The sequence below is a fragment of the Oryctolagus cuniculus genome, chromosome 2 (assembly GCF_051225735.1).
Source record: "Oryctolagus cuniculus isolate XC-2025 breed Fujian yellow rabbit chromosome 2, ASM5122573v1, whole genome shotgun sequence".
NCBI classification, from domain to species: Eukaryota; Metazoa; Chordata; class Mammalia; order Lagomorpha; family Leporidae; genus Oryctolagus; species Oryctolagus cuniculus.
Window position 1 is genome coordinate 20075935 of NC_142868.1, and position 143043 is coordinate 20218977.

The 143043-nt window shown below is 50.6% G+C and overlaps 2 protein-coding genes across 7 annotated transcripts; one reads left to right on the forward strand and one right to left on the reverse strand.

Moving 5' to 3' along the window:
* Positions 1-7201: 7201 nt before the first annotated feature.
* Positions 7202-14934, forward strand: SOD3 (superoxide dismutase 3). Of its 3 annotated transcripts, none has more exons than XM_051828779.3 (2): positions 7202-8078; positions 13711-14934. In XM_051828779.3, exon 2 carries the CDS (start codon positions 13727-13729, stop codon positions 14459-14461), a length of 735 nt encoding a protein of 244 aa, XP_051684739.3. In that variant the 5' UTR covers positions 7202-8078; positions 13711-13726; the 3' UTR covers positions 14462-14934.
* A 7412-nt stretch (positions 14935-22346) lies between these two features.
* CCDC149 (coiled-coil domain containing 149) lies at positions 22347-116532 on the reverse strand. 4 transcript variants are annotated; one of them, XM_008274661.5, is made up of 13 exons: positions 116323-116531; positions 85162-85323; positions 83066-83104; positions 65721-65828; positions 52978-53094; positions 52108-52280; positions 50588-50660; positions 49200-49284; positions 45662-45806; positions 38959-39035; positions 37586-37618; positions 31513-31626; positions 22347-22899 (listed from the first exon to the last, which is right to left on the reverse strand). In XM_008274661.5, exons 1-13 carry the CDS (start codon positions 116368-116370, stop codon positions 22490-22492), a joined length of 1584 nt encoding a protein of 527 aa, XP_008272883.3. In that variant the 5' UTR covers positions 116371-116531; the 3' UTR covers positions 22347-22489. The 4 variants fall into 4 exon arrangements, with proteins under 4 accessions (XP_008272883.3, XP_089183122.1, XP_089183121.1 ...); XM_089326996.1 differs by lacking the exon at positions 116323-116531 and adding an exon at positions 115950-115971; XM_089326995.1 differs by lacking the exon at positions 37586-37618 and having other exon boundaries at positions 116323-116532.
* Positions 116533-143043: the final 26511 nt, after the last annotated feature.

A 143043-nucleotide genomic window follows, 5' to 3' on the forward strand; every position in this document is an offset into this window, starting at 1 on the left:
GCCTTTTAAATAAAAAAAGGTGTGGATTTGCTTATTTCTGTGTTGTTTCATTAGGTTGGATTCTGTGTATTCTGAGCCTTTGTTAGTGGGTATATGAAAGCTAGAATTATTAGGTTTTCCAGATAAATATGCCTTTTGTCATTGTGAATTGTCCAATTGCTGTGACCATGTACAGCCATCAGTTTTGTCCTGACAATGACTTTGGCTAACATTGGTATCATTATCCCTTCTTAATGCTTACTGCCTACATGGTAAATCTTTATTTCATGAATATATTGCCATTCTGCACTTTTACATTTGACACTTATCTCTTGTAGGCAGCAAATAGTTGAATCTTGCTTTTTAAAAAATCTACTCTAGGAATGGTTGCATGGCCATTTTTCAGTGGCCCACGGTTCTTCTCGTAGAAGAGAAATATTCTTCAGGTCAATGTCTCCACTAAAATAGTAAGACAAAATATAGATAAGGGGGCCGTGAGTTTAAAGACAAATAGGAGGGGACACAGAGCCAGCCTGCTTTATCCATTACAGGACGCCTGTCCCCAGAGACATTTGTGGTTTTTTATTTCCTGTGGCAGTAAATATTTAACCTCTGTGTGAGATTATCTAGCTTCGAGGGGTAGAGTTTTACCCGGATGGGACGGTTTCAGCCTACGCAGAGGTGTTTTACAAATGGCTGCTCTCTCCCTGTAAATACACTTTTTAAAAGACACTGAAGATCTGTACTGATGTTTAAACAACGAAAAAATGCTCAGGAATGAGACGATAACTTTGATCCTGTCAACAGTACCCAATCAGAAGGATGATCTTATCTATTAAAATTGTCTCCATAAGTGAAATAGAGCCAATGGTTAGAGGCCATCTTTTTTGCTTTAGGTGGAAATAGATGAATGAGAGAGAAGTCCTGGCTTTGATGTAACGTTTCTGGGGAGAAAGACCCACGTGAACAGGTCCTTCTTCTAAGTTGGACAGAATAGAAGGAGTCCTCCGAAACTTCCACACTTGGTCCCCGGATGGGGCTGCCAGAAGCTCTTGCACCATCTTCGCTGTGAGAAGGGCGTCTTAAGACTCAACCGTGGCCCGTCGTCCTCTGCGGGAAGGGCAACACGGAGTCCTGCGCACAGCACGGCTCAGACGCCTGTGAGGAGGTTCGTTGCTTCATGAGATGGCTCCAAACACGTTGAAGCGAAATTCAAACTAGAGCACTGGAGTGCCAACACCAGCTCTTCAGACCTTCCAGGTGCTGCTGGCTCTATGGCTTCTGCTCCCTGGGCGGCCATGGTGGGAGCTGGGGGTTCCGAGGCTGTGATAGGAGTGGTGACCCTCTCCATTTGGGACCATCAGTGAGAACTCCACTTGCATGATGACACAAGACTGCTTCCCTGGGGGCCAGCGCTGTGGCGCAGTGGGTTAACACCCTGGTCTGAAGCGCTGGCATCCCATACGGGTGCCGGTTTGAGTCCCAGCTCTCTGCTATGGCTTGGGAAAGCAGTAGAGGATGGCCTAAGTCCTTGGGCCCCGGCACCTACATGGGAGACCCAGAGGAAGCTCCTGTCTCCTGGCTTTGGATCAGCACAGCTCCAGCTGTTGTGGCCAACTGGGGAGTAAACCATCAGATGGAAGACCTCTCTCTCTATCTCTACCTCTCCTCTCTGTGTGTAACTCTGACTTTCAAAATAAATAAATAAATCTTTAAAAAAAAATAAAGGCTGCTTCCCTGGGCTTGGCCTCTGAGGCTCTTCGAATCCTGCCAGCAGCGACTTCCTAATTACTTTTCTAAAATAGAGGCTGAGTCAGAGGACCTCTCTTTCCTCTTCATTTCCTCCCAGCAACAATTTTCCGTGAGCCCGAGAACAGAGCAGGCTTTTCTCCCCTGTCCTTAGATCCCAGCCTCCACACGTGGCCGAGCGTGTGCTCTGTGCACAGCTCCCTGGGTTTCTGTCAGTGTGTTCACTCTGGGGGTGTGGAGGAAAGGGACTGGGCCATGCCAGCTTGTAGACTGGGGAGAGTAGTGATTTATTCTGGTGAGATTACAGAGGATGGTGAAGGGGTCAGTGTGTGTGTGTGTGTGTGTGTGTGTGCATGTGGGGGAGATGAAGAGATGGCCACAGGAGTGTTAGAATTGGTGAAGTTGAAGGGCACTGACCTGAACGCCGAAGGGGGTCAAGTCTTTCCTCTGCCTCTACTAGGAACAACTATGCACAAATGAATTGACTACAGTGGGCCGTGGTTTCTGCTTGTACGGTAGGAGACTGACACTGGGAAGTTTCTGTGGTTCTTCAGCTATAAGCCTCTCCAAACCTTGAAATAAGACTGTGATTTTTGGATTGTCATAGTCTTAGTGCCCAATGTAGGGTCTGACACATAACTGTGTCCTCCAGGCATGGCAAGTAACAGAAACCCACCAATAGCGGAATACATCAAGGTCCATCATGACAGGAGCCTGGAGCAGTGCTGGTATTGGTTACGCAGCTCAGTGAGGTCTTTGGGGAAGTGAGGTCTTCCATCTTTCCCTTATGCCATCCAGCATATGTTTCTCTTTTGTTCATGGTCTCGTCAAGTTGTGGTCCAAAGTAGCTGCCACATTGCCAGGCATCACGCTGATAATCCAGGCAAGAGAAAGGGGAAAGGCATCAGCTATTTCTGTTCCTTTTATGAAGAAAGCAACAACTTTCCCCAAAGTCACATTAGGTCACGTCTCATTTGCTGTCCCTGGGTTATGTAACCACTGGAGTAGCTGCTCCCTGAGCAGGGTGAACCATGCCAGTATTTTGAGGCGATAGCATTAGATTGGATCTGCTTCTAAGTTGGCCATATTGTCTTGCTTTTATATGGCAAAGCAGGGGTGGCCTGAGTTTTCGCTCTCTGATGTGGGGCAGGAAGTGGAATTGAAGGGGGGTCAGAGTCAATAAGGAACTTAGTGTGGAGGGTTTCATGCCAGTATTTTCCAGAGGGAATACTCTGCACACACTCACCTGCAGATGAGAAAAGCTATTTTTCTTTTGTGTCCTACGGTGGAGCACCCCTCTACCCATGTGGCCAACCAAGTATAACTAGTTGGGAAGTTCCTGGTTCTGCCTGATTTTCCTTGCTTTTTTCTTCATGCACATTATCCTGGCATGTGAAGGGAATGAGACATGTTTGCAGAGAACAGGTAACCCGGCTCAGCATGGCCTGGAACGGAATCTCTCTCCCTCACTAAGGGGCAGTGCTATGCAAAAGGATGGAGAAGTGCCAGGCACACAAGGAGCGCAGACGAAATGGTCGGTGCTATTGTTCTCTCTCTAGACCCAAGGATGCTGCCGCCTTTCTTCCTCCTAGCTTGCCGATGAGTAGGCACTGTGTCCTCTCATACCCAGATGTGTTTGGACAAAGTGCCTGGATCCAAGGCGGTTCCCCGGTTCCATTTCTGCACTCCCGAAAACCTAGGGCAGGTAAGAGGCGTTTGAAGTTTTCATAGGTGCTTTGAAGTACCTCGGCCAGGTAAACACTGTCATCACAAACAACCTAGCTTTTAAGGAAGGTGCCTAGAATCCTAATTACTGCCTCCAAAAACTTTCTCCTCATGGCAGCCACACTGTTGCTTGGTGAAATTTCATTCGATCAGCGTTCTGAACACAACCCAAAGCAAGCTGTTTACAAATGGCCTTTCCGCGCAAAGGGGAGAAAGCTCTGAGCAGTTCTTCTTGGAAGAAGCTGAGATGCAGCTCCTGCCTCCGCTGTTTCACACCACTCACTTGACTTCCTGCTGTACTGCACAGTCCCAGACACGGACAGAGTAAGAGGTCAATGACTGCTCAGTGTCTTGTCCACAAAGCAATCGGGATAGCAGCAGAAAACCGCTAAGCGTGCGCTCATCTGTCACTTGTTTTCAACTTCTCTTTCCTCTCTCCTGAGGCTGGAATGTCTAAGAAGCCAGCCTTAGGAATCATAGTCCTGAGCTCCAACCTTGACTTTGCTGTTTGCTAGCTCTGCCCCATCACTTATGTTTTCTGAACCCCATTTCCTTATTGACAAAGTGGACAGATTAATATCCACCCCACGAAATGATCGCAAGTACTAAGTCACCTACTACATGAGAAAGTGCTCTGGAGAGTGTCCACTTACAAGTTCAGGAGACCCAGCCCAAACACCTTGGGCAAGGTGGGAATGTGTCCACTCACATACTGAGAACAGGACTTCAGGTATGGCTGTATCCAGGGGCTTCACTACTGCCACCAGGTCTACCTTTATTCTGCTTCCTTCTGTATTGGCCTGATCTTTGGTTAGGCTCTCCCTCCGTGGGTGCTATGGTTTAGATATGGCTTCCCCCAAGGAAGCTTGGCCACTGGTGTGCCAGTGCTAAGGTGGCGGACCTTCCAGAGTTAGTAGGAGGTCCTTAGGGCAATTAACGGCATGCCCTCAGAAAGGCTGGTGGGACTCCAGTTCCTCTCTGGCCTCCTGTCCTGTGGTGTGATCCCTTGCTCTTTCCCAAGTCACCCATCAGAAGGTCCTCACCAGGCGCACCCTGCTCTTAGATCTCCAATACCGTGACCCGAAAAAAGCGTGTTTGCTGTGGAATGTGGCCTGCCTCAGGCATTTCTTTGCACTAACAAAAAGAGACGACTATAGCGTGGCTGCAGTTAACTCCAGGGTCAAGTTCAGTGGGAAAGAGAGGATGCATCCCTTTCAGGAGTCCCAGCCAAGGTGTCACGGCGGCTTATCCACTCTGGATTCATCACTCCCAGACCAATTCAAGGCTGCGCTTGGTCCTGCCTAAGCCGCCAGCCTACCTGTTGCAGTCAACACCACCTATTGGGCTGAAAGAGAAGTGATTTCTCAAAAGGAAACTGGGGTACCACTACCACAAAAGGGGGAATGGACATTGTAAGGGTTAGGGTAAGGAACAAACACAAATTGTCCTTAGAATGCCATGAGAATGAAAGCAGACATGGACTTGAACTCCGGTCCCGGGTATCAGAATGGAGGGGTGCTTTCCTTAAAGAGGTAAACTTAGGCTGACGGAGGAAAGCGCCACTTGAGACAGCAGCTGTGAACTTACATACACTCCCTTCAAGAGTCGAATGAAAATGCATTTTTTTTTCAGCTGGATGAAAGATTCACAATGAGAAAGCAGCATGTTATGGGGGGGGGGGTGGCACCTGCAACTCAGGGCCCAGCAGAACGTGGTGCTGCAAGGGTGGGACGCAGGGAGAAAGGGGCGGAGGGTGGGGCAGCAGGGGCGGGGCCTCGGGGGCCCAGGAAGTCTCCTCCCCTGGAGTGGCTGCCCCTGGCCCAGCTCCTCAGCTTGCGTTCACCCTGCCAGCCCCAGGCTCCTAAACCTGGTTGTCCATCTCTAGGTTTTCAATAAAATAATTCTAGATGGGATTCAAAGGTCTGGAGATTTGTTTGTTTATTTATTTGTTTGAAAAGTGATTGCATTCTGGGCCAGCACTGTAGCATAGCAGGTAAAGCCACCACCTGCAGTGCCGGCATCCAGTATGGGCACCGGTTCAAATCCCGGCTGCTCCACTTCTGATCCAGCTCTCTGCTATGGCCTGGGAAAGCAGTGGAAGATGGCCCAAGTCCTTGGGCCCCTGCACCCACGTGGGAGACCCAGAAGAAGCTCCTGGCTCCTGGCTTTGGATCAGTGTTGTTCCGGCCTTAGCAGCCAACTGGGGAGTGAACCAGTGCATGGAAGATCTCTCTCTCTCTCTCTCTCTCTCTCTCTCTCTCTCTCTCTCTCCTCTCTGTGTAACTCTGACTTTCAAATAAATAAATAAATCTTAAAAAAAAAAGATTGCTGTCATTTTTTGAGAGGAAGGGCGAGAGACAGACAGAGCTCCCTAGCCCCGGGTTCCCTCCCCACATGCCCGCAGTGCCCCAGGGCTTGGGGATCGAATCTAGGAACAAGGAACTCCATCCAGGTCTCCCATACGATGGCATGGACCCCACTGCCAGAGCCATCCACTGCTGCCTCCCAAGGTCTGCATTAGCAGGAAGCTGGAGCCAGGAGCAGGACCCTGGAATTGAACCAAGACACTCAGATGCGGGATGCAGGTATGTTCACTGGTGTCTTAACTACTAGACTGAACACCTTCCCGCTTTGTTTTCTTTTTAATTAATACATAATCATTGCACAGATCTGGAGGTGCAGCATGGGAATTCAACCTGTGTATCTAATGTGTAATGATCAAATCAGGGTAATTAGCATCTCTGTTGCCTCAAACACTTCTTGATTCTTTGTGTTAGGCACCATCAAACTCCTCCTCTCTTAGTTCTTTGGAAAATATACAAGGATACTTCAAAAAGTTTGCAAAGATGAATTAAAAGCTCAGTTTATTTTGGTGCAAAAAATGCTGAAATCCATGCAAACTTGTTTCTTAGTAGGCATTTTCCATGAACTTTTGGGGACTTTCATGAACTTTTTTGGATTTCAACAGTTTTTCACCACAATAAATGTCTTTTTGAAAAAGATTTATTTTTTTTTATTTAAAGATAGAGTAACATAGAAAGAGAGAGAGGGAGAGAGAGCTCGCTCACTCTCTCTTGCATCCACTGGCTCACTTCTCAAATGAATTTAACAGCCAGGGTTGAGTCAGGTTGAAACCAGGAGCCAGGAACTGTATCTGGATCTTCCACATGGCTGGCAGGTTCACAAGTACTTGGACCATCACCTACTGCTTTCCCAGGCACATTAGCAGGAAGCTGGATCGGAAACAGAGCAGCCGGGACTTTAACCAGCACCCTGGCACAGGATGCTGGCATCCCAGGCGAAGGCTTAACCCGCTGGGCCACAACATCTGCCCCTGAATCTATCCTTTCATTCCATTTGCCACGAACTTTCTGAAGTCTCCTGGCATTTCAACAAGCTTTTCTGCGACCTGAGCTGGTATCTGGGGTCTCCCGGGGCCCTGGGGCTCTCTCCCTAACTCAACAGCCCACCCTGTGACTGGCTGTATCTGCTGCCACTGCCGTCTCCCTCTTCCAAATGTGAACCCCTAAAGGGCTGGGGCTCATGTGGCTTTGAGTTCGCGGTGCACAACAGCGGGCTGGGCATGGAATGCGCAGCCCTCAGTGAGTATTTGTTGAAGGAATGCAGCAGGAGCGCCAGGCTAGCAGGCAAGCTGCCTTTTCCCAAGTGGGCATTTCCAGAGAAGAAAGACTGCTATTTCTGGAAACGACTGCTGCGACTGGGAAAAGTTCATGGTTGCAAAAGAAGAAAGGACTCGGGGAGAGACTGCTCCCCCAGAACGCACTGCCTTTGCAAAGGCTCCTCCATCTCTTAAGTAGTAGCAATGACAACAAGATCGGCAGTGGTGGTGCTGTCCCTGTCACCATTCGCGGCAGAATAATGTCATCATTTCTAAGTGCCAGGCTCTAGGCTCCCACACTGCATGCGGTGATCTCCTATGATCTTGACAAGCAATCTCGTGGGACGGTGAGCGTCATGTGCCCATTTCCCAGACACCGCAAGGGCGGCACGAGGACTGAGGTCGCTGGTGCAGCGTGCAGTTAAGCGGTGGCGAGGCTGGGGCTCTGCAGCCCGAGCGTACAGTCATCAGCGCACCTGCGCGCACCTCCCAAAAGTGCGGAAAAAACATCACTCCCAGCTGCCAGGGGCTCATATCCACCTTCAACATGGGTCAGCAAAAATGAACCCAGGGCTGAAGAAATCAGGGAAAAACGCAACACAGAGCCCCATTGTACACCTCTGCAGATTCTGCTCTGGCTCGAGTTTGTTCCCCCGCTGCGTGCCAAAGGTCACCGGTTACGTCTGGCTGGAGCCCATGAAGTCACGAAAAGGAAGACTTGGCAGAGAAGTAAGTGATGGGGAAGGTGGGGCTGGTGGGGGCAGAGGAAGAGGGGGAGGCGGCGGCGGCAGAGGCGGCCAGGCAATTCAGCAAGGGACAGTCCGGCTGGCTCTGCCTGCCTAACCCAGCCCAGTGACCTCCCCTCGAGCTGACCACTCCCCTCAGCGGGCTGCCCTGGGCTCCCACAAACAGCCCCGGCTCCCAGGAGTCAGCCTCGTTCCCGTGTCCAGTTGGGTGCTGCTCCCCACTTTTCAGGCGGACAATCTCTCTTGGACGAGCCAGAAAGGTGGGTGCCAGGTTGAAGTCCGTTGTCTGTCCAGAGAGTGCGTGTTAAGAGTCGGGAGCTGAGTGAAGCAGCAGGACTCCGCTCGGCCGAGGGGCTGCTCCTTTTCCGGAGAGAGAGAGGTGCACTTAGGGCAGGGGCCGGCCGCTCTGGAGGGGGTGAGTGGGGGGCCTCGCGGGGCGGGGAGGAAGGCAGGGAGGTGGGGGGCGGTGGGAGGAGGCAGAGACGGCTTCACCTTTGGACCTGCACAGGCCAGCCCAGGAGGACTTCAGTGTGAGGAAGGCTGCCTCCCTGGGTGCTGCGGGGTCCGGGTGTGGGAGTGACCAGGGAGGAGCAGCTATGTCACAAAGGCGCTGCATAGGGACAGCACGGAGCCCGAGCCTGGCCAGCTCCCCCTCACCGCCAGGCCCCGTGTAGGAGCTCAGGAGGGTGGCGATGAGCTGGGAAGGAGGCGGAGGCTTGGTGGCCTCCTTCGATTCAGGACGAGGGCTCCCGTCCCCCTTCTCAGATGACCCTCTCCCCTCCTTTAGACTCGTGCACAAAGCTGGCCTTCCAGAAGCCACCTGGAGGCTCACAGCTCGAACTGGGTGGGAGACCGTGGGCGAAGGAGGAGCTGCTGGCAGGTGGCTTCCAGGGAGGGAAGAGTTTAGAGTTTACCTGCGTTTGAAAACTAACTTGGTTTTAAAGTTTTGTTTTCTGAAAGGCAGAATGTCTCTCTCTCTCCCTCTCTCTCTCTCTCTCTCTCTCTCACACACACACACACACACACACTCACACACACATACACACAGATTTTCCAGCTGCTGGTTTACTCCCCAACTGCCAGCAACAGTTGAGACAGGGGCCAGGCTGAAGCCAGGAGGCAGGAACTCCATCCAGGTCTCCCACTTGGCTGGCAGGGACCCAAGTATCTCAGCCGTCACCTGCCACCTCCCAGGGTGCAAGAGCAGAAAGCCGGAGTGGACGCAGAGGCAGGACGCAAACCCAGGCTCTCTGATGCGAGAAGCGAGTGTCCAACGCGGCGGCTTAACTGCTGCGCCCCAGCGCCGGCTCTTGTGTTTGCTTCAAGAGAAAAACATCTCTGTGCAATGTCTCAAGCATTCTTGGAAAAGCAAGCGCAGTGACACAGCCCAGACCGTCTGCGTGCCAGGCTTTTAAGGAAGAACTTTGCAAGCAGCATAGCCCTCCCGTGTGGCAGGACAGCCACAGTGGGTGGGGGCTGGGTCTTTGCTGATGGACAGCTCGAGGCCGCGGCCAGCAGGGTTGTCCCTCTCCTCCCCGGCCACTCCCCAGACATGCGGTAGTGGGCCCACGGCAGGCCATGTCAGGGGCGGCTCACTCCAGGTCCCTCTCTCCACCTCTCCTTCTTCCTTTCCAGCTGCTCCTTCCTCCTGCTGCCCTGGCTTCCCTCGCATTGCCCTGCTGAGGGTCCTGGAATCTCTCTCTCTCAGCAGCATCTCTGATGGCAAACAGCTGCTACTTGCCAAGAACTTTCCAGGAGGGGCTCTGTGTAAGTGCCCCAGTGGACAGCCACGTGCCGTGGGACTGAAACCTTGGGCTTAGAGCAGAATTCACCCTTTCAAATCCTGCCCTCAGGTGCTAAGTGAACGTGGAACTTGGGCCAGGACACCTGCTGCTCTGTGCCTCAGTTTCTTGCACCTTAGAATGGGGCTAAGAATGGCACCTACCGTGCAGGGTTCTTGCGAGGACTGACACGTGCAAAGTGCTCCCAACAGGGCCTGGCACGTATGTGTTCTCCAGCTGCCAGCAGTTCCAAGTGTCTCCTTTAAGCCCCACGCCAGGCTTGAAGGGAAGTCACGGTAGCCCTATGTGCAGATGAGAACACTGAGGCTTGGCGAGGAAGCAGGCCACTCTATAAAAATAACAATCACAGTGAACCCTAGAGAGACAGGGCAGAGACAGGCTTTAGACGCAGGAGGAGAGTTCCAGCATCCATTCCTTACATCACCACACTAAGCTGCCTTTCTTTCTTTAAAAAAAAATATTTAATTTATTTGAAAGAGTTACTGAGAGAGAGGTCTTCCACCCACTGATATACTCCCCAGATGGTACAACAGCCAGGCAGGGCTGGGCCAGGCAGAAGCCAGGAGCCAAGAGTTTCATCCGGGTCTCCCATGAGGGTAGCAGGGGTTCAACACTTGCACCACCCTCTGCTGCTTTTCCCAGGCCACAAGCAAAGAGCTGGGCTGGAAATGGAGCAGCTGGGACATGAACTGCAGTCCATATGGGATGCTGGCGTTGCAGGCGGAGGCTTTACCCACTACGCCACAATGCTAGCCTCACTAAGTTTCCTTTCTGTAATGGCTATGTGAAAAATAAATACAGTAGCCCCTGGTATTCAAAGAGGACAGGTTCCAGGGCCTGCCCCCCCAACACACACACTTGAGTACCAAAATCTTCAATTCCCTTATGTAAAATGGCACAGTATGTTCATATAGTGGATGTACACACCATCCCACCCCACACCCTATATATTTTAGGTCATTCCTAGATTACTTTTAATGCCTAATACAATGCAAATGCTATGCTATGTTGAGGTTTTTTTTTTTAATATTTATTTATTTATTCGAAAGGCAGAGTTTCAGAGACAGAGGTGAGAAAGAAAGAGAGAGAGAAAGAGAGAGAGAGAGAGAGGTCCTCCATTCGCTGGTTCACTTCCCAATTGGCCACAACGTCCAGAGCTAGGCTAATATGAAATCAGGAGCTAGGAGTTTCTTCCAAGTCTCCCATGTGGGTGCAGGGGCCCAAGGACTTGGGCCATCTTCTACTGCTTTCCCAGGCCATAGCAGAGAGCTGGATCGGAAGTAGAGCAGCCGGGATTTGAACCAGTGCCCATATGGGATGCTGGCACTGCAGGTGGCGGCTTTACCCACTATGCCACAGCGCCAGCCCCGTGATGTTGAGTTGTTACACTGGGATGATGATAAGATGTTACACTGGGATGATGATAAGAAAAAAAAATCTGTATGTGTTCAGTAAAGATACAATTTTTTTAAAAAGATTTATTTATTAATTTAAAGGCAGAGTTATATATAGAGAAGGAGATACACAGAAAGAACTTCCATCTGTTGTTTCACTCCCCAAATAGTCACAATGGCCAAGGCTGGGCCAGACTTGAAGCCAGAAGTCAAGAACTCCATCTGGGTCTCCCACGTGGATGGCAGGGGCCTAAACACATGGGCCATCTTCCACTGCTTTCCTTGGCACATTAGCAGGGAGCTGGATAGGAACCAGAGCAGACAGGACATGAACCTGCGCTCAGATGGGATGCTGGTGTCAGATGGGTGTGCCAGAGGTCAGCTCCCCAGTCTTTTTAAAATGTTTTTGAGGCCAGTGCTGTGGTGTAGCAGGCAAAGCCATCGGTGATGCCAGAATCCCATATGGGCACCGGTTCAAGTTCCGGCTGCTCTACTTCCAAACCTACTCTCTGCTATGTCCTGGGAAAGCAGTGGAAGATGGCCGAAGTCCTTGGGCCCCTGCACCCACATGGGAGACCCGGAATAAGCTCCTGGCTTCTGATCGGCTCAGCTCCGGCTGTTGTGGCCATTTGGGGAGTGAACCAGTGGATGGAATACTTCTCTCTCTCTCTGCCTCTGCCTCTCTCTAACTCTGCCTTTCAAATAAATAAGTCTTTAAAAACATACGTATTTTCCTTCCATAGTTGGGTAAGTCACCCAACTATGCTAGAGTGGCACCCCCAGGCACAGAGAGCCCTTAAGTAGGAGTCCTTGGAAAACAACTCCCGGAGTCTGTTTTTCTAAACGGCTCCAACTCTGTGGTTGGAGAAGGCCCTTGAAAATGAAGCTGACCTTCCAACCAGCATTAATCCTAGTGAGCAGCCCTAAACATGGGGAAACACGAAGCGTCTTCGCAAAGCTCGTGGAAAAGGGGTATTACACAGAAACTACGTGTGGAGTTCAAAAACTGTTTGCCTTAAATAAACTCATCTCTTAATTCGATTTTCCCATGAACTTTCCGAAGTACCCACACGGCCTGGCTTCTAAGATCTGTGTTAGCCCCTCCCATGATCCTCAGTGCTGTGACCAGCCTCACTCCCCAGGAAAGGAGCCCGAATCTGAGCAGGTGCATCACCCCACCAAGTTGCAGGCAGTGTGTGCCCGAGGTGGGATTCAAGTGTGTATTCCATCCCATGATCCCTGGCTCAGCTGCAAAATACTGATGGAGCTTAAACAAAAATCAAGCCCGCTGAATGAGACAGTCTTAGGCTCAGGCCTGGGCATCTGATTGAACAGCCAGATTCCGCTGTGCAGCCGCCACAAACACCTGTTAGCGCCATCTACTCCTCCAGTGCCAGATCCGAGTTTCCAGCCGTCTGCCACCACCCCACTGTCTCCTTTCCTGGGCACCCACTGGGTGCAGCCAAGGCTGGAGGGCCTGGCACCACTGCCCACCCATGCAGTCTCCCCTGCTGGGACCCCGAGTCACCCCCAGCTCCCTCTGGCTCGCCCCTCCCAGTGCATCCCAAACACACGCCCCCTGTCTTCGCGTTGGGCAGAAGCTGTCATGGTTTTCGGCTCTGATTCCAGCTGCAGCCGCCTAACCTGGGGCCTTCTGTCTGTGTCTGTGTCCATTTCTCTCGTTCTCCCTCCCTGGACTACTTCCATTCCCCCTCTCCTGGCCTCCCCAATCCCCATGTCCACTCTGCAGCCTTCTCCCGCCAGAATCAATGAGCTTTGGGGAAAAACAATCTCATCACTCATTTCTCTGCTCAGAAACTCCACCAGCACCACCCCAGTTAACAGGCACCCTCCCCAGCATAGCAAACCCTGGCCCTTGGCCCCTGGCTCAGAACTCCCTTCTCAGTCTCAACTCCTGCCTGGTTAGAGAGGTCATGTCGCAGCCACACTGTCTCCCCCAGCCCTCAAACAAACTGTGCCCGTTCACAGTCTGTGAGCGTGTCAGTGCCTGTGACAGCCTTCTGACTGGCCTGGCTATAAAACGACTTACCTATGGAACCCAGTTCAAAAGCCACCTCCTCTGGGAAGCCTTCCTGGAGTGCCCAAGGAAAAGGAGCACTACCTCTTCTCTTGTCCCAGCACAAGGTTCCTCCTTCAACCAAAGGGTTGTGCTGGGACCGTTTGGTGATATCTGTCCATCAGCGAACTCTTCCTGGGCCAGTTACACGTTCTAGGTCTCCTATGGCCAGGGGACAGACCAGACCAGGGGCTGGGGACACCAGGGAATGAAATGTAATTTCTGTCTTCAAGGAGCTTCCAGTCCACTGACTGTAGCAGAGAGCTGGAGGAGCACTTTAGAGGGAAGGCACAATGTGTGCAGAGACCAGGCAGGCAGGGACCCCGGTCTGAGTGCAGGCAGGAGGTAGAAAGAGAGGGGTGGAGAGAGGTGGGAAGGCCAGGATTTGCTGCCTGGAAGGGCGCGGGGACTCCCCACGCAGCCTGGGACTCCCGCCACGTCAGGCCAGAGACCCCAAGTCGCTCAGGTCCTGTTGAATTTCCTGAGATTGGGTCACAGCACCCAGCACCTGCTGGCTAAGCAAGCTCCCTGGGGGCTGGCGGGGGTTGGCTCTGACCAGGCTGGGTTCCCCGGAGGAGACTGGATGTTGCAAGTGACCAGGCTGGGGGACGCCCCGCAGGTGCTCGACCCCGGCCATGCTGGCGTTGGTGTGCTCCTGCCTGCTCCTGGCGGCCCTCCCCGCGGACACCTGGAGCGGCCCGGCCGCAGTGCAGCTCGGCTCAGACACGGTGGAGCAGATCCGTGACACGCACGCCAAAGTCACGGAGATCTGGCAGGCGCTCACGCAGCAGTGGGCAGCGCAAGGCGAGCCGGCCGGGGCGCTCCACGCCGTCTGCCGGGTGCAGCCGTCGGCCACGCTTGACGCCGCGCAGCCGCGAGTCAGCGGCTTGGTAGTCTTCCGGCAGCTTGGGCCCGGTGCCCAGCTCGAAGCCTTCTTCGACTTGGAGGGCTTCCCGGTCGAGGCCAACCTCTCCAGCCGCGCCATCCACGTGCACCAGTTCGGGGACCTGAGCCAGGGCTGCGACTCCACCGGCGCCCACTACAACCCGCTGGCCGTGCAGCACCCGCAGCACCCGGGAGACTTCGGGAACTTCGCCGTGCGCGACGGCCGCCTCTGGAAGTACCGCTCGGGCCTGGCCGCCTCGCTCGCAGGGCCGCACTCGATCGTGGGCCGCGCCGTGGTGGTGCACGCCGGCGAGGACGACCTGGGCCGCGGCGGCAACGCGGCCAGCGTGGAGAACGGCAACGCGGGCCCCAGGCTGGCCTGTTGCGTGGTGGGCGCCAGCGGGCCCGCGCCCTGGGCGCGCCAGGCGCAGGAGCACGCAGAGCGCAAGAAGCGACGGCGCGAAAGCGAGTGCAAGGCCGCCTAGCAGGCCCTGACGCTCGGCGGGTGCCCGAAAAGTCCGCGCGCCCCGGACGCCCCTCTGCGTTGAAGTTTCTCCCTGGCCGCGGCCTCCCCAGGCCCCCTCCCCCGTGCATGCATAGAAACCCCCTTTCCATCCTGAGTCCTCCCCCCCCCCCCGCCCGACCCCGCCGCGGGTGCTCTGAGCCCATTCACAATGGAGGCCTCCCTGCGCCCTGAAGTCCGTTCCCTATGCCCCACCCATGCCAGCCCCCACCCCAAGAGCCCTGAGACCCCTCCCTCGGACGCCCTCCTGAGGTTGCCTAGGGCTCCCCCCCCCCGCTCCGCCTGCCAGCCTGCAACCTGCCCAGCCCCGAGTGTGGGCCCAACCCAGCGTCTTCAGCTGTCTCCCACTCCACGGGGAGCTGCCCCTATGGGGGCCTTGGGAGTGTTTAGCCATCTTTGCCTAACACATTAAAAACGCAGCAATTCAATCCTGCATCCTGGGATCTCCGTCGTTTTGTTTGAGGCTTCAACTTTTTGGCGGGGGGAGGAGGGGCTGCAAACGAAGGTAGTCCCCCAATCTCCACGGGCGACTTTCTCCTCTCCTCCCCAAGCCGGCTAGCCACAGAACCTGGGCTGCATCCCGGGGGGGGGGGGGGAGCCAGTCTCTGGGTTTACCGCAGGCGGTCCAGTGACCATAAGGCTGGAGCCACTGGCCTGGGAGGCAACGGGTCCTGGCTTCTCGCTGTGGGGAGTGCAGCGTCAGGTGCATCCCCAGAGTCAGGGCCCGAGCCTTGTGACTGTGCAGGTTTCAGCGGTGGTGCCCTCGGCAGCCAAAGCTGGGTGCCCGCACCACGCCCTCACCAGGCCCCTCACCAGGACAAGCAATCAAGCAATCTTTTTTTTTTTTTTTGACAGGCAGAGTCAGACAGTGAGAGAGAGAGAGACAGAGAGAAAGGTCTTCCTTCCATTGGTTCACCCCACAAATGGCCGCCACGGCTGTGCCATGCGCTGCGCCGATCTGAGGCACTGTGCCTCCTCCCGGTCTCCCATGCGGGTGCAGGGCCCAAGCACTTGGGCCATCCTCCACTGCACTCCCAGGCCACAGCAGAGAGCTGGCCTGGAAGAAGGGCAACCGGGACAGAATCCAGTGCCTCGACCGGGACTAGAACCCGGGGTGCCGGCGCCGCAGGCGGAGAATTAGCCTAGTGAGCCGCGGCGCCGGCCCAGGACAAGAAATCTTGACAATGGCACGTGGAAGGGGTGAGGCCCAAGGGCAGGCTCGCTGGGGGCCTGCCCTCCGTCTTCGCACGTGACAATCTGTTGCATAGATGAGGACGCTCTGGCATGGCTGCTTTCCTTTGCTGAAGGAGAGAGAGCACTTTGCAACCTCAGGGGTGGGGGAGTCCCACCTCCTCGCTGTAGCTTTCCCAGCCTGGCTGTGCTAGCAGAAATGGCTGGAGTAGAAAGCCTTGTCTCACCACCAGAGTGCCAGGAGTGAGCCAGAGAGTGGCGGGCAGCAAGCCAGCAAAAGCACAATGAGGCGGCCATGGGTCTGGAGACACTGGGAGTGTCCAGTCTACGTGCAGACTGGGGCGGCCATGGGTGCAGGGGCCACGTCTTCCCACCGTGTTCCCTTCCCCCTCTCTCTTGGGGGGGTATTGCTGGACAAAGGGTTTTCTGGGTGGGAAATGCATGAAACTCCTTCCAAGGCTTTATTAGCCAAGGTGATCAGAGTGGGGAGGCCCCAAATAGCCCCCTTGGACAGGGCCAGGAAGAGTAGTCCTGGGATGTCGGGGGCGGGGCAGCAGCGGGGTGGGGAGGCGGGGTGACCTGCGGATGCCGGCTGCTTTGTTCCGGCTTGTCTGTTTCTCTGTGGCCTCACCGCACGCACGCAGATGCTAACGCCTGCCTTCCTGCCTACCCGCTACTCAGAGGCAGCCCCTAGCTCTCCCAGGCTCTCATAAGGCAGAGTCGGAGTGAACCTCAGCCAGAAACCCATCCCCAGTGGTTATTTTTACCTCTAATGAGAACTAACTTGTTATTTGCAAAGTCTTTCCTTGAACCCAAAGGACAACGGGAGAGAAAGGCTATTGCCTGGTGACTTGGCTCCACCAACTGGTTCCAACTAGTTTGAAATAGTAACTTGAACCTCACAGGTCAGTGCTGGAAGGGAATCAGCCAAGGGGAGTCTCAAAATAGCCTGATCTCAAGTGGACAGGTCTGCCTGTCCCTACAATTAAAAGTTGTGGAAATGAGGCAGCAGTGACAGGAACCCATAGGGAGAGGAGTCAAATGCCAGACGCCCATCCTCTACTCTGCGACCTAAATACAGCTCATCCAGGACCATTCAGAGAGCCACGGACTGGAGCTCCCCCTGCTTCCCTCCTGGCTTAGCTCCTGTCTTCCCTACCCATGGCCCTGAGACTAAACAGAGGGGACCCCGTAGCAGCCCCGTTCCACTGCTGTCCCTGAACGAGAAACGAGATTGGTGTGAAGACAGGCAGGAACAGGAGAGCGCCTCTCAGCTCACTGTCAGGAGTGCATTTAGCTCGGCTCAGGCCAAAAGGCCCACTTGCACCCCAGCTCTGCCATACTTGCAAGCTGTGTGACCTGAACGTGGCACTTAGCATCTCTGAGCTGGGGTTTTCTCCTGTGTACAGCGAGCTCATCACACTGGCCTGTTTTGAAGGCTACATCAGGAGAGGTGAACTCCACGCAGCACACCCACCTACTGAGGATGGAAGAGGTCTCTGTCTACCTTGCACGGTAGTGAGTGTCATATAGCTAGAAGGAATCAAGAGACGGGGAGGCTGACAGCCCTGAGGTTCCTAAGAAGGATGTCTGCTTCCAAGAGTGGCTGGATATGATGAACTCTGTGACGTCAGCCCTTGGGGAGAGGGAACCAAACGAGAAGGGAGGACTGTGGGCCACAAGGCCAACATCTGGTTCTCGGCCCCGACCGCGACAGGTGCCACCGAGGCTGCTCACGGGACCCCACTTGGCCCCTGGAGTCTATTTTTGCTCCTCGCCTCTTCCAGATCTATTTTGCTAATCTCCTTATATTCGCTGTTTTGACTCCCAGCCAGCTTGCTAATCAGTTTGCCTGTTTGACTCACAGGGTTTGCATTTGTCACTGGGACTTAAACACACACTTGTTTTGATTTCTTTTTGTAAAATTAGAAGCGTTTGATGCGATGATTCTACCTAGACACAGCTGGTAAAGTGAGAAGAATGCTCACGTTTGCATAGTTTAAACACAATGTAGATAATAATTAGAAACGCTATCTTTAGATGTTTAGGATAAGCTTTTTCTCAGAATGGCAGGCAAGTTTTTCCAAGCGGTGCTTTTTAGTGCATATGTACAGAAATACCAAAAATGTAAGAAAATAGAGCAAATCAGGAGTGCGCTGGTCAACTCGAAAGATTGCAGGAAATAAACCAACTGATTTTAGATCCTTCTTTTTTTTTTTTTGACGGAATGCATAAAGTCTTTACATTCTCTATATTTTTCATGCCCTCCATATGATCAAATAATTTTGGGTGACAGATTGCAACTGCTCCGTTGCTGCAGGACGCAGGGAGTAACGGTCAGCCTCCGTCGGGCCTGCAGTGGGGCTGTGGAAGGGGAACGGTGCAGGTAATAAAGATAATGAATCATCTCCATCAGGAAAATGATCACATTTTTATTTCAGGTAACAAAAGCCATACAGTGATGATGCATGGTCATCATAGAGCCCAAAACAGCAAGGTCTGCGAACGACTACAAGTGACTTCTTCCTTTTCAATAAAGCTATCAAAGACCAGTGAAGCTGTTTTTTTTTTTTTTTTTTAAGTCAATTGTTTTCAATGTAATACGTTATCACTAGCCATAGCCAAGTGGCCAAACATATTTTTAAGCTCACATAGATCTTACAAAGTCAGACTTCTTAGTCGTATGCACGCTTGCCTACACAGCTGTAGCCATCAGTTTAAATTGCTTCCAGGCCGGATCAACTTGTTTTATTTTGTGTTTTTGTGAGCAGCCGTAATATCAAGAGATGAGCCCTCTTCAGTTTCCTGCTTCTCTTTCTATCTTTCTAATTAGATTCACTTCTGAGCCCTGGATTGCAGCTCTTGGATCTTCACTTTTTTTTTTTTTTTTTTTTTTTTTTTTTTTTTGCCTGTTTGGAAAAATATCTTGGGGAAACAGGAATTTATTACAGCAGTGAGCTGGGGGTGGGGCTCTGACTTTTTGACATCCCGCCTGGAGCCTGGCTGAAGGTGCCCTCTGTCTTTAGGAAGTAGGAGGAGTCTTCCACATGGAAGCTTCAGGAATGGAGGCCGGGGGAGCAGGTGTTCCAAAGGGACCCCTTTCAGAGAGAAGTTGGGTGCCAAGTCACCCATAAGGCTGCAGAAGCACGAAGAAGCCAGGAGGGCTTCCTGTTCACCAGAGGGGCAGAAAAGCAAGAGGTCAAAGATCATGCTGTCGTTGAATTAATTTTTATTTGAGTGGCAGAGAGAGAGAGGGAGAGGAGAGCGCTCCTACCCATTGGTTCGTGCCCTGAATACTTGCAACTGTGAGGCTAGGCTGGGCTCAAAGCCGTGAGCCAGGATTGGAATCCAGGCATTCTGATATGGGATGCAGGCACCTTACCTGCCTTCCTCACCACCGGGCCCAAATGACTGCCTTTTAAGGGATGGGGATGACAGGCAGGAAGCTGGCCTCTGACGTTCCTTACAGGACAGACTACTCGTTTCAGCCCGTGTGATGGACTGCGGTGCAAATACGCCCAGGAGGAGTAACACACTGGATGTGCCTTCTACACGGGAGTAGCTGATTCAAGAGCCCCTTCTGGAAGCGTGCATGGTGGTGGTGGTGGTGTGTGTTCCGGAATGAGGGTACAAACAGGAGCACTGACTGGCAAACCACCCCAACGTAGGTAGAGGTTGCCAGCCAGGGCTGAGCGGAGCCTCCCAGCCCCAGAGCCCTCTGGTAATCGCTGTGGGAGCCACGCAAGGCAGGAGACGATAAGAGGGAAGTGGGCAGGGGAGGTGTGGAAAGAGGAGGCGGGGACGAGAAATGCCGGCTTTACAAACACCGGTCCGTTTCCACAAGGCCTTCATTACAAGCAAGACAAATGCCCCTATGTCAAAATCCACACCTAAGAGCTCGCAGGTCCAGAGCGACCACAAGAAATGCAGAGTGTGCAAACACGCTTTCATTACGAGACCTGTCAGCTCGGGTTCGCTTTCCCAGGCTGCTCTGCATTCGGTCGGCAAGTGAGCTGGAAAAGGAGTGGAAGGACAAACACGCGAGGAGAGGCAATGAGGGCTGGGAACGTCCCACCTCCCACCGACAACAGAAGGCAGTCCCGAGGGAGCCGGGAGGCAGGGAGGGGACACGGCAGCTTAACAGCGGCTCCTTCCTACAACTCCCGACTCATCAGTCACCTGGCATTCTTGCCTTTTAAGGAAGGAAGACCCGGGGGAGGGGGGTGGGACACAGACAACAATTATGTGGGTACTCAAACCCGCATAATCCCAACTCTCCCACCATTCCCAAGACGTGATTTTTGAGAGACTGCATGTGCAGAGGCGACCCCCTCCCCAAGTCCAGAGTCAACCTGGATGAACTTAAACCCTGCCTGGGGGTCCCCACCCCCAAGCCAGGCATCAGGTTAGACGGGCGCGTGACCTGGTCACACCGGCAGGTGATGATTCTGACCCATGAGATGTGACAAGAACAGGGGACCCTGGGGGTGTTGCAGCCATCTTGCTATTGGAAGGAGTGGCTGGCAGAGCAGGGAGGTGACCAGATGGCTGATGACTTTCTTGGGAGAACCAGTCCTAGAGGTCCTACCTCCAGAGTTCTCGCGATGTAGTGGAAGTCATCTCCTTATTGTGCAGGTTCCTGTAAGTGTGACTTGGACTCTAGAGTATCATGATGGATGCAGGGTGTTCTGGGACAGCGCGGGGCAGAATTCTGCACAATTTCACCGTCACTCTTTAACTGTAAGTAATCACCAACCTTCTCTCGACTGTCTGCAGAACTGAAGAAGCGACCATGTCAAAGGTGGCAGTGTGTCACGTATGTTCATGGAGTGCTGTCCCGGTGCCACCTGTGACATGATCAACTCATTGGCTCCCGTTCCGCCTAATAGCACAAGACCCTCCCCCCAAGGCCGACTGCACTCACTGAGTTGAAGTTATGGCTCCCTATGAGCCACACCTGTCTGGGACTTGCTGCGGGCTTACCCTGATGTAATGTGTTGGAGTTTATTATAAGCCCTGCTTTCCAGGAGGTGATGGATGCTCCCTGGAGAGGTGCACCTGGCCGACCGTGTGTCAACACCAGAGCTTCTGCAGGAGCCGAGCTGCCTTTGTGTCGTCAATGTATGACATTTGCATGCCTTTTCCTGTGACAGCTCTGCTGTCCCATAAGGTGGGGCTGCACATTTGCACCAGTTAGGGCCCAGTTCAACAGGAAATGCCCTTCTGTGCCTGCTGGCCTGTATAAGCTCTGCAGTTACAAAAGTGATGACCCTAGGGGGACACTGTGGGCATGGACAGGGGACAGGCCGCCACAGAGGAGGAGCCTTGGGGCCCTGTTCAGGAGCTGTTGGCACCAACAGTGCCCTAACTCCAGCATGTCCCCATTTCACTGGCGGGGGGCGGGGGTCACCTCGGGCAGGTGGGAAGAAGGCAGCTGGGGGCCACCCAGCCGGCAACTGACAAAGGCCTGGGGCCCTTCTGGTCTGCATGTGCCTTCCCTAGGTGCGGGGCAGCACCAGGTCTGACCGGGCTCCCTTTCTGCCCGCAGAGTGGAGCCCAGGAAATGCAGACTGGCAGGGAGGAAGTGTCGGCCTGGCTGGCCACCCCTACACAGGTGCCGCTCCGTGGATCACAAGCCTGGCACAGACATGGGGCTTTTAGGAGCACTGTCAACCTTCCTACCCAGGGGCTCTCTCCTGGTTGCAGGCGGGCTGCTCAACGCAGATGTTCTGATGGCGGAGGCCTCCTAGGGGACAGGAACTGAGTTCCGCTCCCGGAATGATGTATGGTTTCTAAGCTTCTGCAGCCCCAAATGCCACCTACGAAAGCTCATTTTAAACCCCAAGGGAAAGCCGGGGAGGCCAACCCTCTCCACTTGCAGCACCAGGCTGTAGTGTTACTATATTGCTTCCCCCCCCCCGCCCCCAGTCCCAAGTTCAACATCATTATCTTTCAAATCCCAGTCCCTGGGGACACAAAGGGGAGGCAGCCTTAACACTGGGCCAGAGGGCCAAAAGCTCTGAGGCTGCAAATGGTCCCGGAAGCAAGACCATCTCTAAAGTAGCTGGCTTGCTCCTCCAATGGAAGCGGCCCTAAAAATCCTCCATGCAGCGCAGGCCAATGGAGAGAACCAGCATTTCCAGTTTCTAGCTCTCACCACTGCTCAGACACAATGGATGGGGGCACCACTGAGAGTCCCCTGCCCCCAACCCCCGGCACTTCAGATCAATGGATCCTGCCCGGCCCAGGCTGGGTAGCCCGGCTCCAGCAGGCAGCAACCAGACCTCAACAGGGGCTGGGGGTTGCACCCGGCAGCCCAAGCTTCCGGCAGCTCAAGTCCCTCTCCACCTGCTAGGAGCGCCCTGACAGCACTGCAGGCAGGATGCCAGGGACACCCACACCGAGGTCCCGGGGGTGGGGGGGCTGGGGGGCTATGGACACATTTTCTGCTCAATGACACCTTTCTCTGCCGCTGCCCACCCCCACCGATTCCAGCTCTTCCTCTCATTTGGATTGACAACATCAAATGCTAATAGGAACGTGTCTCATCTCTAGATAAAACAAAGGCCGACAGAAAGCCACCATATGGCACACATGACAGCCACGCCCGGCATCGGGCACAGCGGCGCAGCTTCGGCAGAGAGAGAGGACACCGAGAAGCCTGAGGTCCCGCGTTTAATGACTCAGGGCCTTCTGCCATCATTAGCAGGTTCACAGGTCACGGGGGGTCCGGGGCTTCTCTGGCCTGCAGGCCTTCCCTGGCGCCTCCAACATGTCATTGCCTCCACCACTTGGCCTCTCACGTGCCTCTGGCCCCTGGGACCCCTGCGCCATCTCCCAGCGCAGGAGCTTGGGTGGACTCCGGGGCGTCCAGGCGAGACTTCAGGGGCTCCCCGTGGCTGGTGGCGCCGGGGGTGGCCGGGCCCACCTCGCTGCCCTGCCCCTCCACATGGGGGCGCTCTCTTCCGCTCCCGTCCGCTCCCGGGGCCAGCTGTCCGGGTGTCAGTCTCAGGCTCTCCCTCCCCAGCCTGTCGTCTTCGTTCTGCTCAGAAGGCGCCATGGGCGAGGCAGACTGAAGGTGCTCGTGCTGGTTCCCGGGGCTCGGGTGTGCGGGGGAGTGGACAGCAGGACCCCCGGCATCCTCAGGGGCTGGCACCACCTGGGCAGCAGCTGCACGGCTTCCATCTCCTTCCAGCTTCGGAGCCTCCCCTGCAAACAGAACAAAGACAGCCGGTCGGGGTCAGTCAACGCTCACCACCCTCCTCTGGCCTCCCATCCGGCACTGCTACCTCTCCTCCTCCTCTGAGAGAGAGGATGGCACTCTGTGGGCCCGGTGGGTGCAGGGCACGGCAGCCGAGGGGACCGAGCACCCACAGGACGGGCCCCAGTCACCGAGCAGGCCGCCTTGCTGTCTGTGCTCCACTCCCCAACGTTGCTCCTTGTGCCCACCGCAGACTGAAACCCAGCCCACCTGGGGCTCTTCAGTAGTAGACGGTTCTGGCTACCTTCAGCGAGGGACACAAAAGGACAATGCCCCCCCCCCCAACTCTCCGTCAGCCCCTCACTCTTGGTTGCAGAAATCTGATGTCTCTTCAAGTTCAAGTAAAATACACCCCCCCCCCCCAGCCCCTTCATGGAGGGCAGCGGCAGAACACGGGCCGAGTACTGGGCTCCGCTCCCCGTCTCCCTACTCCCTGGCTTTGTAATCAGGGTGACCCGTCCGGCTTCTGTTTCTCAGATTCAAAGTGCAGCTCAGGACCCGCTGGGGTCCCTCCCAGACCTGCCAGCAGCGGTGCCTGGCGTGCAGCTTGGAGGACTGAACTCTCAGTGCCTGGGCATGGGTGTCCAGCGCCACACACTGGGTCTCCCCAGGAGCCAATCTGTTCTGGGGTCTCGGGCCAAACACGGAAGAGCCACAGGTGGTGGTCTGGGGTGAGGGGCCCTGGAAACACTTCCTGGTACCCCCAAAGGCACCCCAGCAGAAGCCCAGGGTCATCAGCTTGTCTGAGGCTGGGGACCCGTCTGACAGCTGGAAAGGACCTTGAGCCGGTATGGACTAGGCCGACAGCTCCTGCTCTCCTCCCAGGCGGGCGGCCCAGCCCCGCAGGTCTCCGCACACGGTGGGTGTTCAGTCCCCCTCCTCCCTCCAAAAGGAAGCCCACCAGCTAACGCACACTGGGGGCTTTCCTGGGCCAGGCGCGGTGCTAGCCTGCGAAATGGTTCATCTTATCCTAGAACGGGAATCTGTGAGAACAGAAGCCTCAGCTGCTTCAACCGCAGTGTCTGACACATACTAAGAAACGCACAGTATTAAAGACAGTGGCCCCTTGCTGTTCTTTTAGTGGAGGTACAGGTGGGAGACCCAGATGTATTTCCTGGCCCCTGTTCAGCCTGGCCCAGCTCTGCTTGTTGTGGGCATTTAGAGAGTGAACCAGTGGATGGGAGATTTTCTTTCTGTGTCATTCTTTCAAATAAATAAATCAAGTTTAAATAAATAAATAATATTGCTTTAAAAAATACACAATATGGGGCTGTCGTCTGTAGTGCCAGCATCCCATATGGGCGCTGGTTCGAGTCCCGGGTGTTCCACTTCCCTTCCAGCTCCCTGCTAATGTGTCCAGGAAAGCATCAGAAGATGGCCCAACTCCTTGGGCTCCTGCACTCATGTGGGAGACCCAGAAGAAGCTCCTGGCTCCTGGCTTCACATCAGCCCAGCTTCCGCCCTTGTAGCCATTTGGGGAGTGAGCCAGACCTCTCTCTCTCTGATTCTGCCTCTGCCTCTCTGCAACTCTCCCTTTGAAGTAAATAAATGTTTAAAAGATAGAGAATAAAAATTCCTAAAACTCTTTAATAGGCCAATGGGGCAATGTAGATTGCACCCTTGAAAGAATTTACGTTCGATGCAGTAATTCCATTCTTAGGCATCTATCTACATCTGTCAGCCCAAATGTTTCCAGACGCACATTCCAGCCGCTCACCACAGCCCGGGTTGGTCACAGACACTTGGAGAGATTCCTGTGACCGCCAACAGGGGAGGATGCCTGGGGTGTGCTCGCCAAGTCTAACATTCTTTCTAGCGGTACAAGTTCAGAATGGCGTTTCCAAAATGCTTTGGACCAGAAGGGTTTCAGGCGCCAGCTTTTGAAAAGGGGTATCTTGGGATCCAAGCTGAAAGATGAAATGCATTTATGTTTCTCAAACACCTTATATACATTGCCTGAAGGAAATTTTATGCATGGCCACTTGTGTGCCTTCATTTCGACTGCCACCTGTCCCACAAGGTCAGCTTATGTGACCTTATGGCGTCACATCCGTTGCTCAGAAAATCCTAGAATTCACAGCATCTCCGAGTTCTGGTTTTTGGATAAGGGATGCCCACTGCGCCCCTGGCTGCCTCTGGGGGGCAGGCTGATGACCAGGGCAGGAAGCGAGGGTGCAGGAGAGTTTTATACTTTATACCTTTCTGTGCTGTTTATATTTTTCAAAACATGTGCTTGTATTCCTGGTTCGATCAAATAAAATTTGCAATTTCCCGTGACCACTTCTTTCCTTCTCTGCACTAATGCACAGTCCAAGGAGCCTGTCCCCCAGCGCTTGTGCCTCCCAGGCTGATCCTTACTTTACATCCTCAGTCTGCCTCGGCTCCTGCTGGCCAGTGCCCCTCCCGGCCCAGGCCTCTCCCTGCTCCCTCCCCTGGCTCCCCCGTGGCAGGGTTCCCTCTCCAGTTGTCGCTCCCTGTGATTCCTGGAAGAACCCCGTCCTCTGCTCTAACTCTGGGCCAGGCCATCTTACCACCTGCCACAACAAAGGACCACAAACTCAGCCGTGTGCTCTCTTACAACTCTGGGGTCAGAAGCCCCAAAAGGGTCCCGCCAGGCCCCCACCTGGCCACGCTCTCAGGGGGGGCTATGGGAGAAAATTCATTCTGGCCTCTCTCAGCTTCTGATGGCAGCTAGCATGCCCGGGTTTGCGGCGCCTCCCAGTCTCTGTCTCCATAACCACACTGCCTTCTCCTCATCCTGTGTGTGTGCCAGATCTCCCTCCAGTAAGGATGTTTGTGGCTGCATCTGGGGCACACCTGGATAAGCCAGGTCACCTCTGCGTCTCAGGACGTATATGAATCCATCACACCTGCAGAGCACCCTTGTCACGTCAGCTAATATTTATAGCTCCAGGGAACGGGACCTGGAGTGTTCGGGGACTATTTTGCAGCTTCCTAGTCCCTTTTCTGATTCTCTCATCTGCATCCGATCCCTCGGAGTGGGCCTGCCCTCACGATTTGCTGTTTCTCTCCTTCTCACTCACTCTCACTCGTGGGCCATCTCATGACCTGAACCCCTGCCTCCATGAACATCTTCCACACCTCTCTCTGCGGGAGGGACACATCCAGGATTCCAGCTGCCAACCGGATCTTCTACCCGGAAAATGTGCTGCTGCTTTCTGGAAGGTAGAATTCCCCCAGCAGACACCCTCCTGCGTGTCGCTTCAGCACGACCTCCTGGTCACGTGGCCTTCACCCCTGAAGCCACATCCATGTATTTCCTTTGCCTACTCACCCACTGCCAATACTGCAGGTCCCTATGTTGGACCTCGGGCGGGCGAGTGGGTTCCTACGAAGGGACCCTTTCAAGAATGACAGAGCAGAGGCTGTCTCTGTCATGTGAGACCATAAATGAGCAGGTGGCCAGTGCGAGCCTGAGAGAGGGCTCTTGTCCAATGCTGATTCTGCCAACACCTTGACCTTGGGCTTGCCCACTTCTAGAACTGTGAGAAGGAAAGGTTTGTTGTTCAAGGCTCCCGGTCTGGGGTGTTGCGTCCCAGCAGCCTGAGCTGTTTCTTTGTCTGCCCGCTCTTCTCCTTTTCCTGATGCCAGTCACAGCTTGGGTGTTGCCGATGCCTTGATATAAACCACCGAGGCACAGGTCCCCGGTCTTCAGCTGGCCGTGACCTTCATGACATCACAGCAGCATCCAGAAAGCAAGTGCAAGTCGTGCCTGATCTCGCCAGCACCCAGACCCGGCAGGTGACAAGTATGTGGTGACTGTTTCTAGGAAGTAAGTATGAATTTGTGAGGACTGCTTATGTAATTTAGAAAGAGTACGCACACTGACGGACACAAAACCCCGAGTACATGGCTAGAGACTCCATTACATGACACACTCGTGTAATGTGAGAAGTAGGTATGGCCTAAAAGTCTTACCCGAAACGTAGCTTAGAATTTTTGCAATCTGTACCCAGTTAATACGTTCATGATCCTTTCTAGTTTTAATGCAGTGCATACAAGTATTTATGATTACGAACAGTATGGGGTTTTAAGAATTTATTTATGCAATCAAATAATTTGATATGCTTTTCTCCAATAGTTTTTTGCCTCATCAAGTGTTCAAAGTCTTAAGAAACTTAAAAATGGCTGCATGGTAGATAATGTTTATTTGTACGTTTCCAAATAGCCAGGAGAGAGAATCAGGAATGTTCCTAACACAAATAAATAATGTCTTGGAGGTGATGCATCCGCCACTTGTCCAGACCCGATCCTTACACACTACATATATGTACTGAAATATCACCCTGTAGCCCACACATATGTACCCTTCTTATGTGTCAATTAAAACGTTAACAACTTTACATGGCTGAAGCCTGATTTAAAACAAAGGAAACTGAGAAACCCTCAGAGAGATGACACACTGACAGGAGATGAGCTCTAAGACTGACATCAACCTCCCCAAAGGAGGAGGTGAGTGGGCCTCCCCCAGCGCCCGGCCACCTGATTTGGTCTTCACCTCCGAGAGAGGACATCTTCCTCTCCTTGGCCTCTCGGATCTCCAGGGACAAACTGTGGGCCAGACTTGCAAGCAGATCCACTTTACACCTTCGCAAGCCTGGGTGTGGGGATGGGCAATGCCGGGTGGCTTTCCTGTGAACTCACTGGTTCTGAGAGCACAGCCCATCACCTGAGCTTACAGTGCAAGGCAGAGACGCATGAATGAGCGAATGAACCAGCCCGGAGTTTTTTCAAAGTTCATGGACCATGGTCCATGGTCCGTGGACCAAGCAGCGGCAGGGGCTTGTTAGACAAGAAGGATCTGAGGCCCTCCCTACCCCAGAGCCACTGGCTCAGCATCTGCATCCCGGTGGGGTCCCAGGCCGTGTGGCTGCACCTTCCGGTCTAAGAAGCACGGAGCTTCAAGCAACAGTTCTCACAAGGCCTTCCCCAGCTCCACGGCTGTCAGAGGCTGTCAGTGGCTGGAGGACAAACCCCAGCTTCCAAGCTGGCACGTGTGACTGTTTAGGACTCTCCCTTTCCACCAGCGTCCCAAGTCCTCTCCCTGTAGCTCCACATCCCAGCCGCGCCCAGCCCTCGTGGTGCCCCATGCCTGCACCAGTGCCTCTGCTGACTCCTCTATGGCCATCATTCCCAATGAAGAACCTCAAGAATCGCCTTGCATCTCCTGCCTGTCGGATTGATATAAGTGGTATTCCCAGCTGTGAATTCCCACGAGGCTCTGTCTGGCCTCTAGGAAACTCAGAGCCTTTTATCTGGCCCTCCTCCTCATCAAACGGTTACTAGGGACTATCTGAAGTATAAAATCCGGCTGAATTTTTAAACGGTGTCAGTGTTGATAGTGAGTGCTCATAACCAGCTAATTAAAGCGTTTGACTCTATGGCCTGATACACGAATGCACAAATAAAGGACTACATTAGCACAATCTTTAAATCCAGGCATTACTGGATGAAAGTAAGCCTGGAATACATAGTAGTCATGGGAGGTTGCTACCCTAAAAGTGTGTACAAAGGAGTGGTGATTTCTAACTCCACAAACATTTAGCCACCTCTAACGCAGCTCAGGGAACAGCCACGCACGGGTCAGCCTAACAAATGAACATTTTTATGGTGGTTTTATAGAGAACACGGCCAACAGCGGGCCAGCGCCAGCGGGCTCCCAGCATCGTGGGGAGGCTTGATTCAAAAGGAGGAAATTTACAGTGCCTCCTGCAGCTAAATTTTTCACCCACATGAGATGAATAAACTCCTTCTGGAAATTACTCTTAGGAAATTACTTCTTCCAGGACACTTAATAGTGTATTCTGGTGCCCCTGAAAAATTAATTAACCTTACGCATCACAATCTAACCCCTAAACCATTTGTGCTGTGTTTTTACCCTTGGTCAGGTTAATCTTCTCTACCTTAATTTACATCTAAGTGAGCGTGGTCTAAATTATACTGGGGCCTTTTGGTCACTGGTATTTTGCCTTGTGCCATTTCCGTGGGTGACATTCCACTCGTGTCCAATTGTGTGAATCTTTTTTAAGACACCAAAGCTCTGAGACTCCCAGGGAGAACTTTTTAACTGGTTTTTTTTTTTTTGGGGGGGGGAGTTGGAAGCAGGGGCCCACGTGGCTGTCATCACTGGATTAAAACACCACCACACTAAGGGAATGCAGGGCCAAGGCTGTCACGGTACTGCTCAGCCCTGTGGGACGCTAACTTTTACTGAGAACGCCCAGATTTGCAGAGCTGCGAGACCACCACGATACCGCAGCCAGGCTCTGGGAGTGGATTACAGGTCAACAGCAGGAGGCATCAACCTGCTCTCCCAAAGAGCATCCTCTAGCCGTGACATGGGGACAAAAGTGACTGCAGATGGTACTGTGGACTCTGGGTTACTCACTGGGACAGCAAATCCTCCTCAACTCTAAGATTCTGGAACCTTCCCTCTTAATATGGGGGAGTTTTATTTTTCCTTGAAGAACAGACAGACAGCACTGCCATCTCTATAAATGATTTCTGAGCTAGTGAAGAGCAGGAAAATATGATTACGGATAACAGTAATTGCTCTGTGCTATTTGAGCAAACAATCGGCATCATTAAAACTTAATAACAATACACATACCAGCGATGTGAGGCAGTCGACGGATGACACAAATTGAGCGGAAAGACAAAAGATGAAGAAGCAGTGTTGCTTGGCAGGACAGACTGCAAGACCCCCTAAAAGCTGTGGTTCCCCCGCCTTTGGCCCCGCGGGGACACCGGTCTCTGTTCAGTGGTCTCTGCTGGGCTGCACCCTCTCACGTGTGCTCTGCTTTCAGCTGGCTTTCATCAGAGCTGCCACCGACTCGGGGCTGTCCTGATGCCGAGGGCGCTACATGTGTGCTTCCCTGTTCCCACCCAGCGCCGAGGGGACGAGGGACGAGGCTCGGGACAATGAGAGCTAATGATGGCGGTCTGGAAGCCATCGTTTTGAATCAGGCTGTTACCGACGCCGCCCTTGTCAAAATCAAGCCAGGCTCATGCTCCGTGTCAGTGCAGCAGCCCCAGGCCCACTCCCAGGCTCAGGGAGCCCTGAGCACACACAGGGCGGAGGGGCTTCATGGGAACAGGATGCTGACCTCGAAGGGGACAAGATGGGGGATGCTGTCAAGAGGTGACCACCAGCCAAGACGTGTTCCAAACTGCCCAGTGGGCGGCAGTAGGCTACCGGCCAGCCTCACAGGCAGCCACGTGCCGTGGGCTGGAAAGACCCAGACTTGCTTCCGGGCCACAGTGAGGTCTCCAGAGTCGGGCATTCTCTCCAGGAATTCTTGGGGGCACCCTCCCAATGAGATCCCACACATGTCTCTGCTCTGGCTTCTATTCCTACCACGCCGCCACTCACGCTTTTTTTTTTTTTTTAATTTGTTTGAAAGTCAGAGTTATAGAGAGGGAGAGACAGGGATCGTCTATTACCTTGGCTGATATGGCCAAGGCTGAGCCAGGCTGAAGCCAGGAGCTTCATCTAGGTTTCCCATGTGTGTAGCAGGGGCCCAAGGACTTGGGTCATCCTCTGCTGTCTTCCTAGGCCCTGAGTAGGGCGCAGGATTGGAAGTGGAGCAGCTGGGACCCCAACTGGTACCCATATGGGATGCCAACATCGCAGATGGCAGCTTTACCCACTACAACAGAACACCAGCCCTCCACACACTCTTGTCAGTGATTTGCACAGGTGTCAAACACAGCTGTAAGGGACTGGCTTTGTGGTCCAGTGGGTTAAGCCACCTCCTGGGATAAAGCAACCTACACTGGAGCACTAGTTCAAGTCCCAGCTCCTCCACTTCTGATCCAGCTCCCTGATAATGCACCTAGAAAAGCAGAAGGAAATGGCCAAGTTCTTGGCTCCCTCTACCCATGTAGGAGACTTGGATGGAGTTCTTGGCTCCTGGCTTTGGCCTGGCCCAGCCCAGGCTGCTGTTGCCATTTGGGGAGTGAACCAACAGACAGAAGGACAATCTGTCCCTGACTCCCCAACCCTGCCTGATAGAAAAAGAAGCTGTAGCTCCATTCCACTGGCTCCTGGACCACCTGCCATGTTCCAGGTGACTTCCCTGAGGTTGCCACCATCCTGTCCCCATTTTACAGGAAAGCAAACCGAGGCTGAATCAGGAGCCCACGTTCTTACATCCATGCTGCGTGTCAGTGCAGCAGCCCCAGGCCCACCCCCAGGCTCAGGGAGCCCTGAGCACACACAGGGCGGAGGATGCTGATCTCGAAGGGGACACGATGGGGGATGCCAGCAAGAGGTGACCACCAGCCAAGACATGGGGCTAACACAGGAACCCAAGTGGCCCAGTGCCTGAGCCTTCACTCTCAGCCTCTCCATCACTGTACACACAGTGCAGGGGCCCGCACTCTTCAACCAGAACCTCCCAAAACATGGGCGCACAGAAACAGCTGGAGGACAGGTGAGGTCACCATGTGCCCCAGCGGCCGCAGAAGGGGAAGTGGCTGTCTTCCTCCAGGCCACACCTCTGAAGTAGGCACGGGCCAGCATAGAGGGGGATGCTTACCGTCCTTGGCGCTGGCCTTGCTCTGGGTGGGCGGCTCAAACTTCAGCAGCGGGGATCTCGCCCTCTGTCTGGTGGGAAGAGTAGGGTCACCAAACAGTATGGTGTCCTTGCCCCCTGCGACGGAAAGGGAATGTTCTCTCATTAGCAGGGTTGGGTTACACGGACCCCATGCCATTCACGGCCGCGCAGGCTAATATGGGATCACCTTCTACCACAGGGAAGCAGGAGGGGAATGGCCAGCAGGCCCTTTCTGCAGCGTGAGGACAGGGCAGTGAGGCCCAGCTCCAGCTGCTCTGGGGCGGCTGCCCACCCTAAAAGGGGCCGGAAAATGAGTGGCTGTGATCTGGGTAAGATGATAACAGTAACAGGAGCATGGTCTTAGGAGGGTAGGCTCTGGGGCTACAATACAGTGTCTTTGCGCAGGGCTCCACCCCTTGCTAGCAGGGTGATCTCAGGTGAGCCACCTGAACTCTATGGGCCTCTCACCTCAACGGCAGCTACCTTGTTAGGTGGTCAAAGGGACAAAACGAACTGATTCAAATACAGTGTGTTCGCATTGAGCCAACACTCACGACACGCTACCTACTGAAATTATTCTAATGTTGGCTGCCATACACACTACGTCTAATTTAACTCCACTTTGTCATTTATAATGCATTAGTCTGCTCTAAGGCAGGGAGTGTCCAAGTCCCCAAATTCTCAAACCTGAACTTTCACTGTGCACCAGCCAAACTCTTGTACCATTAGGATGAGCTCCCTAAGTGGACAGGGAAAGTTGGGAGGGGACAGGAGGAAGAAGGGATGAGCATTTCAACTCTGTCTTAAGAGGCTGTGGCAACTTGCAGAGGTGAGGAGCAGGGAGCGAAACATGAGCCAGACGGACCCGGACACACAACCCAGGGACACACAGGGATGCTGTGGACACGGACACACAACCCAGGGACACACAGGGACGCTGTCCCCGGGGTCGGCAGGGCACAACAAGCAGAACTTGATCCCAACCTTAGGCCTGTGAGGCCTGCGACTCTCTCAGTGGGAGCCATCATCTGTCATCCCCAAAATGAAATCCTCGGGGGCCACAAGCCCAGCCCATATCCAGGCCCCTTCCTGTCTTGTCTGTTTCAGCATTTAGACTGCTTTTATGTTTTACTGCAGAATAATTTTACATTTCCAAAACAAAAATTGGAAGGTAGTAATACAAGGAGTTCCCATCGACCCTTCTCCCCATTATATAAAATTATTTAAATTTCAGCTCCCACATGTAAGGGAGAACAGGAGCTATTTGCCTTTCTGTGTCTGGCTTATTTTGCTCAATATGATGTCCTCTGGTTCCATCCATTTTGTTGCAAGGATTTCATTCTTTTCATGGCTGAATAATATTCCAGTGTGTGCGTGTGTGTGCGCGTGTGTACCACATTCTTTATCCATTCATCTGATGATGGACACCTTGGTTGATTCCATAAGTTGCCTATTGAGAAGAGTGCCGCTATAAACACGGTGGAGCAGGTATCTCTTTGTTACAATGAGTTCCCGTCTTTGGGGTTTATACCTAGTACTGGGATTGCTGGATCATAAGGCAGTTCCATTTCCAGTTTTTAAAGAAATTTCCATACTGTTTTCCATGTGGTTTTACTAATTTGCATTCCCGTCTACAGTGTATGTGAGTTCCCCTTTCTCCACATCGTTGCCAGCATTTGTTACTCTGTTTTTTGGATAAGTCATTCTAACAGGAGTGAGGTGATACCTCCTTGTGGTTTTGATTTGAAGTTGCCTAGTAACTACTGATATTGAGCATTTTTTCATATATCTGCTGGCTGCTTGTATTCCTTCTTTTGAGAACTGTCTGTTCAAGTCCTTTGCCCATTTCTTTACTGGATTGGCTAACTTTTTGTTGAGGAGTTTTCTGAGTTGCTTATATTTTCTGGATATCAACCTTGTGTTGGACAAGTAGTTTGCAAATATATTCTCCCATTCTGCCGGCTGTCTCTTCACTCAATTGATTGCTTCCTTGATGGGCAGCTGTCTGAGTTTGAACAAGATCCTTTCTCAATCTGTGAGCGGCCAAGTCACCAACTGTCTCTGGGGCTCACGTCAGAGGCTCTTCTTGGTCTGGGGTTCAGAGCACAGAGCGGCATTTGTGGAAAGATGTCTATTCCTTGTTTGGCGAACAGGTGGATCTTGTACTTCTAGGTCCCTCCTACTGGTCTTTCTATTAGGCCATGTCTTATCAACTTAATTTCCAAGGCTGTGGTAGATGGTTTGGCACATGGTAAGAACTGAATAAATGTCTGGACAAAGGGCTGATACATTCTTGGGGGTCTGGATGTCTGGTGGGGATGGGTGCTTGCTACCTTGGACAGAGCTTGCTACTGGCAGCCACAGCTTCTGTTTTCTCTGCTGACAGTGGTCCCAGAAGAGTACAACCTGATAGGAGCTGACCCTAAAATTCTGTACCAGCAAGCTATTACCTCAGAGAGAAATCTTCAGGGCCCCAGCCTGAGACAGTTTCCCAAAGAGAATTGTTGTTGATCAACAGCTCAGGCTGTTGCCATGAGCCTCGCAGAGTGAAGTCAACGCAATCAGGCCTCCCTCTGTGCTGTGAATGTAGCATCTGGAAACACCTTGATGCATTAATGTTGACAAGGCTATGGCTGCCACGAATCCATAGCATAAATGTATGAGAGGTAAGGAGACAGAGACAGAAAAAGAGACACAAAGAGAGCTCCCATCTACTCATTCACTCCACAAATACCACCACAGACAGGGTTTGGCCAGGGCCAAAGCTGGGAGCTAGGAATGCAGTCACGGTCTCCCATGGGGGTGGCATTACTGCTCCTGTCAGGGTCTGCATTAGAAGGAAATTGGGGTCAGGAGTGAGTCAAGTGTCAAACTGTGAAATAGGACATGGGCATCTTAACCATTAGGCCAAATGCCCACTCCCATGGCGATTTATTTATTTATTTATTTTTTTTTTTTTTTTTGGCATTTCTCCATTGAGCCAACACTTACTGACTGCAGAATTGCAGACAGGACTACATTTCTTTTCTTTTTTTTTTTAAGATTTATTTTTATTTATTTGAAAGACATAGTTATAGAGAGAGGTAGAGACAGAGAGAGAGGCCTTCCATCCACTGGTTCACTCCCCAGATGGCCACAATTGCCAGAGCTATGCCGATCTGAAGCCAGGAGCTTCTTCCAGGTCTCCCACGTGGGTGCAGGGGCCCAAGGACTTGTACCATCTTCTACTGCACTCCCGGGCCATAGTAGAGAGCTAGATTGGAAGAGGTGCAGCCGGGACTAGAACTGGCACCCATATAGGATGCTGGCGCTTCAGGCCAGGGCTTTAACCTGCTACGCCACAGCAACGGCCCCAGGACTGCATTTCTTGACCCATCTCTCCCTAGCGGGTGGGCCTTCAGACATCAGTAAGAGACACACTCTGCTGTTCTGTGTTCCAGCCAGCCTTCTCCATCCCCTCTGCCTCAGCGGCCAAGAAGTCGGCATTATGGGGAGAGGCGGGAGCTGGCTTGCAGCCGAGGGACAGGGGCAACCTCAGAGAGGCCGTCAGCCCTTCCTGTCACAAGGATTCTTTAGGGTGGAATGTCTCCTTGGCCCTGCCCAACCACAAGGTCATCATCCATTCCACATGAGCTCCTCAAAATCACTGGTCACCAACATCCTTAAACCACTCCAGAAATCCAGCACACAGAGAAGCGAAACAGAAGCCACACTTCATTCACACCCACTCAAGCTGGGGGTTGGGGGAGAGAGAGAGAAACTTCCCAAACACATTCCCATCATATGGAGAAAGGCCAATTTTTGTCATTGTGTGCACACGCATGTGTGTGTGTGAGAGAGAGAGAGAGGGAGAGAGGGAGGGAAGGAAGGAGGGAGGGAGGGAGGGAGAGAGGGGGAGAGAGAGAGAGAGAGAAATGGTGGAAGGATTCAGAAACCATCCTTAGAAAGCTCTCAGTTCTACTATTTCCATCTAAGTCCCTATTCCATCTGCTGACAACCCTGAGCTCAGATCTGATGGTCGGCTGTCTGTCTGCACTTCCATTTGATAAGAATGAGTATGGGAGGGAGGGGAACACACTATAATCAATCTACAGCTGATGTCAGAGGCCACACAGGGGTCCTCATGTCCCACTGCTCTTTGCATTTCGGGGAATTCTTATTCCTTATGGCACAAAATTCCTCATCACCCTCTCCAAAATGTACCAAGTACTTTCAAGCCACACATTTTCCTCTTCAGGCTGATGTGTGGAGTGGAGAGAGAAGGAAAATGAAAAGCTCAAAGAACCAGGCTCTGCTCTTGCCAGGTTTTTTCCCTTTGGCTTTCAGCGTTTCTTTTCAGAGCATGAGCATGTTCAGGAACCTCCCAGGACAAGGTAAGTAAGCACCGTTCTCCAAGCAGAGGTGGCAGAAAACGGAGTGTGTGGGGACAGGGTGGGGTGTGCGGTCACTCCTTCCAGCTTCCTGGAAATGGCTCCACACCTTTCCCAGCCACTGGCACAGCTGGGAATTTCTGCTTTCCTATCTTTCTGCGAGCTGTGTCATTTGTCAAACATGTCTGCATCCCAGTGAGTTCACAAACTGACCTCAGCTCTAGCAAACGGCTCTGCAGTGTTGACCCAGAGACACAGGAGGAGGAAGAGGAGAGTCAGAGAAAACTCAGAGCAAGCTCCAAGCCGTGCCTTGTGGTTGTGAGGGAGGCTCCTCCACCAGCGCCCCTCAGAGTCTCACAAGAGCTCGTTCTGGTTCTGGATTCTTCCTTTCCAATCCAGCTTGCTTTGTGAACTCGTCTCCAGCTTACCCACCGACACAGTCCTCTCCTGGCTGAATAGCAGTTACCCAGTCCTGAAAGGAAGATCTGAAACCTTTCAGGTACCTTCCTTAGGTATCATAACCCCAGAGCTTCTGTTTCCTTATCGAAGATGAGGGGATCTGAGCAGATAAGGAAAAGGGAAAATGTTTTCTCTCCCATTCCTCACCAAGTCATTGTGAGGGGGAAAAAATCAAAACTCCAGTACATGCACAGAACTGGCAATCTGACTGTACAAATGTTTCTCTCCCAAGTTAGCTTTGACTAGGTGGAGGTGTCTACCTGGAAACCCATGAGGAAGATGATTCTGAGGGCTGCTTCTGAGATCATCAGGGAAGAACAATGTGATCGATTGGCAATGTCTGCCACTGGCATGAGAATGGGTGTTGTGCAACATCCACCAAGTATTTGCTGCCCTTGAACCTCTTTGCTCCCCATTGTCCTTCAAGGTGGAGCATCTGACGACTCATCCTATTACTCTTTCACATACTTATGTCTTTATCACTCTTTCAGCACTGAATCATGTACCAGTTCATGTTTTTCTCTCATGCTTGATGTATATGCCTCGTGCTTCCCTAACTGGGCTGTAGACTCTTGGACTGGGGGAAGGGCGCATCTGGAACACCCAGTATAGCACTGAATCCACAAAGTTGATGCCCCAGAAAGGTAACACACAGTGAAGGGCTGTGTATTAGAGAAGATCCGATTGCTTCTGGATGCTGGTAGATGGAGATACCAGCGGTCGGCTGAACACATGGCACACTCCTACTTGGGACAGGAAGAAGAAGAGGATGGGGATGGGGGCACTGCCTCTTGTTCCACCATTCATGAGGCTAAATGGAGGCACATGACAGACAATGAGCAGACACAGGGACTGGTGGGGTTCATGAGGGAAGCTCTGGCATCCCCACCCCACCCTGGTTTGGAAGCCTCAGGCTTCCTCATTGGACAAGGGCAAGGCTGCTGCTGTTACGTAAAGGGGCTCAGACTGGGGATGTGCTCCTCTTGGTATCTATGTGGAGGCCAGACACAGAACACACACGGCCAGGGCATCAAAGCAGTCAGCTGGCTCCCTCAAAGCTAATTTTACCCTCTAATATTTGCTCTGCATTAATTGAATTCTCTATTTCAATCGACTGTTCCAGCCAGAAAAGTTCAAGGGGACACAGATCACGTCTTTCTACTTATTGGCATCGCTGATGATAGCCACAGAGACAGATCTTTCAAATGGAACGTAATGGAACGTACTCCCGAATCCTATGGACACATTGTAGCTCAGGCCTTCCGGCAGCACAAGGAAGGAAAACAGCAGGGTTAGTGCACAAAGTCTTTTCGACATTTAACGACACCAGAGAGAAAATTCTCAGCATTTGTTCCCCTATTCAGCTTCCGACTCTTAATTTAAATTGTAGAAATGAAACACTGAGAAATTTTACCAAGTCATTGTGAGGGGGAAAAAAATCAAAACTCTAGCACATGCACAGAACTGACTGTACAAATACATGATAAATTCACCCAACTGTGTTGAAATGCGAGGCAATAAAAGGAAGGCCTTCATAAAAGATGAGGTTTTCACAGCATCAAAAGGATCTTGGGCAAAAGGGATCATTCAAATCCCCAGGATGGCACTCGCCACTAATTAGTTCTGTTAGGTCTTTGACATCCAGTTCAAGGAAGCGCTGCGAAAAACTCCAATTGATGAAACACGCTCGCGGCCCGCGGAAAGCAGCTATTCCAATTTACACTGAAGAACACTTGTTGTTGTCCACCTGCCCGTGGCTACTGTCATTCATCATACCACACAGGGAAGCAGCCTGCACGACGCAGGGGAGAGCAGGCTGGTGGTGCAGAATGGCCACGAAACCAAAACTCCACCGAGGGAGCTGCCTCCGGGAACGAGCAGCTGGGGGAAACACTCCCAGTGTGTTTCTGAGGAGTGGGAAAAGGGCAACAGCTGACGGGGGTCTCACGAAGGAGGTATTTTACCAAGATAACCTGGGTGAACAGACTGACAGCGAACCATCAGACATCCCTTATAACTGAGAGAGAAATCTCCTTAGGAAATTTTGATTCTCAAACTATGTAAAAATGGGACGGGGAAGGCAGGAGCAGGTGGTTGGGAAGTACATTTGGGTTAGACAAATTGTAGGTTCTTATATCCATTTTTAGTACTGGTGATTAAATGGAACAAATCTTTGTACCTTCTTACATTCAGTGTTAGGACTGATGATTAAATTGCACAAATCTTTGTATGTTCACACATTCATTTGTAGGAGTGATGATTACATGGAGAGAACCTTTATAAGATACCGACAGATAAATAAATGAAAAATTCACTACGTTCACAAATGCTAAAAAATATATAGACAGACACAATGGCAATTTCAGAGTTTAGGTTAGCAAAAATTCAGCATGCCACAGATGAGGACTTGAACATTCACTGTCTTTTTCTGGTTTCTCTCGCCTTCCCCTGCAAATGATGGTTTCTAAGTTTGAAATATTTGTAGATTTTTCAGAACTGATCTTCAAACAAAAGGACATGGAAAAAGGTAGACTCTTCTTTGCCCATTATCACAGAATTTACTTTTTCCAAAAGACAGTTTTCATGAAGTTCTGCTTACCTGGGAGACTCCACAAACCAGAAACTTCCAGGGTTCTTAATTTTTTCTCCAACTCAGCCACCCGATTCCCTAGGATTCTGGAAAAGAGGAGATGATGACAACAGATTAACAAGTATTTTGTCACTCAATGACTACCGGGAAATCCAGGAGTGTCTAAATAGAGAAGCTTTTTGGATTTGAAATATATGCTAAAATGCTAAAAATGGAGCATTTGAGTTTTTTAATCACTATACACTCTATCAAAAGCACATATGAAAATAGAAACTCAGGCCTGGAGTTGTGGCATTGGTAAAGCTACGACCTGTGATACTGGCATCCCATATGGGTGCTGTTCTGAGTCCCGGCTGTTCCACTTCCAATTCAGCTCCTTGCTAATGGCCTGGGAAAAACACTGGAGGATGGCCTAAATGCGTGGGCCCCTGTTACCCAGGTGGGAGACCTGGAAGAAGCTGCTGGCTCCTGGCTTCAGCCTAGCCCATCCCCAGCTGTTGTGGCCACCTTGGGGGGGGGGGGAGGGGAACCAGTGGATGGAAGATCTCTCTCTCTCAGTCCTGCCTCTCTCTCTCTCTCTGAAACTCTTTCAACTAACTAAATAAACCTAAAAAATAGAAATTAAAGTGAATGAATCAAAATATTAAAATGCCATTCAATTGAGTCATCTACCTCAAAGCAGTTCACTTTGGGAAGCTAAATAACTATCTTCCACTGCCCAAAACATCATATGGCATCTCTACTTGGAAAGCACTCTTTGCAAACCATGATTACCCATAGTGCCCTGATATTGATTTTGAGATTGGATCTGATTTTTGGAAACAGCCAAACAAGATCAGTGGACTTGCCTGGAAGTGTTGCTTTGAATCAATAAAACAATTGAGATCGGTCTTCCTAGACTCAACCTACATCTCACTCATATCCATATCCTTGATATCTAGCTTGTTACATGGCAGGTGTTTCATGAGTCCGTTAGATTGTAAATTGTAATTGAAGACGACTGAATAAAAGCTTTTCTCTGTTCGTGACTTGTGGTTACCTATGGAAAAGCAAGCAGGCGTTTCAAGGGTCTTCAGCAATTGCAGAAGCACTCGGATGACGACTCCAAGGTGGGCGCCCTGGGATACGGAAGCTGGGGAAGGAGGATTTGAGGAGATGGCACTGACCACTTGCAAGCTGCACGTTGTCTTACCGGCGTGCAGAGGTGTAACCATGGACACGCGACCTCCTCCTGCACTCCAGACAAAATTAAATATGCTTGCGAAAGGATTTGATAGTCATCTGAAACTTCAATCAGTTTCCACTGGCTGGGCACTTGAAAAACCAGTCTTTTATTTTCTTTGGGGGATTTTCTTGGCACTGCTGTGCTAAAAGGGTGTGGAAATCACCTTAATAGCAAACTTGCCATGCCTTCCGCAGGGTAAGTCAGAACACCAGGACTGCCCCCCCTCTGTATTCCAGAGATAGCTGCGCACACCCACATACATCCAGAGGCATGAATATGTATGGATCCGCACATATGTGAGGCTCCGCGTCTCCCTGCTTTTACCTGAGTTGACTTGCAGCATCTTCATTAATATTCTCTTGGCGTTCACAGCAAACTCTGCCATTACTCCATGTGGCTTTCTCCCCCTGGGTACTGAGTGCTTCGCTTTGCTTCTCAAGTCTTAGCATTCTGCAGAGTCTTTATCCATGACTTTCCACTTTCGCTCGGTTTGTCGGTCCTGTTTGGCTTTCATGCCCCTGACCCTTCAACAGACACTACAGCTCCTAATCTTGCTTTCAATATTTTGCTCACACCTCCTGATCCAGGCTCCCTTTCCACCAGCTGACGGGCTTGGGCTGCAGTCACAACTGTCCAAGCTCATGCCTGTTTCTGAACGAGATCGCATCACCGTGTGCGGCTGTTCTGGAAACAAAAGCTCAGCTCTAGTGTGAATGCAGCGAGCCGGCGGGGCAACCTCTGGAGGCGTGGCAACAGACATTTGGGGTTGCTGGGAAACACAGCCATTGCTCTAGAGATGGAAAGAAATGAATTTGCTGCAGATCCCAACAATCGACTTCCTGGGTGCCTGCCTACATCTGTCCATGGAGGCTGCTTTCTTTGGCTGGACACCAGCAGGCCATGGGGGGCTGGAGGTGGTAAAGTGGACCCAGAAAAAGTCTGGTGGTCGTACTAACAGCAATGCCACCAGCAACAGCAGCAGCAGCGGCACGTCTGTGAACAGCAGCTCCTCTTTCTGGAGGCCTCGGTGGGAGTCAGGGCCCATGCTGAACCCTAGTGCCTTTACAACGTCTCATCTAACCCAAGACAGTGACATTCTCACCCTCCTTTCACATAGGTCGGCCACGGTGAACGAAGGGTTCAGCAGATTGCCTAAGGACACACCATTCACCTCAAAGCCCTGTCTTTCCCTCACCCCCTTGGATCGCTCTCACCCACCATACCCTGTCTTCCCAGTAGGAAACAAAGGCGCGGGGTGAGGTGTGTCAACTTGGCCAAAACCACATGCTGGATTCAGTTAGTTGTGGGTCTGGATTTGAACCCAGGTCTTCATCTGCCTCCAAAGTGCATGCTGTTAACCATCATCCCCCAGTAGCCCTTGATAAACAAGACTTCTTGTAACCCTTCTCAGGCCTTCCCTGAAGTCTGGATGTGGCCACAGTGGACTTATGAAAGAGACTCCAAGATGTTCCAAGTGCTTTGCGTTCATTGACGAGAGCAGGGGCCACCTCACCTGGTGGGGAGGCCGCCCAGGGAGAGGAGAGGCGCTACCTGAGACTCAGCAGCCGGCAGTACTCACGCAGGGAGGGGGAAGCTGTAGGAACAGCGCCCCTTCCACTCGGTTTCACCAATTCAACCACCAACCCTGACATCCACCTCTGCCGAAAGGCTGTGGGCATAAGGAAGAGAAGCTGCCCATCTCTGTCTTTTCAAAAATGTCTTTATTGTTGCATTTATTTGAGAGGCAGGGTGGGGCGGTGGGGTGGGTAGGAGTTATCTCATTTGCTGTTTCTCCCCCACAAATGCCTGCAATGACCAGGGCTGGGCTGGAGTCAAAGCCAAGAGGCAGGGACTCATGCAGGTTTCCCACAAGGGTGGCAGAAGCCCAGCTACTGGGGCCATGTCCTTGGGCCTGCATTAGCAGGAAGCTGGAGCTGGGCGTGGAGCAGGGCCTTAAACCCAGGTGCTGTGGTACCACATGGGGGTGTTTAATCAGCACCTTAACTGCTAGGCCAGCTGCCTTCCCCTGTCCCCGTCTTTGAGGGCCTCAGAGTCTGGTAGGGGACGGAGAACCACGAGTCTCTGTGAACACTGCACACCCCTCCCCAGTCCTTCATAACCACTGACCAGGGAGCCTCACTCCTAGGTAAAGAACTGAGACTCAGGGAGGCCCCTAACCTACCCAGGCCCCAGACAAAAGTAACCCTGAAGATGAACGCAGAGACTGGCAGGACCGCATCAATGATGACGCCGCCACACTGAGAGTGGGCAGACCTTGCGGCGTCGGCAATGAGGGGTGTGGCAGGGTTTGAAGAGGAAGGATGGAGTTCAGGAACAGTGTTCTTGGCGTGGAGGTGAGAATGGGAGGGGTAAGAGTGGAAACAGAACAAGCAGCAAGGAGGGTGAGTAGCATGCGGGTGGGTGATGACGTCGGCCTGGAGGGCTGGGGTGCTTGTGGGGGAGTGCATGGGATAGCCGGGGTGGCCGTGCGGGAGCAGGCAGAGACCCGAGAGGGCAGGCTGGGACGGTGCTCTGAGCTCCAGCAGCGAGGGAAGTCAGGACAGGGCACAGGGAGACCTCCTGAGGGAGGCGATGGGGGCAGGTGGGGGCCAGGGCCACTGGGCCACAGAAGCCAAGGGAAGTTCCGTGTGCAAACGGGGATCCACACCATCTTAGTCTAGAATGGGGCCATGGATGGGCATGGAGAAGAAGCTGCTCAGAAGGTGTGCCTGACCCAAGGCGGGGGGGGGAGGGAGGGAGAGAGAGAGAGATGTTTCAAGACTCAGGAGAGAGAAAATCCAGAATCCTGGAGACCGGGTTGACAGCAAAGCAGACTATGAGAATGGGGAATAGAGACACAGCTTCAATAGTGTAGCTGAGAAGATAGGAGACAATGCTGGCGGTCGCTGGAGGCATGTACAGATTTGACTGTGTGTGTGTATATGTGTGTGTGTGTGTGTGTGTGTAGGTAGACACAGGACATTTTTAACTAAAGCTTCTATTTAGCTTCAGATTGTTGGAGGAGAGGGGGCATATCAGCTTATGTCTACTTGGCATCCTAGAAAATTCCAGAGATGGACTCTCCAACAGGGGGATTCCAACGACAAGGACACCAGTGAGGTCAGGGTTAGGAAACTCCAAAGACAGAACTAACCCAGTGAGTGGCCACGACTGCACCTGCTCTCTGGACCCTACAGAGAGCAGGGATGCCGAGTGAGGGGCCTAGAGACCAAGCAAGGGGCTACTGCTCTCCATCGCCGCAGATGGCCTCGCCCCCACTCCCACCCCTGGGGGCCTTCATTTGAATCTCTGCTCTCACACATGACACCCTGTGCTGCTACACAAGATCCTGAACTTCCAAGTGCAGTCACCATTGGCTGGGAAAGGGCAAAGGAAATTGTTTGAGACACAGCAGGAGGGTAGCAAAAGGCCAATATGTTCTCATATGTTTTTTAAAGATCTATTATTTATTTGAAAAGCAGAGTGAGAGAGAGAGAGAGAGATCCTTCATGTACTGGTTCACTCCCCAAATGGTTGCAAACAGCCAGGCCTGGGCGAGGCAGAAGCCACGAGCCAGGAACTCCATCTGGGTTTCCAACTCAGCTGGCAGGGGTCCAAGCACTTGAGCCATCCCCTTCTGCCTCCCAGGCACTTTCAGCAGAAAGCCGGATGGGAGGCAGAGCAGCTGGGACTTGCACCAGCACTCCGATATGCGAGTTAAGTGGCAGCTTAACCCTCTGTGCACGATGCAGGTCTGCGCCCTTGTTTGTTGCCCACCACTGCTGCCCCCACCCCTGCAGGGTTGGAAGGACCGGAGGCGGAGGGATTCACCCTTGGCCACCAGTCCGTAAGACAGACGGACCTTGTCCCTTGCTCAGCAACAACCAGAGAACCGCCCACCTTGGCGAGACGACCTCCAAGCAAACTGCCTATGAACTGAACGTTGCTCAAAATATAAAGTCCTAGGTTTCTCCATCAAATCTTCAAGATGGCTCCCCTTGGGCTTTCTCATGGAGGGGAGCTGTCAGGCAGTGGGCGGCCAGTAGGGGGAGCACCTGCTTACAGATGGAACCCCTGTCTTCCAGTGTATAGAGCTCCGCCCACACAAAGCTCTATTATTTCATGTACACAACTAAACTACGGGCGTAACAGCAAACAGATCCAATTCACACTCCGTTCTCAGCCCTCGTTCCACTTATAGCATAATTAGTTTCCTTACACAAGCACCATAAATTAAATACGCAGTGGAAGTATGCATCGAAAGACTTCCTTAGAGTTAAAACTGGCACATTAGGTACTAGGTACCCTAGGTACCTACGAACCTACGAACAATCTCGAAGACGTGTTGTTACAAGAGGAAAAAAGCAAGGAGCAGGACAGTGAGAAAACAATCTTTGTGGGGGGGGGATAAATATTAACTGCCATGAGATATGAGATGGATATATAGATATATAAGTAGGAGAATATGTGTGTGTGTATGTGTGTGTGTGTATGTGAGAGTGTTTCAAAAAGTTCGTGGACACGTAGATCAGGAAAAGTCTATACATGGATTCCAATCAGAATGAGCTTATCTTTTAATTCCATTTTTCCACGAACTCTTATGATATCCTCTTGTATTCTGCAAGGAAAGACACACAGGCAATGAGGAATGGCTGTTTCCCCAGGAAGGGAATTTGGATGGTGAGAAGAGAGGTTTGCACATACGTTGCTGTTTAGTCTTTTAGATTCTGAACCACAGGATGGCTCAGCAATTATTGAAACACAAAAGTTAAGCATGAAAACAAAAAGAAACAAGGCCGAACACAAACAAGTCTCTTTTCCATACAGGGCCTGATCGCTTAGAACCTTGGGAAGGTGTGACCTGCAGAGGAGGGGCAGATTGACAGTTCCAGTAGGCAGTGGGGACCCAGCCTGGCTCTGCAGAGGAGGCTGGTGGCTGGTGCCCAGAAAGGAGTTGGCAGGTGGGCAAGGCGGTGCCTGGGTGTGGGTGGGGCGGGGGGCCAGAGTCTGAGGATGGAGCCGATGAGGAAGACAGGAGCCAGTAGGAGAGGTGCTGAAGACCCACAGCAACATATTATAACATATTATAATACATACAATATTACGCAATATAAAACAAATGCAGGAAAGCTGTCACCTAACGGGGAACAGGAACGAAGAATGAGATGGTTCAAGCATCTGTCCATCAAATCCCAGGGGTGCCCACGGTGGGCCTGCACCACACCATGCTAGGCACTGGGAGAGAGCTGGGATCGTGATTAGGGGCAGACATTCTGACCCAGGGACAGCTACCACCCCACTGATGGGTTGGTGGGACCTCAGTGTTACGATGGAGGGCAGAGACCAGCAAAAAGTCTTCCAATTATGCTGGAGATGGTAGCAGACAGTCCCCGGCCTCCCCTCCCCCTCGTGAAGCCTGCCGTCCCACCGGGGTTCTGGTCCCGGGCAACCTTCGCCCTCCCCCGACGCGCGCGCCCGGCCACGTACTTGTTGGTCTGCCTCTGATGCTGAATGACCATGTTCTTCTCGTGGACGGTCTCCAGCAGGGCCGTGGCCAGAGACTTCAGGTCGGAAACGGACTGCGGCGTCGCTGGGAGACTGCACCCGTGATCTTCCGAGAGCAAATCCTGAACTAGTAGGGTAGGGAAACGACAGCTCAGGTCCCAACTCTCCAGGAACAGTCGACTGCAAACCAGCATCAGCTCTTCCTAGGCATGTCCCCAGCTCCTAAGTGCTGCTGGACTGTATCAGCGTCCACCTCGGGTGCCCCAGGCCAAACAATCAGAATCCAGTGTGAAGGCGAAGCACAGCCTCGGGCCCTTTAGCCCAGCATTTTTTTTTTAATTTTTATTAATACATGAGATTTGCAGTTTTTTTATTATTATTTTTTTGACAGGCAGAGTGGATAGTGAGAGAGAGAGACAGAGAGAAAGGTCTTCCTTTGCCGTTGGTTCACCCTCCAATGGCCGCCGCGGCCAGCGCACTGTGCTGATCCGAAGGCAGGAGCCAGGTACTTATCCTGGTCTCCCATGGGGTACAGGGCCCAAGGACTTGGGCCATCCTCCACTGCACTCCCTGGCCATAGCAGAGAGCTGGCCTGGAAGAGGGGCAACCGGGACAGAATCCGGCGCCCTGACCAGGACTAGAACCCGGTGTGCCGGTGCCACAAAGCAGAGGATTAGCCTAGTGAGCTGCGGCGGCACCGGCCTAGCCCAGCATTTTTAAGAGGACAATAATATTGCATCTGTCCCATAGTTTAAAAACTTTCATGCTCACTGACACATGACCACACAGGTGTGGTGGGGGGACCTAGGAAGTATTGTTTATTACTAGTTCCTGGACAGGGAAGCAAGGCACAGGTAGATTAAGCACAGTGGTTGAAGGTCTCACAGCCACACAAATGACAATGACTCCGACCCTTGAGCGCCCTGCTGTATATCAGGGTTCCCCATGGTGTGATACCCCGGAAGGTGGCAATATAATTGTGGAGATTATTTAAAATGCAAAATAGCTTTGATTTTTTTAATAGCTATGTATTTATTTGAGTGTATTGTAGAAAAGAATATAAGTGGCATAGGAAATCAGGGCTTTCACAGATGCTACTACACATGACAAGGCCAAGTCAAACACGCCACTTTAAAATGGATTTAAAGAAAAATATTAGGCAAATAACAGCATACGTTGTACAAAGATATGGCAAAGAATTTCACAGCAGACAGCAAATGTCTAAATACTGGAAAGAATACAATACACAAATGCTAGATATTCCAGAATGCTTGTTACTCTACCAACTAATCACACTCACGGCCAGCTTCAAAATGAAGGCAAACAACACACAATTCAATGTATCAGCAGGACGGAGACCTACGCCAAGTGACCCCTCCTCTCCTGTGCATACCCTGCCCTGAATGAGTCTCTGCAAACAAATGTCCATTCATCTAGGCAGGGCTCTCACAGACACTTCTTCTGGTTTTTGGTCCAGTTTCACATGTGTCTACTCAAACATTTTTTTCCTGATTTTTTTCTCCATTCCACTTACGTAAAAAGGAACATTTCAGGCATGGTGTAACTAACTAGCACCTAGTAGGACCATCACCACCTTTATTCCTAATATCATACTTCCGTCAGTGTAAGATTTCATTGGCCTCTTTGGCAATAAAATGCCAGTGACGAACAAGACCAGAGCGGTATCTGCTACAATCGCCACGACTTCTTCAGAAACAATCCTGCTAACAGTCTGCTCCAGCGTCATGCTTGGCTGAGCTCGAGTCACTGTCGGAAGCCAGCAGCCCCACCCACAGCACAGGCCTGATCCACTCGGTGCACTGCTAATTCTTTGCCTCCTGTGTTGCTGCCCTAGGAACATTCTTTTTTTTTTTTTTTTTCTTTTTTTTTTCTTTCTTTTTTTTTTTTTTTTTTTTTGACAGGCAGAGTGGACAGTGAGAGAGAGAGACAGAGAGAAAGGTCTTCCTTTGCCGTTGGTTCACCCTCCAATGGCCGGCACAGCCAGTGCGCTGCAGCCGGCGCACCGCGCTGATCCGATGGCAGGAGCCAGGTACTTATCCTGGTCTCCCATGGGGTGCAGGGCCCAAGCACTTGGGCCATCCTCCACTGCACTCCCTGGCCACAGCAGAGAGCTGGCCTGGAAGAGGGGCAACCGGGACAGAATCTGGCGCCCCGACCGGGACTAGAACCTGGTGTGCCGGTGCCGCAAGGCGGAGGATTAGCCTAGTGAGCCGCGGCGCCGGCCTAGGAACATTCTTATACTCGTGCGTATGTGTCCTTTCTGCCTCTAGATTCTGTTCTTCAAGTCTGGTTTGGGTTTTTAAAGTACATTCTTCATCCTAGCTTCACTACAAAAGTAACCCATATTTTTAAAAGGGGTATGTAAACCGAGATCACGCAAAAGACAACCACCACTGGTACTCTGGCCAGAGAGAAAATAAATAAAAAAAAACCAGCATGCATCCCCCACTCTATATCTTCAAATACCAACTGCAGACATACAAATTCACATCATATTTTCTCTTCAAGAATGGGAGGAAGCCCTGCTCTTCTCACTTAGCAAAATTCCCCATCATTAACATTCCTTAAAACATAGGATTTCATGGCTACTTCAGTAGCCTATGCACACAGACATGTAACAATTTATTTATTGCTGAATAGTGATGCTGTTTCCACTTCTTATTATAATTAATGTATGAAGAACGTTCCTGTAGCAAAACTTTTACACGCATCTGTGATTATTTCATGCTGGTTCAGAGGCGATTGTCTTAAGGCTTAGCCACACCGCGTGCCGTACGCACGTGGGCTTCATTTACCGCCCTCAGATCACTGCTGAGGCGCGTTCCACAACCAGTGTGCTAGACAGACGCCATCAGACCGACCACCCCGCCGCCAGGCCTGAGTGTGGCTGGCGTGCCCACTTCAGCAAGCGCGGGGGGCTGGCGGCTCGGGTTTAGAACCGAGTTCCCAACATTAAGCATCAGAAGGGACTCTCCGCTGTTTATTCCCGGGGGCTGTTCCTAGAAGGTCATGATTTTTCACTGGAACTGACAAGGAGGAGGAACAAACTTGCAATCAAGTTTGTTTCCTTGCCAAAGGCCCAAGTTCCATGCTAACACGATCTCAGTGGCTTGGGACTCATCCCTTCCGAAGGCAGAGGCCGGGAAGAGGAGAAATTCAACGAGGCGGAAACACATCCGGGAGCTGCTGACGTGGTGACAAGGGAAAGGAAAGCATTGTGAGAGGAGAGGCCGGGTCGAGGCATCCCCACTGGGGGCCCAGTCCCGATAGAAACTGCCGCACTGGGGAACTTCTCAGTAACCCACATTCTCAGTCCCACCCCAGACCCAGAGAGTCGGAAACTCTGGGATGGAGCCTAGACAAGCCCTCTGGGAAGTTCTGAGGCAGGTGGAAGCCAGGGAGCTCCCGCTCTCAGACAGCCCTGCCTCCCCGCCCACGGAGCCAGCAGCTCCAGCACTCTCTGCCCTGAAGCGGTGCCTCCCAGAGCACAAAATCCTACCTTGCTTTGCAGACAGGACTCCAGTCAGAGCGCTGCTGCTCGACTTCCCCTGGCCCTTCGAGTTCTTCCGCCTCTCGAGAGCATTCTCAAGTAGCGTTGGGAGAAAAATAAAGACCTCTGTCAGAAGATCAATCACGGAAAATGCCCGGCGACAGCAGGTGCACCCTCGAATGGGCACACAAACGCCCAATGCTGGGTCCCTGCCAGAGTGCTGATTTGTAGGGACCCAAGAGGGTCCCAAGAGTAATTGCTGGCAGAGTGACAGCAATTATTGCCCCCTGTCTTCAAAAGGTGTCCCATGCATGTCTGTCCAGTTGAGTCAAACCTGAGGCAAGAAGGCAGACTAACAGGTGAAGTCATGAGTTAACGGGAATCCCTCCAGAACAGAATGAGATGGAAAACGGGCTACTTGCACGTTCTACTGGTGGTAACTGACAGAGTCTGTGGCTGGATTGGAAAAGAGATCCGTGATTGATTACTGATGCCTGCCATGGACACAAGAGTGAGGAAGCACGTGTGCTATGGACTCGGCAGTCCTCAGGCAGATTCGTACATGAGAATTGATAGGTAGCAAATAGCCAGTGCTTGGCAAATAGAACTGAATACACTTTGCTAAACGTTGCACCCACACATTTTTAAGAATCACGTATTAAAAGCCGTATCCTTTGGAGGCGAGCGTAGGCACAGATGGGTGTAGAGCGTGGCCCCCACAGCACGGAGCAGCCAAGCTACCACCAACAAGCAGGGGAGCGAGTAGGCTCTCCCAGGCTGCCAGACGGCTGTAAAACTTCACCCTCAGGAAGAGAAATCTATTTTCAAAGCAGAGAAACCCAGGAGATTTGTCTAATTATAACCCTTACAACTAACATCTGCAGAAATAGATATTATCAAACTAATGGTGCTGGAATTAGACGAAATAACAGTGGGGAGAATTTAAACACTCTGTCCTTTCCATGTGACGTGAACATTATCGTCGCGATCATCATTTCCCAATCTTTGTTTCTCCCATCCCTCGGAAATCATTTTCTTATGGATGATTATGAGACAAACAGCATCTGATGACTGAACGCTTTATGGAGAAAATGGATAAGAGAGCTAATTTCTCATATACAGAGGCAATAAAGTACATGGGTCTGGATTCTGTTGGTCTCCGTGCACCTTACCCAAGCACCAGCCCCAGGAGCCGCTCTTATAAAAGCTGCTTGGGTTTTGTTCGCTGTTTAGGGTTTCAGTTTTCACCGGCTGCCCCAGTGATCCTGCCTAAGGGACTCTATGTGGGAGGCTAGGCAAATGCAGAGATATCTTCAGCATATAAGAAGGAATGAAAGCGGAATGACTTTTAGATGTACAACACTGAATCACCATCATCTGCGTCACCATTTCGCTACCTTGTATTTGGCAATGTTCGATTTCAAAAGGTTGACCTCTTCGTGGAGTTGTTTTAACCTCTCTTGAAGATACCTGGAAAAGAACAGAGACAACCAAGATGTGTTCGGGGGCAAAAGAAAATCCACACACTAAAGGATAAGAACAGGGGCCGGTGCTGTGGAGTATTGGGCTAACTCTCCGCCTGCGGCACCAGCACCCCACATGCAGTATTCAAATCTCCACTGCTCCACTTCCAATCCAGCTCCCTGCTGATGGCCTGGGAAAGCAGTAGAGGATGGCCCAAGTCCTTGGGCTCCTGCACTGGTGTGGGAGACCTGGAAGAAGCTCCTGACTCTTGGCTTTGGATTGGGTCAGCTCAAGCCATTGCAACCATTTGGGGAGTGAACCAGCAGATGGAAGACCTCTCTCTCTGTTTCTCCCTCTCTCTGTTAGTAGCTCTTGCTTCTCAAATAAATAAGGAATAAATCTTTTACAAAAAGGATAAGAGCAAACAATGAACACCCCCGCTGGAAGAGGTGTCATGCATAAGACATCACCTTCTCCCCACAGAAAGGAGCAGGAGGACGATGTGTGTTTTCATGACCTTTTCTTTAATGGAGGCCATCAAGGTCAGACACGTCCCAGTCACAGACAGCCCACTTAGAACAGCCCTCACAGGGCTCCCCTAGGGGGCAGCAACACAGTTCTCACAGAATTCTCATTAAGGCGATTCCAAGGGGAGCAAGGCAGGCAGAGAGCATCAAGTCAGACACCGAGCCACGCTGAAATTTGCCTGGGGGCAGAGAAACTGCTCAGGGACTTTCTGCATTTATTGTCCTACCCTTCTCCCTCTCCTGGACAGCAGTAATGAGGGGCTCTGACTGCGTCCACGTGTCTGCACCCAATGGGGAAGGGCACGGGCAGAGCCCAGGGGCCAGAGCGAGTGAATGTGAGGGCGCTTTGGAAAGTTCGTGGGAAAACAGATTTAAAGAATGCTTTTTGTCTTTGCTGCAAACACTTTGTGAGATCCACATGTGCCTTTTTTACTTTTTTTTTTTCATTTGACAGGTAGAGTTATAGACAGTGAGAGAGAGAGAGAGAGAGAAAGATCTTCCTTCCGTTGGTTCACCCCACAAACGGCTGCTACACCAATCTGAAGCCAGGAGCTAGGTGCTTCCCCCTGGTCTCCCATGCGGGTGCAGGGCCCAAGCACTTGGGCCATCCTCCACTGCCTTCCCGGGCTACAGCAGAGAGCTGGACTGGAAGAGAAGCAACCGGGACTAGAACTCGGGGCCCACATGGGATGCTGGTGCCGCAGGTGGAGGATTAACCAAGTGAGCCACGGCGCTGGCCCCCACACGTGCCTTTTTCATTCTACACATTTCCCACGGACTTTGGGAGGATACCCTTGTACAGGACGTTGCTGCCCTTGTTCCCCGGGGGAGCTGTGCCTCTCTTTTCACTGGCAAGGCCATTTTCCCCATGTAACTAGGGCTGCAGGTGGCTCCCGGTGCACGGCCCACCTGGCCTGGCCACTTGCCTGTTCTCCATGCACAGGGCATCCACGTCGATGATGCGGTTCTCGTGGCCGCCCAGGATGTGGTTGAGCTCCTGGTTCAGCCTCTCCACCTTGTCCTGGTAGGAACAGCGCTCCTCCTTCACGTCCTGAAGCTCATCCACCGAGGCCTGCAGGTCGTGCTCCAGAGCTTCGATCTGAAACCCAAGGAAGCGCCCTGACTCACCACGGCCCCCGCCCGCGGGATTTCTGGCCAGAGGCGGAGCCTCCTGCTAGCCTGACGGACCTTCTGAGGGCTTATTAATTCCACTCGCATGTGCCACACACCAGGGTGCAATACAAGCTAAAGGCAAGGGGACCCTCTTTCCCGCCATCAGAGAGAGAGAGGTGCAGCTGCGTGGAAAACTGGAAGCAAACTCCTAGCCGCTGTAGCGTGCCCCATAGCCAGCAGCTCTGGGAAACAAATTCCAGACTCTGGGAGAGGCTACTAGTGTCTGACAGAGACGTCTTCCAATCCGCTGTAGACCCAGAAAGCTGCTCTTCAAAACCAATTAGCAAGAAGAGGCAAACGAAATCCAGGCTCTCTCAGCTGCTCCCTACCTAGGGCTCTGGACCCGCTGATTCTGCCTAAGCAGCATCGCTCAGCATTTTAGTGGAAACTTGCAAATGAAGGCCAGTTTGTCACACGTGGGTCCCTCCCTGTCTATCCTGGGTAGCGGGGAAGTTTCTTGCTGCGTTCAGAACAGTGGCACCCGCCGGGAGTCAGCTTGGGGACCGGGCATGGGACCGGGGGCTGTGACCCTGACTCTGAGAACCAAGGGCACACACGGTCCCGCTCCCCTACGTCCAGCTGTACCAGTGTGTCTCCCACACTTCAAAGGGCTGACCAGTCACCTGCTCCTTAGCCTGCTCCAGCTGCTGCACCAAGTCTTCGCGCTCGTGGGCTGCAAAGTGCCGAACGCCGATCTCCTCATCCCCCAGCCTCTGTTTGGCAATGGTCATCCTCAAGAGCTGCATTTTCCATCAGGAGAAAAGAGAGAGTGAATGGATCCAAACAGAGACCCCCGGACATCAGACAGAAAACACGATTCTTTTAAGAAGCACCAGGGAAAAGTACAAGACAAAGAGATTACTTTTGTCAGTGTCATGATTTTTTTTAAACTGCAGAATATAACACCTACTATATTTGTGTGTGTGCACGCCCGCACCCACATGGTTTAAGTTCCTAAGGGGAACACTGGCCTAAGCCCTTGCAGGTGGATGCCTCCAGGGAGTGCCACCAAGGAAACCGGCTCTGGGTCCCATTCACATTTAACAAAGTTTCAAAGCTAATCAGCAGGTGCACCCTCCCCCACTCTCAGCACCTAGGTGATATCCACAGCCTTCCAAACGTCCCGGCACAGTGACCCGGGCACTCTACCTCTGTCATTCTGGGCTAAGAGTAATCCAGACGAGGACCAGCTTTAGCAGAAAAGAGAATGGCGATGGCACTGCTATGTGGAGAAAAAGTCACAAACCGAGAAACACTTTCAGAATGAGAAGACTGTAGCGCAACCAATCAATGGGCTCTTGTGCAAGGGCCGGAGGAACCCTGTAGTGCCAAGGAACACACTTGTGATGCCACGTTAGTGGGAATAATAAACAAATAATGGGCTGGCGCTGTGGCGTAAAAGGCTAAGCCTCTGCCTGCAGTGTCAGCATCCCATATGGGCATCAGTTCGAGTCCCAGCTGCTACACTTCTGATCCAGCTCCCTGCTGATGCATTTGGGAAAGCAGTGGGAGACAGCCCAAGTGCTTGGGCTCCTGCACTCAAGTGGGAGACCTGGAAGAAGCTCCTGGATCCTGGCTTCCGCCTAGCCCAGCCCTGGCCATTTGGGGATTAATCTCTCTCTCTCTCTCTCTCCTGCCCCCCTTCCTCCCCCATTCTTTGCATCTCTGCCTTTCAAATGAAGAAATAACTGTTTAGGAAAAAAACAGAATACTAACTTTCCTATGCGGTATGATTAAGCTAAAAACTAACTAAAAATTAAGCTAAAAATACTAAAAACTAACCCACAAAATAAAAAGTGGCCAGGCTCACCACACATTAAAATGCATACAGGGGTACTTTAAAATTTTCATAGAAAAACAGAACTAAACTATGCATTTATTTTGGTGTAAAAATTTTTTGGTGCAAAACAAACCAATTTTTATCATAATACGTGGAAAATGCATATTATGAAAGCACTAGGCATGGATTTCAGAATTTTTAGCACCAAAACAAACTCATACTTTTAGCTCTGCTTTCCCACACTCTTTGAAGTACCTTGTGCGTGCTATCAGCTTTCTTCTAGTGTTTAAAATAGGTGCACATAAATTTTATAATGTGCCTTTTTTTAATGTTTCTAAATCCCCAGGAATAAAATTGCAGTCTCCAAAAATGTCATTTTTTCCAAAGGGTCCCCTGCAGCAGCCACAGCTGCCTTATTCGGGCTGAGCCCCACCTGCAGCACCAAACCCTGGAGGCAGGAGCACAGTGGGAGCTACGGGGGAAGCCCAGGAAGACCCAGGGCTCCCAGAGCCTCCTTCTCCCGCCCATCACAATGCCAGGGAGGCAATGGCTTTATAAAGATTTATTTCATTTGTTTGAAAGACAAATAAAGATAGAGGTAGAGTCAGAGAGAGAGAGAAAGAGAGAGAGAGAGAAGTCTTCCGTCCACTGGTTCACTCCCCAAATAACCGCAACAGCTGGAGCTAAGCTGATCCCGAGCCAGGAGCCAGGAGCTTCTTCTGGGTCTCCCATGTGGGTGCAGGGACTCAAGGACTTGGGCCATCCTCCACTGCCTTCCCAGGCTACAGCAGAGAGCTGGATCGGAAGTGGAGCAGCCGGGACTCGAACCAGCGCCCATATGGGATGCTGGCACTGCAGGCCAGGGCTTTAACTCACTGTGCCATAATGCCAGCCCCAGCAATGACTTTTTAAACTTGCAGCACTGCTTCCGGGCACCTCTTCTCAAGAAGTGCAAAGCCCAGTTTCCCTCCTCCCGGTACGGTAGATGGGATGGGAGTGGGTTTCCTGCACGGGGACAGTCTGCACGTCCCACAGCCAACATCTGCTCTTCTTTGTTCCCATGGGAATCTTAAGGGATTGGTTGCCAGTAGAGACAGTGGCTTAATTGTCAAAGTCCATGAAGGATTTAGGGGTGCGTGAGAGATAGGGAGTTCATTTAAGCCAAGGTGGAATATTAACTATGCTGAAATAATAAACAACAGCAGTGAACTTGGGAAGAAATTATGACTAAAGAAAAGAACATTTGCCAGTGGCATTTGCTTGGAGTCTTTATTTGCAAACTACTCAATAAAATTCAACAAATATTTACCGCCAACCCAGGGCTCAGCTCCACAGAGGGGGTGGAGCATGTCCCAGGGAGGCAGGACCCACAGCTCAGAGGCCTGGCACAAGGCACGGGGCACCTTTGTCCCCTACAGCTGTGCTTCAGGGAGTCTGATGATGTGTGATCCCTCTTATTCATAGGTCCCGTGCTGGCCAATGTGCTTACCCGGGAAAAAGAATTTTTAACTCCAAATCAATACTCCAGGTGCATCTGTGGTCACTGTCGGACAGGTGCAGGGTGACAAGAGCTGTGAGCGCCTGACACACACGTGCCCAGCTGAGGTCAAACAAGGCCGCTCCTGCCTTCTGGCCTCAGCTCTTAGACTGCAAACTACAGTCCTTGGCGCGGTCTACTCAGGGCCAGGGTTTTCGCATTTTTGTACTTTTTTGGGGGGAAGGGTGATGTTGCTGCTTTTCTTGAATTGACACATAATTGCCGTACATATATATGGGTACAATGTGCATTACAATTGTGTGATGATCACATCAGGTAGCCAGCATATCCCTATCTCAAACACTCAGCACTGCTTTGTGGTGAGAACACTGAAAATCCCATCTTTGAGATATTTTGAAATAAACGGGACACTTTTGCTAATCTTAGTCACGCTATTGCGTAACAGCACACCAGGGACTATTCCTCCTAATTGCAACCCTGCACCGTCCACCAGTGTCTCCTGCCTCCACTCACCAGTCCCTGGGAACCTTGGCTGCCGTCTCCACTTCCATGAAAACAGTGTTCAGGATTCCGTGTATAAATGAGAACGTGCGGGCTTTGTCCGTCTGTGGCTGGTTTTATTTCACAGAATATAACATCTCCCAGATTATCACGCTGCTGAAAACACCAGCGTGTCACCCTCGTGATGGCTGGGTAGCAGTCCACGGCTGCTATCCACCCCTCTTCTTTCATCCATTCCTCCATGAACGGACACTCAAGCTGATGCCACACTGTGTGTGGCTCTGTGACCAGTGCCCCATACACACGGGCGAGCAGACACCTTTTCCACACAATGGTTCCGTTTCCTTTGGGTACGCACCCAGGACAGAGGGATTGCTGTAGCACGTGCTAGTTCTAGGTGGGCTGGCTGGTGTTGGGGAGCCTCTACCTGCTTTCCCTAATGGCTGTGCTAATTCACATTCCCACTTTTGAGAGCCCCCCAGGCCTGGTGTGGACAGGCTGGTGTTAACACAAGCACAGATCACAGCACCTGTTGCTGAACTCGGAGCGCCCTAGTAACCATTCGCGTTAAGTAAGGTGACTTTCAACAGAAGCACACACCAAGCAAGGCTGTGATGAATCAGGCGGCAGACAGGATGTGCCCAGAGGCCCAGGGAACCTGCCCCTGTGTGCCCTTGGGAGAGGGCTCAACGTGGGCTAACCCAGTGCTGGCAGGCACCCCACAGTCCTAGGCTCAGGACACCCGAACCCCAAAAGTGGACAGACAGGAAGACAAACAGCAAGCCAAGCGGGCAGAGGGCTCAGCTCCGAGGGAGTGGGGACAGAGCCCTAGGGCAGCCCCCGAGCCAAGTCTCAGAAAGCTGGGGATTTTCTTGCTAATGTGAAAAGTCCGACTGACAGCCTGAACTTTAAGTAATAAAACGCCATGGTGGTTTCCCATTCACAATATGCTTCACTGAGCACTTAATTTAGAATCACACAATTATGTCGGCCTAATGTCAATTAATTATTAACCATGTTTGTTGACAGCCTTATGAGCGCCATCTTTTACATACTCGGTGCCTGCTGAGCGTCAATAAATACGTTAGCAATCATTGGGTGTTTAATGGGCATACAATATCACCTGTTAAGAATCAGGGCTGGCCTGGTTGAAACACTTATTTTGATTTAAAGATTTATTTATCTATTTGAAAGGCAGTGTGACAGATAGAGAGGGAGAGACACACAGAGATTTTTTCCATATGTTCTTCACTCACCAAATGGATTCAACAGCTGGGACCAGGACAGGCAGACACTAGGAGCCTCGAACTCCTTCTGGGTCTCCTGTGTGGGTGGTGGGAAACCAAGCACTCGGGCTGTCAACTCCTGCCTCCCAGGAACAGCAGCGGGAAGCTGGATCAGAAGCAGAGCAGGGGCTGGTGCTGTGGCATAGTGGGCTAAGCCTCCACCTGCAGGGCCGGCATCCCATATGGGCACCGGTTCTAGTCCCGGCTGCTCCTCTTCCGATGCAGCTCTCTGCAATGGCTTGGGAAAGCACAAGAAGATGGCCCAAGTCCTTGGGCCCCTGCACATACATGGGATACCCAGAAGAAGCTCCTGGCTGCTGGCTTTGGATCAGCCCAGCTCCAGCCACTGTAGTCATCTGGGGAGTGAACCAGCGGATGGAAGATCTCTCTCTCTCTCTTTCTCTCTCTCTGTCTCTCCCTCTCTCTGTAATTCTACCTCTCAAATAAATAAATAAAATCTCTCTCTAAAAAAAGAATAAGAAACAGAGCAGCCAGGACTTGAACCAACACTCCGATATGGGATGTGGGAGCTCCAAGACGCGGCTCCCTCCACTACGACACAATGCCTGCCCCCAAACATTTAACTTTAAAATGCACGGGCACCTCCAGCGGAGGCGGCAGGAGGGACGTAGGGAGGTCGCCGCAGAAGGCACAGCAGACCCAGGGAGCGTCCCCCTGCCCTCGCAGGTGCCAGTTTGCGGGATCGGGAGTGGGCCTGTCCGGGGCCCGGGTCCTGGCCCCACAGACCTCTGAGACCCGATGAGGCTGCTCTGAGCTTCTCTTGGACCTCAGGGACCTTCTGTAACCACACAAGGCCTCCCTAGGGGGCTGCCACCAGCGGGACGCGGGACACCAGACAGTGTGCAGTGGTGTCAAGTGAGCCTTTGGCTTAGCAGCAGTCCCATACACGTGGGACTGAAAAGGGGAGGGAGGCACAGATGGAGGGGAGGGTGACTGAGATAAGTGACATTAGGGACTGGGGCGGCCACCACCCCCTTCCCAGCCTCCCAGCCTGGGGCAGGACGGGCCTCCACCCCAGAGGGTAGCAGGGCAGCAAGCACCCAGCACCCCCTTGCAGTGGCCACACAGCCACGTGCCCTGCACCTCCGGGCCAGCTGACGGGGCCAGCAAGGGGAACCGGGTGGGATTCAAGTTTGTGCCCCTTTTGTGCTGACTTCAGAACTGAACGTAAGTAAGAGGAGGTGGCACGTAAGACCCTGGGCACTGCCCCGGGGCACACAAGCCTCAGCCACTCCCACCGTTACTGTCATGCCCCTCCTCTCCCCTAACCCTCCTCCCCCCACAGGTGTGTCCCCCACACAGAAGCCTTTCTTCTAAGCTAGAGGGAGCCAGGCGCCCTCCCTCCCCGCCTCCCCCAGACAGTGGGCAGGTGATGCCCCTTTCACCCTGGAAACCGGCTCCGTGGGCGACAGCTCCAGGTACTGCATTCCCTCCAACAGGGCTGGCCTCTCCGTGCCAAGGTGAGGAGTGGCCCAGTGCCCTGTGCAGTGCCCGCGCCCACACCAGGACATGCGTTCCTTAGACAGACATAAATGCCCAGCAGTGAGTTACGACAGGAGCCGCTTGCCGGTGGAGGGGTGCAGCTGCAGCTAGGATGCAACTGGGGGAGGTGCAAGGCTGCAAAACGCTGTGGTCAAAGGGCTGCAGGGCACCTTCCCCCTCCGCCAAGGCCCTGAGCAACCTGTCCTCCATGAGGTCCGCCCCTCCCTCCCCCCATCAGAAGGACTCGCTCCTTCCTTGATTGCTCCTCACACTCTTCTGCCTTCTCTACCTCATCTGGTTCTCATCACCTGCATCCATTTTATGCAACAGCGAGAGGCAGCTGGTGCAGGAGCATCCGTCCTCCTGCTGTTATCTGGGTTCAGACCCTGCTTCTGCTCATCCCAGCTGTGAGCCCTGGGCAAGCTGTCCCACCTGGCTGGGGCACATGTGATTTGTCAGTTCCTTCAAAAATGGGGACTGGGGCCAGCGCTGGGGCACAGTAGGCTAAACCTCTGCCTGCGGAGCCAGCATCCCATATGGGCGCTGGTTCTAGTCCCAGCTCCTCCACTTCTGATCCAGCTCTCTGCTATGGCCTGGGAAAGCCGTGGAGGATGGCCCAAGTGGTTGGGCCTCTGCCCCTGAGTGGGAGACCCAGAAGAAGCTCCTGACTACCGGCTTCAGATTGACCCAGCTCCAGCTGTTGCAGCCATCTGGGAAGTGAACCAGCGGATGGAAGACCTCTTGGATAAAGGGTGTCTTGTAGACAGGACAGCTATGTGTGGCTGCCCAGGCTGCGCACTGCACAACCAGAACATGTAGACAGAAGGCAGTGAACCCTGTTCCCAGAGCCTTGAGAGTGCAGTCCCCAGGGACACTGCCGTGGTTACAGTCCCCACACAGTGGCACTCACCTATCAGGACGGTGGAGGAGCCACAGGGAGGAATGGACGACAGGAAGGGGACGGGAGCCCCTCCTGGGCGTTGGTCCTTGTGCTGTGCTGCAAACAGCACACCCGGGGCCAGGTCCGTCCTGAAAGGCTCTCATCTGGCTGGGCGCTGGGCTGGGCGAATGAGCAGGCAGGGCACCGCCCGAGCCGCCTTAACTCCTCCGGCTGGCTTTCCCTATATCCTCTGCAGCTGGTGCCAACCTTTTGAAAGTGCCCCGATACAATGGGGGACAAGAGGGATTGCAAAGGCCCCCATGGGCCCCTGGTGCCAACCTTTTGAAAGTGCCCCGATACAACGGGGGACAAGAGGGATTGCAAAGGCCCCCGTGGGCCCCTGCACTGCAGGCAGGGGAGTCCGCATGCCAAGGCTCACACACGCTCCCGTTCTGGCTTGAAACAGGACCATTTGTCAACGCAAGCAAAACAAAAGTGCTGTCTTCGGGCACTCTCCCCTAAGGCTCTGCAGATGGTGGCTCATGCTCCAGGGCCGAGCACCCGCGGCTTCCAATTCCTGGAAGTGTGCTCGCCACTCCCCTTACACACCCAAGGGGGTACCTTCCAGCGGCTTCTCCCTGCACTCAGGTCAAAGCCAAAACCTCAGGTTGAAGACTCATGGCAGAACCCGCCCCCACTGCCTGGGCCACGATCACACAAGCTAGGAAGCCCTGAATGAGGGGGACCGTCTGCTGGTGCGCCCAGACACCTGGAGGAGGCCTCATGGGAAGCGGTCAGATACGCAAGGGATGAGATGCAAAGGCCCTGTGGCATGAGCTGGGGGGAGGGGGATCTTAGAGGTACTGTGAGATAGTTCAGCATCCTCTGTACTGCCTGGGCAGCCGTGTACCTGCCCTTGCTGGCGTCACTGGTCTTCTGCACCGAAGCACAAACAAAAGCAAACAGACAAGAGCACCGCCTGCCACCTGTCCCCTGGGAGCTGATGCTTCCAGTGCATCCTGGGATACACGGGCCCCATGTTATGCAACACAGCTTTGAGGAGCCTGCCCCAAAGCAATAACCTGAAGCTGGTGGTGTCCACGGTGGTGAGCGGCAGGCAGGGGGCTGCATTTTGGGGGACGCACCTGCCAGATGCCAGGCTCCTCACCCGGACTAGTCTCTCTACTGGGGACCACATGCCTGGGTCACTGCAAACAGGGGAGAACAGGAAGACTTCCTTAGGACTGCTGATGCCTTCTAAGCTAGCGCGGGCCTAGGTCAGGTTGAAGGTCACAGCCGTACCTACCCTCTGCTGCATGCTTCCTGTGCTACTCACCCTCTACAGGCAGCTAGGAAGGCGCACACCGCCCGGCTCCCTACATCTCACCCACCCAGCGCTAAGCACCGCCCAGCTCCCTGCATCTCACCCACCCAGCGCTAAGCACCACCTGATGATCTTAGTCTTGTACGTTCTCGCTGCCATCGCCGCTAGAATACAAGCCGGATGGCATGTGCACTGTGCCTTCTGGATGCCTCCATGTGACCTCAGATACCAGAACGTCAATCAGCACACAGTGAGTCCCAGCTGGTGAACAAAAGGATGACACCTGGCGGCAGTCCTACGAAAGGTGTTACTATTATTGCCATTTCACAGAGGCAGAGAGTGAGGCCTGGTGAGAGGACTGACTTCCCCAGGCCACACAGACCTGAACCGTGAGAGCAAGAACACAGGTGCGCGCCCTGGACGGCACTGCCACTCCGCTCGTCCCAGGGGCGAGTCACAGCTTGGTCCTCCTGGGTCAGCAACTCCCTGCGGGGGGCCTGCCACCCCTCATGGCCCCAGCGCTTACACCGTGGAAACTGCAGAGCACAAGGCGGCCCTTCTCTTTCCAACAGCTGGTCCAGCTGCTCGCCTTGCGCTATCTTGTGATGCGAGTGTCCTCTGCTGGCTTTGGGTCTCAGTTAAAATCCTCTGAATGCGCTCTTTCTCCAGTGCTCAGAAGGGACAGCCAGGCATGGGGGAGCAGTGCCCCTTGTGGGCAGGAAAAGGGGGCTACAGCTGTCTCTGTGGGCACCTCGAAGGCCCCCAGCATGGGATGAGTCTCTGCCAACAACCGGTCCTTATTCGCGCATGGATGCGCTGAGCGCCACCTGCCATCAAGAAAGCTTTTTCCCAGGAAGATCTGCGGTGCTGTGAGCCCGCCTCTCCCCAAAGGCCACCTCTTCCCCGGGGACCTTTTAAGAGCTTGAATTTTTTAAGGCAGGGAGGGCAGCTGATAGGTTTCCCTTTCATACCCTTTGTTGGGTTTGGATTGGAGGTTTGTGTGGCTGTGGGAGACTGAGAGATGGCTGGGTGCTGGAGAGAGAGATGGCAGGGGTCCCACGGACCCCGTCATGGGACGCCCACCCTGGCACGGCAATGGCCGCGCCCCCAATGCCACGCAGGTGCTAAGCTGCTTATAAGCTGGAGGGGCAACAAATCTTTCAAGAGGCTGTTTGGAGATGCTTTATGGTGCATAGGGTTACAAGGCGCTAGCTGAACAAATGAAAAAATTAGTCTACCCTAAAATACCCAAGGCGAGTCATTTCCTATCACCTTGTTTCTTTGACAGACTTAACACCTAGAACCTGGCACCTGGAATAGAGGTGGTGACGGTCGGTCATCAGCTGCAACCACAGCGTGGAGATAAGAATCTGCCGCTCGGACAGTCACTCACACAGCGCCGCCCTCGGTCCTCCTGCCTACAACGGGCTCTGGGAGCCTGGTCACAGCATCACTGAGTGTTCCGGAACCCAACAGCTCCAGACAGCACAGGAGCCGGCCACCGTCCTGGTCACCACAGCTCAGCCTCCTCCGCTGCCTTCCCAGGGTCTCCTGCCTGGGGCTGTTCGCCCCCTGCTGGGCTCGTTTGCTTGCTAGCTCCTGACTCCACAGTGAGCCCCTGATGGCCAGCAGCCCACCAGCTGGCCATTGCTAACTTAAGCCTTGTGTTCTTTCTGCCTTCTCTTTTCTGCTTTCTCCAGTCCCGTTGCTCTTCATTCATTCATTCCCTTTACTCATTCATTCATTCCACTCATTCATGGAGTCCATCCACTCCTTCAATAAAGATTTATCAAAGAATGCCACAGCACCAGGACTAACAGTGCCAATTCCTAGGCATACAGCGGCGTAAAGGTGGGCATGTGCTCCCCCTCCCCCGGAGCTGATCCTTGGGGCTGGGGGTGCTACACGAGTGCCAGCAGAACAACACAGGAGGGCACTGCGGGCACACAGAGTCTCAAAGAGCTGGAGAAGGCGACATTTGATCCACAACCTGAGAGATGAGTGGGAGATTGCAGGAGAAGAGAATTCCAGGAAGCAAACTGCAGGTGCAAAGGTCCTGGGGTACAAGGCACAGCAAGGGGCTGACAAGGTGGCCAGTGGCAAACAGGGACAGCACACGGAGCCCTCGCAGACCGAGGCAAGGTGGTGGGACTGGATCTGGAAGGCAACAGAAGACTTGCAGCAGCAAGTGATACGAATAACAATAACGAAAAAACCAAGGGTGAAACTACACAGGCTCAACCTACTCTCTACCACACAGTCACAATCACCTTTGAACAGGACTTCCGATTTCTCAAGAAGCCTGGTGCCGTCAGGATCGAATGAGTAATCTGGCCTTAGCAGTGAGGACCAGGGTGGGAAAGGGAGGGTGACCGTGACTCGCGGGGATGGGAAAACAAAGCAGCCCCAGACGCAAAGAGAATGAAGCGACTCGCCAGGGTTAGTCTTTCTGAGGGGGAGCGTGAGCTCCTGAGGCGGGGTCTGCTGAGCATGGCCATGCAACCCCCCCACACCTCCCCACACCCCCACACCTTTGGCAAGCAAATGACTTCACAGGCACAAATACAAGTCACCGGATCCCAAATCTCGGCGGCGAGCAAAGTTGATGAATGTGGCCGGCTACCGGGATAAAGACCGAGAGCACAAGCAAATCCAGAAGTCCTCACCGCGATGACACGAAAGGAGCCCCCCAGCTGAGGTTAGTGCTAGACACACACACAGAGATGCACACGTGCAGACATGCACAGTCCACACATGCACACACAAACAGGTACAGACATGCACTCACACATACAGATGTGCAGACACAAACTCACAGACAGGTATCATACACACACAGACATGCACACACATACACCACTCAGACATATTCACACAGATGTGCATATGCACTCACACAGACATGCACACACAGACATGCACACACAGGCACACACATAATCACACAGACAAGTACACACACATAGACATGCACACAGACAAGCACAGACATGCACAGATGTGCACACACAGACACGTACTCACACAGATGTGCACACATACATGTACACTCATACACACCTACATTAACACACACACACACACACACACACTCCCTTTCTTTCCTTGAAATAGCAGCAGCTGACATCAATTTCTGAAATTGCCTATACTTCAAAACCAAAGGATTCAAAGTAACCAACAGATAAAGCAGAAGGGAAACTCTGGAAAGTTGGGCAGAGAGGGTAGCTCAGACCAAAAAAGCAAACAAAAGACCAAGAGGAACCGGGAACCCAAAGGCACATCATGAGAACGTGTCAGTATTTGGTGGGCTTGTGACAGCTCCAAAAGCCATAGCATCTGTCCGGCTCAGAGACAGCTCCTGCACCCCTCCATTGCATGCCCTACAAACGCTCACCTGGAGTCCCCACGGCAGGAAGTGACTCTAATTACTGGCCAAACACCTAGGTTCCAGGGTGTACACCCTTTTACTGCTGCATAAAACCACACGAGAGGCGCAATCAGCTCATCCGGTGTCAATTAGACCCTTTCCTGGGCGTTCTCTCCCGCCGCTATTTCACGAATTTCAAGAACGCGCCCTGAGATGGGGCCGCTCGCCCCGCAGCGGTGTGCACAGGCCCCTCTGCCTTCACGTTAGGGAAGAATTCTCTCCCACGCACTTCCGGGCCCTTTTCCAAAGACTGATCATCGTTCAAAATGGCGCCTTCCAATAGCCAAACCCAGCAACAATGAAAATCACCAGCATTTCTCTGGGAATGTGGACATATCTGGAAAACATTTCCCCAAGAAGGTGCCCTCGAAACACACACACACACACACACACACACTACTACTACTACTACTACTACTACTACTACTTTCTTGAGTCAAACTCCAACACCATTTCTGTTGCAAAAGCTGCCTCTGGCAAGGAGTTGAAAATGAATCTATCTTGGCAAAACGGGAAATGGTTCTGGGGGCCAGAATTAAACCTCGGCAGTTTTTCTTCTCTTTCTCAATTGTACTTTTGTTCCCAGCTTCAGCTGGGAGAGAGAGAGAGTGCGCATACATTTGGTTTGGAGTTTATGAGTTCATATTTTATAATTAACGTTGCCAACAGGGGAGTTTGATTAATACCAAGCAGCGGATTTTGAGCAATGTTCCATACAAATTGCCAAATTTAGCAATAAAATAAATTGGTTATGTGAACATAATTAGTGGGATGACTACTTAAAATTCAAAACTGAATGTGAATAATTCCAAATCATCTGAGCCACAAATCCATTATTTGGATAGAAGGGGGAAAGTGTAGCATTTGGGTTTTATTTCGCCCTCAACTGCAGCGCTATTCACCACCGGGCTGAACGTAATGAAACTCCGACAACGGGCTGTGACAATGTTTTAGAGAAACCCAGAAACACACACACACACACACACACACAAAGGGAATGTAATAAATATGAGAAATGCTAAACAGTGAATTTTCATTGCAAATGCAAAAATCTATAGCAAGTTTTCTTTTTAACAAATTCTGTATTACGTTTTTCAGACACGCAGTACATAAACCTCCAATGCCCAACTGCACAGCACAGGTTCTTCCTGGAAATATTCCGGGTACCTTATTGTCACCTTGCACTTCGCCGAGCCTTTGCTGAAGTTCTTTAATCTCTTCTCCCAGGTGTTTATTTCGGTCCTGCGAATCTCGCAACAGTTGTGCCAGGTTAGCCTGGAAATATCAATCCGTTAGGAAACACAATCAGACAGGCAGGAGTACAGACCCGTGGGGTTTCTCTGGGCTTGGGAATGTTGGTGTCCTAGGCAACTTGAAGCTCACGAAGCTCACTGTTAAACACCTCTGTGAATGGAGCAAGTGTGCAAACTGTACCAGTGCAGTTGCATCGGGGAAGAGTGAGAATGAGCCTGGCCATGACCTCAGCTTAGGGAAGTCCTTTGTTTCCTTGCAGAGGGGACTTGGACTAGCAGTGGAGGAGTCAGCTATCTTTGACTTAAACAATTTTTTTAAAGATTGATTTATTCGAAAGGCAGAGTTACACAGAGAGAGGGAGAGACAGAGACAGATAAGATCTTCCATGTGCTGGTTCACTCCCCAGATGGCCACAGCAGCAAAGGTCTTGCTAGGTCAATGCCAGGAGCCAGGAGTTTCATCCGGGTCTCCATGTGGGTAGCAGGGGCCCAAGCACCTGAGCCATCTTCGGCTGCTTTTCCCAGGGAACTGGATTGGAAGTAAAGCAGCTGGGTCACGAACCGTGCCCACATGGAAAGCCAGCACTGCTGCTGGCTTAACTGGCTAACACATCAACGCTGGTCCTTGACTTAAATTATTTTTTAAGAGCTCATCACCATAAGTTTAAAAAATGGACACAGCTAAATCCTAAAATCAGGGCCAACAGTAAAGGAAAATCTTCATTTTCTTACTTAGATCTTCTCTCTCTCTCTCTCTCTCTCTATATATATATATATATATATATACACACACACACACACGTATATATACATATACATATATATATATATAAAAGATTTGTTTATTTATTTAAAAGAGTTACACAGAGAGAAGGAGAGGCAGAGAGAAAGGCCTTCTATCCGCTGGTTCACTCCGCAACTGGCTGCAATGGCCGGAGCTGCACTGATCCAGAGCCAGGAGCCAGGAGCTTCTTCCAGGTCTCCTACACAGGTGCAGGGGTCCAAGGACTTGGGCTGTTTTCCACTGCTTTCCCAGGCCACAGCAGAGAGTTGGACTGGAAGTGGAGCAGCCAGGACAGGAACTTGCGCCAATATGGGATGCCGGCACTGCAGGTTGCAGCTTTACCCGCTACACCACTGCACTGGCCCCACCTCTAAATATATGTTAATGAATTTTTCTGTGCTACCTCCATGGCCAGCATGTCAATCACAGCTCCAGGAGGCAGCTGGAAAGGAGGTGAGCAAGGCACCACGAGCTCAGAAACCAGTGTGCAGAGGACCTGCAGCGCTCTCCTGGGCTGGACCTCCCACCGCCTTACTCCGCAGCACCGAACAGCCAGGCTGTGGGGGTCCTGTCCGACCTCCCTGAACCCGTGCCTTCCTTAAGACTGGCCCTGGCCCCATGGGACCCCTTGGGCCCTTTGGGTGGCTGTCAGCCAGCTCCCTTTCACAGTGGCTTCCTCACAGGCGTTATCACGGCGCTTTTTCCCAGGCACAGGGACACCTTCTGCCACGCCCCCACCCCCCCAATCTGGGATTCCTGGCTCTCTGCCATCTGGCTCCACGCTCCCACGCACCCCCGCCTCAGCATCCCACCTTGCCCCGGGGGCTTCCTGTTCTGCAGAGCACTTGGCCAGCGGTAACTGCCTCTCCTTAGCAAGGGGAGCCCTTCTGTGTGCTCCTCCTCGGCGGCCACACACCTGCGCGTGGGCAAGTGTTGGAAAGACACAGGACGGATAAATGCAGGCAGGATCCGGGTAGGAGGGGAAGACTGGGGTGACAGGGGAGGGGAATACCTCCTGCAGTGGCTAAGTCTCCAAGGCCTTCCGTGTGAACACCTTGGGGCATACTACTTGCACTGGACATTAAGCACAAAGATGAGAGAATGCCAAGCTGGGCTCCATCCTCACCTCCCCCATCCCCCCACCCCCACCCTCCGTGGCCTGCTGAAGGGACATCCTGTAGCCATCACCTTGCAGGTGCCTCACCCCTCACCTCCTCCCAGATCTCCGCCAACCAGGCTGATCCCATCTCATCCTCCTTCCTCTGGTACCCTCCCCACCTGGGAGCCTCCACCCGCAGCCCCTCACCACCTGGGACCTTTGCTCTAAGATCACCCACCTGGACAGCACCCCCTCCTCCCAACCTACCATGCTCGCTGCAATCCTGTAGCCTCCCCTCCGCCATGCTGTTTCCCAGAGCACCGGCTGCCTTCTAACACACCGTATCATTTGCTTCATGGTTTATTGCTTACTGTTTATTTCCTGTCTCCCTCTCCTTCCTAAAGCATAAGTTCCATGAAGGGCAAGGAAGGCTGCTCTTGCGGCTGACCGCTCTCCTGACCACCTAGGAGCTGCTGCCCCGTCCGTATTGTGAAAATGGGGCAGCTGGATGAGGCTGGAGGTTCAGGTCGCAGCCCCACGCCACATCTGAGTCCTTCGAGAAATGAAAGCCCTGGCGCCCATTGGCTGGGATTAATCAAGCCCTCATCTCCAGCCACTCATTCATTTGTGGATATTACCCAATAACTCAATCTAATTTCTCAGGTCCATATTTGCAAACCTCCCGCCCTGTAATATCTGGGTTCCAATTTTCCTAGTTGTCTGTTCTCATCAGATAAAATTGTGGTGATGGGTGAGGGAAATTAATTCCCATTCTGTAGGTAGGAAAGCAAAGGAGCACTGTGGGCAACTGACGGTGTCTGGAAATTTCTCTGGGATGGAATCCGGCAGGCTAAGTTGCATCCCCTAACTGGATGGAATTTGTACAAGCCCCTAACTGGGATGGGTGAGTCTGCATGAGTTTCTTAACCTCTCGACTTTCCCCATCTGTAAAATGGAGCTAACGATACACATTTCATAAAGTGAGATGATACTTTTAAATAATACACACAGAGGGAACAAACTGTTGAAATCCTTACTTAAGGTATACTAAGCTGATCTTCTGTATATTAAGATAATCGAAAATGAATCTTGATGTGAATGGAAGGGGAGAGGGAGTGGGAAAGGGGAGGGTGGTGGGTGGGAGGGACGGTATGGGGGGGAAAGCCATTGTAACCCATGAGTCGTACTTTGGAAATTTATATTCATTAAATAAAAGATAAAAATAAATAAATAAATAAATAATACACACAGAATGCCCAGCTTAGTACTTGGCATATAGCAGGTGCCCATTAAACGCTGATTTGTCCCCTGACTGCGCCCTTCCAGCGACTCCAACTCATCGCTCTGTGGACAGAGCTGTGTGGATGCAGCAGGTGCCTCCCGTGCTCCAGATATAGCAGTGACCATGACAGACAAAATCTTTTGTGCCTGCAAACCTGCAGTGAATGGATGACATGAATTACATGATATGACAATAGACTAAATAAAGACTTGGTGTGTTGGGTATGAAGGGCTACAGAGACAAACGGAGCAGGCAAAGGAATAGAATGTGCTGAAGAAGGGTCCACAGAGGGCCTCGCTGTGGGGGCCAGCGGTTCAGTGGGTTAAGCCTCTGCCTGCAATGCCAACATCCCGGGTGAGCACTGGTTTGAGTCCCAGCCACTCCACTTCTGATCCAGCTCCCTGCTAATGTGCCTGGGAAAGCAGCAGAAGATGACCCTAGTCCTTGGGCTTCTGCCACCCAAGTGGGGGATAGAGTTCCTGGCCTCTGGGTTCAGCCTAGCCCAGGCCTGGCCATTGTTGCTGTTTGGAGAGTGAACCAGCAGATGGATGGTTTCTCTCTCTCTCTCTCTCTCTCTCTCTCTCTCTCTCTCTCTCTAACTCTGCCTTTCAAATAAATAATTTTTTTAAGATTTATTTTATGTGCAAGGCAGAGTTACAGAGAGGCAGAGGCAGAGGCAGAGAGAGAGAGAGAGATTGAGAGAGAGGTCTTACATCTGGTGGTTCACTCTCCAAATGGCCACAGCAGCCAGAGCTGCACTGATCCAAAGCCAGGAGCCAGGAGCTTCTTCTGGGTCTCCCATGTGGGTGCAGGGGCCCAAGGACTTGGGCCATCTTCTTGTGCTTTCCTAGGCCACAGCAGAGAGCTGGATGGGAAGTGGAGCAGCCAAGACAGGAACCGGTGCCCATATGGGATGCCAGCATTGCAGGCAGCGGCTTTACTGCTATGCCACAGTGCCAACCCCAATAAATAAATCTTTTTTAAAAAAATTGATGTCCCTAAAAAAAAAAATAGGCCTCCCTGAGGCCACATTTAAGCTAGATGTGGAAAAGGAGACAGCGGGCTCCTCACGGGTATCCTGGGGGATAAGTCCAAGTAGGAGAGGCAAACCGGCTTCCCTCCCTCGCTCTTCCCAGCCCCATCTCAGCATTTCCACTTGGAGATGGAAATGTTCCCAGCCACAGGGCAGGCTGACGAAGGGACCGTAGTGAGTTCAGGGGCGACTCAGCCCTTGGCTTTCTTCTCCTGGTGCCTGCACCCTGTCCTGCAGCTGTCACTCGTGAGCACAGGGTTTCACAAGTAGGCAGCCTCTGCCTCTCCTCCTGGGACCTCCAGAACACTCCCCAGACCTTAGCTCACTGACCCAGTCCTGGGCTGCAAACAATCCCTCCCAGCAGGTGGAGTGACTGCCCCAGGGGAGTGGCAGCAGGTGCCCCGCCCAGCGCTGGCTCCTGCATCCATTCTGCCAAAGGTAGCATCCCCATCTGGGGGAGAACAGGCAAAGCTCACCTTCCTAGGACTCTGCCCCAAAATGGTCAGAGGTGCTCGCAAAGAAATGTTTCCTACAGCAACAATGAACACTGAGCAAAATAAATAAATAAATAAATAAATAAAAACTATGAACAAACAACAAAAAAAATCTGCAACTTCCCTGACTTTTCCTCTGTGAATCCACAGCGGCTTGAGCCCATCAAGGGGCCGGGAAGACCCTGGTGTGCGTGGTGACCAAACGTGCTCTAACCCTGCACAGCTCAGTGCCTCAGTAGCGAAGGACCAGGTCTCCTCTCCACTCCAGTCCAGGTCGATAGTTTTGCAAAATACAATAAAAATGAACGACTCGGGAAATGAACTTTTTTCAAAAGACATCGAGATGAAACGCAAGTGCTTATTGTTAGATTCAACAGACATGAAATCGTGCCGTCAAAGCACGGTAAACGTTGCCGAACACTTGCTCTCGATTTCTGTACTTGTCGTGTCTCAGACCAGAAACAATGAGGTTGCAGCCTGGCCCTGGTGCTTGGGTCTTGCTCTGAGAATCCCTGATCTCAGCAACGCTCCCACGTGCCTACATAGGTGTGGACTTCAGAAAGGTCACGAGAAAAAAAAAAAATGGAAGCAAACGATAAGCTTATTTTGGTGCAAAAAAAAAAAAACACTTTGAAATTCATGCAGCACACACAACTTCCATGAGCTTTGTGAGGATCCTGGGAAAACCATTAGCCAGTGGTTCCAGGGCTACAGGGCGGAGGGCTGGGCTGCAGTAAGAAAGAGGGACGTAGGGACTGGAAATGTGATCACCAAACACCAGGTACTCTGTGGTCCCAGAGAAATCTGCCGGAACAAAGGCAGGCGTTTCTCCATTAGCTCCAAACAATGGTCAATTAAAGTCGCCATGCCCCCAAGCCGCTTCCCTGTAAATCTACCCAGCATCAACTTCATTGGGTAGATGACTGTAATTTTCATTTACTGTGAACAGGCTGGATTCCTTGTCATCACACCCGTCTTCTCTAGTCAACCCTGCCACCTCTTCAACTCTGAAACAATAACTTTGAAAACTAGAGAATGACTGCTGTGATGTGGTGCCTTATTCGTTGACATGCATCTTAAAGAACAACAATAACAACAAAAAGGAGCATATTCCAAAGGACTCCAATAGAGGAGGAAAGTTCACACAGGTCTTTGGACCAAAAATAACGCTGGTGACTCACACACTCACTCTCACAATCCATCAAGCTCACACACGGCGCCTGCTAATAACTTAGCAGCTATGCAGAGCACTCGAATCTGAGTGAGAAGGACTCCGGGCCATCAGTTTAGAATAGCAGCGCTCTGTAAAGGAAGACAGGCCGCCAAGACTGGGAAAGGAAAACAAAAGCCAGAGATGATTTTCCTCTAAACCTCAGGGGCAGGAGGCAGCATACATAGCAAAACAGAAAAAGCTATCCAAAGGAGCTGCTTCGAAATACTCGGGTGTAGCCAGGGCCGATGTGCAGGGTGGACATTTCCCTCCTGTTAACAGTGGGATCTACCGTGCGATCCACATATCTAAGTCACTTCCTCAAGCCTCAGGTTTGTCTATGAAAACTGGGATGGGGAAGGGAAGGCAGAGAGACTGGATGACAACAAAGCCCGGAGCCAGGGGGCAGGAAGGGTACAGCTGCCCATCCTGGAACAGCTCCCTCCATCCCCAGTCCCCAAAGCCAGCTCCTGGAGTGGGAACAGGATCCTCTCCCTCTCCCCCTCTCTCTCCCTCTCTCCCTCTCTCACAGGGAGGCGGAGAGCAGGGAGTGGAGAGTGCAGGGAGAACTCACCCCAGGCCCCTTCCCCACTTTTCTGCAGAAGTCCTCACCCGGATAAGCAGTCACACAGAGGGGCTGGGGGACTGTCCTTGCACGCTGCTCCAAGTCCTACTCAGACTCAACTCCAGCCCTGGTCTCTACCACTGTTTTAACTTCCCTATAAATGTCACAAAATGTGTCCCAACAGTTTCCACTATAGATGCAACATTTAAAACACAAAGCAGAGATGCACTGACAGAATATCTTTCGATACAGTCAGGGGTCCTGTTTGGCCATCATGGTGAAGGCCTCCCATTTGCAATGATGAGAAGGGTTTTCAGGAGGGTGATGCTAATAAACAACCCCCCATCTTTCAGCAGCAGGAAAAAAGGAGAAGCTAACTCCCATTTCCAAATGAACAGAGGACGTGATGAGGGGTACACCATGCCGCCTTCCGCCATATTGGCACAATGAGTATTTTGAGCTGAAGGCAACTGAGAATCAGCAGATGCAGGAAGAGTTCTCTGCACACTTTTTCTTTATTTTTTTTCCTAAAAGCAGGGCATATGTGCACTTCCCTTTGTGAAGGTATTCCCAAGAAGAGGAGAAAGACTATTATGACAAGAGAAGGAGAGTCTGCCCTAAGATGCACTTTCCTAGCAAACCTTACTAAGATAACCCACCCATTGTCTCATTTGCCCCTCTGTATTACCCAGCTAGTATTCCACAATCAGCCCCCAAAGCCTAAACCCCCTTCTATTTTTAAAATAGTCTCTGAGCCCCCAAGTGTAACCTCCTCTTTGAGTTTCACTTCTTATCTGCAAATTCCCATTGCTCATGAAAATCAATAAAATCTTAGGCTTTATTCTGCTCTTAATCTGTCCTTTGTCATTTAAATTGGCAGGCCACAGCCACTGAATTTAAAAGGGCGGAGAATAAGCTTTACCTCCATCACACATAAAAACAAAGCAGAAAGAGAGTGAGGGGAAGTTTCAGGTAAACCTCACAACCTCGCACTCTTCCAGATACTGAGAAGGGGCCGCCACTTGTATTCACCTGAGCCCTTCACTGTTTCAGACCAGTGGCCAGAAAGAAAAAGGCCTACGTCCCAGGAAACAAGCCTTCAAGTCGTCTCAGATCTTGGGAATTTATTAAATACATATCCTTTGAACCTAGCCGTGGAAAAGTACTCTACGGCATAACATAAAAAGGATGGCGAGCAGGAAGCTCCGTCACACACCTCTCAATCTGCAGACACCTACAGCAGAACTGGAGCTCAAGGAGGAGAGAAAAGAAAACAATAGAGACAGACACGCAAGCCGACCCTGGACCCAGGCGCTTCCTCAAGAGAAAGGGGAAAACAGAGTGAGAGGGGGAAGAGACAGAGGCCAGGTTTAGGAAAAACCGCTCAACTGCATGGCATCAAAAAATGTTGATCCCGTGGGCTCCTAAAATCCACACCTTCAATCGAGGAAAGCACTAGATTAAGCAAGTATACGTTAAAAAAAAAAGTCTGATGAAACATCAAATGTGCTTGAGAGGAGTGATTGATAGCAAATTTAATTGCAATTTCTACTCCGCTGCTTTGGACTGATGAGGACTCCTGGGTTAACAGTAATAGAGTGAAACTTGCTTTGCTTAGCAAGGGCCCCCTATTCAGAGCAACTGCCAAAGTGATGACCTCGGCTACAGTGACAGCTTTCTTATTTACAAAAAAACCACCACCCGAGAGCTTATTCCATACATATTTTTTGGCTGTGCAAGAAGCTATCTGCAGCCTACTCCCCACCCCCCAACACACACACCTTAATCTCAGAACACACACTTGCTGATGAATGCATTCTCAGGCCCACGCAGGCAAAGGCTCCTGAATAGCTTGGGGATGTTGCTATTTAAATAAATGTTTGCTTAATCTTGGCCATTTTGACTGCTTCTGCCACTCACCGGCTCCCTTAATAACTCCCAAATTCTTAAGATGCACGGAGCCTAAATTTGCTCATCTATAAATGGAGGGGTTCCCCCTTCTCCCCTCCCCCAAATTGCTGCAGGATTCAAAGGGTTTGTAGAAGATGCCAGAGTGCTCACAATGAAGTCGCTGTTATGATGTGGGCGGGCTCTGAGCCACTGGACCTTGGATTTCCTTCCTGGTTTCCCTGGTGTAGCAATAAAGTCACAACCGTTCAAAGCGTTAGGAAAAGAGACATCTCAAAGCACTTGAGATCTTTGAAGGAAGTTTGAGGTTTCCTGCATCAAACCAGGATGCACATACAAAGCCGCTCTGATTCGCCGTCCCCGCGGGGACTAAAATAAGCTTGACCAAGAAGACTTTTCTACGGAAATAAAAGGCTCCCTGCCACCCACACAGGGCCACTGGCTGCGCGCTGTTTTCTCCAGGGCTGTCGGCTTGTGCACGTCGCCATCTAAAGCAGCCATCACTTTTTAGAGGCAAGAAAGCAATGCCTCCCTCCCGGGTGAGGAGAGGTGCCATCCCTGGTCCCCGTGCTGGAAATCAAACGCCGAAAAGACAAAAAGATCTGAAAGGCGCTCTGTTGATTCACGGAGGAGTTTGCGTGGGGGGTGGGGGGTGGGTTGTGCGGCTGCGACCCAAAAGAATTCCACTTTAGAAGATTAACCCAAGATCATTTAAATTCCCCTTTGTCTCCTTTGCAGGAAGTGCTTGTTTAGCAAAAGAAAAATATTGAAAGGGTCGCTTGAGATCTTAGGGTGTTCTGAATCGGGCAGGGCGAAGGGGCGCTCTGTGTGTACACTTCCGCCTGGAGCCAGGAGGAGCGATTTCCATTTCAATATCCCAGGAGAAGCTATTAGCGCAATCACTGTTGTCAGGATTCCTTCCTAGCTTCTTTAACGGATGATTTGCCATTGGAAATTGAGTTGTTTGAAAAAGGATTCCCAGTTCCAAAAGAAAGCCTCGACAACTGTATCTCCGCGGCTACAAAATGTCAAAGTCCCAGCCTGCTCGCTGAGGAGGAGACAGCAAAAGCACAAACAGCGATGGCCACATAGGGGTTGCACAGCAAAGAGGGCGGCTTCGAAGGGAAAAATCGCTGGCTCAGTGTCTGGGAGCCCACCCCTGCCAAGCCGAGGACTTTGAACAAGGCCCTTCATCTTTGCACTTCTAGGCTGGACTGCACTGTTGACTAGGGTTTTTTTTTTTCTCCAAAGTTCAAGAATAATACAGGACAAACACCTGCACTGGGAGAGAGAGCGGGCATTTAGCCCAGCTGTAAAGAGGCCTGTGTCACACATCTGAATGTCCGGCTCCCACATCTAAGTCCAGTTTCCTGCTAATGCACACTCTGGAAGCAGCAGATGGCGGCTCAAGCACTTGGGTCCTCACCACCCACGTAGGAGACCTGGATTAAGTTCCTGGCTCCCAGCTCCAACCTCAGCCCAGCTCCTTCTATTGTGGGCATTTAAGGAGTGAACCAGGGCCGGCACCATGGCTCACTAGGCTAATCCTCCGCCTTGCGGCGCCGGCACACCGGGTTCTAGTCCCGGTTGGGGTGCCGGATTCTGTCCTGGTTGCCCCTCTTCCAGGCCAGCTCTCTGCTGTGGCCAGGGAGTGCAGTGGAGGATGGCCCAAGTGCTTGGGCCCTGCACCCCATGGGAGACCAGGGTAAGTACCTGGCTCCTGCCTTCGGATCAGCGCGGAGCGCCGGCTGCAGTGCACCGCCGCGGCGGCCATTGGAGGGTGAACCAACGGCAAAGGAAGACCTTTCTCTGTCTCTCTCTCACTGTCCACTCTGTCAAAAAAAAAAAAAAAAAAAAAAAAAAAAAAAAGGAGTGAACCAGTCAATGGGAGTGTTTTCCCTCTTGCTCTCTCTCCGCCCTCTGCGGCTCAAAATCCATGAAAATTAATTTTAAAAAATTGTCGAGTGGCCGGCTGGCACTGTGGCGCAGTGGGTTAAGCTGCGGCACCGGCATCCCATATGAGTACTGGTTTCTGTCCCAGCTGCACCACTTCTGACCCAGCTCCCGGCTAATACACCTGGGAAAGCTGCAGATGACGGCTCAGGAGTTTGGACCCCTGTCACACAAGTGGGAGGCCTGGATGGAGTTCCTGGTGCCCATCTTCAGCCTGGCCCAGCCCATCCATGGGGTCATCGTGGGTGAAATGGCAGATGGAAGATTTTTCTGTGTCTCCCTGTGTCTCTTCCCCCTCTCTCTGGAACTCTGACTTTCAAATGAATAAATACCTCTTTTTTAAAAATTTTGAGAAACATAACCTGAACTAGAATATCAAAATACAAGATAGTGGAACTGAATTCTGCCCTATTAGCTTGTGTGTAACCTTGGATAAGACATAGGAAAATTTTTAAATATTCAGCATTCATCAGACACACCAATTACCAGCCAATGAGCATGATAAGCACAACCCTAAGTTCAAAAGAACATGATGAAAAGGTCTCCTATCACATCCATTTTGGAAAGGAAGAAGTTGAGACTCGAAAGGACACAGCTTGCCCCAGATCAGCACGTGGAAGAGTTAAATTTGAATTCATGCAATTGGATATCAGAACCCAAGCCCTTATTCTTTTTTTTTTTTAAAGATGTATTTATTTGTTTGAAAGGCAGAGTTATGCAGAAGCAGAGAGAGACAGAGAGATATCTTCCATCTGCTAGTTCACTCCCCAGATGGCCGCAATGGTGGGAGCTGCGCCAATCCAAAGCCAGGAACCAGGAGCCAGGAGCTCCTTCTGGGTCTCCCACAAGGGTGCAGGGGCCGAAGGACTTGGGCCATCTTCTACTGCTTTCCCAGGCCATAGCAGAGAGCTGGATCGGGAGTGGAGCAGCCGGGACTCCCATATGGGATGCCAACACTGCAGGCGGTGGCTTTACCCGCTACACCACAGCGCCGGTCCCTAGCCCTTATTGCTGACTGCTGCCCATGACGTTGCCAAGACCTACCTGCCAGTGTTGTCTCCCAAGACACATGGGAGATGACGTAAATGTATGCCCCCATAAAAGAGGGTACTTCAGAAAGTTCATGGAAAGGACAGACATTTGACCTCGTGGTTAAGAGGCCTGCATCTCAGACCACAGTGCCTGGATTCAAGTCCTGGCTCAGCTGCTGATACCAACTTCCCGCTAAGGCCGACCCTGGAGGGAAGAAGTGGTAATGGCCCAAGTAATTGGGTTCCTGCCACCTATATGGTAAAGCTACCCAACTCCCAGCTTTGGCCTGGCCCAGCCCTAGCCACTGTAGGCACTTGTGGAATGAACTAGTAGATGGGATCGCATTTTCTCCCTCTCTCACACACACACAAAACAAGTATAATTTTTTAAAAGTTCATAGAAAATGGAATTAAAGGATGTTTATTTTGGTACAAAAGAATTTTGAGACTCAAAAATTTCATGGAACTGTGTATTATGAAAAAACTATTTTTGGCATCAAAATGAACTTATCTTTTAATTTCAATGTCCTGCCAGCTATTGGAAGAACCCTTGTCTGTGTGAGGCCCCTGAAAAGTACATGCACTACAAAGACTAAGGCTATGGCATTGCTTTCTATCTACATGTGAAGAAAACCTTTAAAACAATCAGGTAGCAGCCCAGGGAAGACCAAGCTGCCCACCGAGGCTGCAGGGGCTCTGTGACCCCACAGAGTGGGATGCAGCTGCGGGGTGGGGGAGGCTTTCTCTTGAGCAAAGCCCACGGCTTTGAGCAAATCGTCCAAGGTGTCCCTGATGCACAAGAGTTTAAGGACCACGGGTCCAGAGGAATGGAACTGACACACGGAGCGATCCTAGTTAGCGCTCTCAGGGGAAAGACCGGTGAGCAGAGCACGCGGGAAACTCCTTCTTCCTTGCCAAGGCATGGGAACCACCGTTTCAAGGCCGCCAGGCAACAACGTGCTCTGTGGGCAGCTTCTCCTCCCGCAGTCTGCACACCTTGTGACCTCCGGGTCGCGTCTGTTAACGTGGCAGCTGCTTCTCGTCCAGTGCCTTTCCCTTGCACCAGGCGCAGGTGCTTTGCAGCTGCAGGGGTAAATACGGCACTTGCTATTTCGCCTCCGGGATAAATATGACATGTAATAGAGGAGACACCAGGTCAGGGTGTGCGCTTCCACCCACTTCCCACTGATGGAACAGTCCAGAAAATACCTGTCTCCCCACCCCCACTCCAGCACACATGTGCCAAAGCTGTCTGCTTCCAGCTAAATGGGAGGGTCTGTTGTCACCAACACCGGAACACTTAATGCCACATTTGCCTCCCTACACGGAGCACATCTTCACACCACTTAGCCAATAGCCAATCACATGCTTAAATAAACCAACCAACTGCAAATAAAATGTGGATATGTTTTCAAGGAGTAAGCTCTTTTCTTCTACTACTCATCATTATATTCTCCCTCAGCACTAAGCCAGAATTCCCTCCCCAACACTTTGGGCTCTATTTCTATCTTCTTAGCACTGATCATCACGCGACAATCTGTTTCTTTTAGTTGTTTCATGTATTGTCTGTTTATGGCATCCCTACTGGAGTTAAGGTGGCCACCTTGTTGATGTTCTGAAGGAAGACACCTGGGGGCCTAGAGGAGGGAGCAGGATTGATGTGGAGTAAGTGGTATAAAGAGTGACAGTCCCGCTCACCGAAGGGGTAGCTGCCCCAACCACATGCAAGTTCCACACCCCAGAGACCTGGGCAGGACCTTCTCTCCCTGTCGAACTCAGCACGGGGCACCTGCAGTGTGTTCACAAAGCCCTTACTGAGTCGTGACAGTCACCAGCAGGTGCAGGCTGGGGCACCTGTGGCTAACGTCCTGATGGCCCTGGGCCTCTATTTCCTCCTTGGGCAGATGGCACCGATTAGAACAGTTGCTCCCTCGCCCAGTTGTATGGTGGATTCAGAAAGCTCTTCCGCCGTGATGCCCACACACATCTGGTACGCTGTGGGGGGAGCACTTGGTAATGCTGGCTGTGACCATCTTTGTCATGCTCAGGCTGTTTCCAGATGGCGCGGGACGCAGATGTTTGTGCCACTGGACTGTCCCACGGTGACAGCAGGTGCAGTCCCATAGCAACGAGATGCTGGCTCTGCCCACATGACCCTCAAATGGACCCAGGCCACAAGAGCTCCCCGCCGAGCCCAGGGAGCAGCTTTTTAACGAATGGTTATTTATTATTATCTATTTGAAAGGCAGAGTGACAGGGAGATCTTTGATCTGCTGGTTCACTCCCCAAATACCCACAATAGCCAGGGCCAGGCTAGGCCCAAGCCAGGAGCCCAGAACTTTATCCAGGTCTTCCATGTGGGTGGCAGGGGTTCAACTGCTTGGCCATCATCTGCTGCCTCCCAGGGGCGTGAGCAGGACACCAGATCAAAAGCAGAGCAGCAAGAACTTGAACCAGCACTCTGACACAGGAAGTGGGTGTCCCAAGCACGGACTCAGTCTGCTTCCCCACAACGCTGGCCCCAGTGAGCAGCCTTTCTCTAGTGGCCAGAGCCGTGGGGTGAGTAGCCCCCAGTGTGGTCTGAGCCGAATTTCACACGGAGACTAGGAAGAAGGCACAAACCCACACAGATCACAGCAGCTACAGGCACCACGGCGGCACCTGAGTGCTGGCTGTCACTGCTCCCCCGCCAGCCACAGTTCTGCCTCCCACGGGGGCTGTGCAAGCAAGTCTCTCGAGGATCCACAAGCCAGGAGCCTCCTCTTTGGCCCAAGCTGCTAGGACTTGCTGAGTGTCTCTCGTAGCGAGCCCAGAGCTGCGCTGGAAAGAATCAACATGCCCATACACAGTTGCTTAAAACAGGGCTGCTGATGGGGCGAGGCTGACAAATGGGCGTGGATGCCCACCCTGCACTGGCACTGTTGCTGAGGGCTCTGTCGCTCCCCATCTTCGTGGAGGAACGACACAGGACCCTGCGCTGTTCCTCTGTCTGCTCGGCCCTTCCCGGGTTTGCTGCTGGTTCTTCCCGGGTTGGCTACCGTCCCTTCCACCTCCGTGGAAGGGCGGTTCCCCCTGGCCACTTTCCCCACTTCCGCGGGGGAGCGGCACACCGCCGGCCAGCTCTCTCGGGGGCTGCACAGGTGTTCCTTCAGATAGATGTTCCCCTTAGATGTTCCTGGTGCATGCCGTCTCTCTCCTCCTTTATAGTCCTCTTCTACCAATCCCAACTCTGCTACCCACACGCCAAGTACGCTGCTCTCCTCCAATCAGGAGCAGGTCCTGCTGTTTATTGGTTGAACTGGAGGCAGCTGTGTAGAAGCTGTTTCCTCCTCTCCCAGCGCCATACTGTGGGAGAGCAGATGCATAGAATAAGTCTTAATTCCAGTAACTTAGTCTAGTCCGAGTTGCTCCCAGTTGCTCCCCACAGGCTCCTTACAGCCGTGCTGCATGGTGGGCACCATGTTTGTTCCCATTCTATAGACAGGAAAGCGGAGACACCCAGGAAGCCTTGGTAAGGCCACCCACTCTGTCAGGTGTCAGTACTGACCTGCCCCTCGCATCCCAGTTGATGAATCTAAACACTCCTCTGGCAAAGGGCATCCGACCAGAAAAGGGGGCAAATCCCATACTGAGCGAAGAATGTTAGCTCAGGACCGAGTTTCCTGCCTCCCCTGAGGAAGGGAACTAGCCATCAAAGGAAGCTGATGTTAACGCTGACACAACAGGCCGGCGCCGCGGCTCACTAGGCTAATCCTCTGCCTGCAGCGCCGGCACCCTGGGTTCTAGTCCCGGTTGGGGCGCCGGTTCTGTCCCGGTTGCTCCTCTTCCAGGCCAGCTCTCTGCTGTGGCCCGGGAAGGCAGTGGAGGATGGCCCAAGTGCTTGGGCCCTGCACCCGCATGGGAGACCAGGAGGAAGCACCTGGCTCCTGGCTTCGGATCGGCGCAGTGCGCTGGCCGTAGTGGCCATTTGGGGGGTGAACCAACAGAAGGAAGACCTTTCTCTCTGTCTCTCTCTCTCACTGTCCACTCTGCCTGTCAAAAAACAAAACAAAAAAAAAAGCTGACACAACAACAGAGATGTCAGATAAGACACAGGATGCCCAGTGACATGTTAACCAGATCAACAATTAATATTTCAGTACCACGCAGGAGACGCTTATATATAAAAACATCTTCATTATCTATCTGAAATTCAAGCTAACCTGGGTGGCCCTGTGGATTCCTTGCTAACTGTGGCACAGTGGAAAGAACAAGTCCGTGACAACTTGCTGAAGCCACTGAGGACACAGCCCCTGAAGCCCGCACTGCCTCTGACCCCCTAGTTCTAGAAGGTGACCTATTCCTTTAGTGTCTCAGCCGTCCTGTCACTTGCATCCCAAAATATCCCATCTCATGCAGCAAATCAGCGGTTCCAACCCAGGCAGGAGGGCTGCAGAGCCTGCATTCCCACCACCATACTAAATCCTAAAGGGACAGAAACTGAACGCTGTATTAAGAGCTACTGTGCCAGTGTTGGGGACACTGAGCTTGTATTTTTAGAACTATAAGACAGCAGCTTGACAGACTGTTCTGGAATTCATCAGATTCTCCTCAGTCAATGTAAATTTGTGTTATAAAGTCACAGAACGGGAATTCACTTAAAACTATAAAACTCCTTCATGAATACTAACACACTCAAAAATCACAGCACAGACGGCTACTCACAACCATGAAAACACCTAGCAAGTCAGATTACAGATTCCCATGTTGACACAGTAATGAGGACTTTCTATGTAATTTTGTTTAGCAAAAAACATTCATTAGCTCCACAGAAAAACCTGACTGGAGATCAGATCTGGAACATTATCCAATAATCACATCCAACAAGAAGGGAGCCGCACTGAGTGGCCCCAGGAGCCCAGACGGCCCTGAGCTGTTACCCAAGGATCGAAGGCCTTGGGGGCAGGGGCAGGCAGGTCTTTCGCCAGCACCAAAAGGCTCGAGGTAATGAACCCAAGGATTTTACACGTGGCTGCATGGAGTGGCATCCCCAGAACAGGACAGCTGGAGTCTCAGTGGATCAGCCACACCACAGCAGAGAGACAGGACAAGTCCCATGTCCTCGTGTGCACCCACAGTTCTGAAGCCCTGCTCAGGGGCAGGCACCTCCCCATCACCTGGGAACCAACAGCATTCAGAGCAGCCCCTGGGCCCATCAAAACCTCTAGAAGAAAACCTTTGTGTAGAAAAGCTGTGGAGTTAAGGAAAATCCCAACAAAGATATCTTTGGGTAATAAAAAGAGTGTGTGGGATCGAATTAAACTATAAATTGAACAAAACTCTAATCAGAATCCAGAACTTGTGTGTGTGTGTGTGTGTGTGTGTGTAAGATCAGAGTAACACTGGATAAAATGCTTCTAAGTTTTACTTGGAAAGTTTAACAAACAGAAACCTCTGAAAAAGAGAAGAGAAAGGAGACCAGCCCAAGCAGATACTAAAAGAATAAAACAGGGAAAAAAAACTAGAATAATTGCAGTACAAACACAGGACACACAGGAAGTTCAACGGAACAGAACAGGCAGTCCAGACACAGATCACACATTTAGAAGGCTTTCTTCAGTTAGAGGTGGGTATCTAAAATCTGTGATGAGAAAATGGATTCATCGGGGAGCCAATAGCCATGAGCTCTCAGTTTCCCAGCAGGAACAGGGAGCAGTCAACTGGTGCACCTGCCTCTACCCCCAGCCCTGAAGGCGTCACTTCATACCCTCACAGTCAGAATCCTACCACCCACTCCTCCTGGCAATACGAAGGACTTGGGAAAACCAACTATACTTTTGGGGACTCCCTGACCCCCCGCTTGTTGCAAAGCACCAATAACAACAACCCAAGAGTTACGCGTGGTCAGGAACAAGTCTCACCTGCTTTCTCTTCTCAGGCGGTAGTGATGGATCTCCATCCTGCAAAGAAACACATTTTACGTTTTACTTTTTAAAATTTTAATTCACTAACTTTATTTGAAAGGCAGAGAGACAGAGACCGAGAAATATTCCATCTACTGGTTCACTCCCCAAACACCTGCAGTAGCCAGGGTTGGGCCAAGCCAAAGCCAGGAGCCAGGAGCTTGATCCAGGTCTCCAACACAGGTGGTAGAGACCTGAGAACTTGAGCCATCAGCTGCTGCCTTCCAGGGTGTGCACTGGCAGGAAGCTGGGAATGGATGCGGAATTTGGACTTGAATTAAGACAGTCCAATATGAGACACAGGTGTCCCAAGCACTGTCTTAACTGCTGTACCAAATGCCTGTTCATATTTTACTTTTTTAAAAAATAGATGTACTTAGATTAAGGAGTTGGATAAAACTATAGCCTAAAATCAGACCATCCTCATCCCCACCACCAGGCAAGGAATAATATGCTGGGCTAAGCTCAAATACACTTTAAAATTCTATTAACTCAACCTGAGTTATTTTGGGAATACCCTTAGGGAATCAGTTCCCAGTCCAAGTGGGACCAAACCTATATGTTTTTCTAAAACTGTGAAGAACATGAAAAATGTTGGATTTATGGAAATTATATAGGATCAGATCCTAAACTGAAATAATGTTCCTCTGTTAATTAGACTCAAAGGAGCAGTGATACACACACACACACACACACACACAGTGGTATGGGGGAAGCAGGAATAATATTTGCTCAACATGAAATTAACTGAGAACTTCTACTCTTATTAGACTTTTTGCCTTAACAGAATTCACTTCCTCTCCCTATTGTGAAATCTGGGAATATAAATACCTCAGGTGAATAAGTAAATAAATGTACAATCTTATACCCGATTTATGTCAACATGATTTTAATATGAACAATCCTTCTATTTCTATTCCAGGGAAGTTCAATAATTCCCACATAGATTATAAAATGTTTGCAACAATGTTGACACTTAAAAAGAGATTGCATCAATTTAACAAAAGAAGAATTGAAACTATCAGTGTATCCTCAACTGCAATATATTTTGCATCCTTAATAAACATGTCATCTGACAGCAGATAATCAGAGTACCTGAGTTTAAGTCCCAGCTCCACTCCAACTCCAACTCCCTGCTAACGTGCATCCTGGGAGGCAGTAGGTGAGTATGTGGGTCCCTGCCACCCACAGGGGAGACCTCACCTGACTTCCAGTAATTTGCAGAATGAACCAGCAGATGGGAGCTCCATTCCTCTCTCTCTTTCTCTCTCTCTCTCTCTCTCTCTCTCTGTCTCCCTGACTCTTGAGTGAATTTAATAAACAAAATCTTACCAAGTGAAAACCTAGAGAAAAATCTAAAAGCCCAGGAGAAGGAAAAGATTACAAAAAAAAAGTGGATATATTCACATTAAGTTCACATTAAGGATAACCATGTAGATATTTAAAACAATGAATTTAACCTATATGGCCTGGAAAGATGTCCCAATTGAAATGCGGAGTGAAAAGAGCAGATTCTAGAAGAGTATTTGCAGCACGCTGCTCACCAGAACTCTGCAGCGAGGGAACTGTTCTGCAGCTCCACTCTCCGCACACGTGTTCTACACCAATACTGACTGGTGTGTGGCCCCCAGCCACCTGCACCAACTGAGCCCACGTGAGATGGAGGAACTGTGTCTCTTCTTTTTATTTAATCCCAATTCTTTTAAAATTAAATATGAACAGGCACATGTGGACCAGTGGCCTCTGTATTAATGCACGTGTAAGATACAATACAAATCTCCCTTTAAGACAAATTAAACTCCCTGTGAATGAGTGCACTGGGCACAGTCACTGGTGCACAGCTCGCCAGCCCCAGAGCAGGCAGCCCGGAACTGTGCACACGGACTAGCCAGCGAGGCAGGATTGGCAGGCCATGAGGGTGGTGACTTTGACTTCTGAATTTGTCCCCTTTGAACCGCTTGCATTTAACCATTTTTTGAAGAAACAGTTCGTGAAGGTCCCCCTCTTTCTCTCTTAACTGGGGGGACAAGGAAGTGGTATGACGTCATACTTACGATCAGTTCTCGGTACTTTTTCTTCAGCGACTGGTGGCGCTCCCGAAGCTGGTTGGCCATGAGTTTGTACTGGTCCCGTTCCTGCTGGCAGCTGTCCAGCTCCTTAGAAAGGATCAGGAGTGCTTCCTTCTTACTCTCCAGCTTCCTTTTACACACCAGGTACTGTGGAGCAGACAGATGCGAGTGACAGGCCTCCACGGAACACACACTGCACCGAACACCTGCCCTGGTCACTTGGGCAGAGCTTACACCCAGGGACAGCACCCAACGTTTGGTCTCCTCTCAAAAGACCCAGAACCTTGAGGTTCACAAACATGCACAAATGGGGGCAGATAAAATAATTTAATTGGAAAATAAATTAAAAAGCAGATTTTTTTTAAAAAAAGTACATTGATGGGTAAAGAGATGACTGAGCCCTCAATTTTGTTTTAAAAGGAAATATATCAGGGGCCGGCACTGTGGCATAGCAGATAAAGCCGCCGTCTGTAGTGCTGGCATCCTATATGGGTGCCAGTTGTAGTCCCGGCTGCTCCTCTTCCAAGCCAGCTCTCGGCTATGGCCTGGGAAAGCAGTAGAAGATGGCCCAAGTCCTTGGGACCCTGCACCCGCCCATGGGAGGCCTGGAAGAAGCTCCTGGCTCCTGGCTCTTGTCTCCTGGTTTATGATCAGCTCAGTTCCAGCTGTTGTAGTCATCTGGGGAGAAGATCTCTCTCTCTCTCTCTGTCTCTCTCTGTTCTGTCTCTACCTCTTTTTGTAACTCTGCCTTTCAAATAAATAAAATAAATCTTTTTCAAAAAACTTTAACTTGGAGCTTATTGTGATGCCAAACAATTTTAGTGCAAAATAATTTTATATGTATTATGCATATAATGAAAAAGCTATCTATGAGTTTAAAATTTTTTCTTACACTAGAATAAACTCATACATTTAATTCTAGTTTTCCATGAATATTTGAAGTACTCTTTTGTGCATCTGTATGTGTATAAAAACAGACAAGAATATGTAAATTTTATTAAACTCTTACAAAGTGATAGACATTTAATTAAAACTTTATAATGTTGCTGCTAACTATGATCTCATTAGTAAAATTATTTGCCCTTGTTGTTATTTTATTTGTCTTTATGTTTTTCTGTATTTTCTAGAATTAATCCATAAAAATACTCAAAATGTTATTACAAATAATTTAATTGAACCATAAATCTATGCAATAGATTTATACCCACGTGATCCACAAAGCATTTTTCACTTGCAGATGTGTCCACTAGATTGGCTGTAATATGTACAACCTCTTCTATGATTCAAATGGAAGCACCCACCACCCCGAGACCACCTTAAGGAGTCACGTGTTTTAGCCACATTTCAAATTCTGCCAAAACAGTTGGGGTACCTGGCTGGAACACCTGCCTCGGAGTCACGGGATTTCCTCCTTAAACCCAGTCCCAGAAACTGACAATCACCCACCCACCCCATCGGCCAGTGGGCGCCCAACTAGAACTTTTTACTTTCATAGGCTATACTGCGCCGACTGTTGTAATTCACATATGTGAAATGTGGCACTAAATACCTTTTGAATTTGCCCCGTAAAAGCCCAAATTCAGAGCATTCATGAAAACAATTTATAGTTTCATTATACACTGTGACATGAGCACTTTGTCATCATGGACGCTCACACAAAGCAGAGAGAATCAGCACTCCCATACCATTCGAGTCAATGCTCTTTTATGGACAAAAAGCATTACTCATATATAGTGCTTGCTTGGAACTGACTTTGTTAAGTTCAATTTCAAATAAATGAAAGGGAAAAAAAAGAGTTTTGTGCATTAGCACATTTTTTTTTTCCCTTGGGAAAAAAAAAGTAATTGCTTAGCTTCAAAAACAAAGGGGAAAGAAAAGCGGTTCTGAGGCGGATCTGAGCTCTGAGAGAGGACACTTCCACCTTGGACGAATTTTATTCCTTGCAGTAATGAGGTTGGAATCCTGCCTTCAAATGTCCTGGATTTTGAGACTTTGACATCGTCTTCGTGGAGGCAAAGCGGTTCTGTTGCCACAGTGATTTCTCAAGAGTAAATTCCCCGACAAGTAACTATCAGAGGAGAGTAGCTAAAAACCTAAACTGCAATGTCCTCAGGGAAGTATTGAGATTTCACAGGAAAAAAATACCATTTACACACAATTTAACAGATCTGCCCTGCCTTCTGCCGTGCTGTCCCTGTAGTCAGCAGGGCCTGGTTGGCAATGCTATGGGGACCCAGGGCATAAAGACAGCCACCTTTGTCCCTTCAGTTTATCAGATTCAAACCCGAGACACCAAAGATGCCCAAGGTCCTTGACTTTGTGGGGATGTTGCCATCGCATGGAGATGCCGTCAAGTACAGCAGGTCAGCTTAGACGTGAGCAGGAGGGTGAGTCTGTTGAATGGGAGGTACAGGCCACCACCTGCTGGTGGAAATTCGAGTTCCCTGATCCTGAATGGATCCGTTAGGGGCCAAGAGAGAAGCCATTTCCCTCAGATGCTGGTCAGAATGGGCTGCAGAGCGGTAAAGAGCACTGGCTGACCTCCCCCGCTCCCAGATTGCAGGAACCCGCGAGAAAACAGGCACAGAAGCCTCCGCTGAGCTCCAGTGGCCGAGAGTTTGAGGAGCTGTGATGAGGGTGTGGGAAACAGAACAACTATGAACGCCATCAAAATCTAGGAAAACAACTGCATTCTGTAGACAAGAAAGGCACTCCAAGAAAAGAGTCACCTTTCAAAGGTCATTGCTGGGGCTGGCGCTGGGGTACAGTGGGTTAAAACCATGGCCTGCAGCGCCAGCCTCTGATATGGGCGCAGGTTCAAGTGCCAGCTGCTCCACTTCCCATCCAGCTCTCTGCTGTGGCCTGGGAAAGCAGTGGAAGATGGCCCAAGTCCTTGGGTCCCTGATCTGGTGTGGGAGACCTGGAGGAAGCTCCTGGTTCCTGGCTTCAGGTCAGCTCAGTTCTGGCCATTGTGGCCATCTGGGGAGTGAACCAGTGGATGGAAGACCTCTCTCTCTCTGTTTCTGCTCTCTGTATCACTGCCTTTTAAATAAATAATATTTTTTTAAAAAAAGTTTATTGCTGGACTTTCTTTTGTTATGGGGCAACACATTGATTTTCAAAAATTTTATTCCATGTTATTTCTTTTTTATCACCAGAAAAGAAACTTTTGGCTGAAGCCCCATTAATGAAACAGCTTCAAGTGCAGCCAATGGGACACGTTCCCTGTGGTCCTGCCCCACCCCCAACTTTGCATGGTAGTATGGAGGCAGATTCCTGGGCCCCAGCCAGACCTGCTACCTGTTTCAGGCACCTGCATTCTTAGCACACAGTACAGATGCTAAAAGAGAAGGGACTGGCCTGGGGGTTGGTCGAGGCGGCACTGGGACCCATCTCTTTATACAGCCGAGCCCGTGGAACCCCAACCCCCGAGGAAGCAAGCATCCAGTGTGAAGGGGAGGCAGAAGAGACGATCGGAAGAGTCAGAGCTGGCCGCTGCCTCTGGTTGGTATCCCCAGCACAAGAATGGTAAGAAAGGGGACGTCTGAATCTGGTCCTTCTGTGGCCCTAGAACAAATGGGCCGTAAAGGTTTACTGGTCCCTGCTGCTCGCTCTGAGGCATCCTCCCCATCCTAACTCAGACGCCAGGCCAGAAGGAAGATGGAAGGAACTGAAAGGCTCTGTAAGCACTATCCCCACTCCACTCCATTCGGTGTGAGAAAGCCTAGCGGGCAACAATGGCATCTCCACCCCCTTAGAAGAAACAGGCTAAAACTAACCGGCCTCACAAAAGATCTAGACGGCTACTTGCTCAAAAGTGCTTTGATCATAATAGGAGTTTTGTTTTTTTTTTTTTTTAAGATTGTGTTTATTTATTTGAGAGGCAGAGTTACAAACAGTGAGAGGGAGAAACAGAGAGAAAGGTCTTCCTTCCACTGGTTCACTCCCCAAATGGCCTCAACAGCCAGAGCAGAGCCAATCCAAAGTCAGGAGCCAGGAGCTTCCTCTGGGTCTCCCATGGGGGTGCAGGGGTCCAAGCACTTGGGCCATCTTCTACTGCTTTCCCAGGCCATAGCAGAGACTGGATGGGAAGAGGGGCAGCCGGGACTAGAACCAGTGCTCCTGTGGCATGCCGGCGCCACAGGCAGAAGATTAACCTACTCTGCCAAGGATCCGGCCCCATAATTGGAGTTTTCTATACACTGTAGTTGCCCTCAATCACTCATTCAACAAAAATCTTCTGGGTGCTTCCTATGTGTTGGGCACTGGGCCAAGCATGGGTCCCTTACAGGGATACATGGCCCAGCCAAATCTGAGAAGGGAAAATCCAGATAACAACACGCTACCTCCTGGCACCTGAACGCCTGAAGGCTCTGGGAGCTGGAAGATTCCCTGTCTCATTGGTGACCTAAGCTGATGGGGAGTTGTTCGTAGTACTGAGCCTGCAGACTGTGAGAATCCATGCACATGCTGAAGAAATTGGGGGCTGTGACATCTGAGCCTGGGTATTGAAATCAATTCAGTCACTCCAGGATGGTGGAACTGGGAGGTAGCTTACAGCTCTAGTTCAGGTTAAAAATAAAAAAGTGGAGAGGGTGCCATATCAGGGAACAGTTAGGGAGAGAACTGCAGAAGAAACTCCACCCAAATTAGAGGGACACTGTGGATCTACGTGGAGGGTGTGGATGCACACAACTCAGGACCCCAGCAACCCAGAGCCTCAACACCAGCTTTGGAGCGAAGTGACACCCAACTGCAGCAGCCCAAGCCACTGGCTGGGCTAGTAGGCGATAAAGCTGTGGGAAGAGCCTGGAGTGAGCCTGGCTTGGAGCCCTGGGGTGGGGGGGACAATGCACCTGCCAACCTAGAGGAAAAAAGAGGGGGGCAATTTCTCTCTGCCCAACCACCCAGCACTAGTTTCCTGTAACTAACTGAGAAAGGACAGACACCATTTTGGACATATGTAACAGCTGCACCAGCTTGTGTTGTGCGCCCAGCAACCAGCTAAGAGGAGACACCTGCATGTGGCTGGGAGCATTGACAGGGGGCTGAGGACTCATGGCTGTGGGAGCCTTGTGTGCTAGGATGGACTGTGAAAACACTGTGGCTGCATGGGAGGGTGCAAGGTGTGGCTGAGTCTCCGAGCAGTCACTGTGGGCAGCTCTACGTACTCAGGGCTCCCTGATTGCCTGATGAGAGTCATTGCTGCAGGATCCATGCTCACATTGAGGACTGCACAGATCCTTTGCATGGTTCTTGTGGCAGCCTGAATGAATATTGCACCCACTGGGGCTAGCAACCAGGCATTGGTCTCCTTGGAAGAGAGGAGGTACGCATGAGACTATACCAACAGAGCTGATCAAACTCTCCCCCCTGATAGAGAGATAGAGAGAGAGAGAGAGAGAGAGAGAGAGAGGGAATTTACTGTGTGCTCAACGTGGACACTCCCCTCACCCTGCAGCACTGAACAGAGCTCCCAGGCCACACCCAGCACATACCTCTGGGTATTCACTGAAAGAGCAGACACTCCACTAAGCCACAGGGGCATAGTGCAAAGATAAAAGCCATCATAGGAGAAAAAATCCAACAAGTATTTCCACAAATGCATAAAATAAACACAGAAATTCAAGAAACAAGAATAAGGAAGACAACATGATGCCCCCAAAGGAACACAACAACACTTCAATACTAGAATGTGAAGATGAGCAGACTGGGGAAATGCCAGAAATGGAATTCAAAAAAATTGATCATATAAGTAACAAGAATGAAAAATTGATCCATACATGACAAGAATGAAAATTTTTTCCCATGACATTAAGATTTTAAAGAGAAATCAAAATGAAATGTTGGAAATGAAGAATTCAATAGATCAAAGCCTTAACAGACTCAGTGAGGCAGAAGAAAGAATATCCGAGTTAGAAGACAAATCTCTGGAAATTTTACAGTAAGAACAAAAAAAAAAAAAAAAAGAGAGAGAGAGAGAGAAAGAAATTAGAAAAAGTAAAAACAGTGTTAGAGATTTATGGGATACTATCAAACAACCCAACACATGGATCTTAGGAGTTCCTGAAGGCATGGAATGAGAATGGATTAGAGGGCCTTTTCAATGAAATAATTACAGAAAACTTCCCCAGTTTGGAGTAAGAAAGGGACATATGAGTACAGGAAACACACAGAACTCCCAATAGACATGATCAGAAAAGATCCTTGCCATGACACATTGTAGTCAAACTCTCACAGTAAAACATAAAGAAAAGATTTAAAATGTGCACAAGAGAGACACCAGATTACTTTCAGAGGATCTCCAATTAGATTTGCAGCTAACTTCTCATCAGAAACCCTACAGGATAGGAGAGAATGGCAGGATATATTTCAAGTTTTAAGAGAAAAAAAACTGTTAATCCAGAATACTGGGCCCTGCAAAATTCTCATTTATGAATGAAGATAAAATAAAGCCCTTCCATTAACAAACAGAAATTGAAAGAATTTGTCACCACTAGTGACTAGTCCAGTCTTACAAAAGATGCTTAAGGATGTGCTACACACAGAAACACAGAAACATGATCATCACTATGAAAGGTGAAAGCAAAAAATCTCCCAGTAAAAGTACAAAGGAAATCCAAAATAAACAACAGAAATATTCACAGAAAAATGGCAGGGCCAAGTTACTACCTATTAATAGTCACCTTGAATGTATCAACTCTCCAGTTAAAAGATGCAGACAGGCTGAATGGATTAAAAAACAAGACCTATCAATTAACTCCTATAAGAAACACATCTCACCAACAAATATACACTCAGACTGAAAATGAAAGGATGGAAAAAGTCATTCTATGCTAACAGAAACCAAAAAAAGAGCTGGTGTAGCCATCTTAGTAACAGACAAAATAGACTTTAGCACAAAAACTGTTAAAAGAGACAAAGAAGGGCACTATGTAATGGCTAAGGGATGACTTCAACAAGAAAATGTGACTATTGTAAACATGTATACACCTAATTAAAGGGCACCTGGCTATTCAAAAGAAATGTTAATGGATCTAAAGGGAGACATAGACTCTAATACAACAGTAATGGAGACTTCAATACCCAACTTTCAGCAATGGACAGATCAACCAGACAGAAAATCAGCAAGGAAACAGAGTTAACTGACACTATAGACCAAGTGCACCTAATGGATATCTACAGAACTTTTTATCCTACATCCTGTAGAATACACATTCTTCTGACCAGTGAGTGCATGGACTTTCTCTAGGATAGACCATATGCTAGGCCATAAAGCAAGTCTTGGCAAATACAAAAAAAAAAAAAAAAAATCAAAATCATACCATGCTTCTTCTCTGACCACTGTGCAATGAAGCTGGAAATCAACAACCCAGGAATCCCTAGAGCATACACAAACACATGGAGACTAAAAAACATGCTGCTGAATGAACAGTGGGTCACTGACCAAATCAAAAGAGAAATCAAAAAATTTCTGGAAACAAATGAAGATGACAATGCAACATATCAAAACTCATGGGATACAGTAAAAGCAGTGATAAGAGAACAGTTTATAGCTATTGGTACCTACATCAAGAACAAAATCCTGTTGTTTGCAACCAAATGGATGAACTGGAAAACATTATACTTCATGAAATAAGCCAGTCCCAAAAACACAAATGTCCTATGTTCTCCCTGATCTGTGACAACTAATAGAGCAGTTGTCACTCTACAGAAGTGAAATTAACATCTTGAGAGTGATGACTTTAAACAGCCTTTGCCTTGACCGTTTTCTATTGTTTTTGTTTTGTTTTGTTTTGTTTTGTTTTTTGACAGGTGGAGTTAGAGAGAGAGAGAGAGAAAGGTCTTCCTTCCATTGGTTCACTCCCCCAAATGGCCACTACGGCCAGCACTGTGCCGATCCAAAGCCAGGAGCCAGGTGCTTCCTCTTGGTCTCCCATGCAGGTGCAGGGCCCAAGCACTTGGGCCATCCTCCACTGCACTCCCGGGCCACAGCAGAGAGCTGGACTGGAAGAGGGGCAACAGGAACAGAACCAGCACCCCAACCGGGACTAGAACCCAGAGTGCCGGCACCACAGGTGGAGGATTAGCCCAGGCAGCCGCAGCACCGGCCTTAACTGTTTTATTTTTTTTTTTAATACTATTTGTTAAATATTTAGTATAGAGTTAATCTTATGTGTATAAAGTTAACTGAAAATAGATCTTAGGGGCCGGCACTGTGGCGTTGCGGGTAAAGCCGCCACCTACAGTGCTGGCATCCCATATGGGCGCCAGTTCGAGAATAGGCTGCTCCACTTCTAATCCAGCTCTCGGCTATGGCCTGGGAAAGCAGTGGAAGATTGCCCAAGTCCTTGGGCCCCTGAACTCTTGTGGGAGACCCGGAAGAAGCTCCTGGCTCCTGGCTTTGGATCGGCGCAGCTCCAGCCAATGCAGCCATCTAGGGAGTGAACCAGTAGATGGAAAACCTCCCTCTCTCTGCCGCTCTTTCTCTCTCTGTGTAACTCTGACTTTCAAGTAAATAAATAAATCTTTTTTAAAAAAATGAAAATAGATCTTAGTAAAAAATAAGAATGAAAATAGGAGAGGGATGAGGAAGAAGAGTGGGAGTGTGGGTGGGGAGGCAGGTAGGGTGGGAAGAATCACTATGTTCCTAAAGTTGTATTTATAAAGCACATGAAGTTTGTATAGTTAAAAAAAAAAAGGTTTCTAGGGGAAAAATCAATTCAGTTTGCAATCTTCATTTTCTTTTAAAAAAATACAGAATAGAGCAAAAACTGTTAGCACATGTCCCAGGCAGGAGGGTGAGTATTATTTTCTGAGAAGTTTCTTTTCTGAACACGTGTGTAGGAATAAACACACATGTGTGCTCCTAGTTGCTCATCCTTGTTGTAGGCTGCTATTTTAAAAGTTTTTAAATTACTATTCTCTCACCCTGAATATGTGTTCATTCACTCAACAAACATTCAAGGAAAGGTCCCAAGAGAGGCTCGGGTGGCGGCTGGGCTGGGACAGCGCGGGGGGGGGGGGAGTTGCTGAGAAGATGCTGCATGAGTTTTTAAGGACGAGGAGCATCAAAGGCATCTGAATCAAGGCCGCTCTTTTTTTTTTAAGGATTTATTTAGTTGAAAGGCAGAGATAGAGATAGAGATAGAGATAGAGATAGAGATAGAGATAGAGATAGAGATAGAGATAGAGATAGGTCTTCCATTCCCTGGTTTACTCCCCAAATGGCCACAACAGCTAGAGCTGGGTCGATCCAAAGCCAGGAACCAGGAGCTTCTTCCTGGTCTCCCATGTGGGTGCAGGGGCCCAAGCACTTGGGCCTCCTTCTCTGCTTTCCCAGGCCATAGCGGGGGGATGGATCAGAGGTGGGACAGCCAGGACTCAAATCGTTGCTGATACTGGATGCTGGCACTGCAGGCAGTGGCTTTACCCCCTACACCACAGTGCCAGCCTAAGGCCATTCTGTAAGAGATAATTAGCCAGGTGTTTGGGATGGAGGCAACTTTGAATAATGCCTTACACTAGGCCAGGCCTGTGCTGCCTTGTGAGTTAGGCTGTCATGTCAGCATCGCATATGGGAGCACAGGTTCGAAGCCTGGCTGCTATGCTTCTAATCCAGTACCCCGCTAATATGCCTACAGAGGCCGCGGATGGCCCAAGGACTTACACCCCTGCTGCTATGTGTGAGTGTGGCTGGAGTTCTTGACTCCTGGCTTCGGCCTGGCCCAGCCCTAGCCATTGCAGATTGTTCCAGTGGGTGGAAGATATCTCCCTCCCTCCATTGCTCCCTCCCTCCCTCTCTTCCTGTCATTTGCCTTTCAAACAAACAAGTAAGTCTTTTTAAAAATACCTGCTCACTGAGGTTACTGAGTGCTTCAAATAAAGTGTGCTAGGGTAAAGGCTTCGTAAGCACTTTTGCAAAATTAAACACATCACTTCTATAGCATCTAAAGTTCAAAAACCCTTTCACAGACTGTCTCTCATCTGTTAGTCAACACGCTACACCAAGAGGGGTGAGCACCATCTATCTGTTTTATGGGACAAAACAGCTGAATGTCAGAGAGGTGAAGTGTCTTCCAGGGGTCACCTTCCTAACAGCTGTCAGCTCAGACAGAACCCTCCACTGCCTACTCCTCGTTCTTTTTCCTATTCTAGATTGGCACCAAACAAGAATAATAATATTAGCAATTCAACATGTTACCTGTCTCGGATAAACCAGTATTTCCAACAATATACAAGTAACTCTATGATTCAAAGGAAAACACTGGAGTCCTACCTCAGGGCCTTTTCACTGCCGCTCCCTCTGTGCTGCTTGGTACATCCCTGGCTTCATCCCAATCTCTGCTGTAACATTTCCTTCCCAGGATGCTCATCCCTGCCTGCCAACACCCTGACTCTCACTTTCCTTATCTGGTTTTACTTCCTTCCAAAGTATTAATCATTACTTTGAGTTTAATATTTTATTATTGGCTTTAAAAAATGTGGGCCATACTACATTCCCTGTAAAAGCTGAAGGGAAAAATCTACTTCCTTGTCTTTTGCAACTAGAGACTACCTACAATGGTCCCTTCCTCTATTTTCTTTCTTTTTTTAAAGATTTATTTATTTATTTGGAAGTTAGAGTTACACAGAGAGAAGGAGAGGCAGAGAGAGAAGGAGTGGGAGAGAGAGAGAGGTCTTCCATCCGATGGTTCACTCCCCAGATGGCCGCAATGGCCAGAGCTGCACTGATCTGAAGCCAGGAGCCAGGAGCTTCTTCCGGGTCTCCCACAAGGGTTCAGGGGCCCAAGGACTTGGGCCATCTTCTACTGCTTTCCCAGGCCATAATAAAGAGCTGGATTGAAAGTGGAGCAGCCAGGACTCGAACTGGTGCCTATATGGGATGCCGGCACTGCAGGCAGCGGCTTTACCCGGTATGTCACAGCATCACAGCACAAGCCCCACATGACATTTTGGTCAATGACTGACTGCATATTTAACAGTGGTCGCATCAGACTGCACTGCCTGGTGACACTGTAGCCATCTTAGCTTGTACATACACCTGCTCTGATATTCACACAATTAAACTGCCTAGTGACGCATTTCTCGGCACATCCTCATTGTTGAGCAACACGTGAAAGTCTGTAACTCGCACGCACAATGAGCGAGAAGCATTGCACGTTATCTCAGTACGGCTTCTTCAGGAGGCACAGGTCTGATGCCACACCCCCAGGTCACAGCTAGGAAAGGCCCCAGGAAGCATCCAGCTAAGCTCCCTCATTCCAGAAGGGTGAAGTGGCTGATTCAAGGCTGGATAAGAGGATCCCAAGCCAGAACCTCAACTCCGCATTCTTCTCACCCAAGTTCAGTGCTCTTGCTATGCATTCAAATTAATGCAGATTCACAGTCAGTGAGGAGGGAAATGTCCATATACTTAGAACGGTGTCTGAGACACCTGTTATAATTATGCTGATAATAAATGGATGATCACAATAGACAGGAATAGGTAGCCTCACTACCACCAATGGTTACCAACCCCCCTGTTCTGAATGCTATGACAGACACACAAACAGCACTCCTGGGACAGATGGCAAAGCAAATTGGTTGAGAGTGCAGTCAAAGCAGCCTGAATTCTTGAGCTCAAATCTTGTCTTTGCCACTCACTAGCTACGCGATCAATTTCCTAGCCTCTCTGTGCCTTGATTTCCCCCTCTGTCACATGGGGGATAAGGAGAGTGCTTTCCTAGAGCTGGCGTGGAAGGGATAAGTTAGTCTCCACAAGGTATTTAGAACAGAAAGTGCTATGGGCATGCTGATCACCACAGCTGCGACTTCTCCCATAATTCAGCCCAGGGGTGTTCAGAGCTGGAGGAAGCTGTGACAGGTGGAATGGATCCTGAAGACCAGGCAGGGGGACTCATGTTTTACGGGACAGAGGGCGTTGTGACAAGCAGCAGTGACCAGGCAAACGATACTCCTGAAGGAAAAATGGCTAAGAGCAGAGGTATGATGCCCGCCGGAAGACACGGACAGAACAGTGGCTGCCACTCCGGGCCGGCAGCGGGGAGTGTGGGAAAGGAAGCTGCAGGAGATGCACAGGGAACAGGATGGGCCAGGTCAGGGAGGGCCTGACAGTGGGGCCAGAGGAGTTTAATTCTCCCAGCAATCAGCAGCCTTGAGGGTCTCTGAATAGGGGAGTTTCATTCAAAGACACACTTAGGAGGAAGCTTGGGTCCCGACGGCCTGAGGCGTGGATTGCATTAAACTGTGCAGCCGAGGGTGAGTGTGCTGCCTGGCTAGCTGGGAGAGGAGCAAGCCACTGAGCACACGGCTCACACTCGCCAGTGCACCTTGCGGTTTGATCTAATCAGCCACACCCACAAGGAACACCCTAGCTTTGCGTGTCCTGCTGTGGTCCATTCTCACCTTGTCTAACACAACCTTGTCAGAATGGATGCTGCCCTGGCAACCAGACACATGCGTAGACTTAGCCTCAGCAGCTGGCATCAGAATGGCAACAGTGGGCGAGTATGTCACAGGGCTGCCCAAACACACTCCAAAGAGCTGAGCAGAGCCTGGCAAAATGCAGAAATAAATACCCCACTTTCTGGTGGCTCAGGTGGGGCCGAGGGATGCTTGGGCGTGAGCTCTCCTTCAGCCACAGTCTAACCCTTCTGGAAAAATTCACCTGTAGAGTAGGAACCATGGATGTTTGCTCTCTCCTGACTTGGGGGGACCATGAACTCATTTTTGTATTCAGAAAAGAAATTACTATAGTTCGAATGCTTACCATGTGCCAGGTACTGTTACAGTAATAAGAAGACCTTTATTTGATTCCAACAGTAGCAGCAGCCACCACTGGTTAGTGTTGAATACTATGTTGCAAAGTGTACCTCAGCGTTCCATCTGAAACACTGTATTTAATCTACATGGTCTCCTTCTGAAAGAGCAGGTAGAGAGGAGGACCCGGGAGTGCCCAGAGGCCAATTCAGTCTTTATCACAAGACAGGAAGGGATCAGTTTAAATCCTCTCCTTGTAAGCTACAGTAACTGGCATTCTAACATAGGAATGTGCAGCGAGGTGGCCAGACTTGGCAAGAGGAAAGAGAGCTGAACTGAGGCCAGACGAGGAGCAAAGCAACTTCAGATGCCGGAGGCAGGAACCCGGAGCCACCAACCTCCAGGTCGCACTGAAGGAAAGGTCTGGGCAGGGGTTACCCAGCAGGGGGACTGAACTTGGTAGTTTCAGCATCTGGTCTCCCGCTACAGAGTGTCTCCCACTGGCCTACAGCAGATCGTGTACCATCCTTGCCTGGCAGAGGACAGGGCACCTGTTAAAAATCTTGCTGTGCAGACTACACCAGAAAGTAACACCCTCCAAGTTCAGATGCTAATGAGAAAAAGTGAATGCTGGGGAGTGAGAAAGCCACCCAAGTTCACCAACACGGAGAGGGTCCACTCTCTAGAGTTCATTTCTCATACTTGCAAGGTTCCCCTTAGGCGGAAGAAAACAGTGGCCATTTACTAATAAACCCATCTATTTTTGCTAACCTCCGAGCCTCTATTGGTCATACATAGGAACACACGGACAGTGCACCAGGGGTTGCAGGAACACTCACGGGGAGATTTCAGGGCCTCTCCAGGGAGCAGGTGTTTTCCCTGCTCCCTGGAGAAAGCAAAGAGCCACACAGCAGGCATGCTGCGCCATCAGTGAGGCCTGGATGGAATAAACTCCATAAACTATGCCCAATTGCTGGCAAGGAGACCAGATATCATGAGCTTTATCACTCTCCCAGAAATAGATTTCCCTTGAATTGCATTTCAACTATGTGTGTAAAGCCGAGCTCCTAATTCATGCATCGGTATTAACACACACCCCGGTACAAACACCATGGAGGCAGCCTGGGCTCCTCCTCTTAAGACGCTGGCCCCACAGTGCTTGCCATGGCGAGCCTTGGATGAACCCCTGTACTGTGACCGACCAGACACCAAGTCAGAATCACAGCCAGGAGATCACCATGATGATGGGACCGCCTGACATACTCATTACTGTCGGATGGCTTTACGGCCAGATGACAGCCGCGGAGATGGGAAGGTGGCTGGGGTGTCCGAGGAGCCCCTCTCTGCCAAGTGACCTGCTCCTCGGGGGTCCTTACTGATGGCATCAGGCTAGCTCTCATTAGCCACGACAAGGACATGCCTGCTGGTCCACGAGGGCTGCTCACGTGTGGGATAAACACACCTGGGAGGAGAGTTCACCAGAAACTTTCCACCTCAGAGGTGCTTCCTCCCCTGGTCTCCCACTTCTGCCTCCGCCTTCCCTGCCCTCCATCCCTACCCAGTAACTCCTCCCTTCCCAACCCCCATGCAGTCCCAGGTAGACAGCATTCAGCAGCCGACACAGCTTCCCCAGCCTCAAATAAGTGGCCCCCCCATTGCTGGAACCCCTACTGGGCCCTTTGATCATCACAGCAACTTCTCACGCAGGGACGGATCCCTTTGGAAAACATCAGTCATGCCCTGCCACTCTTCATTTAAAAAAAATTCTCTGGCATTCAGGGAATTGGCAAATAAGAGCCCTTCAATATCATATCATGACCCACCTCCCTGACTCCTTCAGCTCCTTTTTTTTTTTTTTTATTTGAGAGAGAGAGAGTGAGTGAGAGAGAGAGAGGGAGAGATTGCACTTCAACCCTCTGGTTCATTCCCTAAATGCCTGTAACAATCAGGGCTAGGCTAGGGCCAGAACTAGGAACTCAATCCAAATCGCTTACGTAGGTGGCAGGAATCCAATTTCTTGAGCCATCACCTCTTAGAGTGTGCGTTAGCAGGAAGTGGGAATGGGGAGTAAAGCCAGGCCTCAAACCCGAGCACTCCAGCATGGGATGTGGGTGTCCCGAGTGGAGTCTGAACCACCACACCAAACAGCCATCTCTCAGCACTTTCATTCTCAGAAATCCTGCAGATTCACCGACCCCAGCCCCAGAGAGGCACTCGGGACCATCCCTTGGTGACATGTGTATATTTAATTCTGCCAAGACGTGAGTTTGGGATTTGTAGAGTAAGATGCCAGGTGGGGCAGGCCACACACTGACATTCACTCTGCTGACGCCATCCTGGATGCTAACTTCCTTGGGCCTTGGGTAGCAGCCTCTCCTGCATAGGTCTACGCCCCACCCACTACAGCCCCTCTGCCACATCTGTGTTCACCTCTCATTTACAGATAACATTCCAGCAATTTCCAGCTGGTCGCTTCATGATTCGAATGCCATTCTCTACAATGACTGTTTTGTTTTTTTTTTTTTTTTTTTTAATGATCTATCTTTCTCAGCCTTACCATCAACTTTCCCCCTCTCCAGCATTACTTTCGACAGGCAAACTTTGATTAGTTGAGTGCCCCAGGGGGTGTGCTGAAATTTAAGTTAAGTGAGATTTCAGGTAATTGGAAGAGTTTATAATGTGAACTATAGTAGCCAGGAGGTATGTGAAATTCACTGAGGGCCTTGGTTAGCTGAAATTTTGAATAAGGAAGGTTTGCCTGAATGTCTATTTCAATCCCCTCTCTCCTCCTCTCCCCCCTTTCCTCCCACTCCCTATTTTCTCAGCCTCCACTGAGCATCAAGTACAACCCTGCGCTTTTCAGGTCTATACAGATGAGGAGGAAACGCAAACAGAGAAAGATCGGCTTTCCAGATTCTCATTGGCCGTAAATGGGCCAGGAAACTCCCTCTCATTGCATTTTTAAAATCATCACTTGCCTAGAGTGCATGTCCTCTGTCCCCAGTGCCCGGCTGATGCAACCTTGCCTCAAGCTGAGATGCTGATGGTGGGCTGTGCGATTCTGGTCTCTTCCAGAGACCACGTGTTCAGGATGGAACACAAAAATCACCCCGGCATCCAAGGCTCTCCCTTTTCTCTCCAGGGTTCCAGCCACCTGGGAAATGCTGGGAACAAGTGACAGGCCTCACAGACTGTAACATGTAGCAGTCACACGAGGGATGGAAGGATACATGGGGTGGTGACTGCATTATAAGATAATAACTCGATTTAGCTGTAGAGGGGTTTGCCTGTGGGCTGGGTAGCAGTAAAAAGTTAACAAAGCATGGACAACATTTTAGTCAAACTGACTTTAAAGCTGTAAAACTGCTGAAGTTCATCTTTGCCTTGTCTCAAAAAGAAATCAGAAAAAGACGGTAAAGTTTATTTATTTGGAAGGTACAGTGACAGAGAGAATTATATTATATATAATATATACATTATATATATATATATATGTGTGTGTGTGTGTGTGTGTAGAGAAAGAGAGAGAGAGTGCATACACTTCTTTTAGCTGGGTCACTTCCCAATGCCCACAACAGCCAGGAGCCAGGAACTACCCCTGATGAGAACAGCACCCCCTGCAGGTCTATCAGCTCTTAAACTATGAGATCTGCTCCGAAACACCACAAGGCAAAGGGGCGTGAAGCGTGCCTCCACATTATAGGTGTCATACTGAGAGGGTGGCATCTGTAGAACTAGAATCAATTCCTGAGCTGCACTTTTACAAACGGGGATTTGGAAGATGCACCCAGGAAGGTATCATGAACAGAAGCAAGGGGCTGACGCTGTGTGCAGCGGGTAAAGCCACCGCCTGCAGTGCCGGCGTCCCATATGGATGCCAATTCGAGTCCTGGATGCTCCACTTCCAACCCAGCTCTCTGCTACGGCCTGGGAAAGCAGGAGAAGATGGCCCAACTCCTTGGGCCCCTGCACCTGTGCAGGAGACCCAGAAGAAGCTCCTGGCTCCTGACTTCAGATCAGTGCAGTTCCTGCCATTGCAACCAATTGGGGAGTGAACCAGAGGATGGAAGACCTCTGTCTCTCTCTGCCTCTTCTTCTCTCTCTGTGTAACTCTGCCTTTCAAATAAATAAATAAATCTTTAAAAAAAGTACTCAATAAATTCTAAAGGCACCAATCTTGATATCACAGTAGTCAAAAGAAAGAACCATTCTCGGTACCATTCAAAGAGAAGCATCTCACTTTTAAGTCTGTTGGTAGACTTTGCCTTTCTAAGGAATTCCATCCCCTTGCTGGGGCAAACAAACCACAAGAGTACAAGAGCATTTGAGACAGAGCAGCTGGAGACAGCGCATGCGTGGGAACCCTGGTGTCAGGTGCAGACCCTCTAACACAAGGAGGGGATCCCTTCCCAGTCTGCCCCCAAGGCACTCATCTGCAGACTTGAGATCTTGAAATCAGCCATGCAAATCCATCACCATTTTAATTATCCAAGTAAATAGAGCTCTTACCACCATCTGCCAAGATTTCAACCAATCTCATCTTCCTGGATGAGAACCTCAGAGTCAGCGCTGCAGGGCCACTTGGGCCCTGAATTTCCGCCTATAGGACCAAGGCCTCGGCAGCCAACGCCTGTGGCTGGCAGCTGTTGTCTCCATCGCTCTACGCCTCACTCAGCTTTCTCTGAGCACCGTTAATTTGCTCCTGCACTTCATGTTCATCCTTCTCATTTTCTTCCCAGCATCTCCAGGCATTACTGATGAGTGAAAATTTTCCTCAACAAGAACTGTCGGTTCAGAACTCGGCCTCCCACCAAAAAGACAGGTGGAGATTCCTTTTGGGCCCATCCTGATGGCTCAAATCATTGGAGTTTTTAGAGGACAAACTAAATAGTAAACACTTCTCCACCCAGGTGTGTTTCTCCAGCTGATAGATATGCAAATGGCTGATGATGTTAGCAAAAGGTTCCCATGGGTGACCTGATTTAATTATGGCTATCAAGGAAGATGGCCAACTCCTCACTGGCCACAAATCACCAGTGGCCTGCAAGCCGATATTGGGCATAACTCTACTTGCCTGCCTTTGTCCACCACCACCACCACCACCTCTGCTGTCACCATCAATCAGGAGAGCAATTAAATAACAATAAAGTAGGTTGTTCAGTCCTCTTTTCAGCACGACAGCCACAGGGCCTGACAGCCCAGTGCCTGGCACAAGGCTGCCTTGTCCTCCTCTTCCCCTCCCCCTTCTCCTTGCTCCTCCCCTTCTTCCTCCTGCAGAATCATCCTCTCCATGCCACTGTGTGGAAGTGTTCAAAGACTGAGTTAAAACCAGTCTCCCCGAGCCTGACTGGCCTTCACCTCCAACTTGCCCATGGACACACAGGCCCCAACAAGGATGGCAGGTGCACTGTTCTGGGCACCCACATATTAGCTCATGGGACCCTCACAAGACTGGATGACACATATCACTTCAATAATCCCAGGCAAAAAGGACTGGCCAATAAGACAGAAGCACAAGTGTCCCGTGGGACATCCGGGATGTTTCCTAAAAAGAAGGGGCTCCCTCTTCTTCCTGCCTCTTGGGATAATGGGCCAGAGCAATCAGTCACTAATATCTGTGACGCAGCACAGCAGCCTTCATCTGCCCACTTCCTATTGTACTGCACCTGGGAGAGAAGCGCTGGTCTGCCTTCCTTACGCGTGTTTCTGGTATTACGTTAAAATGAAATATTATACCAACATACCCAAATAACTGACACTGAGGCAAACTGGCACCCTATACTGTAAGACTGGCAATCGAGTTCCTAAAAGAATTCCAGGTCATCATTGACAGTTGACATTGGATTTCCAACACTCAAAAGTGTGTAAGTCCCATAGCAGGGCATTAAATGGGGTATTTCTTATGGCACCATCATCCAAAGTACATCTTTCCTAAAAGTGAGCTCTTCCATGTCCCAGGTTGGTTGGTTCACCCACTCACTCACTTGGTGACACTGTGGTAGAACTGGGGAAATGGACTTCAGGATTAGAAAAATCTGGGGCTCAAACCCCAGCTCATGCATTACTTGTATATTCCTAATGTTTACCAACCCCGTACCCAACTGACCCATAGACCAGTGGGACCTCCTGTTGCCTCGCAGGGTACTGTGAGGAGCACAGGACAGTGCATAGGTGAAGCACCTGGCACGTGACCCAGGGCATTAAAAGGTGTTCGAGTAAGTACCTGAACTGAGTCTTGCACACAAAATTGCTGTATTTGGTGACAGGCAAGCTGCAAGGGAACACGTACGCCAGCTCCGCCATCAGTAATAACAGTAAGAGCATGAGGAGCATCATGGTCTGAGGGTGTCCCCTGAAATTCATGTGCTAGAAATTTAATCCCCAAGCTGATCATCTCTGGAGGTGGGGACCCCAGCGTAGCATTAGTGGCTTCGTAAGAAGAGGAAGAGAGCACACACACTCCTCACTCTTAGCTGGTGGTGGCCACTGCCACGCTACGATGCAGGACGAAGGCCCTTACAAGATACCAGAACCTTGATATTGAACTTCTCAACCTCCAGAATGGTAAGGAATAAATTTGATTTCCTTATAAAGTTCCCAGTCTCAGGAATTCTGTTATATCAACACAAACAGACCCAGACAAGCGAGCCATCCGGGTAGCAGCCTAGTGATAACAGAGGTAGTAAAATAATTACAAGCTAAACTGAGACGCTGAAGAGGGGAAGGCCTCCCATCGTGCACAGCCAACGCTTATGTAATCAAGACTCCACTGCTCAGTACTGGGTACCGTGTTTCTGGGAGACAAATGGCGTTTCTCTCCTTGCCAGTGTCTTCAACAATGATTTCCGTCATCAAAGCAGCTGTCTTCCCTGCCCACCAATATCATCCTAAGAGAACCTCTTTCGAAACCTAGGTATTGGGGCAAGAATTGGGCGCAGCAGTTAAGACATTGCTTGAGACACCTGAATCCCACATGGGACTGCCTGGTTTAAGTCCTGGCTCTGCCACTTCCAATCCACCTTTCTGCTAATGCACACCCAGGGAGGCAGGAGATGATGGCTCAAATACCTAACAGTTGTTAGCTCTGGGTACCAAAATTATACATTATTTTTTCTTTCAATGCACCTATATTCTCGAAATTTGAAGGGTGAAGAAATTTCTATTTCTCAATACTTAGAGTTAAAAATCCATCGTTACCCAATGAGTTCATCTTTTCCAGATGACACTCCAGCCACTCACTTTTTTCCCCAACCCCTTCTTCACTCACAGAGTCAGACCGTCAAGGGCAGGGCCCCACAACTGGCTGGGGAGACCTCCCTGCTGGGGGTGAAGCAGGCAGAAGGCGGGGAGGTGAACCTCAGGTGTCACTGGGTTCTCACACTTCTCAGTCAACACTGGGTCACCTGGTACACCTGCCTTCAGGTCCTCACCTGCCCTTGGGAATATAGTGACATCTGCAAGCCTCCTCACCTCACTGTCGCTCAACTGCCAGTCTATACTGCAGTCTGCGCAGGAATCTGAACCCAAGCTCAACAAGGCGCCTCCTTCAGTTCAAGTTCTTGGCTTTAGATCTGAGTCAGTGAGAGGCGCACACGAAGGGAGGAGTTGTCCAACCTGCGAGGGCTGCCGTCTTGGCTGTCTGGGTGTCTAGAGGGCCTGAACCCAAGGCTCCAGCACAAACCCACGGTTCAGAGGGAGAAACGTCAGACCAGAAGTTAAAACTTAGCTGCACACACTTGCTTCTGGCTGAGGACCTGGAATTTCCGAGTGTCCCATCAAACACCCTGAATTCATTTCTTCTATCAAATGAGGGCACCACCACCCGTTCAAGGTGGCTGTGAAAATTCAACAGAGGAAGGTGACAACATCCTGACGAATTGTGCACCCCGACTTTGGGCAGAGGAAACTCTCTTATGTATCAGTTGAAGACAAATGTAAGAAATTCCTCATATTATTATTTCTCAAGATGACCATGGGAAGCAAAGAGATCACACAATTTCTTTGCGTCACAGTCAACAGTGGATGGCCAATAACCTCTGGAACAAGCTTAAATCTCACTCAATACAGAGGCCCATCCTGGCACATGCTCAGACTCTCTGTCACAACCCGGGTCAGATCCTATTATAGAAAGTGGCTCTTCACAACTAAACGAATTCCCACCTGCAGCCCCTGCTTGGCTTTTGCAAGAAATTTATCTGATACCATAAAATTCCAGTCCGGAAGGAAGGAAGGGAAGAAGGAAGGAAGGAAGACAAGGGTGGGAGAAAAAATTGATTTATAGTAAGTTCATAAATCCCCTAGAGCTTATTAAAAGGCGATATGACTTTCTCCCTTTAAAAGATAGCAATCTATATTTTGAAAGTCAGAAGTTCTGTGGGATAAAAATGGATACGAGGGAACTTTGAGAAAAGAAACAGAGAAGGTATTGGGACAAAAAAAGGGGGGGTGTCCCTGTTTCAATTCAACCATGTTTCAATTCAAGGATTAACTGAGAAACCACAAAGTGTGTCATCACTGGGCGCAGTGGGAAGCAAGGCACAAACCCAAGCAACTTTGACACAAGGTGGCCAGGGAGGTCTGTGGTGTGGGAGGTGTTGGCTAGAGTTCACCGACAGAGAGAGAAGAGGGTTTTCAGTTGAGCTGCAAGGCGAAGCAGTGGTGACACACTTTTGGGCAGAGCACACGGCCTAAACAAACGCTGGGTGGGTGACAACGCAAGCTTTCAGCAGAGAACCGGAAGTGGCTCCCTGTACCAGGAGTGCGGAATGTGTGCAGTGACAACACAAGCTTCCGGCAGAGAACCGGAAGTGGGCCCGTGTCCCAGGAGCTTGGGATATGTGCAAAGAGGAAATGCAAAATAAAGCTGGAAAATTCGGTGTGGGTGAAAGAAAGAAAAGGTGGGAGCCCGTGTGAGCTGTGGTAGGTCTTTGAGCAAGGAATCATGGTCCGTTTTGTCCCCAGGCACCTGGTCAGGCAGCAATGGACTGGACAGGAAGAGATGCAGTGGGCAGGAAGGCTGATGGGAAGGCACCTGCCTTCATCCTGGGGTGGGGCGGTCACTGATAGCTCTTTGTAAGCAAGGGCTGTCTTCTCCCAGAACTGGAATCAGCTTAAAACGAGGTAGATTGGATAGCAGAGGCCCTGAAGACTAGAGAGGGGGACCCAAGGGTAGGAACAGAACCATTTGGATAGATCGCGGGGGTGGGGGGGACAGTACAAAGTCAAAAAGTTAGTAAGAAATTCTCAGAGGGGCCGACGCCGCGGCTCAATGGGCTAATCCTCCGCCTGCGGCACCAGCCTCCTGTGTTCTAGTCCCAGTGGGGCCGGATTCTGTCCCAGTTGCCCCTCTTCCTGTCCAGCTCTCTGCTGTGGCCCAGGAGTGCAGTGGAGGATGGCCCAAGTGCTTGGGCCCTGCACCCCATGGGAGACCAGGAGAAGCACCTGGCTCCTGGCTTCGGATCAGCACGGTGCGCCGGCCGTAGCAGCCATTTGGGGAGTGAACCACTGGAAGGAAGACCTTTCTCTCTGTCTCTCTCTCTCACTGTCCACTCTGCCTGTAAAAAGGAAGGAAGGAAGGAAGGAAGGAAGGAAGGAAGGAAGGAAGGAAGGAAGGAAGGAAGGAAGGAAGGAAGGAATTCTCAGAGGAAGCCACGGACCCAGGAGTTGCCGGGGACGGATGGCGCATCCCGCAGCAATGCAGCAAGCTCTGAGCATGCAGGAAACCATGGCGAGGTGGACCCCAGCAGCACTCCCCAGCCTGGGGCAAATTCAAAATCAGACCGGGACTGGCTAGAAAAAGGGACTCCCACCTCTGTCACCTCCAATACGGTCTTGGTCATGGGGTCTGCAGATGGCCGAGCAGGCCAGCATGTCAACCTGTGCCCCATCATATGAACTGGCGGTGGCACTGTGTCGACCACTGGCAGCTGACAGATCACCTCCCTCTGCAGAAGCACCTCTGAGACCTTGGGGAAGGGATTTCCTGCAGGCAAAGATATTTCTGCAGGCGGCTAGGGGATTTGAAACACACTTTCACATACATCATCCCACTGGTCATCGCACCAGCTCAGAGAACTTAAGCTGATTTAAGTTCTCAGGATAAGACACAGCTCTTGCTCACAAAGAACAAACAGCCTCCCTGCCTTCTGTGCCTCTTTCTGTCTTTCCATCCCATCCATTCCTACCTGATCTCCTGTGCCTGGAACCAAAACTAACCATGAGCCCTAAGGCAGGCACTCATGCTCCCTGTAGAGTCCAGAGAAAATGTCATCCTCAAGACCAAGTAGTTACCTACTGGTGGGACCTGAGGAGCCAGGAAGTGGCCAGGACACTGGGCTTTTGTTGGGACCCCTTTCCCCACCAAGGCATGGAAGACAGACTCAAGTGAGTTGGAGGTGGACTGGAGCAAGAGGACAGAGGTAAGACAGAGGTCCAGAGGAGTCCCCGTGCTCTAGCCAACCCTCAGGCCCCAGTCACACGCCTGGAGGATCAGTTATCTCCCCAGGGCAGCCAGGCAACTTCTGCTGAAAGGAACACACCACCGGTGAGCTCCAGGACAAGGCATTCTGGCACCCTCTACACAGCTGACAGGGCAGCAGGTCTGCCCAACAAACCAGCCCTGCCCACCGAACAACAGTCTGGGATTTCCGCAACAAGTTCCGCATGTCACCACCTCTGCACTTCTGCTACAATCCATGCCTCGTGCCTGGAATACCTTTCCTCTTCCTCTCCATTTGCTGAAACCCTACCCAACCTTTCTGGCCTCGGTGCCACCTCCATCTAGAACCGCCCACAATCCCCCAACCTAAATTAACCCTCCTTTAACCTGCAGAGCCCCTATAACAAGGTATATCATAGTGCGGCGGCCTCATCCCCATTCTCTATCAACACTGCATTGTAAAATCCTGGAAGGCAACAGCACCACACAGAAAATGTTGTACCTAGGCGTGCTCGACCCTTGTCTGTCCCTCTGAAGGCTGATCTTTCCCCCTTACCCTTACCCATCTTATCCCATTGACACATGCCTTGGTGTTCCTTCACCACTATGGCAACAGCCAACCTAATGCCATGAGGGATCCATTCTGCTGTAACTGGCCCCTAGACCCCTGCCTTTGTGCCTGTCACTGGTAAGGCTGAGAGCAGGCAGGCACATCCACCAGTCCCTCACTTTCCATGAATGAGCATGTGATACGGGCCACACCGAGGGAAGGTCTGGGACATCAAATCAGTGCTTTGCCTCAGGCCCTTCTCAGCTTGACCGCAGCGTGGAGCTTCATCATCCCAGAATTCCTACCCCTTGCCCCTGCGCAAGTGGTCATGGTCCTTCCCCTGAAGAACTTATTTCTGTAGGAGTTAAGAGCCACATGGTAGCAAAGGCTCCTTCCTCCCTCAGACAGCATGCACGTTCTGAAGGAGCAGTGATTTAAGCTAAGCTCCATAAGACAGCAGGGCAAAGAGCTCGCTTCGGGCTTGGTGGTCACGGATGATTGCAAGGGGACTGTGTCTTTCCAGGTCACCTTGAAGAACCACTAAAGGCTGCGGTCAGGAAAGAAGTACGAGAACCATCTGGATGAGGTCAGGGTGTGCGAAGAAGGTGGAAGCCACAACGCAAGGAGGCCCAGTTTGACAGAAGCAGCCAATTTAAGAAGAGAGCAGAGGTCAAGGCCAGCTCACAGAGGGCTTCAGTAAAAGGAGCGGAGAGCCACTGAAGTTCTCAGAATAAGAGAACTTTGTGGACAAAATGCAGGTTTTGTTTTGTTTTGTTTTGGGAACTGGCTTAATTGGCCAGGAAAAATGGGCTTGAAGAAGATCTGATACCCTGAAAAACGATAGGGTATTTGTTGCAGTAAAACAGCCTAAAGGAAACAGCACAAACTAGACAAAGTGAAATGAAAGGGGAACCACAATCCGTCAAAGGTTTGCGTGCTTTGGGAATGAGGGATCTCCTACCACCGGCACCATTTTTTGCCTGATGAGACAGAGAGAGTTTCAGACTCTCAACAGAGCCATGTTCTCTGCCACGAGGTACCCAAAGCTTCCACAGAGTTTTACTGGTGCAAAAACAGGCAGCGAGAATGCCACTCACTCTGGTCGGTTTCACTGGGAACTAGGCAAAGTCCTCTTCTAATCTTCAGCCAACGTATTTATTCAATGCGAAACTCACTACATTAATTTTTGAACATAATAAGAGAAGAAATCATCAATTTTAGAAGCACATATACGAGTTGCCTCGCACAGGAGAGAACACGAATCCCATTAGTTAAAAATAGCAGTTGCGCTCACTTCCCCCCACATGCTAATTTTAATAAACTTACTCTGAAATTAGCCTGCCACTAGGAAGATAGCTGCTCATCAAAAAATGCTCCCAGTAAGCACTCGGCTTGCCTTGCAAGACGTCAAGTGCTCCTCTGGAACTCTCAACAATGCAGAGTTCCACATAAGACTTCGCACCAGACTCGGCTGCCCCCAGAACTCCGATCACACCCAGTACTCCCTCTCTGCAGCCTCCCATCAAGGATCACCTTGGACTCACTCTACTCCCTCCTTTCAGTCCAGCTAGCTATGAAATCCTCTAAGGGTCTTCCTTCAAAATGTTGTCCATAGCCATGCCTTTTTCTATATTCTCACTTCATTCCTTCCAGCAGCCAAGAATTCATCTACTTGACATTGATCGCACACCGAAAACAGACAAGGCACAGAGCTAGGTGCTAAGGCTACACACAACTAACACATGCCCCTGCTCTCAAAGAGTTCAAGATCTTCTGAGCCCAGTGGGGAGGGAGATGAGCTGAAGTTACGCAGAAAATCATGAAGTGAGTGGTGTAAGTCAGGTGCAATGGGAGTGACTAGGAACTGAGGGTGACTGAAAACACTAGAACACTGGTAGCGCATGCTAACTTGCCTTTCCCTGCTTCTTGGCATAGCCAGCAAGTTTGTTTTCATATTGCCACTGCCTGGCACCATGCCACACAGACAACAGAGGCGACACACCACAGAGTTCTGTGGAGACAAATCTCTCCCAAGTATTTTCACCAACTTCTGCTCCAGCTCAAAAAAAAAAACACCCCGGGGCACTTCAACAAGTTCATGGAAAATGACATGGAAAAGTAAATTTACTTTGACACACAAAAAAATTGAAATCTATGCAGTTTTTCTCATCCTATGCATTTTCATGAGCTTTTCCAAGACCCCTCCTCTGCATGGATTTAAATTTTTTGTGTACCAAAATAAACTTGTCATTTACTTGCATTTTCCTTGGAGGTTTTGAAGTCCCACCAGATTATCAGTCACCCTCCTATCTGGCTTTTGAAATCCTTCATCTCTGGTCCCCCCTGGCTATCCAACTCGATTTCTGTTCTACATCACTAACAGCTTCTGCTGCTATCTGGAGCAGCTACTCAAAAGCCAACCAGCAGCCCCGTGTTGACTTCTGCTTCCGGTCAAACCTGCCCTGCCCTCTTCATCATGGTTTCAATTACATCTCCCTAACGACACGATGTTGCACACCTCCTCGCGGATTTACTTGCCATCCCTAGCTTCAATGCAGTGTGCATTTGACTCTTGCCTACTTAAAAAAAAAAATGAAGTTGTTCCCGTATTGAGTTATGAGCACTCTTTATATATTCTAGCTACAGGATTTGTGTTCTGCATGTATTTTTCTCTCCACCTGGGCCTTATCTTTTCATTTTCTTAATGGTCTTTCAAAGAGAAGGTTTTAACTTCAATAAACTCGAATTTACTCATTTTTTTTCTCTTTTACAATTTGTGTTTATCATGTCTTAAATCCTTCTTACTTTTTAATACAACTCTCCCAATTTTAAGTTGGGCATGTGCAGCTAAAGACATATCCCCAAGGCCAGTGCTGTGGCATAGCGGGCAAAGCTGCCGCCTGCAGTGCCGGCATCCCATACAGGAACCAGTTCAAATCATGGCTGCCCCACTTTCAATGCAGCTCTTTGCTGTGGCCTGGGAAAGCAGTAGAGGATAGCCCAAGTCCTTGGGCCCTTGCACCCACATGGAAGACTTGGAAGAAGCTCTTGGCTCCTGGCTTCAGATTGGTGCAGTTCTGGCCGTTTCAGCCAATTGAGGAGTGAACCAGCAGATGGAAGACCTCTCTCTCTGCCTCTCTTTCTCTCTCTCTGTAACTCTGCCTTTCAAATAAATAAATAAAAATCTTAAAAATAATAAAAGTTTACATCCCCTTGGCTCCCTTGCAGCTAGGTATGGTCACATGGCCAAGCTCTGACCAATGAGATATCAACAGAAATGGTACAAGCAGTTCTCCAGGCATCCCTATTAAAGAAAAACCTCTTGCCCTGGGCTTCCCCAATCTTTCTTACCTTTTCCCAAGTTGGGGCACACGCAAACACGCCGATGGAGACCTTACCCACTGGCATGGTGAAGCAACAAGACAGAAGTCATCTAAACTGTTAAAGACGTGCAGAGCAGGACTGCAAGCCCAGCCCAGCCCACCACGCTGTCACATGGAAGAGGCACCAATGTCTGTCTTATTTAACCAACCGTATTTTGAGGGTAAGAGTCTTAACTACAGTAGCTTATACTTCATCCTAACGAATGCAACCTTCTTTCTTGGAAAGTAAAAACAGTCCCAAATTCCTTGAACCCAGTCTAGTGTTGTGTGATGTGTCTATGCAGACAGTTACACAGTTCTGGAATGATCTGGGGAAGCAGCACTAAATGGGCAGATGCCCAGGGTTCACTGTCCTCACTCTGCCTCATGGCCATTGCAAACACCGCATACAACATGCTCAAAGCAAATAGACCAGTTGCTCTCTAATTAACCAACCAAAACTCAAACAGTGAAACCGAAGGAGGCTTCGTGCGTCATAGGGCAGTGGGCTGAGTGATGACCAAGACTTTCCCCCTTGCAAATAAAAAATGATTGATCGTCTGCCAGGCTGCATTTTGTGATTTCTCCAACGCCGAAAGCTCACCTCGGGTGCTGACAAGCAATCCGCCCCTCCTCAGACAGTTAATTTCCAGAACAGAGCACCAGCCATGCTTCTTTCACACGCATGGCAGTGTTGACTTCAGGGCCTGGGACAAGGCTGTAATTCCGCTTGTTATGCGAAAAATATAAGATAAAACTGATCTCTGTAAGATCATTTTAAATGAAAACGGTTTCCTAGAGGCAAGCAGAGGATGCAAACTGATTGAAAGGGAGCGTGGAGCACAGGGCACAAAGGGTAATGAAGGGAGAATCCAGGTAGGAGGCAGAAACCAAGACTTCTGCAGAAACAGTGCAAAGTCGCTTCGGCCCAGGTCAGGTGCGCGGTGACATCTCACAGGGTTCCTTCCGCCGGGTCCCCAAATCACTTCCTAACACCAGCAGCCACTGCCCACTGTATTCCCTGAATCCACCTGGCTGGGCACCAGACTCAGTCCATACCTGCAGAATATGAGTGGGCAGCGGGACCACCTGGCAGCTTGTAAGAAAGGCAGACTTGGCACCCCAGACACCTCAAGTCATAGGTTCATGGATTTCTTGGGGCTGTTGCAACAAATTACCACAAACTGGCCGACTGGAAAACAGACAGTTCTCCCACAGCTGGGAGGGCAGACGTCCACAATGCAGGGGACAGCAGGGCTGGCTTCCCCTGCAGGCTCTGTTGGAGGATCTGTTCCTTCCTCTTGCAGCGCCCATGGTTGCTGGCCACTCTCGGCCATCGTTGGCTGGGAGCTGCCTGACTCCAACCTCGGTCTCTCTTTTCTCTGAGTCTCAAATAGGGACACCAGTCATTAGATTCAGCGCCCAAGCTAGATCCAGGATGATCTCATTGCAAGATGCCTAACTTCATTATATCTGCCAAGACCCTACTTCCAAATAAGGCCACACTCACAACTACAGGGTGTTTGGACTTGGTCAGATCTCCCTGGGGATGAGGTACACAATTCAACCCACAACAGTAGATTTGGGGTGAGACTCCGGCACTCAAATGACTCTGGTGGAAGTGATCTACCCTGAGTAACACTGGTCCAGTCGCTGAAGATCCAAAGATAGGTAAGAACTAGTAAGATGGCCGGCGCCGCAGTTCACTAGGCTAATCCTCTACCTAGCGGCGCCGGCACACCGGGTTCTAGTCCCGGTCAGGGCGCCGGATTCTGTCCCAGTTGCCCCTATTCCAGGCCAGCTCTCTGCTGTGGCCAGGGAGTGCAGTGGAGGATGGCCCAAGTGCTTGGGCCCTGCACCCCATGGGAGACCAGGAGAAGTACCTGGCTCCTGCCATCGGATCAGCGCGGTGCGCCAGCCGTGGCAGCCATTGGAGGGTGAACCAATGGCAAAGGAAGACCTTTCTCTCTGTCTCTCTCTCTCACTGTCCACTCTGCCTGTCAAAAAAAAAAAAAAAAAACAGTAAGATACAGGCGGACAAACCAGTAACTAATACACAAGGTGATGTCTGGTCCCCAGTAGGTTTCTAGGCTCAAACTCTGCCCCTTTCATTTACAGCTCTGAGGTTCTGAGCCAATTCCTTAGCCTGCCTGAGCCATACTTCCCTCATGCAGAATAAGAAATACTTGCAACCTCATGCCCCTATGAGACAGCAGCCACGTAAAATGCTTACCACCGAGGATGCACTCAAAGAATGCCCGTTGTTACCGTGAAAGCAAAAAGCACATTGCGCTGATTGTCACATCCGCCCTGGCCCCTGGCTGTGTGCCCGCTACATCCCAGGTCTTTAATGGATTCTGGTAGAAGACAAAGAGGCACTACTCTGGAGAAGCCAAGCCGGGATAGGCAGGGCAGCTCCTGAAAGACCCATTTCAGGATCCACCGACTTACTCAAGAAGCATGTGCTAGAACACACAGCCCAGTAGGTGACCAATCACTACAACACAACAGGCTCAGTGCAAGGTGGAGGTGAGTGTGCCATCAAGACCACACTCAGGGACATCCCACGCAACTGAGCTCTTGGGGACATTCCATCTTTTCGTGTCCTCTGTTTATTGTGTGACCCTCCTCCCAGACTATACCGGGAAGCCTAGGAGTTCTTGGAAGGCAGGAGGCACTGTCCTGTCTTGTTGACCCCTGACTCCTAGTAGGCACTGATCCATGTGTTGGAGTCATGAAGCATTCTGCTGCAACTTCAGAGCCTACCACATCCAGTCTCCTTGACTATGAAGTAGGAAATTTGAAAATTATTAACTTTTTTTGAAAAATAGAGACCAAAAGACAGACAAAGAGAGAGAGCTAGCTCTCATCTGCTGGCTCTCTCCCCAAATGCCTGCAACAGCCAGAGCTGGGCCAGGTGGAAATCAGGAGGCCTCCCACAGGTGGCAGGTGCCAAAGCACTTGAGCCATCACCACGGCCTCCCGGGGTGCTCAGACACTCCCACAGGAGCTGTGTCCCACTGGTGCTCCGAACGCCTGCCTGTGCCTGGGACACTTGATGATGGGCCCAGAGACAAGCTCCCCAGGGGTCTGTCCCTTGACAGAAACCGGACAGTCGGAGGAGAAGGAGGCAGTCTGCAACACCATATGGCATAAGACTGCACGGTTAGAGCAATACTGAACAAGCTAAGCTAGAGTAGGCGCTGTAACATTCTTCAGAAAATGACTCCAGGAGAAAGAGCATAGGGTTCTTTTCTAACACCCAACAAGGAAGAAAAGAGGTAAACTCCGCGGGGCATTGCGTGCACGGGAGTGAAGACAGGAGCTCCCAGCTGGTGTTGGGGTGAATGGGAGACGGAAGAATTTCCCTGGGGTGGTCTGGACGGCAGGGTCACACGGGGAATGGCTCACCTGGGCAAGGACCACATCAGCATCCCCTCCCAGGCCTAACAACTCTTAGGGCGGACTGAGGCGGGAAGAGCACCCCAGGGGTGCGTTTAAGACAGTATCGTTTGGGGCCCTGTGTTCTCTGCGAAGCCCTCCTGCACCTGCGTCCCATTCTTTTGATAAATGAACCTTCCACACAACATCCCAGGCGGCGCAAAGTAGACCCGTGTTGATGGAACTGCCGCGCACGGACCGCAGCTGCAGGTAACCCCACCTGGCGCAGGTGTTACCCCAGGACCCGGATTTTCCTCCCCGACACCGCCTTTCCGTTTCAGGACCAGGCGTCCAATCGCTTGGCTCCAAAGCAGCTGTGACTGGGCAGGCAGGTGGGACTTGGCGCCTTCTCCTCCCGGATCCCAGGGCGCCGCGTCCGCTCCAGGGCCAAACTCTGCCCTGGAGGAGGCCCCTCCCCAAAGGCCAGCCCCAGATGGCGCGGGCCCCAAAGTGCGGGCGGAAGAGCGCACTCGGCGGGGCGCGGGGGGCAGCGCGCCCCCGCCCCGGCTCGGCCTCGCTGGGGGCGCGGGCCCGGGGCTGGCGGCCGCTCGGCCCGGCCCATCCCGCGCGGCCGGCCGGCGCCTCGGCCTCACCTCGCTCACCAGCCCCTGCCAGTCGCTCTCGGTGCGGTCGCCGTTCATGGCCTCTTCCTGCGTGCGCCGCCGGGCGGCACGGACGCCCTCCGCCACCGCCTCCCCGCGCCGCCGTCGCCGCACCCGGGCCCGCGCGGCCCCGAGAGGGCCCGGCGCCTCCGAGCCGCCGCGCCGCCGCCTCCCGCAGCCGCCCGCGCTGTTGGCTCCACGTCAGCCTCCGCGGGAGGAAGGGGAGGAGGAGCCGCGGCTGGCCGGGGCCGCAGCTGGGCCCCAGAGCGCCCGCCCCGCGTCGCCGACGCCGTTGGACTCCGACCCCGGGACCCCCGGCCCAGGGCCCCACCTCGAGGGAAGGAGGTGGCAGGGGTCCCCCGTAATTACCGCCCTCCCGAGCAGGAAGGGGCCTTGGAGACAGGTCTGTGTCCCTCCCCAAATCCAGCCACCTGCTGACCAGCATCACTCCTGCCACTACAGAGTAAGCGCCCCAAGGGCAGGTCTGCCTTTGTTCAGATGATTTTTTTACTACCACTGGCACATAATAGGTGCTACACACACACACACACACACACACACACACACAAGGTCGCAGGAAATGCAATTAAAAATAAAAATTTATTTGGGTGCAGAAGAAATTGGAATCTATGCATAAGTCTTAACAATATGCATTTCCATGAACTTTTTGAAGACCTTCCATATACATAGATTTCAAGGTTTTTGCACCAAATAACTTGTGTTTCATGAACTTTTTGAAATACTCACCTATTTGTTGAATACCGAAGTGAATGAACCACGTTATTATATACTTAGCATGGTTTCAAAAGCTGCTAAATTTGCTTATTTTTTTAATTATTTATTTATTTATTTATTTATTGACAGGCAGAGTGCACAGTGAGAGAGAGAGACAGAGAGAAAGTCTTCCCTTGCCGTTGGCTCACCCTCCAACGGCCACCGCGGCCGGCGCGCTGCGGCCGGTGCCCTGCGTCGATCCAAAGCCAGGAGCCAGGTACTTTATCCTGGTCTCCCATGGGGTGCAGGGCCCAAGGACCTGGGCCATCCTCCACTGCACTCCCTGGCCACAGCAGAGAGCCGGCCTGGAACAGGGGCAACCGGGACAGCTTATATTTTTTAAAGTATCAGCCGTGGTCTATAGAAAGCCAGTGAGAAAACTGAAAAGGCAACATTGTGAGTTCTCAACCGGGCCACGAGCTCTGAGCCTGGAGCTTAGCATGAATCAGGAGAGGTGTTACAGACATCAGCTTCCAGCTGAGGCCTTCTCCTAAGGGGGAGGACTGACAGAACTGCAGAGCGGAAAAGAAAGTGGAGAAGGGAACAGCTGGGTTCCAGGCCCACCCCGGATCTCCTCATGGCCCACCACCAACAGGGAGCCCTCTGGGCTTGCAGAAACACTGCCTGTGGGGAGGAGGGTGCAGTTGAGAAGTTGTGAGCCCATTGTCTAGCTGTCGCTGCCCACATGTGTCGTCTTTAGTCCCTGTTGGACTCGGATCAACCCTGTGAGATGGATGTCATCGTTTATCAGATGAAGCAGTGAGGCCTGAGAAGTGGAGAAACGGCTTCCGCTAGCACTTCTGGCCCCGGCATCTCGGGAACCTGGAGACGGAAGCATTTAATCCCTTTTTTGACCTTGTTTCGTTGGGGTGGTAGATTGTTTGCAAAATGGCGGTCACAGTTCCCTTTTTGTTTCTGCCATTGTCTCTAACTTTGAATGAGCTTAGTTGCGTGACTTGCTGTAGCCAAAGCAGTGTTTGCAAATGTGCTACAAAAAGAGGCTTGTTAAGCACTTGTGCAGTGGAGCTTCATCTTGGTTACTGCTCTCGGGAACCTGTGATCATGACTGTGGCAACAATCCCAAAACAGCTTACCAGGGATGGCCAACTGCCAGCCAGTCCCCAGACATGAGGGTGAGGGCGTGGACCCCTCAGCTGAGACCTGCAGAAGAGCTGCCCAGCTGAGCCTTGCCCAGCCTGCTGACCCCTAAGAGCATGTACTCAGTAACTAGTTGTTCCTTAAGCCACTGAGTTTTGGGGTGATGTCTCTGCATCAACAGATGACTCATATAGATGATGGCACTATCGATGAAGGAGCTAAATGACCCAAACTCTCCCTGGCAGCCCTCAAAAAAGCCACACTCCCATGGCATCATTACCTGTTGGGTCCTCCTATTAAGACACTTCCACAAGTCCCAGGGTCTTCAAAAAAGTTCAGGTAACTGCATATTATGAAAAAAATTAAGCCTGGTTTTCAGAATGTTTTGCACCAGACTAAACTTACCTTTTAATTCCATTCTCCATTGACTTTTCAAAGTGCCCTCGTGAACTCTGGAAGGCCAGCGGCTAAGAGAAATTCCCAGTGTGCCAGCCAGCACCCTGATTCTGTGCCTGTTGTATACAAATAACTGTACTCACCCTGGGGAGCTTCAGGAATATTGTAGCCCATGATCTCTGTCCTAGAGGGTTTGCAAACCTTTTCATTGAGGGAAGGCAAGATAATGCTGTGGAGACAAAAAATTGGCTGGAAGAATGGTTTTCTAGCCATTATTTGAACCACCTAACTCATTCACTTTTTAATCCAAGTGGGTGGAAAGAAGGTCAACCTTGAACCTTGAATCTAGGGTTAATGAACTCAGTGCCAAGCCCTTGTTTCTAACAGCTGACGTCTCCCGCCTAAAAAGCAAGGTGCTGTCTGCCAATATATTGCCCTCTGGCAAGCCATCTGGTATCCTTGTGACCTGTCGATGAAATAGACGGTGGGATGAGTGGGCGGAACCTGCTCCATCTGCCTTCCTCTGCCTCCTCGGCGGCATCTTGCTCCTTGCTGGCCCTCAGGTGGGAAAGCTCCTTCCGGTTACCTGGTGCGGCTGAGCCTTCCACGCCCACTGCTGCCTTGGCGCACACACTGCTATTGCAGACAGCAGGACAGACGACCAAGGACCCTTCACTTGGGAGCTGGGGCACTTTTAACACAACTCTGTGACTCCATCCCCTTCCCCCCGGTTTGCTTTTCTTCCCTGAAATAAGTCAGTTATCAAGGTATTCAGAAATAAAGCTGGCATGTGCAGGGGCGGGGGGAGGAGAGCAGAATCAAGGAAGAGCCAGCCTCTACCCTTGCCTTCACCTAGAGAGAGTCTTAGAACTCAGTAGACATGGCATCTCCAGGTGCCTGGGTTTTCCTTTGAGATTTCCCACCCCAAGCACCAGCACGAACCTGCTTAGCTCGTGAGATGCCATGGAATCACAAACCGAGGCAGTGTGGCCGCGAGCGATTCTTTCTTATCTCTTTTCATTTATGTAGCCTGACATTGAGTAATAATAATAATTAAGTGCAGTTTAAGCTTTCAGGCACCTATACCTCTAGATACCTCAGCAGCAGCAGCTCCGGCTGACAAAATCCAAGCCAATTATATTGTTGTTAACGTTTTCCAAAGGAAAAAGAAAACCACTCGCCGACTCTCTTTCCCCTTGATAAAAGCAGTGTAGGAAGCGACCCGCCTGGCAGCCCATTTGCACAGGACCAATTTAAGTCCAGGTGCCCTTGTCCTAAATTTGCTACCCAGCACAAAGTACTGAAACCTCAGCTTGTGCCTCTCTCTCCACATCCCCTTAGCTTTCTGAAAAACTTCTCCAGAGACCCATTTTCCCATATATAGTCAGCACGGCCCCAAGGCCAGTTGTATTGATTTATTTATATGTACCTGTACTGCTAGAAGAAAGGGCTTCAATGCTTTGGAGCAATGCTTTTCACTTTGAAAAGTTTGAGAGGGCTTTAGATGGGACACTCCAAAATAGCTTAATCTAAGACACTGAACCAGCATATACTGGTGAAAACGAACAGCAACCACAAATCCCTGGAGAGACTGTGAAGGAAAGACAGACTTGAACTTGTTAGAAACCTAACCTCCACTTCACAGGTTCTCTACTGACTGGCAGGTTGGCTCTGGCCAGGTCCCAACAGCCCTAGACACACAGGAAAGGCCAAAGCCTGTGATACAGCTTCTTAGGCAGTGTGTTCAGTTCAAATCTGGCTGCCCAAGCAAAAATGTCATTAAAGGAAACCCAGCAAATCTCGAGGAGAGATTTTGGACTGGGCTTTTCTCCAAACTATATCATTGGGGCAATTTGCATAGCCACTCGTTTCCCCAGTCACTTTGCTCTTCCTTGAATTAAGGACCCCAATCTGGGGAGCAGCGCAGTGGTGCACGGGTTAAGCTGCGCCTGCAATGCCAGCATCACACTTCGGATCCACCTGCCTGCTAACGCGCCTGGGAAGGCATGGAGGATGGCTTCAGTGCTTGGGCCTCAGCACTCAATGTTGGAGACCCAGCAGAGGCTCCTTCAGATCAGCTCAGCTCCTGGCTTCAGTCTGGCCCAGCCCTGGCCATTGTGGCCATCTGGGGATATGAACCAGCAGATGGAAGGTATTTCTCTCTCTCTCTCTCTCTCTCTGTGTGTGTGTGGGGGGGGGGGTGTCACTCTGCCTTTCAAATAAATAAAATCTTTTTGAAAAGAAACTCAATCTGAGAAGACAATGACTCACAATGATTTACAAAGAATGTGGTGTGTGTGTGTGTGTGTGTCTTCAGGTACTTAAAAAGTGTCATAGCCAATGGAGTTAGAAGGTAAGTTTATTTCATTGGGAAAAGTTCTGAAGTCCGTGCATAGCATGTAGCACAATGCATATACTCCAGACAGCTACACATGTGTGTCAGGGGTGTGCCATTAGCTCTCCATGAGCTAAGCCCTTGTGACAGGTCCTGGCAGGAGCCCCAGGGCCTGGTTGCCAAGACTGCTCTTGTCCACTGCAGCCAGGCCTGCAGCAGAGCCCAGGGGCCACTGGCCTCCATTTACCCACAAGATAAAGCTCCCTGCCACCTTCTCCCTGGAAAATTCCTGCCAGCGGCCTCGGCCCACCGTTCCCTGCAGACGCCCGAGGTGCAGAGCCCGGCTGCGGCCAGTTCCGGACTCTGAGCAGCCTCGGCCTCTCTAGTCGCTCCCACCCCCACCTCCCGGGTCCTCCCCACAGCCAGCAGCAATCAGCAGCGGGCGACCCCCCTCCAGCCCCGCGGGCTGCCAATCAGCGGGGCTGCGGGGGGTAGCAGGAAGGTGCAAGAGAGGAGTGCGGCTGATGATGGCCGCATCCGAAGGGGCGCGTGCTGGCGATGCGGGAGGCGAGGGGCGGGCAGGGGTCCTGCGGGGGCCGCAAGAAAGGATGAGCCTGAAAGTGAGCTGCAGGAGGAGAGCTGGGAGCCAGAGACCCGGAGCCTGGGGCCGCCCGCACAGACGCCAGGCACGAGGGGATAAATCCACTTCCGGGCTGGTGTGGAGGATTCGGCCCCTTGAAGGGGGCACATTGGGAAAGAGAGACCGCCGGGGAGAGTCGCTGGCTCTCAGATTGTGCAAACCCGCCTTCCGTGTTGGTGATGTAGTTCATTTCCTCTTCGTGGCGGCTGTGACTCACACAAATGGGATGGAAATGTATGGAAATGGAAGTGCAGAGAGGTGGCAGGTCCCGAGCCGCTAGTGTCCCCGTGTGGCCCTGGGCCAGGCCAAGTTCCTGCTCTCTGGACACCGGGAGTTGAAAATAGAAACATCTGCCTTGGGGGCCAGCGGCCTGTCCTGCAGGTCGGGAGAGGGGCTGACCCTGTCGTCTGGCAGGCGTGTCAACGCGAAACTCTAGTGGATGTCTAAAATAGGATCACCTACCTTGGCCTCCTGGCTCCTTTGCGGCCCAGGCGCAGGTAGGGGGAGCAGATATGGAGGGACTTAGTTCAGTGGAAAAGGAAGACAGAAGAGAGAGGAGAATCAAGATGCTCTAGGTCCCACTGTGGGCACAGAAGTCGCCACTGGAGTGGCAGAAGTGACGTCTTTCTTTTCATACTATGAAAGCATAATGGGACTTGAGGAAGAAAACTGACTTGATGGAGAGGGTGAAAGGTGGCGTTCTATATCAAAGGCTGCAGCCGATAAAATAGTTATTGTCCATTAGGCTGTCGTTCAGAACACCCGACGCGGACTTTTATTACCCATCACCCCCATACCAGGTCAAGGGGTTTTCTAGCGCTGAGCCCCTCCCTGTCGGAAGCAGCCTCTGCGGCCTGGCTGTCAGCTGGGCAGTAGGTAGAACCACTCACAGCCTGGGAATCGCCTCCCTAGGCCCGCGATAGCATTGAAACAGGAGGTACAAGAGATCCAGATAGAAACCCAAGACGGAGGGTATGGCTCCTTCCTTGCTCGTTCCACACAAATCTTACCAGCACTGGTCTCTGCCTTCTACCAAAGCGGCACCTCCTTTCCATGTCCATTCTATTCTGGGGCCCTGAGGGATCCAGGTCTGTTTGGTCCTAGGGTGACAAGGCGGGGGGCAGGGGGCGGTCTGCAGCCCACAGCCGTGCTCTGCGGGCTCATCTGGGCAAGTGATTCAAGACTGGCAGTGATCAGATCGCTTTTATTACATTTGCAGGACAGGAGTTGTCAGCTCTTGGTAACACCAATTACAGTGCTTTGACCTCATCTGGTCAAATGTCTCTTTGTTCTGTGGTAGAAAGTCAGAGTAGCAAGCAAATGTGATGTCTAAACAAGACTGTCAACACGCATGCTTACGGTGCTCTTTGCCGTGGCATCGAGTGGCTCACCTTCAGGACAGAAACACGTGTGTGCCTCTTCTCTGTCCTCGTATGACCCGGTGGCTACCATCTATTAACCCTGCTTGTGCCCGGGAGGCAGGAAACATGATCTTCTTGGGGAATCTGAGTCCCAGCAAGGTCTCCTTTAACGTACGGGCTTTTATTCCCTGGACAAGCATGCTGAGCTGAGCTAAGCCGCAGTCCTTTGCCCTTAAAGCACTTAGACTGCAGTGGCGGGGTCTCCAAGCAGGGACACGGACAGATGTTCCACAATCGGACTCAGCAGCTACAGGGTGGCGCCCGTCAACCTCCTCCCTAACTGGGAGTGAATCGTGAAAAGGAGATCCACTTGGCACAGTTTGATGGTGCATAAACATATTTATGTATCAGCATTAAAAAGGTAAAACAAAGAAAATCTTGAAAAAATTAGAACTAAGAAAAGAGAAACCGGGTCCATTTGGAAAGCTGGGAGAGGGCAAGGGTAAAGAGAGGGAAAGACACATTGAATGGGTCAGGCTAAATTCCAAGACATTTGAAAAAGAAGAAAGGACACCTCTCCAAGGTGAAGGAAGTATTAACTGGACAGAACTTCCAAAGAGAGAGGGGTGGGTTGGAACAGAGATTGTGCGAGCTGGGCCTCTGTGGCCTGTATGTGACTCTGTGTCCTTGCATCATGGTGCAGAGCCTGGAGACCAGAGACCTTGAAGACCTGTTACTCTAGGCAGCTAACTTTATATTTGGGTGGGACGCCGTGCAAAAGATTAGTGTAGGTGCTGTTACTGTCATGCGAGAAAGATTACAGGACCTTACAGCATCAACAGATTGAGGACTGCTAGAGCTCTGGATCCTGTATTGTGCAAGAGAAGGAATAGAGGCCCAAGTGATAGAGCAATGGGCCCAGCGTCACCAAGCGTGTTAGGCACAGAGCTGTGGCTAGATCGCCATTTCCTGCCCTGACTCCTTCATATTGCTTAGAAGTTGAGGTTATTTGAAGTTCATAAGAGGAAGAATTCTGGTTATTCATTGCTATGCAAAAAGCCACCCCAAACCCAGTAGCTCACACATCTATTTTTGTGTTTTGTGGTCTTGTGAGTTGACTGGGCTCAGCTGGGTGGTTCTCCTGTCTTGTGACCCTGGGTGGATGTCAGACAGAGGCTGGGATAGCATTTATCAGAAATCTCAACTGGGATGGGCATCCAGGATGGCTCACTTACATGGCTGGAAATCATGGCTGGTTGTTGGCTGGGAACTCAGCTGAGACTGCCAACTGGAGCACCTACCCACATCCCTCCACACTGGGCTTTCCATGACATGGGAAAGTTTCCCAAGAGCTAGTGCCTCATGGAAGAGGAAGTGGAAGTGGCCAGCTCTTTTGAAGGTAGCCCTGGGACCCACAGAATCACTTCTACCACATTCTATAGGTCAAAGCTGTGGCAGGTAGAACAGCCCAGCTCCAAGGGGGTAGAGGAATAGATGTGCTGTGGCTGAGGATGGAGTGGAGCCTTGTGCATACAGGGAGGGAACAATCGCGTGGTAGCCATCTTCGGGGGCAAGTTATCAAAAGCTGCAAGCTTGATTTTTACCACAAATTATCACTTTTTTCTTCAATTTGGGAAAAGAATACTGAGCAAGCATTAACCAAGCTTGACATCTTGATGTGAACAAAAGTATTTGGATGCAGACCTCTATACATGTATTTTTGTTTTAGAAGCTACGAGTCAGGGATCATTTAGGCCAATACATGGTGTCGCTCCCCCTCTTCGTGGAGGAACAACACTAAACCCTGCCTAGGCTTCATATCCGAGTCACGGCACCATTATGTCGCTCCCCCTCTTCGTGGAGGAACGACACAGGACCCTGCGCTGTTCTTTTGTCTGCTCGGCCCTCCCCGGGTTTGCTGCTGGTTCTTCCCGGGTTGGCTACCGACCCTTCCACCTCCGTGGAAGGGCGGTTCCCCCTAGCCACTTTCCCCACTTCCGCGGGGGAGCAGCACACCGCCGGCCGGCTCTCTCGGGGGCTGCACAGGTGTTCCTTCAGATGTTCCCCTTGGATGTTCCTCGTGCATGTTGTCTCTCTCCTCCTTTATAGTCCTCTTCCACCAATCCCAACTCTGCTACCCACACGCCGAGTACGCTGCTCTCCTCCAATCAGGAGCAGGTCCTACAGTTTATTGGTTGAACTGGAGGCAGCTGTGTAGAAGCTGCTTCTCCCTTCTCAGCGCCATATTGTGGGAGAGCAGATGCATAGAATAAGTCTTAATTCCAGTAACTTAGTCTAGTCCGGGTTGCTCCCCACACATGGCATAGGGGAGACTTTAAAGAAATAGTCACGTAGGACGGATGAGGGCACCAAGCGTGGAAAGGAAGGTGGAACCATCAACAACAGATACCCAGCCACTGGAGGAGCGTCAGTTCCCCTTCATCAGGAAAAGAAGGGAAGGAGAAGGAAGTCCCAGCTCTGCTGCAAAGAAACTCCTGAGGCCCCAGAGTGTGCTCCAGTCGTGTCTGTCGCTAGTGCCCAGGACAGGAGCCTGCACATAGTAGGTGCTTAATCCATGCTTGGTGAGCTGCGTTTAAATGCTACTCTTCTCAATAGTGATGTGAACGGGCGTTAATGAGCACTTGCCTGATGCCAGGCTCTTTGCTGCGCACTTGACACGTGTCACCTCATTGAACCTTCACAAAAGTCTGTGATTGCCTGCAATTACCCCAGGCCCAATATTCAGCAGGGTGAAGCCAGGAGGTCTCTGCTGGCTGCTGGAACAGTCCAATGCTTTCGTGCAAGTTGGTAAATAACAGCCATTCTCTGCCCCTTGAGGGAAGCCCCTACCCTCATCCTCTCCCCTACTCAATACCCCAGCCCAGGGGAGACCCAAGTGGGTGTGACCCAGCCACCTCTTTCAGGGCTCCTGGCCTGAGATGACAGGACCCTGAAGAGGAAGGCAGAGCCCTGCCACAGGTGGTACAGGCCCATATGTTTGGTGCCCACCTAGCTGTCCAAGACTGCAACCAGATCTTTGAGTGCGATTGTACCCACAGCTCTTCTCCTGTGGCCACTCGTGGGCATGACAGCCTCTGCTGTGTAGCCTATTGGAGGGGGAGTATTTGGTGTCCTAATTGTCTCTAGTTGAAGATTTGTTAAAGTGATTTTAAGTGACCTCATCAAAGTGTTGGAGATGCTAAGGGATGAATCCAGGTCTAAATTGTCCCCCAAAATCCATACACCCACTATTGTGCTATGGCCCTGTATTAGTTTGTAGAGAAGCTATGACAAAGGAGCAGACTGTGCAGGTGAACATGGGCTCTTTATTGTCTCCCAGTTCTGGAGGATAGAGTCAAAAATCACCTGTCAGCACAGTTGGCACTCTCTGATGGCTGCAAGGCAAAAATGTGTTCCAGGACTCTCTTCTTGACTTGTAGAAGGCTGTCTTCTTCCTGAGCCTCTTCTCATCATCTTTCTTCTATGTGTCCACATTTCCCCTTTTTGTAAGGACACCTGCCATATTAAATAAGAAGTCTGCCTGGCTCCGGTATGACCTCATCAGAACTCATTAGATCTCCAATGACCCTACTTCCAAAAGAGGTCACATTCTGAGGTATTGAGGGTTGGGATTTCAACATATGAATCTGACAAGTAGACACAATTCGACCTGTGACGGCTACTTGCATTGCAATGCGACTCCTCACCCCACCCCCATCTCTCTATAACAAAGTAAGTTAGCAACCACATAAATCATGTAGAGAAAGTTCACATTGTGTGGGTCTACTCACCTGGTCCTGATGAACACTTAGCAACTCCCAAGGTTGCTTTTCCTGCCTTCAATCAGAAGTGGTTGGTGTTGACCTATTAATATCTGCCCTTCACATGCAATCTGTATCTTTTAGTGTGTCAGCCCAGTTTGCTCTCTAAATGAAGGCTGTGAGATATTGCATTTCGATTTATTTTGGTTCTTTCCCATACTTCTTCTATGTCTGTAAGCTCAAGCTGTTTCTACAGTCAGTGGCTCCCTTCATCGGTTTAGTGGAATTTGTACCTCCAAAGATCCTGGGCTGCTCTTCACATACAATGAATCCCTTCTGCCTGTAGTAGCCCAAGGAGATACTACAAAGATCTGCCTAGTGAGTGAGACTGGAAGGTTTGGCCCCTGGAACTCACCTCCGTCTGGAACCTTCTGCTGTATTCTCAGTAGATAAGATGGTTGTCTGGCTTTCTTGCACACTCTTTGGAAACACCCAGTAACCTTGATCTCACTTGCAGCGTCCTCAGACTTGGAAACTCACTGGACCAAAAATGTCTACAACTTATTTTTCCCCTTAGATTTTCTTTTTTTATTGATTTTCCATTTTTAGCACAAGATTGATCACCAGCAAAATACCAATTTACATACAGATTCTGCTAAACTCAGCATCCTATATACTTGTGACTTTTCCATCCATAAACCAATTTTTTAAAGAGAGAGATCCTATTATCCAAAGCGTCCCTGATGACACTCCAGATGGGCTATTGGGAACAAACTCAGGAGACCCACAGCCTGGTGGGGTGAGCGCAGCTGGTTTGTGCTGATAACGACGATGGGGCCGAGGGCACAGGTTGGTCTCCTTAGGAACAGGTTAGTGGTTTTTGCTTACTTCTATGACTACAAACCCAAACTGCAAACCTTGTTCAGCTATCTTACAAATTCATTCAATAACATTCGATGACTAGTTTTTAAGTGCCTACTATGTGCCAAACACTGTTTAGGTACTAGGAATAGAACAGAATATAACAAGGATGTAGGCCTTGTCCTCATGATGGCTACATTATAGTGGGGAAAAATCACTATGCAGGAAAAAAAAAAAAACACGGTTGCTGTGAGAACATATGATAGGGGCTCTAAGTGTCATTGAAAGCAAGATCTGAGGGCTGGGGAAAGATAAGTAAGAAGGTGACCTGGGGAGTATCCCCCAGGCAGAGAGAAGAGTATGAGAGCAGGAGAATTTCATGAAGACTAGCACAACCGGAAGACAGAGGGTGGGAAAGAGAGTGACAGGAGATGGGGCCAGAGGGAGGACCTCTGGCCGTGTTGAGGAAGTTGGAATTTCTCATATAAGCACTAGGAGCCTTTGAAGGGTGTACTAGGGTCAAGGGTAAGACACAGTCACAAAGAGATCCAAATACACAATGGCTTGACTGAGAGATGATTTTCTCCATCACGCGGGAGGCTGGTAGGGCAGCCCTGCCCCCAAGCCACATGGAACTTTAGGTTCATGACATTTGAGGTTTCACCACGGACACTGTCCTCAGTGCAGGCCTAAAGCTAGGTTGCTGGCCCAGGTGTGTTCCAGCCTGTGGGAGGACAAGAAGTCCAGGTAATTTCCTTTGTAGGTAAGTGAAAGCAGAGTGGCCCAGGTCACTTCTGATTACATTCCATTAGTGAAAACATGATCATCGATCCCACACCACTTCAAAGGAGCCTGGAAAATGCTCTCCAGCAGAGAGGCCACATACCCAACAGGAAGAAAGCCGATTTGGGGTGAGGGCAACAGCCCCGGTCTGACCTAGGGAGCCGAAAAAGATCTCAGAAGTCACTTAGAACAAACTTTCATCTTACAAATGAGAACCAAATGAGATCCAGGATGCTGGGTTATTGTTGCTGTAAAGAAGCCATCCCAAACATTGTGGTCTATACGTTCACAAAGTCCATGTTCAAGAATTCAGGAAGGGCACAGGATGGTCTATAAGCTCAGTGCCGTGGTGCATGGGGCCCCTGCTGGGAGGGTTCAAGGGTAGATGTGAATCCACGGCTGGAGACAGGAGCCATCTGAAGGCTCATTCTTTCTCATGACTAACACCTGGTCTTGGAGGATTCTAAGACTGTTGACCGGAGTGCCTACAGGTGGTCCCTCTGGGTGGTGGCATCCCTATAGTAGTGAATTTCTCACATGGTACCATAGAGTTGCAAGAATTTCTATTCTAGTGACCAAGGAAGAAACTGCATCGCCTTTCATGGTCTGTTCTTGGAAGTCATTTAGCATCAGTCACACTACATGGCTCTGGTCATGGGTAAGTCAAAAACTTGTCCAGATTTGGAACAGGTGTTTGGCCTGGTGGTCGGGATGCCTTTGGCCCACACCAAAGTGTCCAGATTCAATTCCCGGCTGTGGCTCCTGGCTCCAGCTTCCTACTGATGCAGATACTGGAGGCAGCAAATGTTGGCTCAAGTAAGTGGGTTCCCATCACTCAGGTGGAAAGACTGGATTGCATTCTCAGCTCTGGGCTCTGACTTGGTCCAGCCCAAGCTGCTTTTGACATTTGAGGAGTGAACCAGCAGATGGGAATTCTCTCTTTCTCTCTCTCTCTCTCTCTCTCTCTAACTCTCTCACTCCCACTCCCCCCACCTAAAGAAATACAATAAAATAAAGAACCTTGGAGCAGGCCTTTGAGTGCTGAGATGCCACCTGGGACTCAACATCCCATTTCGGAGCACCTGTGTTGAGTCTCAGCTCTGCTTCTGAGTCCAGTTCTCCACTAGTGTGCACCTCGGAAGGCAGCAGTGACAGCACAAGCACTTGGGTTCCTGCCACCCATGTGGGAGACCTGGATTGAATTCTTGGCTCCTGGTAATTGGGGATTAAACCAGAGGATTCTCTCTCTCTCTCTCTCTCTCTCTCTCTGTCTCTTTCTCTTCCTCTTCCCCTCTCAATCAATAGATAAATAAATAGTAAATAGTCTTTAATGTTGTGTTTTTTACTGTGCATCAATATATAATAAATTCTACAAAAACAGATCTATAGATCTCTTTGAATCAGGCCCTTCTATATCTTGGGCCTTTGTGTGAATGATTATTGTGGTACAAAGGCCTTAGGAACCTTTGAAGTTTTATTGTCTAATGAAGAGAGTTAACACGGCACACACCAAAGAAGGACATTTGTCTTCCCGGGAGATGCCCTGACATGGTGACTTGGATCTGCCCAAGATTCAAACAAAGGATCTGACGGCCCCATCCTGAATTTATATTCTCCTAAAATCCAGTTCTTTCCTCGGTGAGAAGACTCTACTGCACTTCAGATTACACTTGGAAGCTTAGGTATTCAATCTCTCGTTTATCTCAGTCCTCCCTCATCCTGTTATACACAACAAGAAGGCAGGCAACGTCCTCAACACTGGCCTGCAGATGAATTCGGTACTTACACTCTCTGTGTTATGCATGTTCACAGGAGATAGGTTTGCTGAACTATCTTCCACCATGTAACAAGCATAACCCTTCCCTCAGTTTCCTTTCAACCACCATCAGCATTGACCTTGAGTTCCTCCTAACTTGTCTTACCAACCTTCACGGGGGCCCCCAGGAGCCACTTGCCTCTGGGTCCCACAGCAGAAGTGCCATGTTTCTGTTTTTTGTTCCCACTGCCAGGCTCTAATTTTTCTGTTTCTAGTGCTGTTGATCTTATTCCAATGGCTTCTATACTTAGTGGCACAAAACAAGCATTTTATTGTAGTCACAGATTGTGTGGGTAAGTAAGTTGGAAAGGGCACAGCAGGAGATCTTGTCTCTGGCCAGCCTGGGACCTCACGTGGAAGTACCTGAGAGATAGACCTGAGCTCATGACTGGAGTTTGCATTATGAGAAGACATCTTCAACCAAACGTCTGGCACCTGGGCTGGGAGAAGACTAGTACTGCTGACTACGCACCTACACGTGACTACGTTAAACCATGTAGCTTCCTCCCAACATGGCGGCCTCGGGACAGTCAATCCCCCCTACGTGGTAGCCCACTACCAACTGCAAATGAGACGAGGCAAAAGCTGCAGAGTAACGCAAGGTCACTCCTGCCACACTACATTGCTTACAAGGGAGCATTTGCTTGCAAGCCCATTCGGATTCCGTGGGAGGGGACATAGACTCCTTCTCTTGGTGGGAGTCTCAAGGTGACATTACAAAGGAGCTCATGAGATGGGAGCGCTTTAAGCCATCTGTGGAAATCATAGCTGCTACAACCAAGAAGGTCATTCCTGACGAAGCAGATCTGAAACTCAGTCTTGTTTATGCCCAGACCCCTGTTCTTTCGCTACACCATACTGACGAGTCAATAGCATCATTTGCATGAATGAAGGACCTTATGTTATTAAAAAGAAAAGTTGAAACAGAAGGCAAGAAGCCAAATCCAGTCTCAATTGAACATTCTCTGTATTACAAACGCAGCATAAATATATGTTTTCTGTAGCTCTTGCACAGCAAACAGCTGCATTTATTTGCGTCCAAAAACATGGAAAAATTCCAAACTATAAGCAAAAGGAAGGAACTCAAAAAATCTACTCAAGCTTCCATAAGTGTAAATCTTCATAAAAATAGTTGTAAGGTTGATTAAAGCAGGTGCTGAAACCTTCGCCCAGCCTGAAGAGCGTTCTACTTACACACAACCCCCTTCCTGTAGAATGATGTCACTCTCTAGGAACTACTTGGAGGTTTAGCCAAGCAGCCAAATGCCTCATAAGCTTACTTATGGTGACTTGATCTGCTAGCCTGCCCCTCGTCTCCAGCATGTACCATCTCGGTCTCTCTCTCCCCATCTCTCTGTCTCTCTCATCTATTGTCTAACATCTATCTATCTCGTTCTCCCTCCCTCTCTTTCCACAGGCACACGTGCATCCATAAATGTTTCTGCATTCCCCTGGAGATCCTTATATCCTTTAGGATCTCAAAAATTGGCCTTGAAAACAAACTGAGGCAAGCTATGAAAATAAACCTTGAAAATAAGCTATGTGCCTATGCACATCCATGAAATCTATTCTGCCCTAAATGAATTTCTTCCTTTAGCTCCATGAATAAAGATATGGTCTGGAAGAAGGATGGGACCAAGGAACCTTTATAAAACGGCTCACCCCTTTTGCACCCTCTATCATATTCTATCTCTGGTCTGGGAGTCGGAAAATGTCACGCAATACATTGTTCCCTAAGATTTAGCATTAGCAAGAGAGCTCTTTGAAAGGATTCCATTACCTCTTTATGTCTTTGCACATAAACTAGGTCTTCTCTAAAGACTCCCCTCCATTTTGATTTTCGGTGGCAATTCCTAACACTGTGGTAAGGATTTTAAGTAATAAGAAAGGGAAATACCATTTAGGACTCACTGTGGCCATGGTAACATGCTAGGTGCTTCTCTAGAAATGCACACATTGGGTGGTGCTGGCACTACAGAGGTTCGGTCAGTGCTATGTGCGGGTGGGGCAGGAAGGAGGAGGAGGTGTCCAGGAAAGAGGAGATGATGGAGGCGAGGGCAGGAGCGGAAAGATTCAGGGAAAGTGGGCACAAGCTGACCCAGAAATTCCAACAGGGGGGATGGCATGTGTGTAGGTGCTGGATGCTGACTGCCTGCGTTTCCCTCATCTTCTTCTTTTTTTTTTTTTTTGACAGGCAGAGTGGACAGTGAGAGAGAGACAGAGAGAGAAAGGTCTTCCTTTGCCGTTGGTTCACCCTCCAATGGCCGCCGCTGCAGCCGGCGCACCGCGCTGATCCTGGCAGGAGCCAGGAGCCAGGTGCTTTTCCTGGTCTCCCATGGGGTGCAGGGCCCAAGCACCTGGGCCATCCTCCACTGCACTCCCTGGCCATAGCAGAGAGCTGGCCTGGAAGAGGGGCGACCGGGACAGAATCCGGCGCCCCCACCGGGTCTAGAACCCGGTGTGCCGGCGCCGCAAGGTGGAGGATTAGCCTATTGAGCCACGGCGCCGGCTTTCCCTCATCTTCTTAATGAACCTGCAGACTCCTTATTCCTGCCAGTGTGTGAACCTGACCATGACTGAGCAATGAGGGCCTCAGCTCCTGTTGCTCTTGTTCTTGCTTTCTGTGCTGCAACCACACTGGCCAGGCACCAGGCTGGCTCCTACTTCTGGCCCCCGATGCTTGGAATACTCTTCCAGAACTCCGAGAGAGCACACTCAAATCTGTACCTTCCAGCCACCACGGACGTGCGGGGCCATTCATTGCGGCAGCCCCAAGAGCCTGCTGTGGATGCTGTCGTGTCCTTCCAGTGTGTCCAGGGGCTGCCAGGAGTCTGGAAGCTGAGGAGGACAAAATACAGGAGCAACAGAGTGAGTGCCGTGTGGCCAGCTGGCAGCCCCACTCACCTCGTTTAGAAGGGACATTCACTGATATGGATACGATCCGTATGGATCTGGATACGATCGTGTGCGGCTGTTAAACCCCACTGCTGGGTTGCAATGGTGTCACACATGCAGCAAGTCTGTCTGCCTAACTTACGTGAAGGGTCAGTACCTCCATCCACATGGGTGCTCCAGCTCTCATCCGCTGGTGCTCTTGTGACACGCCAAGGGTAGCGACAGTCAACGCCAGGGTTCCACCCTAGAGTTGGTGAAGGTTTTGGTCCCATTCGGACCTGGTCTGAAGATACTGATTTCTGACTTCTGTGTTTTCTAAGCTGACTGCAAAGTGGCCTTGCTCTGCCGATTGTCCCCAGCAGTCCGTCTTCTGCCACGCGTTTCTCACGTGGGCTCCCGGGAACGGAGAGTGGCCCACGGTTGCTCGTGGATGAGGGCCTTCTGCTCCTCCTCACAGCGAGGCAGAAAGCTTTCTGAGTAGATGATGGACTTCCATAAAATCTCAGCTCCCTCCGAATCATTAGCTCCACCGCCACTATCATTTCCATAATCATCTTTCTAATTATTTGAAGTGGAAAGGGAGCCAGGTACCTGCTTAATGAGAAATAGGGAAAAAATAGACACGGTGGTGGGGGGTGATTGTACAGCTCCCAGAAACACACAGCACGTGCACCTAGGAGGAGTGTGAGGCATGGGCCCCATGTATTTTTCAAACTTAGTCTCGCAGCCTCAGCGATCCCTAACTTCCTGCATGAAGACTCCCTGGTGTCCTATTCTGCGCTCTACTCAGGCTTTGCACAGCACCCTGCCCCCGACCTGGAATCCTCCATCTCCATCCGCTCTTTGCATCTTCCAAGAAGTCTTCTGTGAGCCTCTCCTGGAGCTCTTGTCAGTTGCCGCTTCCTATTTTGCATCCAGAGTGTCTGTTGAAAAGAACAAGAACTTGAAAGTGACTGTCAATCTCTTAACAGACAGACGTTTGAAAAGAAAGGTGCGGGGTGGGAGGAGTACCAGACGTGGCTAAACTTGCTATTATTCCTCTAGACACCTTGCCTCTCCTTCCTGGACTTACAGGCAAATGGCACGTTCCTGCCTGTTTTTCAGTTAGAGGAGACCTATGACGGGGTTCTGGGTGATGGAACGTGAACCTAAATGATGCACACCTGGCCCAGCACACCGCCCCCTGGTCTCATTCTCATCCTGCCGGCTTGAAACAGATCAGCACGGCGACCTTGGAAACCACACCTGGAAGTTGCCAGCCACAGGCTAGAAAGCGGTTGCATCCTTACATATCCAGGACGTCTTCCTGTTACGGAACAGCACTGGGGAGTTGGATGATAACAGGACACAAACGTCCACCAGGTTCAGGCCGTTGCACGGTGTGCAGTGTATTTGTTTTAGCAGCTGGGATTATCTCAACCAACATAATGGGTTCTGCTGTCACTGGGAAAAGTGCCAAACTACGACTCTTGGTTCTCTAAGGCAGCTACTTTTTTTTCTACTTTGGGCACAAATATGCTAATTTTTAAATCTTAATTTTGCTTAGGGAGGCCCTGAAAGTCCATTGCTATGCAGCAGGAGAGAGGGGACCACGTATGCCCAGCACTTCACACGTACCCCTTTGGCCCTACCTAATTGTGTGACTGTCTAATTGCAAAGGAGTTGGTAGGTAGGCAAAAGGTAGCATTTAAAGACCAGTCCTTTTTATTTATTTAACAGGCAGTGTTGGACAGTGAGAGAGACAGAGAGAAAAGTCTTCTTTCTGTTGGTTCACCCCCAAATGGCCACTACATCCAGCCCTGCGCTGATCCGAAGCCAGGAGCCAGGTGCTTCCTCCTGCTCTCCCATGCGGGTGCAGGGGCCCAAGCACTTGGGCCATCCTCCACTGCTCTCCCAGGCCACAGCAGAGAGCTGGACTAGAAGAGGAGCAGCCGGGACTAGAACCCAGGCGCCCATATGGGATGCCGGTGCCGCAGGCGGGGGATTAACCAAGTGAGCCACAGCGCCGGCCCCAATGACCATTCCTATCCTTGCCATGGGTACATCCTCTAGGAAGCCTTTCTGATTCCTCCCAGTGGCAAACAGCATTTCCTCTCTGTAACCACCTGTGTCCCTCCCTTGTAACAGGTGTTTTCCACACATATGGAAATCTGTATGTAAATGTTCATGATCTATATCCATATAGACTACGAGTCACTTGCTCTGTGCCAGGCATTCTCCTGCGTCCATCTGCTAACTCGCTAGGAAGTAGCTACTCTTCCTGCGTCCAACTTACAAATGAGCAAACTGAGGCACAGGAAGACGAAGGCTTCTAACAGGATTCCAGCAGAGCCAGTTCAGCTCCGCAGTGTGTGCTCCGCACTCCGACTATCCTATCCCGTGGCTTCTTTTAACTTCCTTAGTAGCAGAGAGTAAAGTAGAAATGGATCCATTTCTTTATTTCTCATAATGCATGATACGGTATTAGACGTAGAATACATTAAAAAATGTATTTATTTATCTGAAAGGCAGAGTTACAGAGAGAGAGAGACAGATCTTTCACCTGCTGGTTCACTTCCCAAATGACTGCAACGGCTGGAGCTGGGTGGATCCAAAGCCAAAAGCTAGGAACTTCTGAGTTTCACCCATGGGTGTGGGGCCCAAGGACTTGGGCCATCTTCCCTGCCTTCCAAGGCACGTTAGCAGGAAGTTGGATCAGAAGCAGAGCAGCTGGAACTCAACCAGCGCCCGCATGCAATGCAGCACTGCAGGCTTTACCGGCTCGGCCACAGCGCCGGCCCCAGCAGATTCGATCTTATGGTGATGTCACTGTCAGCATTGCCGGTCCGCTCTCACAATCCCAGGAATCATTCTAGGAGATAGGAGTGCTTCTCCTTAAAGAGTGGCAGGGCTTTGCAGAAGGCAGAAGGGGATCTTTGGGGACCTCTAGGGGACACCTAGACGGAAGGCAGCAGAAGTGAGGGTGAGACAGAGTGAAGGCCGGAGCCACTTTATTTATATTGTATTTGATTTTGCGCTTACGAGATTGTTAAACTAGGGATGTGTGGCTGCTGAGTCTATCTGATCTTCCCTTGGGTCCCAAAAGTCCTTAAATAAGTCAGGGGCTTAAGCAAGGGGGCTCCCTTGCTTCCGTGTGGATTCCTGGTCAGCTCTAACCCCCTTCCACTGGCCGCGAGCCTTCTACCGAGAGGAAATTTAGAATTAAATCACAGCCCAGCGCTGGGGCTCCCAGGACGAAATGCCTGGGCCGGAATACCTGAAAGTACCAGGGAGAGTGTCAGTGCAGGGGCAGGCGTCATCAGGAACCTGGTGATCAATCTCACACGTCCACCACCCGAAAGGCCAAGGTCTCGTTCGTTTAGGAAGAAAATGGAGCTGTGCAAACCAATTTAGAATCATCAGAGCGATGATCGGGGACGAGGAGCTGTGATCTCATTACGCCTTCATGTTCCAACCAGGCATGAAAGAATCACAGCCAACCTGGTCCAGAGGACAGCATTCCCACCGCGGCCGTGCCCAGCTGCAGCGTGGTGAGGGCCAGTGAGTCAGGCAGGAGAAACACTGGGAAGTGAGCTGCTCCGATGACTAAGCAGGAGGGGGCTGTTCCTGCGTTGCCCTGATGGAAAAATTGGAGGGAGCTCTTGGAATTAATAAGGCACTACCAGTCCCTACTTGCAAGTTGTATCCTAAAAGAGGGGACTTGTGTGTACTTAAGTGGGAGGGGCCGGGTGGCACTAGAAATCTATCCTGGGAAGATCAGGGACTAAGTGGTACTTTGTCATTAACCTACTCACAGATTCTCGGTGCCACCCAGTGAATGGGGGTGATGCCCAAATCATCTTAACACTGTGGCAGATCTTAAACCAAGGTATTTTCTGGATTTTTAAAAACGCCTGATTAGGTAAGTTTTCCTAGTAATCAGATAGAAATCTCTGATTTAAAAGACAAACGTAGGGTACCAGGTAAAACCACTGTGGGCAAAGGCAGCATATGGGTGCCTGCTGGTGTCCCGGCTATTCCACTTCCAATCCAGCTCTCTGCTATGACCTGGGAAAGCACCAGAAGATGGCCCAAGAGCTTGGGTCCCTGCTACCCACGTGGGAGACCTGGAAGAAGCTCCTGGCTTCTGCTTGACCCAGCCCTGGTGGCCATCTGGAGAGTGAATCAGCAGGTGAGATCTCTCAATCTCTCTGTCTCTCCCTCTCTCTCTGTATAACTCTCACTTTCAAGTAAATAAATAAATGTTCATTTAAAACAGATATAATTGGATTTTGGGATTTAAAGGAAAATATCTCAATAAAGACGCATTTTTTTCATGTGAAAAAATAAGCCTTGTGTGTCACTTAGGGTTTTTGGTATATTAATTTATTTAACAAATATTTAGTGACCCCTAAAATAGGTCACAGAAATCGCACAATTATTTAGTTTATTTGTGTGCTGTTTACTGTCTGTCTCTCCTTAGGCTCTGGGGAATAAGACAGAGTCTTTTTTTAAAAAGATTTATTTATTTATTTATTTATTTGAGAGTCAGAGTTACACAGAGAGGCAGAGAGAGAGAGAGAGAGAGAGAAGCTGGGACTTGAACCAGTGCCCGTATGGGGTGCTGGCACTGCAGGCGGTGGCTTTACCCACTACGCCACAGCGTCGGCCCTGACAGTCTTTTTCCTCAAAGTACTTATATTCCATAGGGAGACACACATAGCAAGCAGTGGACAAATAAACTAATAACTGCAATTGCTTAATGGAATAATCATTATGAAGAAAAATAACCAGAAAAGGGAGTCAGAGATTATCTCTTCTGATTTCCTAGTGTCATGGAAAAGACTATCTCACATCTAGTGGCTTTAAACAATGACATTATTTTCCATGACTGTGAAGGTCCGAGATTCAGGGAGGACTCTGCTGGGATGGTTCTTCTGCTCCTCACGGCATCACCTGGAGTCAATCACTTGTCTGCATTCAGTTGGCACTGGACAAGGCTGAACATTCCAAGAGGCCATTCATCTCTCTGACACCCCAGGGGTCCTCCCTGTGTCCCTGTCTCTCTCCACAGTGTCTCATCATTCAGTGGTCCTCGATCTTCTTTCAGCGTGGCAGCTGGCCTGCCCAGAGAAAGCAAATGTGGACGTTTCCTGGCCCCCAACAGACTAGCCCTGGAACTCACACACTGCCACTACTTCTGGGTGCTATGGGTCAAAGGAGGCCACAAGACTAGTGCCAACTCGGGGCTAGGGAGCAAACCCCACTTCTGATGGGCAGAGCTGATGGCAGCCATGGATATCACTGCTCCAGAGAGTGGCCAGGGGATGGAGATGCTAGACAGGCACATCTCTGCTAGACCTTCAGCAGTGACATTTGAACAAGTGCATGGACATGAACATGAACATGAACATGAGAGGTTGAGCTGCTGCAAAGATGGGAGTGGTGGGGCGCTTCACACTAGACAGAGGGGTCCATGCGGACCAAGGTCTTGAGATAAGATACACTTTGTATGTGTGAGTATTAATAAAGAGGTCAAAGACATCAGTAACAGGGTGAAAGAAGACAAAGCAATAGAGTAAGCAGTGGTTAACAGAGACAGAGAAATTGCCAATGGGGAGACTGGTAGCTCCGTGTCAAGCCTCTATATTTCATTCCACATATGATGAAAAGCACTTATGGAAGTGGCTTATGTCACAGAGGTATCTCTGATTGCTTTGCAGAGAATGGTTTAGAGGAAAATAATGGTTTAGGTGGGAAGAGGGAGACCAGAGAGGAGGCTGATTCAGTAATCCTGGTGGTAGCAATGAAGATGCAAGAATTTACCAGATCCTGAGTTTTAGATGTTATCATTAGAGCCGGCAAGTATTGCTGAGCTCTAATGCAATGTAGAAGTGCGAGAAGGGCGCAACTAAAGCTGATTTTGAGATCAATGGAATACCGGAGAAGGAAGAGTGGACAAGAAATTAAAGGCAAGTAACAGAGAAAACTCCTTGGAAGCCTTTAGCTTAAAAGAGAGGAGAGAAATGGATTAGTAGGGGATGAGTGTAAGTGAGGTCTTCAGTTTGGGTTGGGCGGTTGGCTGCGATGAGTAACAGTAGACAGAGCGTGTGTTCACATCAATGGTAAGATACATCTCCGGGGGGAATGTGCACTGTAGATGAGGCAGGAGGTACTGGCCGAAACCGAGGCTTTGAGTAGATGAGAAGGGATGGGGCCAGCGCCCAGGAGGAAAGGTCACTCTTAAAGCAGAAGAGAAGGTAAAGGCCGATGCAGATGCCTTGCTGAGGTGGACACAAACTACAGGAAAGCTCTGCTCTGCCTGTTTTGGCTTCTCAGTGAAAGGAGAAACAGAGTCCTCACCTAAGGGCTGAGGAGGAATGCTGGAGATTTGGGGAGAGAAGAGAATGCCTGAAAGCCAGAGCGGGAGAATTTACCGATTAGGGAAAGGGGTAGAGTCCTGGGCACACACGAGATTTGTGGTCGTCAGCTCAAAACTTTTAAAAAATGATGCTGTATTTTCTCTAGCAGTGTGCATTTACTGGAGAAAAATCCACAGCCATGTTTTTGCTCCATGTGCGGAGTAAATGAAGAGCTGGGTTTATCCAAGGGGATGGCTTTTTCCAGGAAAGAAAGAAGGAGTTGGGTGTATTCTTCAAAAAAAATTGTTGAGAATATTTTTAAAGCTTTACACACTAATGTAGTAGGTCCCACGTATCAGACACTAAGTGCTTTACAAATATTCACTCATTTAATTTTTATAACAATCATTGTGATAGAAGCTCTCATTTCCTCCCATGTTATAGGAATGAAACTGAGGCACAGAAAAGTTAAATACTGTTTCTAAGGGCTCATAGCTTGTAAGTGAGAGAGCCAGAATCCACAGATCACCCCCAGAACATCAGTCTGACCCAGAGCCTGCGCTCTAGTACAAACCCCGCAGAGGATTTCCAGGGGTGGACACTGGAAACAGGATAGACACAGAGAGAACTAGCGGCACAAAGTGAGTGACGCACAGCAGTCTGCAGGGTCAGGGCACTGAAGGCTTTCGGTGGAGGTGGGGTAAGGGAGAGTGAGCTGGAAGGATGGGAGGAGGCTCTCGGGAGAAGGCTGCCAGCTGCCACGGAGATTCTGAAGGGGTGGAGTTACTGCTCACGTCCAGGTCTAGAACTCGACTCTGGGGACGGGCGCTGAGATGGAGTGAGAGAAAAGACACCAGGAAGACGGGAACTGAAGGTCAGGGCATCGCACGGGCTGTCTACCCAAGGCCGACGCCCTGGGAACGTGGAGAGTGGTGGTGGGGAGACCAGGCAATGAGCCCTGCCAGTGGCCCCACTCTCAGTGAATGTGTATTCATTGTATCTGGAGGCTGCCTGGCCGTGTGGATCCACAGAGCCGGGGGTCTGCAGGATGCGGATGCGGGAGGTAGGGTGGGAAGCAGTGGACTTAAAAACAAAAACAAAAGAACTGGCTATTGGGACCAGCGCTGTGGCGCAGTGGGTTAACGCCCTGGCCTGTAGTGCTGGCATCCCATATGGGCTCCGGTTCAAGACCCAGCTGCTCCACTTCCAGTCCAGCTCTCTGCTATGGTCTGGGAAAGCAGTGGAAGATGGCCCAAGTCCTGGGGCCCCTGCAACCATGTGGGAGACCCAGAAGAAGCTCCTGGCTCCTGGCTTCGGATGGATGCAGCTCCAGGCATTGCGGCCATCTGGGGAGTGAACCATCGGATGGAAGACCTCTCTCTCTCTCTCTCTCTGCCTCTCCTCTCTCTGTGTAACTCTGATTTTCAAATAAATAAATAAATCTTAAAAAAATACTGGCCAGCATCTTCTCCAGGAGAACACCAATGAAGAGGGGGGAGTGCTGTGGGGGAACCATGTCCTTGGCGGAGTCAGATTTCAATTACAGAATGGGCTGGGGACGGGGGAAACCACGGCTCATCAGACAGGCATTTTGGTGGCATGGTGGAGGGACTGGGGATTGGGAAGGGGTTGGCAAACTGCAGTTGCGATGAGTGTTCTCCAAGGCTCAGCAACAGAGACCTATTTCTTGTTCAGCCCTTGTAAGTAGCGGGCAGCTCTCCTCCACTCGGTCACTCAGAGAGCTAGGATGATGGATGAGTCGTGGGGTGGTACTGCCTCATGGCGTGGCTTCAAAACTTGCTGCAGAAGAGGACAAGAAAAGATGGAAGGTCACACACTGGCTTTTAAGGGTCCTAGCCTGGAAGTGACACAGATCGCTTCTGTGCACAACCACTGGCCAGACGTGGTCATGTAGCTCTCCCTAAGTGTAAGGGCAAGGGGCGTGTTGGGAGCCTATGGAAGCCAGTGAGGAGCAAATATTTCTACAGTGGGTCACTGTGGAACAGGAAGAAGAAAGTTGGCAAAATACATCCGAGGTCTTAGCTATCAAATTCTCCCTCTTCCCCCAAAGACCACACTGCCCCCTAGAGGACGATATGTGTATGCAGGCAGGGGCAGTGGGTGTATGGGCTGGGTATTTCATATTTCATATTTCTATTTGTACCTGCCTCTTCCTCTCCAAAAAAAGGCTTAGCACAGTGTTGGAGGCCAGAGCATGTGCTGGGAATTTCTTCTTGGCTGATGGGTTGATTACTGTGTGGGATAAACCTAATCATGGTGAAGCAGCTATAGTTCATCTGGACCAAGAGCTCCAAGCAGCATAAATTCAATCCAGCCAGCGCTGAGCGTGAGTCTGTACCAACATCAATTACTGGTGCTAAAGAGATACGACTGAGAGCACTAATCAGCAGGAGTCTAAATCGTAAAAGAAGATACTACTTATTTTTCATTTGGCTACTAAGAGAAGCCCAAATTTCTCTGGCAGACACAAACAACATCAAAGGCTGAAAAAAAAAATGCTTTAAAGAAACTAACTAAATGTACTGCTCAGATATAAGTACTGTCCTCTGACTAAATACATTTTGAAGTGACTTTTATGTGATGGGTTTTGTTTCTTGCCATTTATGAATTGAGTAGGTGGGGATGATGGCTGTGATGATGGGTGCTTGGGAGAGAAGTCTAAGTACCTAGTATCTTAAACCATCAGCGGGGTCATCAGAGGTCAAGTGCAGTCCTCGTTTGCTTCAACATCAAGTTCCTATTGGTACCAGACCCAGGTAACTTTCCCTTTGTTTTCTGTGAATGCTGAAACTGGGGTGCTCCTCCTGGGACAGCCAGTCCTCACACTTAGAAGTCTTCAACTCCCCCTGGAGGTCCTTCTAAACACACTTTGCTGGATCCCACTCTTAGACTTTACGTCTCCGCAGGTCTAGGGTAGGACTGAGAATCTGCATGGCAGAGAATTGGCATTCAACTGCATTGGGTTGATCAGTCCTCCCTCCTCCCCCAAACTCAGAATGTGAACTTATATGAAAATAGGGTCATGGAAATGTAATTAGTGAGGATGAGGTCAGAGTGGATTAGGGTGGACCCTAAATCCAACATGCCTAATGTCCTCCTAAGACGAGTGGAGGCATAGTAACACAGGAAGAATGTTCCCTCATGTGGGAGGAAGAGATGAGAGTGATGCATCCACGCACCAAGGAACACCAAGGGTCATTGGCAACACAAGGAAGGCTTCTTCCTTAGAACTTCCAGGGATGCGTGGCCCTGCGGAGACCTTGATTTCAGACTTCCTGTGGGAGGATACATTTCTGTTACCTGAACCTACTCAGTTTACCTACATTTGTCATGGAAGACCTAGCTAGCTAATATGCCAAGTGCTGCAGGTGCTGTTGTCTGGGACTACAACTTGAAAACCATTGCTTTAGGAAAAAGGGAAAAGAGGCCAAGTGCCTTCCCAAAGGAAAAAAAAATGAAAAAAAATCCACATGGCAAATTTTTTTTAGAAAAAGGAAGTTCTCATCAGGCTTTTTTCCTCTTGGGTTTATAATGGACATGCACCATTTTGGGGTTGCCCCAATACAACCCAGATAGCTTCTGGGGAGTGGCCCCTGAAATGTCACTCCGGGGGCTTTACCATCAAACAGG

Excerpts from the sequence above, each read along its gene's own strand:
- CCDC149 (XM_008274661.5), bottom strand. The coding sequence starts at position 116,370 with ATGAACGGCGACCGCACCGAGAGCGACTGGCAGGGGCTGGTGAGCGAG. Across the intron at positions 49,285-50,587 it reads CGAACATTGCCAAATACAAG|AATGCTCTCGAGAGGCGGAA; the intron begins GTAGCGAAATGG and ends ACGCTACTTGAG. Across the intron at positions 37,619-38,958 it reads TGGTTTGTGGAGTCTCCCAG|GCCTGAGCTACAATGTGTCC; the intron begins GTAAGCAGAACT and ends TGCTGCCGGAAG.
- SOD3 (XM_051828779.3), top strand. The coding sequence starts at position 13,727 with ATGCTGGCGTTGGTGTGCTCCTGCCTGCTCCTGGCGGCCCTCCCCGCG.